Source organism: Lemur catta, chromosome 5 (assembly GCF_020740605.2).
Source record: "Lemur catta isolate mLemCat1 chromosome 5, mLemCat1.pri, whole genome shotgun sequence".
Classification (NCBI taxonomy): Eukaryota; Metazoa; Chordata; class Mammalia; order Primates; family Lemuridae; genus Lemur; species Lemur catta.
The window spans coordinates 24389739-24533917 of record NC_059132.1 but is presented as its reverse complement, the minus strand read 5'-3'; the positions used below and the strand labels follow the sequence as shown (position 1 = coordinate 24533917).

Below are 144179 nucleotides of genomic sequence, written 5' to 3'. Positions count from 1 at the left end.
GGGGTCAGATAATTCTGTGTTGTGGGCGGGCTATCCTGTGCATTATAGGATGTTTAGCAGCATCCCTGGCCTCTACTCACTTGAAGCCAGTAGCACACCTTCCCCTCCCCATTTATGACAATCAAAAATGTCTCTAGACATTGCCAAATGTCCTCTTGGGGGCAAAAAAATCACCCTCAATTTTTGGTACAGAGCCAATGTACTAAAGGCAGGCCCAAGCTGGGATGAGCTACGACAGATGGTATATTTTGCCTGCCCTTAACAGTGTGTATGAACCAATGGTATGTACTACACTGATTGTGGGCTGTGGTGCAGGTTGAGTGGGGATCTTTTGTTAGGCCACTTGAGTGTGTCTGTTTGTGTGTGAGCAGGGGGTGCTCAGCCAGGAGCCATGCCGTGTTTGGGCTCTGGGCTCATGACACATCAGTTATGAGTGGGACAGTTCCCTCAGTCTGGAACCTGGAAGAAAGAAGACTCCAAAGAGTCTGGGACATTCCTCCTGAAAATCAGATTAGCCCTGAGAGAAAATTGTATCTGTCCTGTGATGACTGTTGAAGACAGCCTAATATATGGAAAGAGCAGAGGCTTAGGAGACCTTCAGGCTCTGATGTGAATACTCACGCACAAGTTATTGAATTCCTCTGAATCTGTTCACGACTGAAAAGGCAGAGATTCCGGGAAGACTGGCTTGGGTGATGGTCAGTTCTGTGGCACCCAGGCTGGCTTCAGCTCCTACCTGGAGCTACTGATGTAGGTGGGAAAACAAAGGGGACAGGCCAAGCCAAAGGTTCCCCAGGAATAATGTCCTAATCTCCACTCTTGTCTTCATAATTTGTAACCTGCATTGAGCATTTCCATGTATCAGACAGTGTTCTAAGAGTGTCATATGCCTTAATTCACTTAATCCTTGTAATCCCTGAAAAACACAGCCGTGTGACAATGCCTAGATAGCTGATCACAGAAATGGATTCCAATGTCTTTCTCTCATTGACATTGGTTAGAATGCCCAGTGGAAGTTCTCATTATCAACATCAACAACAAAAAAAACTCACTCAATTTTTTATTCCTATCTGCAGTATATGGAATTTTGGGACCCATGATATTTTTTATTCCCTATAACATATATTGTAGGATTACTTTACAATTATTCTTCAGGCAAGTTGGGACCTCCACGCTGATGGGAGAAGCAAAATAATTTCATGTGATTCCCCCACGATGTAATACATGTTGCATAATTTTCCTATTTAGAAGAATGATGCTTTCCAGATGCGATCATATATAAACCTAATTATGAAATGTCCACCAGGGTATAATTTAAATTAATTTATTCTACATTTTTAAAAAATGCATGTCTTTGATACTGAGATTTTGTATTTATACTTTTGAAAACTATATAATTTGAATTTTTTGCAATTATGCCTAATTCCTCAAAGGAAGACAATTACTTTTTGAAAATTCTTTTATTTTCTGTAGTAAATCTCTTGTTCATTTTGTCATTCTGTTCAGGTCTTTCTATTCTCTGGGTTTGGAGGCCCTGTAGTCTAGGTCAGACAGCTGGGTTGAGTCTTCATTTGTCGGCATAAGCTAGTAGTGTTCATAGACTTATATTCAAATATATTCTCTTCCACCAGCTTGCTTAAAACAATGGTTTACAAACTTTCTGATGTCACATCGCTATCAATAAAACACTTTTTTCAGCATCTATCCCTAATGTGCATTCTTGTTGTATATTAATATCAGTAAAGGCCTGCTTGCTTCCTTTTCTAAAACAAAAATAAGGATAACTACAAAGTGTAATGTTTCTGCATCCACACAAGTCATTTTCACACATCCCATATGAGCGTCCACTGTTACAGAGAATAGTAAAATCTATTTTTTTTTCGTTTAATAAATGGGACCTATTATCCATCCTGCTTATCTCACAGAGTTGAGAAGAGCATCAAATGGAATAACAGTGATTATTAATAACTGTCTCAGTTGTCTATTGCTGTGTAACAAGCCACTCCAAACTTCAGTGGTTTAAAACAATAATTATTTATTAGCTTTTGACTTTGGGGTTCAGCATTTGGATTGGGCTTGGCTGAGTGGTTCTTTTGCCGGTCTTAACTGGGCTCATTCTTGTGGTGACACATCCGCTGGTGGCTAAGGAAGTGCTAGATGATCTAAAATGGCCTCACTCGCATATCTGGGGCTTGGTATTGGCTATCAGAGGGGCCTCTCTCTTCATGTGGTCTCTTATCCTCAAGTTGGTCGGCTTAGGCTTCTGCACAGGGTCATGGAAGTATTCCAAGAGGATGAGAATAGAAATGGCAAGTCCTCTTAAGGACCTAATAGAACTGCTGTGTCTATATGTCACTTTTGTCACATTGTACTGGTTAAAGGAAATCACAAAGCCCATTCAAATGGGGGGTGACGAGAAAGACTTCATTTTTTGATGGGGGTTGCAAAGGGCTTGAAGTTAGGTTATTTTAATCATTCCTAGAAATAAACTTCAGAGGTCAGTATTATTAATATGTTAATTTCATAGCCAAGAAAATTGAGATGCAGAGAGGTTGGATTCCTACCCCACTAGTGCATGGTGCTATTATTCTATTTAACACATATGAAAACTGAGGCTCTGACCCAAGTGACATCACAAAGGAAATAAATGGCGGAATGATAATGCTACTCCTACCTTCTTCTTTCTACAACATTCTGGGTTGATGGCAGAAATGATTAGTTAGCTGAGTATTTTTTTGTCTAAAGGCCTCAAACTGTAAAGCTTTGATTTGGAAATCATAACCCCATTTGTGTAACTTAAATATAGGCTGGTGTTTTCCAAGTATTTTTGGTCATGCTTCCTATACCTAAAAATAAAAATTCTCAGCATAAACCCCAATCTACGTGTATTTATTTATAAATTATAATGTTCTGTTATTATTCCTTATTTTATTCCTTGGCATAACTTAATTTCCTTCTTATTTCTATAGACAAAATAAATAGAAGTAGAAATAAAGGTACTTTCTTTCTTCACTAAAGCAAATTGTTTTGCACATCTCCTGGAATATACACACCCTATTTTGGAGACCACTGGAATAAAATAAGGCCCATTCATTAGCATGGCAGCAACTATATCTGAGATAGCAGAGTGCAGACCACCCCTCAGGGGCTCTGCAGTAGTTATTTGCGATCAAATTGAAAGCCCAACAATACTTGCATTAACTTCAGTTAGCACCAGCGACCAAGGAAAGGAATATACATACACATTGATTTTATTTTATACAACTTCATGACCCAGCACTTACGAACTATGTGGTTGGGATTACCAATAAATGAAAGATAATTAATTAAATGTTGAGGATTGCCTTTTAATAGCAACAATGAAGGGCAGAACAATATCTTCAAAGAGTGAAAGGAAATACCTGTCAACCTAGAATTATGTATCTAATGAAACTATCTTTAAAGAATGGATAAAATAAAGAAGTTTGCTGACAAGCAAAAACTGAAAGTGCCCACAAGCTGCCTACCATTCTTAAACAAAATGACTTCTAAAAGATGTACTTCAGAAGGAAGAAAAATAATCTCAGAAGAAAATAGAATGAAATAAAGAACATAAGAAGTTCAAAAGAAGATAGAAGACAAAAAAAAAAAAAACCCACAAATAGGACACAAACTAAGATAATAGCAATAAACCTAGATATAATTGTAGTAGTTTGAACATAAAATGGGCTAACTGTTCTACTTAGAAGACAAATGTTTTAGGATTTGATTACAGAAAAATAGCACTAAAAATGAAGCAAAATCTAGCTTATGCTGTTTAAACAAGCCCAACCTAAAATATAAAGACATAAGAAGGTTGAAAATACTAGGACAGGAAAAGATATACCAGGCATCCAAAAGAAAGTTTGTGTAGCTATGTTAATTTCAGACAAAAACAGGGCTTAAGACAAAGCATTACTGATGATAAAGAGAGTTACCATTTAGATGAAAATGTTTCAATTCATCAGGGAAAGATAATTCTTAAGTTGTGTGTACCCAGTAATATAGCTTTTATACATACAGACAGACACACAGAATTACAATCACAAAGAGAAAGCAACAAATAAGCATCACAGAAGAAACTTTAATAAAACCTTTCAGAAAAACTGATGGGTCAAATAGACAAAATGTCAGTAAGAAAAGAGAATATATGAAAAACACAATTAACAACATTAAGTATCACATATAGTCTATCGCCTAACAATTAAGGATGCTCATTTTTTTTGAGGATACATGTAACATTTATGAAAGTTGACTCTTTACTAGGCCCTAAAGCAAGTCTCAACAAATTTAAAAGAATCAATATAAAAAAATCAGGATCACATAGATACTGATTCATACAAATCTCATTCTCTTACCATAGAAAAAGGCAAAAAAACTGAACCCTCTTCTCAAAACACCTTATGTATAGAAACTAAAGAAAACTTCTGTAATCCTAAATAACTCACAGGTCAAAAAAGTAAATTATTGTGAAAAGTAGACAATTCTTGGACCTGAACAAAAACAAAAACACTACACATAAAAATTTGTGGGATATGAGAAAGGTGTTACTAGAGGAAAATTCAAAACTATATTTGCTTATAATAGAAAAAGAAGAAAGTCTAACAATGCACAAGCATAGCACCTCACTTAAATTAGGGAAACAATAACAGAGAAACATAAAGAAAATAGAAGCAAGAAACTAGTAAAGATAACAAAGACATTAATTTAGATGGAAGCTTTGAACTTTTTTCAAATGCTAGCTGTGATGGTTGTCACCAATGCTGCTCACCAAATATTTCTGTTTCTGGACAAATGGTGGGATGGCATTTTCCCAGCTCCTGGAGCCATGTGTGCCCATGCAATTTTCTGTGGCTGATAAAATGTGAGTAGAGGAAGCAAGTGTTACTTCTGGGTGGAAGCTTTAGGAGCCAGTGCAGAATTGATAACACACTCTTTCCCTCTGCCATGCTGAACAACAACACTCCCAGATGATCCTGGGACTGGAGCAGAGCCCTCAGCCTACCTGCAATGGACATGTAGTATAGCAAGAAATAAAGATCATTGACTGTGAGCTGGGGGTTGTTTGTTATAGCAGCATAATCTAGTGCAGTGATTGTCAACCAGAAGATAATTTTGCTCTCGAGGAGACATTTGACAATATCTGGAGACATTTATGATGGTCACAACTGGGTGTGTGTGTGGGAGGGATGCTACTGGCATGCAGTGGGTAGAGGCCAGGGATGTTGCTAAGCAGCCTACAATGAACTGGGCAGCCCTGCACAACAAAGAATTATCTAGCACAAAATATTGATAATACTAAGGTTGAGAACCCCTGACATAGTACGTACAACTTGGTAAAATAGCGTAGATACTCTGAAATCACAGTTCTGCTCTACAGGAATGATAGAAATGACCTTGACTTGAAGATACTGAGATAGGAATAAGCAAATGTTTACCAAAAGAAGTAGAGTCACCTTTTTCAGTTTCTATTCCAGTGGATTACTCTTTAAAGGTCCCTGACTCTGTTGAATATATTCAGACCTATTTTTTCACTTCTCTCCAATGAGGCTTGGTGAAGATGAAGCACAATGCCTGGGCCAGGAGTGCTGATGCAAAGTAGAGTCACTCTATGCATTCAAAGGTCACACAGCGGTAGGGGATCCTCTCTCTAGATTTCTGGGCAATTGTCTTCGCTGGAGTCCTAAGGCTGCTCTCCAACAGTCAGTGCCTGCATCTGCTTCTCTCTCTGCTTCTTTGTCTCTCCCTCTTGTCTTTCCTCTTTTCTGCTTCTTGCTTCTGTGTAGCCAATTAGTGGCATGGCCAGGATCTTTGCCTCAGAAGCAAGCTGAGTTATCTATCTCTCTGCTCTTTCTTCTCCCAGGTGGCAGTTAGGTCTGAGGTTGCTGCACTGACCACATCCCATGTCAGCTTGATGCCAGACATTGCAACTAAACACTCTCTCTTTTGCAGTCTGTGGCTGTCTGGATTCATCCATTCTGGAGCTAGCAGGTGTGATAGATCAATTGTCTAAGTAGGTAAAAGTGGCGTTCCATGCAGTCTCGCCCAGTCCACCAGAGTCCTCTGCCCTGAGGTTTGGAGCCAAAGTGTCTGCTAATAGTGTTACTTTGATTTCCAACTGCTCTTATTCCTTGAGCGTATAATATATGCCCATATCTCTCACTGGGAGGATGCCTATAGCTTGGGGGTGGGACTAGGGTATCTCAGAAATCTTTGACCATAATACAATATAGTTGCAGGCCAAATACACCTAATTTCTAACACTTGTTAGCAATGTAGTTCTTCAATTTAACTATCCTAAGCTCATGCTTTGTCTCAGTAGAGAACTTTTACTCTCTTTCCCAATATGTTCAGGGTTGAGTTAGTTATCAGCTAACATATTTTGTGCACTTACTATTTACTAAGCAATACTATAAGCATCTTGCGTGACTTATACCATTTAATTCTCAGGAACCCAACTTTAAGCAGATCCTATTATTATCCTTACTTAGCAAATGAGGACAGTGGAGTCTAAGGAACTTGCTGGTGAGTAGAGCAGCTGGCCCTACCACATGCCACTCTTTGACTCCAGAGACTATGCCCTTAGTCTCTATGCCATTTGCTTGTCCTATGTCTTAGATTGTAATCATCCTATTTCCTTTCAGGGCAGTGGGTGGTGGTGGTGGCTTTCCCATGGTAGGAGATGTAGACGAAATAAAGAAGCATCCTAGGAAGAACTTGACACTGCCCTTCAGGCAAGCTTGTCCTGCCTGGGCCTTGGGAACAGCAGTCTGAGATTCTGGGTCTCAGTATGTATCTTCCATCCTCAGAAGTCAAAGTGGAAAACTGACCTCATGCAGCCGCAGTGCTTGTTTCTCTTACACTAAATACAAAGCCTTTGGTAGAACCTCAGGGGACATCAGATAGAAAAGCAAGTAAGGGCTGATTTGGGAAATTGGTGCCATAAGCTCCTCAGAATCACAAACCTAAGGTTTCCTTAATTAGAGAGGTGGCCCTCCAATCAATATTCCTGCTATTCCTTGCTATGCCGTTCGCCTTGCTTTCCAGCCAGCCACTCTGGGGATTTTCAGCTGACGACGGTGCAACTCTCCTGGGGCCGTGCAAGGTACAGAGGGGGAGAGATAGCATAATTTGTTGGCCTGTTATATGGGGTTGCTAAAGCATAGGACTGCATTCATCAAAGCCAGCATAGTTCCCCCAATTTTATATTCAGAATGCATGTTACATGGTTCACTTAGGAGGGATGGCAGAATGCTACAGATATAATGAAGCATTGTCTGAAATGTTTAAGCATTTTAATTTTTTTCTTGCTTTTGCTACAAGAAGAGGATAGCCAGAACTCCAAGTAAGGAACTGCACTGTCCGAAGACCTGAACTCTGCTCTGATGTCTGTCACCTGGTGCTTAAGAGTGTGTAAGTATTTGAGGAAGAAGGATGAAACTTTCCTATTACCATGGGAACCTGTAAGTAACTTGAACTTTGCATGTCTATCTTCCTACCCTATAAATGAAACAGAAATGAGAAGAAAGAAAATAACAATAACAACTCCAAATTTCTTCCTTTTATTTATTGAATACCATGTAAGGCACTAAATGATTAATGCATTATCTCATCTAATTTTCAAACAACCCTCCAGGGTAGGGCTGTAGCACCCCCATCCTGCAAATGGGGAGCTGAGGATTGGAGCGGCAAATTGCCCACACTCCCACCGGATTTGAACTCTGTTCTCACTCACTCTGGAACCCCCTCTCTGAACCATTGGTTTGAATTCTCTGCCCATGGAAGTGGGATTTCCCATTCCAGATTTGATTAATCAGGATTCTCTCATAATCCCTGCTGCCGGTATGAAATAAAACTAGTTTGTCTTAAGGCGTGGTCAAAACGGGTCGTCTAGGCTGTATTTACAGGGATAATGTAATTATAGCAATTTGCAGGAGTGTTCAGGCTCCCCCAAAGTAAATATTAGTGAGGAAAGATAAGTTAGGGGCCCAAATTAGCCATATTGGATCGGTTTCACTGGCTAGATGCGTAACTCTTCAGTTTCCTCTTCTTAAGTAAACACAGCTGTGCTGTACCCATGCATGGCGTGGCATGTCAGAATCCAGAGGTAAGATGGAAGTTCTTAAAGAGAGGTCTGGAAACTGTGTTTATCATCTTGTCCCTTGCTACCTTGCCTTAGGACCATGTATTTATTTGGCATAAAATTGAAAAAGAAAACACAAGCTCAGCTAAATAGTTCCTTTATAACCTGGAGAAAAAGACCTTGAGTTGTGACCTCAAAAGAGTTATATCAATAAAAAGAAAAAAAAAATCCCTTAAAATACTTCTTCTATAATCCGAGCTATTTGCTGCTGCTGTTGTTGTTAAAGAATGAATCGGCATATGATTTCACTCGCTCCCCATGCTGGGATAGTGACTATTCTAATAAAATATCAGTTAGCTTTCCAAAAGAGTGTTGTCCAACATTGAAAACACATGTGATGCCTGAAACTTACCGTTCATTTGGGAAGTTAGTGAATGATGATCAAAGAGAAATGGGGAAGAGAAAGGAAAACAGAGAGAACTAAGTTGGGATAGGGATGAATTTGTATTATACACGCCAGCTTCGGAGTTTGAAACAATGTGAAATTCAACAGCTATTCAGTGAGGACTTTCTCAGTGTAAGGGATTAGTGTTCTGCATTGGGCATAAAGACACAGGTTTGTTGGCTCTCAGTGACTTTAGAACCTGAGCTGAATGGAGGCTTGAAGCTGAGTAGTTTAGCCTAATGCCTGTTTTTAAAAATATTTACACAACTAATTAAACAATGTTATCCCATGTGTTACTGTTAGGGTAGGCAAAGGAGGAAAACCAGCGAAGTATGAAATGGCAAATAGATTTCCTTTCTTGTGACAATATTGATCAATGGATAGAGTCAGTTTTGAGAAGATTGAGGCCAATCTGGGCTTGATTAGTGATGTCTGTCATAGGCATAGAAGGGGAGGATAATGGTATGAAACAATAGATTTGATTTCCCTGATGTAAATTGTATGGTTTCAGCTATAGCAAAGGCTGTGTCTGTTTTCCAAATGGTTTCTTCACTATTTTACTCCAATACCTGAAATGCTTGCTCTTTATTTACTGCTTGGCCTGTGTTATTATTCTTTAAAAAAAAAAAAATAAAAGCTAACATGTATATGTACTACATGAGTTTCTAGTAAGTGCCAGGCAGTAAGCTAAACACTTTGTACATAGTATCATATTTAATCCTATCTACAGATGAGGAGAATGAGACTTATTGATTAGAAATTAAACCAAGGTGCTCTGGGCTCCAAAGTCTATGCCTCTAACCACCGCATTTTTATAGAACACTATTTTTGGGCTTCTAGTGAGGCCTTTCATGCCTCTCTTCATGATTTTGGGAGAACATTTCTCATGAGAAACCAGAAAAATATCTCAGGATCCATATATAACAATAGCATAGAGAACAGAAAATGCAAAACGCAGACCAGGAACACACTTGGCTATAGCATGCCACTAGCCACAATTTCCTAGGTCAAGAAAACCACTAATTCTTCAAAATGCATTGACCTGTTTAGTGAAGGGCCTTCTTGAAGAGCCACTCTATTTCCTAAGATGGGGAGGTTTTGCATCTTGCTTTATTAGGAAGTAACTTAAAACTGCAGAAGACACAGAATGGGAGTTGTCTTAGTTTAGGCTGCCATAACAAAGCACCGTAGACTGGATGGCTTATGAACAATAGAAACCCATTTTTTACAGTACTGGAGGCTGGATGTCAGAGATCAGAGTGCCAGCATGGTCTAGTCCTGGTGGGGGCCTTCTAGGTTGTAGACTGTTGACTTTTTGCTGTATCCTCACATAGCAGAAAGAGGGCTCTCTGGGGTCCCTCTTATAAAGGCACTAATTCCATTCATGAGGGCTTCACCCTCATGATCCAATTACCTCCCAAAGGCCCCACCTCCTCATACCATCACATTGGAGGTCAACATTTCACCATATGAATTTTGGGGGGAGGACATACACCTTTAGTCCATTGCCGGGATATGGTGATGGTGGAGAGGTGCTTAGGAAGGCACAGGGGATGAGAGGCTGCAGTGAAGGTGGTCAGAGGAACATGGTTGTCACAGAAGGAACAGTGTTCATTTACTTCTTTATTCAATTGCTCGTTTATCCAACAAACACTCATGGAGTACCCACTTTGCTAGAGGCACCATGCCAAATGCTGGGGACATAGATTCCTGTTCACAGGGAGGTCTCAGGAGGGAGGAGGCAAACTCTGAAAATAAATCACATGCTTACAGACTTTGTCCAAGGTTGCTCTGATTTGCACCCTTTCCACGTGAAGAGTCTGCTTTCTTCTGATTTGATACCACCATTATCACTACACTCACATCACCATTGTAATTCTAAACGGCATAGATGAGACATGAAAATACATATGCGTCATATTAAGTAAAGAAAGGTTAAATACAATATTTTATGACCTAATTTAAAAATGTGTCTGAAGATGTTGAAACATTCATGGGTAAAAGCTGAGAAAACAAACAAACAAGAAAAACCTGTCATTTAAAAGCTGCAAAGATTTTCTGCCTCATAAGAAAGTCAGCTTTCTGAACTTCTCTGGGCCAGGCAGCTCCTTTGTTCTAGGAAAATCACTGAATCCTCTGTATATTACCCAAACGTAAAGCAAGATCCCAGCTGTTATCTGGGAGGCTTGCAAAATCATAGATGCAGCAACCTTTGATTGAGAAACCAAAAGCGCCATGTGGTCATGTACATTTTTGCCCAGATATGAAGTAAAATTCCCCGTGTTTCTTTTGTCTGTGTGGGTTGAGACTGCATTGTGCCCATACCGTGGTTTCCTGTGTCTGGGGTGGCCTCAGGATTATTATTTGAAGCATCGTCTCCCAGGCAAGTGACTGGCAGGGGGATAGGCAGACAGGGTCTTCGTTTCGTGATGGGAGGATCAGACTGGGCTAGGGGCAGCCTGGACTGCACTGCTGACGTCCTCTCTGAGACCTGGTGACCCAGACATTGAGAAGTGCGCTGACTCTGGGTTGCGGGTGAGGGAGGGGTTTGCCCTGGAGGGAGTGGGTACTGATGCTGTTGATCACCTCTGCAAAGGATGGGTTCACTGGGAACAGAGATTATGGTCTGGGCTGAGGAGAGACTTCCTTTCTCCCTTGGAGACATGGCGGTGGGATCTTGGCTACAAGGAAAGGAGATGGGTTTGGCTACACTTTTGGTTGAGGCCAGGCTGGGGTATATGTCAGTGAGAGGCCCCTAGAGAAATCATCTGGGCCTCCTTCTCGGTCTAGAGGAAGGTTTCCCCTATGTTGTAGTTTCTTTCTGTTCTTCCTGGACTATAAATAAAATCTCGTTAATAGTTGGAGGCCGGGCCCAATACTACTGTGGGGAATTAAGGGAAAGGCCTCTTCCACGTAGGAGATTCAAGCCTAAAGAGGAGGCTCGCATCTGCTCTCCCCCTGAGGCCGGTGTATTGGAGCCAACTGCAGGCGAGAGACACCTGGGGCCCTACAACTGCAGGAGAGGCAGGCTGCAGTGACAGCTCATGTAATTGCCACCTCCTCTCCTCCCCCCCAATTCCTTTAGGTACAGGAAGGTGAGGGAACCTTGAGAAGGGGGGAGGGTGCTAAGATTTAGCAGTCAAACTGGTAAGGTCTTGGAGACCTGGGCAGGTTAAAAAAAACATTTGTAAACAAAAAATAAAAGGATCGTAAGTGAAAAAAAAATAGAGGGAATTATAGAGAATTATTTTTATTATTTAATTTATGTAGTTATATTGTTTTTGCAATAAATCAAGAAAGCACGGTGACACTATTATTGTTACCCTACCATCTACAAATGTTGTAGTCCCCTTAACATTTGACATTAACTCGGTCAACCAAAGTCCAATGTAAAAACTGAAGGTGTGTCATCTGTTATAATCTCTTCCACATAAACTTGCTAATTGAATTTTTTCATGTCCCAGGTGGGAGTTTCTTGTGTTTTAATATATGCCAGGTCCCTTGTGTAGTTCTGTGAGGTCTCAGCAAGGGGGCATGATGGTCAGAGAATGCAGCCTGTCTTATGAGCTAAAATCACTGAATTCTTACTATGGTTTGTACAGTAATTTTAACGTTATTTCATTTTTAGAATACAGTATATATTCATGGTTCTAAATTAAAAGGTAGCAAAAGTGAACAGTGAAAATTCTCCTTCCCATACACTTCCAGCCTTCCAGTTCTCCTCTTCAGAGACGTTTATGTTACCAATTTTTTGGCAAACCAAATCCAAAGGTAGTTTATTTGTACACAAGCAAATATCTATATCTACGATGTTCTGCACATTTAAATGCTCATGGTGAGCCTGGCACTCTGCTAAGCATTGTACTTGTTTGGGGTCATTCAGATTTCACAATATACCTATGAATAGGTACTTAGGTCTTATTAACTAAGGCTCAGAGATCATGGTGTACTGTCCTGGCTTGTACCAGCTTGGGTAAGCCAATAGTTGAATTGTTAGGAATTTTGGGATCTGGTCGACCACAGGTTGGTAAAATTGGCCACAGCAGGAGCATTTGCACCTGTGGAAACTGGTGAATGCTACAAATCACATTCCTTCCCTCCAGAGCTGGTTGTTCAATGTTAACTAGCACACTACTTCTCAGAGAGTTTAAGTGACTTGTTGGAAATCACCAACTAAAGGTGGCAGATTCAGAATTTGAACTCAGCCCTCTCTGACTCCAGACCCTGTGCTCTGTGCTGGGATCACACTGAAAAGTAGGAGAAAAATGAACTCGAGCTACCCAAAGCCAGTTCTGGTGATTTCCCAGCCCCGGCACTCTCCAGACTCAGTCTGGGTTAGCTGCTCTCTCTCTTTCTCTCTCTTTAAACCATTTTCATTTTCATGGTTATGTCTTAGTAGTTTGTTTTCTTTTCATCATAAACTAACCCATGCTTATTGTAGACAAGTTACATGAAGAAAAGCACCACTCTGAAATAATCAGTGCTAACTGGTTTGTCCCGTTCTACCGACTTTGGCCTTTGTGTTTCTGATCCCTTGAACTTGATTCCTATTTGGTGTCTCTGTTTTGCTTTTGGACTTTTTCCTCTCTGATTTGTACCTTGACGTTTCATAGTACCTTTCACTCTGTCTATACACATAGGAGTCCTAGCTGTGACATGGGCTGCAATTAACCCCATGTTAGAGCCCTCACGTCTAGCATCAACATTTAAGGTGAAAATAGGATGTAGTTAGATTTGTCTTTGAACCATGTCCAGTGTGGCAAGAGGCTCAAAATGTGACAGGCACAAGAAAACCAAAACCAGGGGAGGAAACCACTGTTGTGCTTTGCCTGATTCACAAGCATCAGGATATGTGTGTCTTTTGAGTGGGATGGAGGACCGAATCACACACACTGTTTCAATTGTTATTTCTCTCCCTCTCGTTATCCCCCACCATACATAGTAGTTGGATTGATGCGATTTGAATGTGCAAACGATGTGCTTTCTCTCGCAGAAAAGCAGAAATGCCGGAAGAGCGAAAATGCTTAGCCTTCTAAAACATCGAAAATGGTTTGCTCAACACTGGTGTATTGTTAACTGTAAGAGCTACCAGAATATTATATTTTGTCTCTAGAATATATCTGTAATGCAATATCTGGTTATGTGTGTGTGAGTGTGTGCGTGTATGTCTCACTAAATACATGAAATCAGAGTAACTGATTCTGCATCAGGTAAATGAATTGGGGGGGATTGAAGAGGAGCCATTTTCTTCACGACATTTCAACAATGAGTAAATGGCACAGAGAAATACAGGCTGTCCCGAGAGGCAGAGCTTGTCCTTGGCTCTGGGCTATGCGAGCCCTGTAGGTTCTGAGCACCAGTGATACAAATTGTGCCAATCTGTTACAGCAGACCCAGCTTCCCAGTGGTTTTGTGACTGTCGCCTGCCTCTGCTTCTCTTATAATGAAATGGTTCTTGGACAGCTGGGTTATCAGCAAAGAGCTGTGTAGGAAGTGCCCTGCCCAATTAATCAGATGTCATTCTGACCAGATTTCTTTAGCACATTGCTTCATAGTAAACGGCAGTGGATTAATAAGCTAAATTCAAAAAGAGACAAAAGAGAAAGGCATCATTTTTATGTATACTTGTCTTAAGGCATATTTTCCCATTTCTGAAACTTGAAAAATAACCATCTGGAAAGAATCATATTATAGACAAGGCATGTCATGACATTTATAGCAAATATTTTTGCTGTGAGGATCAGTATTCTCTCATTGCTCCATCAACTGCCATATAATCAGATACCCATAAAGTATTCAATAAATACAGGGCTCGTGCAATAAATCAATAGTGCAGGAATAATACGTTTTAAGTGTTCACATTTTCCTTTGTTTATCCTTCTTTTTAAACACACATTTTTGCATTGCAAACCTCCTTTAACGTTTGTCTTTGTTTCTGCCTTTCAGCCACCCAGTCTCAGGCAAATGACATTAAACCGCACCACTGCAAAGAGATCTCTGGCATAAATAAATGTATCAGGAGGTCAAGAGGTCAAGAGCATAAATGAGGCAAAGATTTCAAAGAAATCACCGACCAAATGATTTATAAATCATGGAAAACACTGCTCCAGCCATAAAAGAGAAATTAAATTTATACATCATGAGCTTCAGGATGCTTTGGGTTCTGGTGGGTAACTGGGTTAGAAATGGAAGAGCTTATGTCATCCTGTTGTTGGTTTGGTGCCTTGTTATAGCGGCATTTACCCCAGGACTCTAAATCAGGAGGACGGCGATGAAACTCCCCCTCCCTTCTTCTATGTCTCCAGAAACATTTGCTTTTACCTCTGACCTGGAATTCCCACTACACCAGGCTCAACTCTGGAGTGGGGAAGAGATCAATTCAATGTGGGGCAGAAATGACAATGCCGGTGAGTGAAGATGGGCATTACCATGCCTCCCATCTGTTGGCAAAACGCTGAAAGAGTCCTACCTTTGTCTATAGGAAAGCAACACAGAATTATAGCATCTGCCCTGGCTGGCCAAGGAAGCTGTGAAACCGGGGACTGCTGGAACCTAACAGCCAAACCATCTATAGGAGAGAATAAAAACGAGCCAGGCTCTGTAAAAAGAACAATAATACTTTATGCCATAATGATCTGTAAAGGGAATCTGTCCAGAACTTTTACAACTTAAAAATTACCCTTTCTTTTTGCCGTATTTTCTTGAAAGACACGATGTCCACCCTTTCCTCTCTTCTACCCTCTCTCTCTCATTTATTTTCCTTCTATATTTGATGAAAATATCAGATAGGAAACTCTGAAGCTAGAAAGTGTCTATTTATTTTAGCTTTTACATGAATTCGTGAAATATACAGAGTGATCTCTACATAAAACTGCAGTAATTTCATGAGGAACTTCCTGAAAATGCACTCAATTGAGAACGTCACTTTCTAGTCAAACAGATGTGAAGAAGCAAATGACACCATGAGCAGCCATCAAACTTTGAAATTGATTGCTGCTGCTCTTTATGACCTAACCGATGGAGACTTAAATTTGGGCTACATTTAAAGTTTTCCTGGAAACAAATTTTGCTAATCCCACTCAATGGAAACAATATGTTAGTTCCTAGCTTGAAACACAGATCTGTGGTGATGACAGAGAAAAACAATATACTATGTCAAGATTTCTTTGCTCTTACAATCCAAGGTAGGATTCCAGTGTCGCTCTAAATTTCTTTTCTCCTCCCTCCCTCCCTTCCTTGTTTCTTTCTCTCTCTTTTCCTTTCTTGTTTTCCTTCCCAAGCTTCTCTCTTTAGCTTTTAGATACTTGCAAGAAAAAGCTCTTTGGGGTCAGTGAATTTTTAGTTATGTGTTTTGCTTTTTAAATGTAAGATAATTTTTACTAAGACATTTGGGAGAAGGAAATGTAAAGTAACTTTTTATCTTAATCTTCTTTTTCTAGTATTCTAAACCTAGGCATATGTTAAAAGAAATTTAATCTACAGCTTGCTGATGCATTTATACTTAAATCATCAAAATTGGATTTTGAGTCACCTTGTTTAATGATAAATCTCTCTAATCCCCTTTTTCTGTATAATTCAGAAATTGGGTCTCATGGGTGAGGCCACAAGCCCACGTTGCATTTGGGGTTTATGTTCCTAAGAATTGTTTGCAAAATTTTTCAAGGATATTTTATCTTTCCAATCTAAACATCCCAATGATTCATCTGTCTTTGGAAATGTTTTTCCCCCAAAGAGATTATGTATACAAAGATTATAAAAATAATAATTATTAATATCTCACATAAGCTATTCCTGCTTTTCTCTGGCATTTTCTTTTTTCACTTTAAAGAAAAGCAATTCTGAAAAAATATTTTGAGATTTTGCAAAGATATGAATATGATACTGCAAATTTTTCTGGTGGTTTTCCCAAACATTCTCATAGCAATTGGTTTGAATTATGTCTTCATTACTCAATAAAGGACAAAAAAGGAGGATATTTGTATCTTAGGAAAAATGTATAAATTTGGAGGGAGACTGTATTAAATATAGGACCAGGCTAATGATTAGTTTATTTGCATTTTGGGGGGAATTGTTAGGAATTCTGAATGGTTTCTGTTGAGTGTGGGTTGGTTGCCCTTTTAATCTCTTCCCATACCAGAGTTCCAGTGTTCTCAGACTCAGCTGTGTGTCTCAGAGTTGGGCTTAAATGTAGCCAGGTCTGTTGTGCCAAGGAAGAGCAGAGACACAATTACTGCTGCCGCTAAAAGAAATTGCTGACATTGTTACAACTTAACATTTTATTTGTTTTCACAGAAGTGAGCAACTTGTATTGCCATATTTGCCTTTTCTGGTCCATTGGTTTTTGATCACGTCTCATGGCATTTTTAGCCCATGGTATTTGGCTTACACTGATAAACAAAGTTGTAATCTTGAACATGCACATGGAAAGAGGGCTGAGATATCCCGTAAACAGAATGTGTGATGGGGTCCATCTATTATTAAATGACTGCTATAGAACATACGACACACACACGACAGACAGGGTGATCATGTGGTGGGAGTCTGAGTATTGAGTAGGTAACGCAGGAGTTCAGTAACACTACTCTGATTAGGAAAAAAAAAATCTAATCTGTCTTACTGGTCGTAGGATGGAATTGCTTTAATGAGATTCTCTGACTTAAGAGAGCCCAGATATAATTCCTCAGGGCCAGTTCTAAAGAATAGAGAAAACCCTTTTATATTTAGTGCATCATGTACTAAGGGCTGCTATTTAAGAGTTCCTGATATTTTATTTTTCCTTTTGTTGTCTAAATATGATAAATTCTTCAATTTGCCTTTGTACTGCTGACAATCTTATTTCATTTGTAGTGAAGTCACCTGGAAGCATGCAGTTAAGAGTTCAAATCCTGCCTCAGCCATGTACAACTGCACGACCTGGTGCAAGTTACTTGAGCTCTCTTTGCCTCGATTCTTTTCTCTGTAAAATGGTAAAAACAATATTACCCACCATACAAAGTCATCGAGATGTAAGTACGTGGAAAGCAGAAGAGATCTTGGCACAGGGCTAACACTTATTAAATGTTAGCTGCATCAGCTATTATTATTGTTGTTTAGCAAATTGTTCAGCCCACACTTTTTTCATAGATAGTTAGCTCAGGGTAAACTGGGTCAGCCCATGCTAACGTGATTCTAAACTGGTTAAGTGCAAATTGCTATAATTACCAAAATACTCCTGAGTTAAGGCTCTGAGACCTCCAAAAGCAAATCACAAAATCAAACATTTAGTTATATATCGGGTGGTACTCGTGTAAGCATAATTATTTTATGGTTGAGAAAAATGAAAAAGTGGAGTGAAGGTCTGATACCAAGGAGAGAACACTGGATTATGGGTTGCATCATGTGCCACCCAAAAAAGTATGACCTTGGGCAAATCGTGTGTCCTCCCCGAATCTTGTCAGCCAAATGAGAAAGGGAGTGATGAGACCCACTCTGCGCGTTTCCCAGGGTTTTATGAGATCCAATTAGAAGAAGCATGGGCACAGGAAAGCACTCTGAGAAGATGAATGTGCTGCTCAGGCAGGAGGTGATGCAGGTTGAATGACAGAGCAGATTCTTGCCCATCAATCCTGCACTTCCGCTGGCTCCTGCTCCAGCCTGGGATGCTGGAGGACAGCCCGACTGCAAAGTCCAGGGCATGCACGTGGCCTGTCGATTGCAGGGGTACCTGCCGTGCAAAAGGAGCAGGGGTGCATTTTTATGTGTCAATGCCAGGGAGGCAGATACCTTTGCTTTGGAAATAAAAAGGCTTTCCTAGGCACAATGGGACAAATGCACAGACCCCCATACTCCAAAACAGCATCTAAGTATTTGAAGCATTGTGCCCTTTGTTGTCTGAATGATACTCTTAGCAATTTTGTGACAGTGTATTCCTTAGTCAGAGTTGCAGAGTTCAGCAGCCACCCCCTAGAGCCCTGGCAAAGGCGGCTTCTGAAAATGCCAGAAGAGAGAGGAGTTAATGTACAACGTGGAAGAGCAAACGCACAGGAAGCCTAGATCCAAGCCAGGAGACTGTTTTCAACAACCTGAGCGGGAGCATGCAGGACGCAGACAAACAAGGAGGACCAGCAATGGAGCCAGCGCCCGCCAATCCAGACGCAGAAAGAAGAGGAGGTGGCCCGGTCGGGGTCCTAATCCATCACTCTTTGGAGCCTGCTTAGCCTGGCTCGGGTAGGGAAGTCACGAGCCTGGCACCAGCCGCTCAGGGCCGCCTCCCTGCCTTGGGCAGCAGAAGGGCCTCAGGCTGAACTGTGACGCCTGGGCCTGTGCTCCTCAACAGATGGCACTGCAAAGCTGAGATATTCCGCAGGAGAAAGACAAATGGGAATCAGCAGAGAAGGCTCGGAGCCCGGCATACGAGGTGGAGCAAAGAGAGGCCGGCCTCCTTACCCAGCCGTTCCTTCCTCCTGCTCTTAAATATCACACTTCTGAAGTCATCTCCCGCTGGAACTCTCTGCCCCTGAACAGGTTCATAAACACAGTGCTCTCTGGGCAGAGGGAAGGCAAGAACCAAGGCGGCTACCTGTAAGTCCAGCCCACAGTCAGGGTTGGGGATGTTTACCTTGAACTTCCAAATGATTTTATACCCACCCCCCTTTCTGCGCTGACCCCCCACCCTCCCTCATCATTCAGGCATAAACAAGCCCTTCTCTTCTCCTCTCCGCTTACTCAAACATTTACTGACTAGCATTCATTCATGCACTGCTCGTTCCCCCCGCTTTGGTGAGCATCTCCTCCTTACCACGTGCTGTGCTGGGGACTAAGGCTACAGGGATGAATATGGCAGTGTCTTGCTCTCAAGAAGTTCATGGTTGGAGTCATGGACAGATATAAAACGGCTAACCAGACCAAATAAAACGGTTAAAGGGCTCTCCCCGCAGAATGGGAGCAGCTCTGTATGCACTGATAAGATTTGGGGTCCAGTATTATCCTTGCAATGATTTAATGAGGCCATTTATGGTAACTTTCAATTGGGGTGTTTCAGAATCTCTGGCTTGGGACTGATATATCTAGTTTTTAAAAAACATATTTAAAATGTTTTTATAATGTGCATACAGAAGATAAAGCTCATCTCTCACCTTTCATGTTCCAGCTTTGCCTGCCTCTTTGAACACCAAAAGATTTCTAACCTCTGGATCTTCATGCACATTGTTTCAGCTGCACTGCCCCCGCTTCTTGCATCGTGCCTCACTGCAAGCTTTCAGGTGCCCAGGCAAATAGCATCTCTCCAGGGAGGCAGTGTGGTGCAGTGGTTGAGTCTGGAGCAGGCCTGCCGGGCTCCACATTCGAATTTGCTGATTGCTAGTTATGTGTCCTTGGGCAAACTCCTCAACCTTTATTTATTTTTTTTTATTTCAGTATATTGTGGGGGTACAAAAGTTTAGGTTACGTATATTGCCCTTGCTCCCCCACCCCCGAGTCAGAGCTTCAAGGGTGTCCATCCCCTAGACAGTGCGCATCGCACTCATTATGTATGTATACACCCATCAACCTTTATGTTAATCAGTCTCCTCCTCTTAAAAATGTAGGTTGTTATGCTACCTACCCCAAAGGAGTCTTAAGAGGTTTAAATAAGAAAATATGTGTATTTAGAGTGGCACCCAATAAATACTAGTTTTGATTATTCCTGATCACATATCAGCTGGTTCACTCCTGTTCTCTGCATGTTCTCTTTCAAGTTTCAACATAGCATTCGCCACACTAGGTAATTATATATGTACTTATTTACTTGTTAATTATTTCTCCTCCCCACTAGAAGGTAAGCTCCATAAGGACAGGCCCATGGCTCCTTTATATACCAAAGTATCCTCAGCACCTGGTAGAATACCTGGATATAGCATAATAGATGCTCAATAAATATTTGTTGAACAAGTGAATGAATGAAAAAAATAAATCAAATTTCAACCCAAATATCCCTGGGTAGAGGGTATATACAGAAGGTGTGATGAAAAAGCATTGTAGTGAGTATGAGTTAAAAAAAATTGGGGATTAATCTTTGAAGTGTGGGGGTTAGAAATCATTCTGTCTTGGTTTCCTAACAACAGGAAGTTCTGGGTGCCACAGATTCCCATAAATTTTAAAGTGTTGAAATGGGCTTCTGGAGATACTCCACTGGGACAATTGTGAAACATAGCATGTCCCAATGGGAAAAGGATGTCTGTAAGAAGGTGGGAAGGTTGCATTGAATCTTCCTAATGAAAATCAATAGCCTAAAAATTAAATTAAGTTGATGCAACTAACTATTCAATCCAACTTGCTCATTAGCAAAAGCGACCAATCTACTGTAGGGATCCTTGTTGCTAAGTTGTTTCAAGAAACAAATTGATTAATGGATTTTCTTTTTCCTACAGGCCTTTCAAGTAAGCAGGTCAAGTAGCTACGATTTCATTAGGACCACCTTAGTCAGTGATAGCTGTGCAATTTGGTTCCAAACACCCAATTTATAGATTGGTCCAAACCCCAAGGAATCAATTGTGTTTGGGGGATTTTGGAAGCCATTGCATTGTCATTAACTATCCTTAAGGAATTTTGGGTCATGAAGGGGAGCTAGAAGCTCTGCTTAGAAGCAAACACCCATTTTATTCAGTGACGTAGAGCACTGGGGCCAACACACTCCCCTTGTCACCATGTACTCTCAAAATCCCCACGTGTATTAAAATTGTTTGTGAACATCAGTAGTTTTCTGACAAGAACTGCTTACATGGAGACTTGGGAACTGGCAAAATATAGTCATACACTGACCGGAAGTTTGGAAATAACAAAGGAGATGATGGTGAAAACCAAAGGCCGAAATTTGATATGGAAAATTTATTTTTGATAACTGAGACTTCTCTTTTTAAACTTATCCAAGTCTTGAACTGTCTACTTCATCTACTTAAAGTACCAGCATGACTTTAAGGGATTATAATTATGAAATAGTAAAATAAAGGCATCTATATATCTAACTTTAGTTTAACTGTATACACATATATAAGTATATATGTACATATGTGTGTGTGTGTTTACTGCATACATACCATTGTGGTACCTGTTGTAGACCAATATAGTAAGTATACCTAGGACCAAGGAGTAAGGATGGCTGAAGGAACCTAGGGCTCTACAACAAATAATGTCCAAAGCTAAATGCCTCCAGAATCCACATGAACTTAATTTTATAAGATAAACCAATATCAAAAACAGTTTCAGAAATTAGAGTTTTTCTCTGAATGTCCAGGTATAGTGAAAAGCCAATGAATGGCAAACTGGAATTTTGGCCAAATTCAAAAAAGATTTACCAAGTACTATAGTTTGATCTTTTGTTCCCTCCAAATCTCATGTTCAAATGTGATCCCCAATGTTGGAGGTGGGGTCTGGTGGGAGGTGTTTTGGCCATGGGGGTGGATCCCTAATGATTAACCTCCTCTCTTGGGAGTGAGTGAGTTCTTACTCTGTTAGGTCCCAAGAGAGCTGGTTGTGGGAAAGAGCCTGGCACCTCCCCTGTCTCTTGCTTCCTGTCTTGCCATGTGATCCCTGCACAGGCTGCTGTCCCCTTGCCTTCTGCCATGGGGAGAGGCAGCCTGTGGCCCTCACCAGAAGTAGATGCTGGCGCCATGCTTCTGGCACAGCCTGCAGAACCTTGAGCTAAATAAACCTCTTTTTTGTTTATCGATTACCCAGCCTCAGGTATTCTTTTACAGCAACGCTAACCAGACTAAGACACCAAGGTAGCTTTCTTTAAAAGATAGATAGTATCAAGTGCATTTTTTAAAGCTGGACTAGATCTTGTAAGTCCCATTTTTTAACTTTAACAAACTTTAAAAATGTTTGTTTTCAACTGGCAGAAAAGCTGCAAGAATATTCCAGAGGGTTCCCATCTACGCCACCCTGTTTGCCCTACTGGAAACATTACCACGGTACATTTGTCACAACTCATTCACCGAAGCTGATAAAAAAGCCCCTCATTTTGCAGATGAGAAAACCGAGTCCCAGAGGGATGAAGTGATTTGCCCAAGGCGACAGCAAGGGAGGAACCAGGACCCGGTTTCTCAACTGTCAGCCAAGGTCTCTTCCTCATAAACCGGGTTTCTCTTCTTGTGATGTCCTACTTTCTCTTTTGCAGCTGACGGGCCCTTACACAGAAATCCGGTTCAGAAATCCACGGTGCGAAGCAGAGAAAAGCAGAGCCATTCTGGACGAGGTGTGTCCCTCCCGCTCGCACCCCATCCCGTGGAGACACCTGAGGCATCTTCGAGCAACTCTTAGGGCCCTAAGGAAGACGGGTTGGCAACCTCTCCGCAATTCGATCGCACTCGCTGTAAGTTCACCATCTGGCACCATCTGCCCCGGGCGGCTGGAGGCGGGGCTGGAACAGGATGAATCACAGCCCGGTGAGGAGGCGGCGGATCCCGCACACGCGGTTCACGGGGGACTGGCTACTCCATGAGAAGCCTTTTCTGAACGCTTTGAGATTAAACTCATTAAAGGAAGAGTGTCCAGTGAGCATCTCTGAGTTCGTAAAGCTCCCCTATTTGCATCTTTAGCATTGTGTGTTCTGGGGGTGAAGGGGAGGTTGGTCGAAAGGACATTTGAGTCCTTTAAGACTAAAACTACTTCTTCCGTTCTTTAATTTTTTTCCTTTTGCCAGTGTGGGCCAGAGGAAAAGTGACAGATAAAGAGGTGAGGAGAGAAAGGCAGAGAGGCAGCATGACACAGAGCCTGAAGTGGCAGCTCAGAATCAGAAGAATCTGGGTTTAATGCCCAGTGTTGCCTTATAGTTACTGTGTGACCATGGGGGAATTACTCAACCTCTCTGGGACTCAGTTTCCTCATCTGTAGAACAGGAATGATAATCATGACAGCTGCGGCAATATGTTGTTGAGAGAATTAAAAGAGACAATGCATCTAAATTGCTTTGCCCGGGACCGGGACACTGTCAGAACTTGATACTCATTACATTGGTTGTTATTATCTCATTATATTCATAATGCTGTCTGTATTATTACAGAAGGGAGTTATGCCTGTGTATGGATAAGCAACTTTTAAAAAGGCAAACCTATCAGTCTTCTGCTTTTAGTGGCCCTCCCTAGAATGCGCACCTTTGCAAAAGTACTTGCTGTTTTCTTTGTATCTTTTTGATGATTCTTTAATTATAGTAATAATATAATGCAGTCTCTCATTCACACCGTGGCTAAGTTGCCAGAGAAATTGAATTGACTAATTTTCGTTTATAGTTTTTTTTTTTTTTAAAGAGACATATTTGACCTCTAGCAATTTTCTTTAATCAGTCATTTATCCAACAAATATTTATGGAGTGCCTGCAATGTGCCTGCACTGTTCTAGGCACTTGGAAGGCACAAAACAAAGATCCATGCCCTAAGGCTCAGCTACACCTAAGATAACATAATAGGAAATTGTTTTGTATATCAGAGCCCTGCGGGGCAGGCTCGGTGTCTGGCGAAAGATCACTGGATGCTGAAAGAGCTGGTTCTTCAACTTCTGTTTCCTGTCTCTCTGTTCTGCCCTCTCCAGCTCTGGTGTGCCAGCTTGCCCTGCTCCGCCTCCTCGCCTCCTTCCTGCCTGCTCAAGGGGCTGCTACCAACCCCGGCAGATCCATTCTTTTTGAGAAGTCAGAACCAGGCCCACCTCGTTACTGCCACCCGCAACCCAGCCAGAGGCAGATGAAAAGCGACATTCCAGAACAGGAGCAATCCCTCTCTTCCCTGTGGTTTCCTGGGATTACGGACAAACGGGGGAACTTCATCCGGACATTAGATGGAGGCCCTTGGGTTTTCTATCCCCCTCTTGTAGGAATTCCAGCTTACATTCCCAGGTGAGCTGCCAGAACACTCAGGCGCAAGGTAGCATTATCATTAATCTCCCAACCAGGGCTCCTATTAACGTGTCACTGAAACAACCTATTTCCTTATACCAGTCCCCACCCCTTCAATACACTGGACATGTGTCAAAAAAATCAGAGGCCATCCATATCTTATCTTACATTAGGAAGAGTCATGTAGAAATGTCCCTTCATTACCAGGACAGTCATGTCAAAAAGAATCGACTTATTGTCAACGTTTCTAACCTAACAATGTTAATGGAGCCTTTAGACATCCTTTCTCCTCATTTGTTTCTCAGATGCCTATCAAGGAGACAGTTGCAGGAGTTTCCAAGCTCTGGGGAGCCCTGTGTATGTGGATTAAATGACAGCACTCAAGGCTGCTTATTATGAAGGGAAGGGGTAGGTTGGAGGATTGAGATAGTGGGGAAAAGCGTGCTTTTGGCGCGGTGCCAGGGTGGTGAGTGACTCCAGGCAAGACTTCAGGCTCTACAGATAGCTATTGTTTCTCCCCTCTCCTGCTCTCTCCTCCAGAATTTTCTGGCACTGCATAACAAATATATTTATCGAGTGAAGGCAGCCTTTAAGGCAGTGCCCAGCAGTGTTTAAAATACCTCTCGCTCTCAATTCATACATGTAGTCACTCTTTTTTCCCGTCACCAGAGGCAGAGGATGATATAGGCGAAGAAACCATTGGCTGGAGAATTTTCTGGGGCCTTCAGAAAGTACCTGGTGCCGGGTAGGAGAAGTTTCAGGTCAGGGCTGATCCTGGAGGAAGCAGCTCCCTGCCAATGCACCGCTGGCTATCTGGTGTTGATCAACAGTAACGAGATGACAGGTGGATATTAGTGACTAAAGCCATAAGCCGTTTCCCCTGCAGAAGTTACACAAATACCTTGTCCTAACAGCATGAAACTGTTGGTATTTTTCTAGGAAATGCCCATGGGCTCTTACAGTAAATCTCTTTCGAGTATGGATAATTCATTTTTCTTTCTTTTAAAGCGCAATGAATGTGCTCCTTAGGTCTGTAGTCCTAATCAACCCCACTCACAGGCAGTTGAACTCTGCAGTCAGTGTGATTCAGAAAGATGTAACCGTTAGCTGTGTGCAGAGGACTTTCATATCCTTCAATGAGTATCTGGCACTGGGAGAACGTTCAGCACCCACACACCCCTCTAGTACAGGGGACAGAGGAAGAGAGTGATCTCCCTCCCACTTTGGAAACTGACAGGGTCTGGGTTTCCCTGTCTTCACCCTCTGGCAGCTAGGGAGTGGCTCGTGATGTAGTACCAGCCAACTGGGCATTCCCACCTGGGCCTTCGGGTTGTGAGCCAGGGCATAAATTTGGAGGGTATTATTCTTGGTGGTGGCATCTTGTGGCAGTGGCTGCAGCTTTCTGTGGTGATGGCACTGATATCTAACAGTAGCTGTGTTCTCTGCAGGGGATTCCTTTTGTGAGTGGCTGTGGGTCCCTCGGATACTGCTTGTTTTTCTGGTTTTCCAGCCTTTGGGCTGATACTCTGAGTCATTCGACAACCCTCTGCAAGTACCTTTCTGCTTAAGTGAGCCAGAGTTGGCTTCTGACCACTAGCGATGCTTTGTCTTATTTAAGTCCCATTCAGCACTGAGGGCGTGGGATGTCAGACATCCCTTTCCACGTCTACTAAAGGAGAAAGCAGAGGCTCAGTAAGCCCAATGACTTGCTCATGTTTTCACCAAGAAGGGGCAGAGCTGAGACTTGGAGTGAGTCTGTGAGATCCATAGGGACAAGCCCATGCCTTATTTAGTGCTATACGGCCAGGACCTGGCTATGGCACTTGTAGGAACCAGACTCTCAAGAAAAATTGGACTCCATATTCAGCCTGCAGGGTATACTATCATCTCTATTTGGTGGGCGAGAGACTGTGTCCTACAGTACATTAGGACATTTCCAGTACAGAAATAGTAGCTGTTTTTCAGTAGACCAGGTTCAAGGCTGGAGCCCAGTCACCACCAGGCCTGTCTTTGTGTCCAAATTGATCCCGTCATTCACTGTTCTTGAAGGGGAGTGTAGCATGGAAGGACATGGCTGAAAATGGAATCTAAAAAGGAGGGAAAGCAGAATGTCATTTATTTAATTAGTTTTCAGCCAACATGCACAGAATGGATACTCTGTGCCAGTAATATACCAGGCACCTGGCATCTATCTCATTGCGTCCTAATGGTTAACAATACGATCCAGGTGCTATTATTGCCCCTAATTTACAGATAAGGAACCTGAGACTTAGGAAGGCTATGTTCCTTGCCCCAGATCCACAGCCAGGAAGCTGCAGCACCCAGTACACCTGACGTCATGGCCCAAGCTCCTAACTAATACACTATATACCAATGGGGCTTGTTGACATCTGGGTCTGGGGTTTATGGATGATGGTTGGCTGCTTTTGAGCACATTTCATTACAAGAAAAAAAAAAGATAGAATTGCTTATGTACTTCCAAGATCATGGTCTTGAAAGAGATATCCTTTTCTCCACTATTTTTATTTTTTTGTGGGAAAAAGCTGGAATTTGGAAGACTTGGCAAAGAGAGTGTTAATGTGCTAACATCAAATGAATTCCATGGATTTTCTATTCATTAAGGCCCATTTCCCTGCACATAACTCACCTCAGCTTGGTTATACTACTCCAGGGTATGCTAGTAAAAGGAGGAAAAACAGGGAAGCCAGCCAGAAAGAGGTGTTTTTGGCTGCAAAAATCAACTTACACCTACCAACAAAGTAAAACAGAAAGACTTTGCCAAACAGTAAATATCAAGTTCATTGCTTAAGCCCCAGAAGAACACATATTAAGCAATTTATGATACCTTTTTGAGTCTACGGTCACTTGATACTACTTGGCTGGAATTTTGGGAATTGCAATTCAGCAGTTGGAAAGTGAATCAAAGTAGAAATTCTGGTTGTATCACAGCTTGCCTAAAATATTGGAAGATGGCAAAATGTGAAAGTCCTTTGCCTTGGACAATGAAACGGACATTTATTTCTTCATTCCATTGATTAATTTACTACACACCTACTCCATACCAGGCAATCTTTTAGTACTAGGGAATAAATCAGTCACTTACACGTGAAATATCCCTCTCTTGTGGAGCTTACATTCTAGCCAGGGACGATGGACAAAAATAAGAAAATAAATAAATGAATAATCTCAGAGAGGGATAGGTAACTTAAAGAAAATAAATCAGGTGCTGCAGTGGATGGGAAGTGACAGGTAAAGAGGGAGTATTTGAGGTTGGATGGCCTAGAAGGTCTCCTGGTGGCCTGAATCTTAAGGAAAAACCTGCCATTCAGAGGTCTAGAGCAGGACATGCTGGACACGAGCGTCAGCAAGTGCAAAGGACCCCAGGGAAAGGGAACCTGGTGTGCTGGAGAAGTGGAAAGGACTGTGGACCAGAGCAGAGGGAGAGAAGGGAGAGTGAGAGGGGTTGAGGTCAGAGGTCAGCATAGCCAGATCCTCTAGGACCGTAGGTCAATCTGTCCCTTACCCTGAGAGCAACGAGAGGCACTGGAGGGTATTCAAGCGGAGCGTTGACATGTCCGATTTACCATTACTAAAGGCTCCTTGGGCTGTCTTGGAGATGCGTGGGAATAAAAGCAGGAAGAAGGGAGAAAACAGCCCACAGTGGGGTCAGTGTCGCTGGACCGCAGTGCGTGTGCCGTAAAGGTCACAACCAGAGTGGTTTGCAACCCTGGATGCACATTTGAATCACTTCTGAAACTTCTTAGAAATACAGCTACCTGGGGTCTACCCCTGGACATTCTGGCTCGGTGGGTCTGGGAAAGACATCCTTCTTTTATCAAACAACAGGAGAGTCTGAAGCATAGCTGGGGGTGAGAACCACTGGCAAAAAAGTGTTCTCACACTCACTGTTTCTTTTGATTTTCCTGTAATCTGTGAAGTAACTGTCACTGTTATGCCCATTTCATGGATGAGGACCGTGAAGCTCATAGAGGGCAAGTGACTTATTTAAGGTCACGTAACTAGTGAGCAGAAGCAAGAATCCAGTTCTTTACATGCAACCCAATGCTCTTTCTCTTACCCACTGCATATTCCTGAAAGTAGCCGGCAATTAGGTTACTGTCTTTTAAAAATTCAGCAGACCGAAGGGTGCTTACCACCAGGAAGCAGCACACAGAATGGAAATTTGGAAACAAAGTGGGAGCCCGTGCCTGGAGGGTGGAATACGGAGCCCATGGCTGGAGGGTGGAATAAGGAGGCCATTTGGAGAAGGAAGACTGGGCGTGTGCTCCTCTAAGCGGGGAGTAGGCTAAGTTTGCACCCTCCCTGACCCTCCCCACCCAACCTCTCTGCACCTCCCTCTGTGAAGACAATCACTGACTTCTTTCCAGGGACGCATGCCCTCCATCTATTTACAACAAGGAGAGACACTGGATATATGAGAAAGAACATTCCTCCAGTATATTCTTCATTTAGCAGCCGGAGAGATCTTTCCAAAATGATAATCTGATCATGGCATTCCCCTGCTTAAAACTCTTCAATGGCTTCCTATTGCTCCTAGGATAGTGATGAGCCCATTAAAGTGGTCTACAAGGCCCTAGAAGATATGACCCTTAGCAGGACTCAGCCTCATCTTGCCTTACGTTTGATATCTCTGCTCCAGCCACATATAATGTTTGCAGTTCCATGTGGATACTGTGCTCCAGCTGCCACAGGGCCTTTGCACATTCTTTTTTTCTTCACTCAAAAATCTCTTCCGTTCCCATTTCCCCTCGTTAACTCCTGTACATTTCAGAACTGCATTATTTTCCAAGATTAACCTTGTCTGACTATCCTGATTAGGTTAAGTCCCAGCTCTTTCCCATTAATCTATAAACTTTATGAAAGTAGGCCCTTGCCTATTTGTGTTCATTATTGTGTTCCAAGTCTACTCCATAAAGCTTAGTGCATAATGATAAAAAATAATAACAATAGTAGCTATCATTATATTACATACTGCCTTAAGCCTCTTCCATATATTAACTCTTTAGTCTTCTCAACAACCTTATGAGGTAAGTTCTGCCATTTTTCCCACTTAAATATGGGAAACAGAGATACAGAGAGGTTATATGACTTGATAAAAATTACATAGCTGGTAAGCAATGGAGCTAGGATGAAAACCTAAGTAATCTGTTTCCAAAATCAGCACTTTTAACTACAATGCTATCCTTCTCTTGCACATAATAGGCACTCAGTAAGTATTTGTTGTGTGAAGAAATGAATGAAGGTATGAATGAATGAACACAGGGCTCCAGAAATCGGGAGTGGAATTCCAGAGTCCAGAGTTCAAGTGCCAGCTCTGTGACTGACACCTCCATGTAATTTCGTCCTTGAAGACCTTCGTTTCCTCATGTAAATGAGGGGAGTAGAGACAGACAAGCACTAGGCACCAACAGCCTGTGACTCCAGGCTGGCAGGACATAAAAGGCCCCATCTGGATTCAGCTCTTGGATTTTGAAACTTTAAAAAATGACCGAGATTGAGAGCTTATTTGCTAGGTCACAAGGGAACTCAGGGCCCCTGGGAGATGAAGAAATAAAAGGAAAGACCATGCGAGGGGAACTGACGTCAGGCTTCCAGACCAAGCCAGCAGGAAGATGCAGGCCCCTCTCTACCTATCATTGTAGGTACTGCGTGAGGTGAGATTAGGGGATAGTTATCGACCATCAGCTCCTTCTTGAGATATATTCCTTGTTAGCGGTCGTGAATGCCTGCTGGAGAAACCACAGCGTAAATTTTTTCCCCTTTTCTAATGTAGTTATACAAAAGTCTCATTGCATTAATACTTTTGAAATTGTGCTGTAACTGAAGCCACAGAAAACTGCTCACCAGGGATCCTGGGCCTTGCAAACAAGTCTCTCTAAGCCTGCATGAAAAATGCAGACGTGCCCCTCTGTTGCTAGTTAAGCTTGCTGGAACTTTAATGCATGCCTCCTACAGCATTTCAGACCCAGGCCCCAGGCCCAGGCCCCCACCCCTACCCCCAAGGCTGCCACCAGGGTCCTATGTGCCTCCTAAACACTTGGCTGCAGCACTTGGGACATTTTATTGAGGCAGCTTTACTGGAAGGATCCAATTACAGGGTATGGCCAGTTAGATGCAGTGCCCCGGTTAACAATGCTACAGAGAACACTGAGGTTCCTGTAGCCTTTCCTGGTCTGAAAGAAATGAACACAGGTAATGGCAAACAGCCCCCGAGATGGCTGCTGCTTCTGCACACCAGCACTCCATTGGGTTTTTAAAAATCTTTGTATGTTTATTCACACATAAAAAGCAATACATCATAGTTGCAAGGAGAAAAAATAAAAGTGAAATAATAGGAAGTAGAGATAGTGAAAAGTAAGCCTCTCCCCTTAAAATCCCACATACTTCCCCTGAGGGAGGCACTGTTTTCAGTTTGTTGTGTATCCTTCCAGATCTTTATTACATTTGCAAACAAAATCATATTATAGTTAAAAGTTTTCTGTCCACAGTTTTCTGCAACTTTATTTCTTTCTGTAACAATGGATCATGGACATTTTTGACAAAGACACATACAAATCTACTTTATTCTTTTTAACTGATGTGTTGAGGTTCCTAGTGTGTCCGTATTGCCATTCTCTTAACCACTTTCTCTGTTGATACATATTTAAGATGTTTCCAAAATTATGCCTATTACAAATAATACTGTGGCGAATATCTTTGTACTTTCTTTGAACACAGTTTGCACACATGAAAGAATTTCTATAGGGTAAATTCCCAAGAGTTATTCAGAGTGTTAAATAAAAATATTAGTTCTAAGACATTCAAATTTGACTTTCCCTAGAGGTCAAACAAACCTTCTGAGGGGCTTGTTTTTAAAAAAATTTTTTTTTAAATAAATATTGTTACTATCACATGACATAGATCCACATATTTTCTCTCTCCTAACTCTCCCTGTCTTCCAGCCAGTTTACACAGAATTAAAAAAATTCCTTTATCATATGTATAGCTTGTCAATATTTTCTCAAATTCTGTAGGTTGTCTAATTGCTCTGTTGATTATTTCCTTAACTGTGCAGAAGCCTTTTAATTTAATCAAGTCCCATTTATTGTTTTTTGTTGTTGCTGTAATTGCCATTGGGGTCTTAGTCATAAATTCTCGCCTAGGCCAATATCTAGAAGAGTTTTTCTAGCATTTTCTTCTAGCATTCTTATGATTTCATGCCTTACATTTAAGTCTTTTACCCGTCTTAAATTACTTTTTGTGAGTTGTGAAAAATATGGATCTTGTTTCATTCTTCTGCATGTGGCTATCCAATTTTCCCAACACCATTTATTGAATAGGGCTTCTTTTCCCCAGTGAATATTGTTGTTTTGTCAAAGATCAATTGGCTATATATGGATGGTTTTAGATCTGGGTTTTATATTTGGTGTATGTCTCTATTTTTGTGCCAATACCATGCTGTGTTGGTTACCATAGTCTTGTAGTATAGTTTAAAGTCTGGTAATGTGATGCCTTCAGATTTTTTTCTTTTTGCTTAAGATTGCTTTGGCTATTCTGGCTCTTTTCTGGTCCCAAACAAAGCACAGAATTATTTTTTCTAGATCTGTGAAATATGACATTGGTATTTTGATGGGGAGTGCATTGAATCTGTAAATCACTTTGGGTAGTTCATACTATGAACATTTTTAAAATGTTGATTATACCGATCCATGAGCATGATATGTTTTTCCATTTGTTTGTGTTATCTGTGATTTCTTTGCTCAGTGTTTCGAAGTTCTCTTTGCAGAGATCTTTAACTTCCTTGGTTAAGTATATTCTAGGAATTTTATTTTCTTTGTAGCAATTGTGGGTGGTATTGAGTCTTTGATTTGACTCTCGACTTGACTGTTATTGGTATATAGACATGCTACTGATTTGTGCACATTGACTTTTTATCCTCATAGGGATATGATAAGAAATTATAAATATACTTTATGTATATACTAGAATTGAACAAATTAATAAATGTATTATAGATAATGAAGGCATATTTCTTACTTTCAGAGAAACAAGTTACAAGTAAGGAAAAGAGAGAGGCTAGAATGAGCTCTGTGATATGTCAGATTAGAATTTAAAATATCAGTATGAACTCATAGTTTTTAATATATACAGATACATACAGAAATAAATATAGATGTGTGTATGCATAAGTTAGTATACGTACATGTATTTCCTAGCTGTGTCCACTGAGAAGAGCTAGACACTTCAGTAACAATAAGCACACCTAGCACTCAGGGTATGGCTTCTATGCGTCATTCTCCAACAGCAGGAACCAGAACTCCTTTAAAAAATACTATAGTGGATCCCAGGGATGCAGTGGAGAAAATACAAGATTAGCCTGAAAATATTGTGGTTCCAGAAATAAGGAAGTATGAGGACTTCATTATTTGTTTGAAAGAACACTGGAGACAACGTGAAGATCTTCCTGATACCCAAAACTGAGATAATCTGGATAAGAAAGTTAATAAAAACATATTGCATTATAACCTGTAGAATAAAATACTCATGAATCCATACTGATATAAATAAATGATTGAATAAATAAACCAATAAGGGAAAAGGACAGCTCTTCCTTACAATAGCAGTCTATTGATGAATGTATAAGGAATGACAGAAATAGAAACCATCATTAGCCAGAGACTACATATTTTCCAATTATATTTTCCAATACATGCTCTACTCCATCATTTTTATTTTTCATGGACTCCAATTCCTTGGTCATTAATTCTTTTTAACTCCTTATTTCCATTTTTGTTTGCCTGTATCATTACTATCTACTATTAATATTTGTCTTACCGAAAATCCTATAATGTCTTTTCTCCCATTTGTTTGTTCAATATTGAACGTTTATGATTTTTCTTATTTCGCTTTATATTTCTTACTGAGCTCTGCCAGCTCACTTTTAATCTTCTACAATCTCACCATTCATAACCTGACATTATGCATCTTTGCTTTGTAGTATTCCTTTGTAGACATGATTATCTCGCTCATATTTTTAAATTCATAGTATGATGCCTGGTCATATTTTCTCTCTGTTTCATAGTAACACTTTTCTAGTGAGAGTTCTTTATTGGCAAGTTTTGCTGCTCTTCTCTGTGTTTTCTCCTGTAGTATTTTTGTATTAATGCTGTGCTTGTTTCTTTTTTTAGTTATTCATTATTACATTATTTGGATTTTGTTTTCTTTTGCAGGAGGCTCAGTGTCAGGGTGCGGCAGATGATCAGAGTAGCCTTCTCTTGCCATAAAGACAGACTGTTCCCTGCAGGGATGGCTTATTTGTATGACTGTCTGCATAGCCCTACCTCCTCCCAAACTGATCCTGCCCTGCCCACTGAAATTCTCACATGCATTGGTGCAAACAAGGGATATAGTTTACATACGTGTATTTTATGTTAGTGGCTGTGTTCTAAGGGGGGGCCAGACAGACCAATAGCAGCGAGCAAATGTAGCACTTTTATGACTTCTATATATTACACAATTAGAGACCATATTTTTGTTGGCAGTTTCTTCGATTTTTCCACTGATAAGCTTTCTTACCATTCTCCATGCATCTCCTCTTCGCTTCCTTCCATGTGACATCTGATCCAATTGCCTTTTGTGGCTGCTTTTTTGGAGTCTACAGAGATACCTTTCTCTCAGTTCCACTAAAAATAGAGTCTGTGGTGAGTTTTTTCAATCTCTTTGTTGCCTTTTTAAAAAAAATTATTTTTAGGAGGAAAAGGAAAAAATGATGGCTTATGCTGATTTGTTTACAGTAGAATTATTTGGTTTGTTGTTTTTTGATTATAGAACTGATGCTTAAAGTTTAACACGGAGGTCTTCAACAATTTATTAGCTATGTATTACCATAGGCAAATGACTGAACCTCTGTGAACTTCAGTTTCTTCATCTTTAAAATGGAAATAATAATAGTGCTTTCTCCATAAGGTGATGGTGAGGACTGAATGAGATAACATATGTGAAGCGTTTAACAGGGTGCGTGACACATGGTAAGTAATCAATACATTATAGTTTATGAGGCAAGCTGATCAAAATACACTTCTATTTGAGATTTGGTATCACTATTTTGGAAGTCTGGGTCTTGGCAGGTTTGATTTAATTTTTCAAGATTTGCAGTATTGAATCCCTAACATTTATTTATGTCTATAATGGAAGAAAAAATAACATATCACTCATTTGCACATCCCCTGAGTACGGTAGATTTGTCAGAGGGTCACACGGCTAATAAGAGACAGCCTCGATTTGAGGAAAATCCCTGCTTGGTAGAGAAGGTACCCTAATTTAGGCCAGTGGTTCTTACCCAAGGAGGGACTCACTCAGGGAGCTTTCTACAAAAGACGCACGCCCTTGCTACACTCATGATCTACAGAGTTGGAATCAGTGCGTAATGTGGGCGTGTGCATGTTGCAAAAGCTCCCCAGGTGACTCAGATGTGAGGTTTATGGCCCCCTCAGCTCCTGCTGGACTAACTGCAGCAATGTCTTTATTGCATTCCCCTGACTCTCATTCCTCTACAGTTTATTCCAGACCCAGTTACTCAATAACCTTACTCAGATTCTATTTTCTTAATCACATAGCATATACTTTCTTGTACTACACCTTCAGTTAAAGCTTAGAAAGAAGGCTTTAACAGCAACTTTTTGCATATTTGACCGTGTACATATAACTTAAACTTGAAACTTTAGTTTTTCTCATGGTTTTGTGCATCTACCCATTTTTGCCAAGGAGACTGTACAATTCTCAAAGGCTGGGCACATTTCTTATACTTCTCCGAATCCCTTAGGATCCCTAATCAGGAGCAAATGCTGAAGTGGTAGTGGTAAAGATGATTAGGCATAAAGGAGAAAAGGTAAAGACACACAAGCTTCGACTGAACATATTTACACATAAATTTAATACTTTGCTTTTTTTGCTGTTGCTAACAAACATATCTTCAGTTAGCACAGGAATAAGGGGAAAGTTTTATTACTTTAAGCTGCCTAGGGTCCTTTTGTGCCCATCTGACGCTGTCAGTTGTTCCAGTAGGTGCTCAATAATTGCTTGTAGCATTGAATTCTTGGGTATGAATGGATTATAACAGAAGAAAAAGAGAAAAAGTAAAACCAAAGCTCCTTCCTTTTGCCACGAGATTGTCCCCATCACTGTGTATGTGGGGAGCGTTTCCACATTAAGATCCCATATCAGCCACTTTGTATAATTTAACCAAAAAGATACAGATTCTGTCCTCCAGCTAGATATAAAGGACACGATATGACACTGAATCTTTTCTGAGCTTCAGACCTTACGTTTTTTTGGTTCTCGATTTTAGATCTACTTTTATGACCCAGAATATGCTTGTTAGAATGAGCATAGGGTTTGCTCACAGTTCCATAAACTTTTATTACTGTTTATTATACTTTTATTATTAATTGTATGTTTCTGCTAAAGGACACATTCTGTAAACGAATTCAACTTTTGATTTAAAAAATTCAATTGAGGTGAGTAAATTCACAAGAAAGTGCTGGCTTTTTCCCTCACTCAGTTATCGATAACCCCTGTAAACACTGTGATGTGTTTCAATGTCTGATTTGGGCTCTTAATATATGAATCTTTCAGGGCAAGAATAGGTTCTTCTTTTTATTTTCATCCTTAAAATAAAGAAGGATTAAGTTTACAGCGTATTTTTATTTCCTTTATTCAGGGTTAGAGAACACAAGTAAATAACCAGATACCAGCTGTGTTTAGCTTTCCCAAGGTTCCAAATCTTACCTGGGGTGTGAAGAAACAGAGTTTCTTGGTCTCTGGATGAGATGATTACTGAAGCTATTGCACGCCGGCACTGTGAACATCCCCAGCTACAGCAGTTATTGATGCAAAGAATAAAAAGCAATCCTGGTAAGAACTAGGGTGATCAAAAATCTCTCTGTTCATGGACAAGGGGAGGTCAGACATCTCTTCTTTAAGAGAACTGCTGTCTATGGACTGAAGGAGTGTGCCTTTTTTACTTATATGATGGATTTGGGGCGGTTCTTGGATATGTGTGTATTGAATTTTATAAGAAGTGATCTGATCAGAAAAAGCCTTCTCATTATGTTAAAGGCACCACCTGTTTTGCCAGGGCAGGGTGGGAAGGTACAGATGGACCATGCTGTTAATTCGGTTAAGTACCCAAATCAGCGCTCAGTGGTATATTTTGAAGGCAACCAGCTTTAAAGTAGAAAGTGACTTGTCCATTTAAAAAGAGGGGAGAGGCGATGAGAAAAGACTTCTTTGGAAATTAAATCTGCTTAATATGGCTTAAAAGCATTAAAGATAATAAAATAACAACGCTGTTTCCACAGACCGACTCTCTTGCTAAACAAGCACCAAAGCATCACTCAATTTTCCAGATGCAGGGACTGGTTTTCAAAAGATGGATTCGTGTTACCCTGGAAAGCTCCCAAGCAAATAATGTCTCTTTATTGGAAGCAAATGAAGAAAAAAAGGGAATCCGTAGTGGGGAGGGGGAGCTATGTAATTGTGTTAAAACATAAATTCAGCAGTTCAGATAGGGCTTTGTGGGAGGAATAGTTGCCCTGGCTTTGGAAGGAGAGAAGCTGTAATTGATAGAGTAGCCTTACTTGTGAGTTTAAAGATGATGGGGAAAAACACAGATCCCCAACTCAAGAATTCATCCAGGATTGGATTTTAATGAGATTTGCTGCATTCAGGGGACCCTGAAGACTGGTGGTGGGTTGTCTGGCAGGGAAGCAGGAGAGATCCTAGACTCCAGCAACCTTGGATTTACACTGTGATTCCACTAATAGTTCTGTGATTTTGGAAAACTCACTCCACCTCTTTGGTTTTGTCTTCTTGTCTTTAAATGGGGATAAAAACCAGTGTCTATTTCATAAGGTTTTGGGGAAGATTCAAAACTCTAATATGTACAAAGCATCTAGCAAATTGCTGAGCATATAGGTAGAATATATAAGTGTAAGTTCTATGATATATTGCTAAAATAGTAATTTAACACATTGACTGCCACACTTGGGGCCAATTTTCCTTGGCACCACCGTGTTTTATTATGAAAATAGAATAAAAACTTTGAAAACAAAACGATCCCTTTTAATTTAATGAAAAATTTGTTATTTTGTATTGTCTTCTGTGTGTGAGTTATATGCAACTTCAAAAATAGTCCTCACAGCTCCCACGGTGAAAAGATGTGTGAGTTACATATGCTTCATGAAGCCCGGGGCTCAAAACTAGCATGAGTTAAATACAACTCACATGGCAGTTAATGTGTTAAGTAATGACAATAATATTTAGCTTAGGATTTAAGCTTTTTAAAGCTTCCCTGTTTAAAATGACTAACTCCACTAAACAGTTTTCTCTTGTATGTTCACTAATTATTTCATCTGGTCTTTGGAATATTTTTCCTACATCTAAATCCTCCAAATAGGACCTATATCAAGGAACTTGTATTGAAAGCATGCCTTTATTCATCTGTCAATGACTCATTCATTCATTCATTCATTCAACAAGGATTTATTGAGTAGCTACTGTGTACTAGACCCTGTTAGGAGCCAGGGATACATGTAATAGTGAAAAAAGGGGCAGATTCTCCCATTTGAGTAATTTGTGATCTGGTAGGGGACATATGTAGTTAAAGAGACTAATTGAACTTAGTTCTGGGTATTTGGGAGGACTGTGGGGTTCAGGAAAGGCTCAGTGGAAGAAGCAGTTGAGAAGAAGTTGAGACCTGGAGGATGAGTATGAGTTACTCAGCCCAGGGGGAGTCAGGGACAGGTGAGAGCAGGGAGAACAGCTCCAGGAAGGAGGAAGGAGGTTGTGCAAAGGTGCAATAAAGTGGACAGTGCATGGGGGACTGTCCAGTGTGAAGGGATGAAGGATGTGAAGAGAGGAGTGACCAAAGAGGTGGGTTGGGCTTTGTTAACCACTATGAAAGAGGACTCACTTTACCCCGAGGGCAATGAAGAGGCTAAGAAAGAGAAAATCCTCACATTTCAATGGAAAGGCCATTTTTATTTTCATTATTCCGTTCATCCTCAGCACATGTCTTAGACGTAGAGAGGACAGACATTGCTCCCTGTTAATAGTCAAGGCAATGGTGTCAGAGACGCATCCTCCCCACTCACTTGCCAAGTTCCATTTTATAAGGCAGCCCAGTGGTAAAAGGCATCTCTTCCTTTCTCCTCCAGATACAACCTCTTTCCTCAGATGTAAGTGCTGGGATGTTGACTCTGAGATATCGTTCAAGGAGAACAGTTTATAGTCCAGGGCAAGCTCTTTAGGAAGCAAGGTGATGGGATGTGGGCCCCGCAGCTTCCAAATCACCTGATTTCATGAAGCTCAACATGCCTTGACCTCCCTTCTCCATTTGGGAGCTGGCGCTGGAGCGGTTCTCCTTGAAGCCCATTGAGGAAACCATGTGAGGTTATCCCCACGGTGCTCTCAAATCTTCCTCTTGCCACAAGGAAACTGCTACAATGAATGGGAATTTGAAAAAGGTCAAAGTGCAGCAGTGCATTGAAAGCAGTTATCAAAGAGGGCCCAAACGCCCAGAAAGCAAATAGCATTAAATCGGAGAACAATTCATGAGTCTCAACAGGCCCAGGTGACCATACACATGTGCACATGTACACACGTACACACACACATATGTACATATCCACACACATGCACAAGCAAGAAAAAGCCAACAAACATTAAAAATAGGACCCTGCCCAGCTTGGGATTTTTCCAGCCAGCAGAAGAGTCTGTATTTTCTATACCATCTGAATGATTTCTATCTCCCTTGGTTTTTTAATCCCTGGAAAAAGGCAATGGATTCATGAATGAGGCTAAAATCCTGACAGGGTGATGGAGAACGAATAGAAAATAATTGGCAAAAGAGTCAACATTTGTTTTTTAACGACAAGCTTTTGGTATAGGATGCTGCATTAGTTACAGGGAGGAAAGATATCCTTTCCAGATGACTAGGGTGATGACATAAGTCATTGTTCACTTTTGAAAAAATTCTTTTATTTTGAAATAATTTTAGACTCTGAGAAGAGTTGCAAAAAATAGTACATATAACCTTCATGTAGTATCCACTTATACTAACAGCTTATGTAACCAGGAAATTATGTTTGGTACAATACTATTAACCAAAGTATAGAACTGACTTGGATTTCACTAGTTCTTCCAATAATATCCTTTTTCTGTTCCAGGATCTAATCCAGGACCCCACATTGTTTTTAGTTTTATATTTCCTTATTCACTTCCCTTTCGAAACAGTTCCTCCATCTTTCCTTGTTTCTCACCACCTTGACACTTTTTTGAAGAGTACTTGCCAGGTATTTTGTAGCGGTGCCTGGCAATTCAAGTTTGACATTTTCTCTTGATTATACTGAGGTTAAGCATTGTCGGGAAGGCTACAACAGAGGCGATGTGCCCTCGGGGGCACATGGCATCAATATGTGTTACCGGTGATGGTAACCTCGATCACCTGTCTGCCTGGACCCTTCACTGTAAATTTGCTATTTTCTTTCCTCCTGTGAAACTACTAAATATTTTTGGGAAGATACTTTAAGATTATGCAAATATTCTGTTTCTGCCTAAACTTTCACTCACCGATTTAATTATTCATTGGTGGATCTTGCCTGCAGCAATTATTACAGTGGAGTTCTAATAGGGATCGTCTATTTCTCTCATTCCTTTTACATGTATTAATTGGAATTCTTCTGTAAGGAAGAGTTGTCATTTCTCCTTTATTTATTGATTGATTCAGTATGGACTCATTTTATTTGTTGTTCTTTGGGTTATAATCCAGTATTATGGTTATTTATTTTGTTTCTGGATTCTTCCAATTTTGGCCACTGGCAGTGTTTTCAGGTTAGTTCCTGTGTCCTTCCAATATACCCTCATTAAAAAAAAAAATTGTTTTTGAGCACATCCTTACTTTCTGGCACCACGAGATAACCCAGACTCAATTGAGTATTTTCCCCTGCCCCAGCCCAGTTCTCCAAGGAGCCTGGTTCTTTTTATTGCAGTATGTAATTAAGAAACCAAGGTCTGGGTGCAAAGTGTGATTATTGCTACTGGAGTGTTGCTGTTTCTAGGTTCTCTCAGTGGATAGTGCTAGGAAATACATGTATGGGTGCCAACTCATAAAACATACATACCTATATTTATTTCTCTATCATCTACCTGTAGCTGTCTCTCTGTTCATTTCATATTGGCATCTCTGACTTCAATTCACCACCATGGGGTTTGTTCTAGTCAATCCCCTTTTCTTATTTTTAACTACTTTCTCTTAGCGTAAGAAATTTGACTCTCATGTACACAAGATATTTAATTATTTGTTCAACCCTATACACCACTATAGTAGTTCCAGAGTTTCTAACCCATATTTCTATGTTAAACAAATGTACCAGCTAGTAGTGTATAGTATCATATAGTTTTTCCTGTCTTAAGCCTAGAAGTATCCACTCAAAATGTTGTTTTCTGAAGTTAATTAGGCCAACTACATTCTTCCCCATCCCCTTCAGTGTGGTTATTTGATTCATCTGTAATTCAGTTAAGTTTACTTGCCATAGTTGCATTCTATCTTTCCTGCCTTGTTCTGATTTATTTGTTGACATTTATATAAAGTATGGTATATTTATGTTTAACTTTAATAAGTAACCACCAAACTGTTTCCAAAATGATTTTACCATTTTGCATTTTCATCAGCAATATATGAGAGTTGCAGTTGCTCCACATCCTCACCTGAACTTGTTATTGCCATTTCTTGTAAAAGCCCTTCTAATAGGGATAGTGATATCTATTAATATTAGTAATATCTCATTGTGGTTTGCATTTGCATTTCCTTAATGACTAATGATTTACATTATATTTTAATATGCGTATTTACCATCTATATATCTTCTTTGGTGAAATATCTACTCAGATCTATTGCACATATTTTAAAATGAGTTGTTTGTTTTTTATTCTTGAGTTTTCAGAGTTCTTTATATATTCTGGGCACAGGTACTTTGTCAGAAATATGACTTGCAAATGTGTTCACTTAGTTTTTGGTGTCTTTTTATTCTGTTAATAGTTTCTTCCATGCAGCAAAAAGTTTTTAATTTTTAAAAAGTCTGCCACACTTTTTCTTTTATAGACCCTCCTTTTGTTGTTGTGTCTAAAAACTTCCAACCCAAGGTCACAATATTTTCTTCTATATTGTTTTTCTGTTTTTCTGTTTTCAATTTCATTGATTTCTGTCTTATGTTTATTATGTCCTTTCTTTGGTTTACTTTGGGTTTAATTTTTTTCTAATTTTTAAGGTAGAGACTTAGATTGATGATTTGAGTCTTTCTTGTTTTCTCATATAAGTATTAAAGGCTATGAATTGCAGTTCATAGTTTTCATCTTTCTACTGAAATTACTCATCTGATCTTGCATGTGGTTCACCTTTTCATTTAGAGTCTTTAGCATATTAAGCATTATTATTTTAAATTCTCTGTCATGTATTTCTAGTATCTGCATCTTTTCTGAGTCTAGTTTTAATGATTGCTTCATTACTTCTGAATGTGGTTTTCTTGCCTTTTTGAGTGCCTCATAATATTTTGTTGTTGTTGAATGCTGGACATTTGGTGTAGTACAGTAGAGCCTGGAATAAGTAGATTTTTTTTTTGCTTGCAGTGAGCATATATTTTCTTCTTCTGGGCTTTAAGTATGGGGGTTTGAGTTAAATTACTTAGAGATTGGGCTGAGTGTGGGTTTTTTGGTTACTATGGTTACCCTCATAGCATCACAGGCTTTAAATTCTTATAGATACACCTGTGGTTACAGTGCAGAAACAGATAAATTTATGTTTAATTCTGAATTTTAGGTCTTCTCTTTGTATTGTGCCTCATAAAGCATTTCTTTACACTTTTATTTCTCTCCTGTCCTTCTCCCAGCAGTATCCTGCTCTTACATGTTATCTGAAGCGTACTAGCTTAGTAGTGGTTGAATGTGGGGAATATAGTCTCTATTGTTCTGATTAATCCTGAGTCAAAAGCCTGAACTGTGTTCCAGGATCTTAGGGATATGGACTCCTGGCTCTCGTCCCCAGGAATGCATGTGCTCCCCTCTCCTTGAAGGCTTGTTTCCTTAGATTCCATGGTGAGCAAAGACAGGGATATTTTCTTCAAAATACTTGATATTTTGAACTAGATTTTCCCCTCCTTCTTCACACACACATATACACACACCTCATGCTTGCTTAAGATAATTTCCTCAGATAGGTTCTTATTCCATCCTCTTTTGTATATAAGCTCTTCTGTCAATGTGAAGGAAAAAATTTTTCTTTCTCTCTCTTTCTCTGAATTTCATTGCTTGAGTCTCACACAGGTAGCTTGGTTTCTGCTGCAAGTAAAGTAACTCTGTCGCTTTACCTCTTGCAACTCTCTCAGAGGGAGCAAGGGGGCCGGCCTGCCATTCTGGTGCCATAAAATCGTTGCAGACTTTGCCTTAGCAACATGGCCAGTTAATTGTGCTCTTATGACACTCACAGGATCTGAGGCTGGAATGGCTTTGCTCTGTGTTATTATTCCCTTACCCTGTAGAATCACAGAATCCTAGTGTCTGAGGCTTGGAAGAAATCTTAAAGACCACACATACAATGGTTCTCAGCTTTCACTCTGTCACAACACAGGAGGAATAATGTAGGCAAGAGTAAAAATTTCCCCTTGATGTAGGTCAGGCCAGTTTACTCACTATAGAGATAATATGACTTATGGATATGTGCAATTTTTTCCTTTCAATTCTCTGAGCTGTTCCATATCCATTTAATAGTTTCTGTTGCTTGTAATCAAGAACTGATACAGATCCACTTTAATTTATATAATTTACAAAATCAATCACAAATATCATTCTGTATTAGTAGTAAAAAATTACCCATGATGTACCACATGAGTGATTATGGCCATAGCAATGTATCAAGAAGCAAAGTTGGAAACTTCTGAGCTAACTAACTTTTCACCTGAGATTTGACACCCCTTTGCATTTCTGCCAATTAATGATTCATCCTCTGCTTACATCACTCCAGCAAACAGGGGATCTCACCTCTTCCTGAGAGAACTCCAATTACTAATAAGCTCAGTCCAGATGGAGCTGAAATCTATCTCCCCATAATCTTTCCCATTGGTTTTATTGTATATTCTTAGATCATGTAGAAAGTATCTGTGAAGAGGTTGTGGCATATGGCAGACTTCAGCTCTTTCCCTGTGCTCTTAGCCAAGACTCTGATGGTACCACTGGACTTGGTCTATTCTTTATCTTTACAGGGAATGTTGCTTGATGATGCAGGATGATTAGCATTCTAGAAGCCAAGATAAAAGAGAGCATTTGGATAATGTCCAACCAGGAGAAGCATTTGGAGCGAGTCTATTGGGAAAACTTAGAGGTGAGGAAAACACAGAGAAGGTACCCTTTGTGCTCTCTAAACATCACTGAATACTGGTCTCACCCCAAGGGGCAGTAGATTCTGAGATGGAAAATTCACCTTTATGGAAATGCAGCATGAGGGCAAACAAAATTATTTTCTGGACACAGAAAGAGTTTATGTGATACACTCTTTTGGTAGAGTGGTAGAGTGGTTAAGAAACTAGATTTCAAAAAGGGACTGCCTGGGGTTGATACAAAGCTCTGCCACTCACTAGTCATGTGAGTTTGGGAAAATTCTTTAATCTCTCTAAACATTAGCTTGTTCATCTGTAAGTTGGGAATAATAATAGCACTTATGTTACAGGGTTATTGTAAGAATTAAATGTGATAAAGCATGTAAATGAGCATTAATAAGCATTATTATTTATATTTAAAATTTTATATTCAAGTTAAAAACATTTCATGGATACAATAATAAATATTTTTCAAAAATTAAAAATTTATCCAAATTGAGAATCAAACTCATTTAAATGGCTTTTCCCTTCTTTCTTTGTTCCCTGATTGGCTGGTGTTTAGAAGCAAGTGATAGCTTTGCCAATTTCATCTGAGCAGCTCTTTTCAAAGAATGTTGATATCTGTGGAAATATAGCATTTAGACCCAAGGGCTTAATGATAAGTTTCCTCATAATTCAGATGCATGGGAGGGACTTTTCTCTGATGTTGCATACATGGACTACAAAATATTTTGATTCAACTATTTGGATTAGGAATTCTGTACAGACATAGCCAATATTGTTGTTGGAAGAAAAATATTAAGAGGCCAAAGTGAGAAAAACCATAGCCTGGGGATAAGAGAAGAATAAAAAGGAAAAACCATTGTATTCTTTATGAAAAGCACTGAGGTCAACATTGAGCTACCTGCAACGTTTATTATGAGCTGGGGGCCAATGAAGTATATGTTTCATGACAATGTCTTTCAGATTTTAAGGTTAAAATGTTGTCTTACCCCTTGATTTAACTGAGGTTGAATGTTTTATCATACATTTGTAAGCCAAAGGTGTTTCTTTTCATTGTGAACTTTTTTTCATGTCTTCTGCCCATTTCAATTGGGTTGTATGTTGGTCTCATATTATTAGGTTTTCTTACTGTTATTCTTGTTGTGTTGTTTATTAATGCTATACATACTGGTATGTAATATCTCTGTACGTATCAAGAAAATGTTCATATTTTATACAGTCAAAATAATGACATGACAGTGTCTAAAAATAAGACTCAAGGCAGCATCAATATGTCTTTAAGGTCTGGAAAATGATTGTGTGTGTGTATTTATTCTATATACTTTCTTTGTAATATCAGCATACACTATCCCCAAATTAGTACTTATACCTAATTAAAAGAAAGTAAAGAAAAAACAAAAGTTCAATTTTCATTACTGCTGCTTTTAGAAAAGCACCTCCCACTGTGGGCTGTGGTGTGTGCCTGTAGTCCCAGCTACTTGGGAGGCTGAGGCCAAGAGTTCAAGACCTGCAGTGTACTAGGATCACACCTGTGAAAAGCCACTGCACTCTAGCCTGGGCAACACAATGATTATGTCTCTAAAAAAGGAAAGAAAAACCTCTTTCTTATGAACCTCTGTTATCATAAATGCTTGAGATGTGTATGCCACTTTTATTCTGAGGCTTTCTAAGAATTTTATTTGTACATTTCAGTCTTAAACACATTAAAATTGGATAAGAATTTAGTTTAGAATGCCACTGTTTTTATTTCCTGGTTTTCCTTCTAGGTATAGTATTGAGCAACAGTAGTATTTTGCTTGAGGAAGTTCACTGCATACACTTGTCCCCAAGGTCCTGTCTTACGCCTTAACTCTGTTTGAATATGTATATGACTGTCATTTCTTGTTTCTCTTATTTTTATCAATAATGTCTGGCACTGTTTTAAACTTTGGGCATTTCATAATGCTTAGTAACTGGTTAAATTAACTAATTTTAACTGCATGATTAATATTAATCATAGTAGCAATAGTAGCGGAAGTCATATTAGTTGTTTTTAGCATTGTTTTTTGTGCAATATAAGAAAAGGAGAAGATGTGATTAGTTTCTTAATCCGTAAAACAGGAACATTAACAGCATTTTCCCTGTGGGATTTTTTTGGTTTAAATGAATATAAGATACTTGGAATCCTGTCTAATGTATAACAACCTCTCAATAGAAGGTAGCTTTTATTATCACTAACCACTATTAAACCCTAATTCAAGAAACATTTCCACTCCAGTTTCTCTCAGCCACTGAGCCACACGAATAATTCTTTTTCTAGAGGGAAGTCTGCTGCCAGAGGTTCGTGCTAAAACTTGAGAGAAGACTATGGAAGTCGGTGTTCGTTGTAGGATCAAATTTGTCCACGAAAGGGTATCCTTTCTCCATTCCTAAATAGTGCCCAGCAATGCTCAAATCATTTCCCAAATCTGCTAAATTAAGTTCTTTTCTAGCAAAACTAACCCTAGTGGAGGACACAACTAGAAGCTACTCCAGTATTGTGCGCATACAGAGGACTTTAATTATGACTAGTTTGATCTTGTGCTTGACTAGGGAGAAATGCCGTTTCTTTCCAATGAGTTGCACAGACAGGGCACTGGGAGATGTTCAGCATCAACAGGGCTTCGGGGAGAGTTTCCTCTCCATTGTCCTGGTTCATTGCTGGATTCTATGATTTTCATTTTTCCATCCCCAGTCTTTAAATGCTCCATCCTTTACAATCAAATGCAATTCTTGAGCTTCCTTTAGAAACAACAATAGTGGTGCTCTATGGAATGGAAAAAGAAAGGGAAGGGAAAACATAGGAAGAAATCTAATTTGCCAGAACACATCTTAAGAAATGAGAAGACGACAAACCTGTCCCAGGGAACTCACACGCTCTGTGCAGGGCCCAGTGTGGGTTCACAAGGAGTTTGTGTTTTACAGGCAGATTTCTGGGAAACAGGGTTTTGTTGGAATGGGCAGGCCTACTCTGAAACTGTAGCCACATAGAGCCAGGGGTCTGTTCCAAAAATGTTTTGGCACCCTGTCTACATGACAGCCACTAAAATACTTCCAAAGGTAAGAAATGCTAAAAGTGATATAAGCAAATATAATCAACCTCTCTGAGCTGGGAGGAGGCTTTGGAAGTATGAAGGCGATATAAGCGCTTGAATATAGAAAAGAAATTAATTTCTCCTCTGAAGCCTGGTTTTCTACATGCCCCTCTTGGTTCCTGTCACTGGCCATGCACAGCAGGGAGCACTTGGCCAGGAGCTCATAACCAACTCTAGCCTCAGTTATCTTCTCTATGAAACCACAGCCTTCAGGGTACTCGTGCCAGGGCCCACGGGCTGTGATTCCACCTTGCCGGTGCAGGGGCAGAGATCATAGGGTTAAAAGTAAGTAGATTTTTTTACAAGTTAGGCTGTTATGATGAATAAATTTTGTGTAGAGTCCTGGGTTTTTGACCACAAAATCATTAACCTCATCACTCTTTCAGCTCCCTTCACTTTCTACCACCCACCCATTTTCAGATTGCTTTAAAATCATCTTGAGACAAGCCAACATAGAAGTATTAATCTTAATATAAAACAAGATTGTTAGACTAAATCTTGCATTTTAGGATTTTAGAGTTGGTTAGGCCCTTGGGGATTTGCCTGTCCAATTTCCTTTTTTAGGAAAGACTAGCAAAATGATTTCTCCCCTAAGATCAGATACTGCAGTGCCCAACCTAACCCCCAGGCCCTACCATTTCAGTGCAGTTGTCTGACTGCCAGCCACTAGCATCTGCTACTCTTTGCCTGAGGGCTTTCCCTGGCCTTGAAAGCCCATTCTGTCCACACTCAGGCTAGAAATGTCTGGGGAATTACAACCTTATCCTTCAGCAGCCCTTAGCCAACGATTGCCACAAATTCATATATAAATACCCCAGTTTCCTCGCCATCAGCCCCCACCTTAGCCTGTTAAATAATTTGGAGGCATATGCTCTACACTGACTCCCAGAGTTCCCAGCAGGTTAAGATCCACCTGCACACAGTGGTAACTCACTGATGGTTCCCTGTGTTGGCATCCTTCCCCTCCCTGTCCCACTTCCCCAGTACTCTACCCAGGTTTCCTAGATTACAACCCAAATATCAGTCACCTACACTCAAATCCTAATCTCAGGCTCTGCATCTGGGGGAATCTAAAAATACCCTTGCACCTTGCATGTACTTCTACTGTTTTTCCTCGCAGGAGGTTTCCTAAAGATTCATTAGCTCTGGCCTCTACAAGTGAATAGATTTGTTGAGATCATTGTCAATGGCTTTGCAACTTTACCTTCTCAGGTTTTAGCACATAGACACAGTACACATTTGTGGCACTGAATTAAATTTAATTTGCACGACATCCTAGCTGGTTACACTAGAGCTGGAAGGAATTGTCCAGGGCTTCTGACTGCTGTTGTTTTCTTTATGCAACAACATCGTTCACCTCTTCTGTGGTGGGCCTCTACTGCTTGTGCCAACCCCATACGCATTCCACTGCCTCCAATCTCGGCCCATGGGTAGGGTAGGCTGACCCTTGGCTTTCCAGTGTATGTATTCCTTATCCCCGACCAGAGTCGTTTGTTCAGGGATTCAAACTGGGCCACTGAGATGATTTATATGAGGACTTTTGGCGAAATGGGGGAAGAAAAGAAACTTGCTCTTTCCCTTTCCTTCTTCCTTTCTTCCTTCCTATTATTATTGGAATTACTGAGTTTGTAGGAATGTAAGCCTAGAGCTTCTTGGTGAACATTGTGACTACCCAAAGCAAAAGCAGTAGAGAGAAAGGAAGGGGGAATGTTTAGGAAAGAGAGAGAGAAACAAAGACAGAGAATATAAAGACATCACCTTAGTCCGTTTGTGCAGCTATAGCAAAATACCTGAGGCTGGGTAATTTCTAAACAACAGGAACTTATTTTTCACACTTCTGGAGATGGGGTAGTCCAAGGCCAAGGTGCCAGCAGATTCAGCGTCTAGTGAGGGCCCACTCCATCAGTGTCTCATGGTGGCATCCTCATGTGATGGAAGGCAAAAGGGCAAAAAGGGGACAAACTATATATCCTCACAGGGTCAAAGAGCAGAAGAACAAACAGGGCATAAGCTGGTTCCTTCCGGCCCTTTGATAAGGCACCAATGCCTTCCTGTGGGTGGGGCCCTCATGACTTAATCACTCCCCAGTGGGCCCCACTCAATACCACCACAATGAAACAATGAGGATTAAGTTTCTGCATATGAATTTGGGGGAACATATTCAGACTATAACAGACACTATTTTAGTTCTTGCATACAACTTTCCAACTGTGTGAGCCAATGTATTACCATTTTTGTTTATGCCAGTTGAGTTTCTAAGAGTACAAAATCTTGTTAAATTACCCACTGACCAGAGACTGAGGGTTCAGGGATATGCATCATACTGTCATCGTCCATGGGGAATTGACTTATTAGCGGGTGATTGGAGGAGCAATACTACAGCATTGTGCTCGTCATCTTCTGGCTTCCTCTTTTGGAGCCACCATGTTTCTTCTTCTCTTCACTTTCAGCAGACACAAAAAAGCTGGGTTATTTTCCTTTCAATTTCCTCAGTCACACAAAACTCCTTTCTAGTACTTTTTTTAAGAGGCCAGCATATCCTGGTTGTTTGTTCCATATGATGAATGTCCCCATTGCTTATTAACCTCCCAAATAGGCAGCCCCCACCATTAGGGCTTATGGTCTCTAGGAGACAACATAAAAACAAGACACATTCTCCCCCATGCACATTTCAAATGAAATGTAACAGAAGAGAAATAAATAAAAATGGGGGGAAAATGCCTTAAATGGTTTATGTTGGAAAATGTTATATGGGCAATAATGGTGCTTATATGGGCTTTGGGCAGAGACTTTGATAATGAAGGTTAAATGAGGGAATGTTACAAAAAATGTTCACTGTTCATAAAAATAAATCTCTGGTACGAACCAGAATGAAATAAACAGAGTTGCAGGCACCAGGAGCGGCTGGGGTGACCTCAGCCTCAGGTTGGTAATAGCCAGTCTCGCCGGAACCACACACTCTCCCCTCAGCGGGACTCACTTAGCTCTCCATCACAAGGACAGTGCGTTCCACGGGGCTCGGGTGGCTCTTCAGCCTCCTCGCTGAAAAACAAAGTCTTGCTGTTTTCCTGCATTTTCTCTCCCGGGGTCCTGGCTGAGTTTCCAGGGACCCTGCTTTTCTAGGTTAAGTGTCAGGCCAGGGGTTTCAAACACAGATGTCCCTGGTGGCAGGCAGGTTGCCAATGAGGGAAGCAGACTCAGAAGGGACAGTGGCACATTAGAAAAGACATGACCCACCTGAAAGGGTCACCACTACTGGACTCCAGCTGGCAGTGGGAACGCCAGCCCCGTGGGGCCAAATCTTTCCATTTGTCAAGAGTAAGCTGAAAATCTGGATTTTTATAGGAAATTTTCTGAACTTTAAATGTTGGCAACAAATCAATTTCTGTTAAAATATACATTATATATTTATATATGTATATATAGTATAGGAAGCAAAAACCACATGTCTGTGGGACAGAATTGGCCTAGCAGCAGCCAGTTTGCCATGTCTTTCTAAGCAAACACTGAGATTATAATTACCATTGTTTGGTTTCATTAATTATTCCCGCTGAGCTCTCAGATAAAGTCCTCCAGGGTGTGCAGTGCTTAAAATATTAGAGACTGCCATTCATTAGCATATACTATGTGCTGGGCATTTTGTTATAAGCTTTACATGGATTATTTCATTGCATCCTTCCATCCCTAAAAAGGAAACACTCATGGTGTTATCCCATTTCACAGATGGAGAAGCTGAGGTTTGGAGAATTGAAATAATTTGATCAAGGTCATTGTATGGGATGGCTTTTGTACACCATCTTACATCTTCTTGGCCTTGCTAGTCTCTCTGGCTTCCTGTGCTTGTGCGGGGATGTTAATATGCCATGGGGCAACGCTCTGCCAATGTGGGCAGGAGCCAGCGGATAAAGGCTCTTGTCCCTGGCGGACAAGTCTGACGCACGTCCATAAGGGTCCTCAGTTCCGGTATGAAGTATCCACTTGCCTGTAGCAGTTAGTGCATCCTCGTATTGCTTTTTCCTCCTTCCCTCTTCACTTCCCTGCCCCTCATTCTGGGGATCACATTCCCTAATAAACCACACACATCTTTATCTCAGGGGCTGCTATTGGGAAACCCAGGCTGAGACAGTGAGTGGCAAAGCTGGAATTTAAATCTGAGTGTGGTTGGTCCCCAAGTGAATATGTTATCAAGCCAATCACTGAAGTCTCTATGTGAACTCCATTGCCAGGTTCTTTCCGATGTGATTGGTCCTGAAATAAAGTTTTATTTAGAGCACAAAAAGGCTCTGGAAGGATTCTTAAACCAGCAAGAAAGAAGGATGGTAGCATAGGGTAGGTGGGACCCAGAAATCTTTTTTTTTTTTTTTTTTTTTCTTTTTTCTTTTTTTTTTTTTATAATATATATTTTTTTATTTCAGCTCATCATGGGGGTACATAAGTTCAGATCATATACATTGTCCCTGTCCCGCCCATCCCCCCGAGTCAGAGTCCCAAGCGCGTCCGCTCCCACTCTCCAGACAGTGCGCCTGGCACTCGCCATGTATTCATACCTCGATCCCCTCCCCCCCCCACCTCCCCGGGTCTGCACCCTCAAGCATGACCATTCCCCAGAGGGTGCGCAATGCACTCGTCATGTAGGCATACACCCATCCCCTCCCCCCACCCCCCCATCCCAGTCTGATATCCAATTGGTATCCTTCCCTGATGTACATTTAGGTGATGATCAGGGAAACCAGTTTTCTGGTGAGTACATGTGATGCTTGTTTTTCCATTCTTTGGATACTTCACTTAGTATAATGGGACCCAGAAATCTGTTCCAATCAGGGCAGTGTAATTTTAGTAATTTAGTTCATTATGCATTTTATTTTTCTATATGATCAGCCCTGTGCCAAGCACTAAGGAAGGGACCTGGAGCTACAGGAGTAAAACCAGAGCCTAAAGACCAATTTCTAGACATCTTTAGTGACTTTAGACCAGGTTTTCTATCTCAAATGCCCACAGAGGCCAGGCAAGAAACTTAAATTACACCAGCCTGGATGTTGTTTGCACATGAAAGACAAATGCATAGTCTTCATTCCCACTCAGAATTAGGCTTTAGGTTTTCTCCTATTTTTCTGCAAATATGTGGCTATCCCAGTCTGCCATTCCTTTTCCCACTTTAGATAGAAATGTGGGTATGAAAACTATCTTGCTTTCCTTTCAATTCTAAGCAAAACAGCTTTGCAAGGGTAATGGCAAGTGGTGAGGGAGCCTGTCTTCCTGTCAGGGACATGCTCTGGAGGCCAGGAATGGGGGAGCTCGGTGCTTCTGCCAGTGACAACAGGGCCCTCGTGGGCGGTGGCTGTGCTGGAATGCGGGCCCTGTGTGCTCAGCTCTCCATATTGTTCAAGAGAAGTCAGAAACTCAGAAAAGTTTGTGAAATCTCCAGATTTTTAAATGTTAACAACAAATTCAAGTTTCTTTCAAACAGGAGGCAAGTCAAGACGAGCAGACCAAACAGAACACAGGGTGCCTTTCCACCCAGGCCACCAGTTTGCCGTCTGTGTTGTAGGCTCAGCGTCTTTCTCATCCAAAGTCCTTGAGCCACACCAAGTTCTCCCGGGAAGGGGGCAAGGCTTGGAGAAGTGGTGTAGAAGGGCGCATGGGACACCACTGGATTTGTCTCTTAGGAGTGTCTCCTCTTCCCCACTTTCTGTTAACTTCTAGGGAAGTAGGTTAAGATGTGTGTATATGTTTAAGTGTGTGTGCATGTTCTTTAAAAGCTCAAAGACAGAACCTACGTAAACAAATAAATATGTACATGAACTTTCTTCCGAACCCACGAAGGAGCCGAGGAACAACAAATTAATTATTGTAACAGGTGCCTTTTCCTATGGCTGGCAGTATTTGAACATGGTAGGTAGAGTTAAAAAAAGAATTTTTTTTTTTTTTTTACCAGCAGGAAGTGAGTATGTGGTTTTCTTTTTTATTTTCTTTGTGTAAAACTATTGTGTCCCCTGACCAGATTTCTATTGGCTTTGATGATTAGTTGGCTATTTCAGTAGTTCATTGTCTCAGCCTTTAGTAAGAGCCCCTCCTAAATGGGACTCACTATGTCATAACCGTATAAAATATTCATTAAGATGGTGCTTTTAATGGATTTGTTTGGAATGAACTCGAGCACGGGGAGCCACGTGCTGATTTGTGGAGCATTCAGGCTGCTCGGGGCCGTGCGTGCCCCAAGCCCTGCCTCCCCCGACAAGCTTCGCCACCTGCCTTCTGTGCCCGCAGGCACTCCTCTCAGAGTTGGGACCAAGGCCCGCTGATGCGGGTAAAAGGACTTGTTTCGGGCCAGAAATATTTTTCCTTTTGCACACCACGGCTAATCCGAATGACCCCGGAGTGCTTTTGCCATGGAGAATGGCCTAGAATGTGAGTGCTCCGGTGCCAGAATTAGGCAAAATTTGTTTTGAATCCTGGCTGTGCCACCTACTCATTGTGTGATTCTTGGGGAAGATCTTAACATCTCTGAGCCTCAGTTTTCTCATCTTTTGCATTAGAGCAATGCTAGTACTTACAGGGTATTTGTGAAGATTGAATGGGACAGTTTGCCAAGTATGTAGCCTAGTGCCTGGGACATATTGAAAACTTCTTAACCTTAGCCATTGTTCTCTAAGTGGTAGACACCCAGCTCCCAACGCATAGCGGGGCCTATTTAAAGGTTGTTGGAGCTTTCTGCTCACAAATGCCGTTGGTTCTTATCCCATACCAACCCTGACAGCAGAGCAGGTTTAACTGAGCACCCTGAAACAAATGAAAGATAGCGGCCCGGAGAAGTTAAGTGAAATGATCAAAATTGTTCTGCTAGTTGGTGAGGGGACCGAGGAATAGAATCGAATATTTTGATTCCTTCCTCGGCATTAATTCCCATCCTTTGTATCAGATTAGGGCCTTTTCTTTTCTCTCTCTTTTTCTTTTTTTTTTTAATTTCTAAACAGAGTGCATCTGTCTCTGAAATGATGCCATCATAACCTCGACCATTTAATTTTTATCTGGGCAGCTCTGAACTTTTCAGGCCTGAGCAGTCCCCTTCTTCCCAGCCTTTTTAAAGACAGCAACAGAAATAAATAGTAATAACAAATCCACCCTATCTTAACCCCACCAAGCTCAGCCCCTGCAGTGGGGAGGCCCAGCCCGAGCATCCGGAAGGCACGTTCTCATTGCAGCCCACCCCGTGCCGTTGCTCCCTTGTTCAGATCACTCTGTATCTGTTAGGGACCTGTCATCCATCTGGGGAGTGCCCTTGGGCAAACTGCTTCACTTTTTGGGTCTTTGTTACTCCACCCTTAAATTGGAAAAGATTATTAACTTATTAATAAGGGAACGACACTTCCCCGTAAAGGTATGGAAGAAATTTAACAATTATCAACTTTGTCCGTTACCCTCTAAGGCTGGGTGGGGCTAGGGCTTTATTTTCATAATCTTGAAATTGAAGTCCAAACAATTACCATAAAATTGCTGGAATAATGAAACAGCTGTTTCCCAGGGCTGAGCCTATGAGCCTATGGAGTGACAGGGACAGAGCAACCACGTGGGAATGGGCCAGAGGCTGCCTCAAATAGACTCTTCCTTGGTGTCTTAGTCCTGGGAGGGGAAATAGGCTCATCAAGATCCTGATTAAGCGGGGATTGCCAACGGGGCTCTTTGTAACCTGGCAAACAAGACTTTCTTTTTTTTTTTCTTTTCACTCTTAAGACAAAGATCTATCAAGATTTAATCACACTGTTTTATCTCGACGACCTAACCTTCCATTGTGCATGAGAACATTTTTACTTTGTCTCCAGGCCCTAAGACATGTGCCTGATGGGAGACATGGTCCCTTTAGGGTTTTTCACTTGAGTGGGAGAAGCAAAGATTGCTTTTTGTTCCCCTTTGACTCTCTTCTGAATTAACGTGAAATTGAAGATGACTATAGCTAGGAACAAAAGCAAGCAAGAAAGAACAATGGGAGGGGAGCCGGCTGAAGAGTACGTCTTAGAACCCGAGGGAAGTGCTGTTTTCATCAAGCTCACAGTTCCCTTCCAGGCCATCAGCAAAATGAAAACGCCTCACCCAACCAAATTTAAATCCTTTCATCGAGGTCTCTTAAACCCTCCTCTGGGGAGTGGGCTTTGGAGTGTGAATTCCTCCAAGCTGATTATCTCAGCCAAAGCCAGATGCCACCTGCACCCCACCCCCCCTTGGTCCTCCTTCCATTTTAACAGCCCTGACTGGGCCCCACGACCAAACTGATGCCAGCATAAGTGTGGCTGCATCTGAGTGTGTAATTGAGAAACAACACGGACACTGATGTCTCAGTATTAATTAATGGAATTTGATGTTTATTGCTGTCATGTCAGCCAATCACTTTTTGCAGAAAATTAATTAAACCTTGGGTAGCGGTTTGAAAGCTCCCTACACAAGGCCTACGGCTGACTGGGAGCCGTTGGGACTGGAGAAAGGAACCGCATCTACGGCTTAAGTTGTGTCTGAGCTTTGTGTAAAACCTCAGATCTATATTCCAACGCGGAGAGAATGAAAAGGGATATGGAGAAGGGCATTGCTACCCTTCACTCTTAATCACTCCTTGTTTTTGCCTTGCTCCTCCTCACCTCCTTGCTCTGACCGTCCCTGCTATGTGCAGGGAAAAATCCACTCATTTTCCTGCAAAGATGAAGTATGGAATAAACAGTAGCAAAAAATAACTCTATGAGGAAAGACTTAGTAGGGCTTGTTCAGACGCAGTCACCAGATGGCTTGTATTAGGCAGGAAGGCCCAAATTGCAACTCTCTGCTCTTCTAAAGTATCCTGCATTCATATCTTTGAACCCTTCCTCCATCTCTCTTCTTTACTTATTATCTATTTTTTTTTTTTTTGAGACAGGATCTTGCTCTGTCCCCCCTGGCTAGAATGCAGTATGGACATTTTAATAATATTGGTTCTCCCAATCCATGAGCATGGGATGTTTTTTCCATTTGTTTGTGTCTTCAATGATTTATTTCACCAGTGTTTTGTTTCATGCTTTTATTTAATATTATACTTATCTCTGTGACTTCCCATGGCCATATGTTCACACTTACCAAGTTTGTACTCTGTGTTGTCTCTTGGTATGTGTGAAGTCTGATCTCTTCACCAGAAGAATAATTTAGAAAGTAAACTTCTATTTGAAGAGTGTCTGTTTCTAATAATATCAAAGCTAATGGTCAGTTGAGTTTAAAAAACGAACACCTTTGAGATGGCTGTTTTGTGAGTACAGAGAGGTTGGCTGAAATTTTTTACTCAATGGTAAGATTTAATATAGACCTTATCTGAGGATAGTAAAAGTGAGGTCACTTTTTAAGATTCTCACAGAGAATATGGACACAATGAGAATGGCATCTTTATTTAAAACACTGAAGACAGGATAATGCCTGCAGTGGCCTTTTAACACACTGCAACCTGCAAGCTCATCTCCCGCCAAGCCTTCCTACTTCTGTAACAAATCCTAAGTGCTGCTCTGACCATGTGGCTTTTCTGTTTTCTCTACCTGGTCACTCAAAAATTCCTCCCTTTCTGTGAGCTATCTTTCCCCATTACTGATGGCATACTTTGAAGCAAAAAAGATTTTAATTTTGATAAAGTCCTTTTCATCTATTTTTTTCCTTTTTTTTTTTTTTTTTTGCTAGTGCTTTCTGTTGTCACATCTAAAAAATACTGCATAATCCAAGGTCATAAAGATTTATATCTATGCTTTCTTCTAAGAGTTCTGTAATTGTACCTTTAGGTCTTATAGTCCATTTTGAATTAATTTCTATATATCATGTGAGGTAGAGATTCAACTCAATTCTTTTGGGTGAATATCTAGTTGTTTTTTGTGTGTATCAGTAGCCTACTCCTTTTTATTGATGAGTAATATTCCATTGCACGGATGTTTCACAAATTGTTAATCCATTTACCAGTTGAGGGACATTTAGATTGGCTCCAATTTTTGGTGATGATGAATCACGCTGCTAGAAACCTTTGTGCACAGAGTTTTTGTGAACATACGTTTTTATTTCACTTATGTAAATACCTAGGAATAGGATGGCTGGGTCATATGGTAAATTTATGTTTAATTTTATAAGAAACTGCCCAACTATTTTCCAAAGTAATTGACTGTAAGTGGTTACAATTCATAGAACTGTACATCACGAAGAATGAATTTTACTCTATGCAAACTAAAAAAATAATTATTTAAGAAACAACATCACTAAAGACCTTTTTGGACAGAGGTGGGGTGTGAAACCTGAAGCTTCACGGATTATAGGACAGGTGACCTGGGGTAAGTGTGGCTCTCGGACCTCCTGCTAAGGAGTTGCAGTGAATGGTGTGCTGTCAGCAGCAAGTGCTGGTGACTTGACTTTTTAGGACATGAAGGAGAGCTTTGACATGCCAGACAGAGAAGTGGCCAATAAAATAAAATAACTTTCTGAATGGAAGTAAGATCATGGGGTAGCTACTTCAATTATGAGTTGTTTGAGGGAGAAGGTGGCCGACAATAGCTTGCTTTTTGTTAAGAGGATGTGGAAGGGAAAAAAGTAACATAACGGATAGGATCAAAAGTCTCCTTCCTGAATGATTATCATCAGCAGCATTAGAGATTCCAAAGGGAATCTCAGTGGAACGCATCGAGAATCCAACGCAAACCTCTTTGTAGACTGCTTGCTCTGCAAAAGCATCTTTCCAGGGGGCTAGCTAAGGGTACGAGGGATGCCGAAAGACCTCGATGAATCCCAGATCTGACATTTACAAGCCCAGAGCCCTTGCAGAAATCACTCTGATCTTCAGTTCTCCATCTATAAAGCAGGGTTAACGAACACATATCTTTCGGTGTTGAGAGAATTAATTGAGATAATGCATGTATAGCACTGAGCATGATACCTGGCCAAGGAAGCACTTAATAACTTGTGGTGAACATTACGTTGCTGCCTGTTTGCAGAAGCATGCATATGTTTATTTTTTCAAGTTCACGCTTGTATTTAATTTTTTCTCTTGTCAATATCTCATTGGTAGGAGGTCTTTATGCCTACGAAGCATCATCTTGCTTCCTAGAGTATATAAAGAGAGCGAATTTGAAGAGAAAAATTTCTTTTTCCCAGAAACACAGAATCTTTTTTACTCAATACAAAGAACCTTCAAAAGCAAGAGCTGTGACTTACTCACTCCAGAACCTGTTAACCTGTTGGGATATTTGGTAGATGAATTCTGTGCCACGCTCTCTTCTTTACTCTGCACTAGACTAGGACACAGCAGCTGCTCTCCATGCGCTCCTTCCCACACAGAAAACCAATCTCCCAGCACCAGGGGAGACCATGCAAAAGGGAAAAAGATGCAAATGTCCAACGTTGATTAGTTTTGCCAGCTGCTCTTTTCTCCAGAATCAATGGATTGGCCACTTTAGCTGCAAACTCCATTGGACACACTTAGGATTTTTTTTAAAAGAAATATTATTAAAAAAAAAATCCTTCCCAGGTCAAATGTCAAAAAATTTGACAAATGGAAAGGGGCTTTAAAGAGAGAGAGGAGGGAGATAATAGGCAGCTTTGGGGCTGGCCTTGAAATTATGCTTGACTTTAGGGAGGGTCTGGTTCTTTTAAGCATGTGATTGCAAACTCAAATGCTTTCAGAGGAGAGGCTGGTCACGCAACTGAGTGAAGAAGTCTCTGAGTATAAGGCGATAGGGAGTGGTAGTGAGTATGAGTGTTGTTTGGTTTTTTTCCCCACTATGAAAAGGCATTTGAGTGGGAAAATGTTTCACTTTTTTCTCAACTCTGCTGTAGAGAAGAAAACAGAGAATGTGTGTTGATAAATGTCAACTGACACAGCGTGCAAAGACATGGAGCAATCTGGGTTCCTATCTTGCTAGCAGTGACTGAGGAAGCTCATTTACATCTGAATCAAGCAGGTTTTGTGTACCTCCAGTGGACTGCTACTATAGCGTGAGAATGAGAGTCCGGCATTGCTTATTCAAGAGACACCCTACATCTTGATTTTGATGTGATTTCTCTAAATTGCAACAAAATGCTGATGATTTTAATGCTGACAATTCATTTCATTTTGAAAAATAATTGTGTGAAGCAAATACAACTCGTGTACATGTTAGTTTCTGCCGATGACTATCAGTTTGGACCTCTTCTTTGGACCTCAGTTTGATAACTGTTGTAGAGTATAATGATGTTTTTTGATAGATGGAGATCCATGATAGAAACAACATAAATTATGTTAGAAATAATCTCTTATTAATCTTTAAAAGGATTATGAATTAAAATGGTATTGTGAAGTATGAAGTCATTTATTAAGGAATTATTTTCAAAGCAAAAGATGGGAAATAGACTAAATGGCCTTTAATAGGAGATGGTTACATAAATTATATTACATCGAATCAATACTATGTTAACTGTTAAAATATGAGGCAAAAATATGAGGCAGCTGTACAGTGTTAATAAGAAATCCATGCTACAACATATCATTATGTGAAAATATCAAAGTGCAGAAAATTGTGCATAGCCTGCTACCATTGCATTATATAGATATAGATGTAATTATACGCATCATATATATGGATGCAATACAAAAAAAATTACAAAAAAACCTCACCAATGCATAGGACAGAAACAGCGTCTTTCAAAAAGATTGTAGCATAGTGGGGCTGGGTTGTCATAATAGTAGAGATGGTGGACATTTTTCCAGGCATGTGCCTTATCCTCTTTCCATCACCTCCTTCTGAGAGACAATGACAATGGTTTTGATGGATGGTAACAGACTCCACTGTGAAACATAAAGTAGTCACAGAAAGTATGAATTAATTTTGCTTACCAAACTCAACGGGATTCTACACACAAAGGCACAAGTGGATATTGTCGCAGTTCAAGTGCATGGTGTTTGCTAGCAGCTGGGCTTTCCTTCCAAACTCTCCATCCGTTCTTATCTGTCCTCTTCATTGAGATGTGTTCAGATCCCCAGAAGTATTCCTGTTGTTTGTCCACTTCCCCGTCTTGGTCTTGAGTTTGGCTCGTGTGTGAGCATGACTCATGTTAGCCCCTGACTAAGCTGACTGATTTAGTGATTTCTAACAGATGCTTGGATTTGCCAGAGGTTGTCTGGACTCTGCTGAGAATTTGCACCTCTTGTGAGGAAAGGAATAAGATAATGAATGACCTTTCTTCATTTTTTTTCCCTCAACCTTTACTTACAGCTTGATATATATGAGGAATGCATATATATGTATATATATGAGAGAATATGACAGAAACTGACAACAATGACTGCCTCTGGGGAGTAGGTGCAAGCAAGGGGTGGCCTGGCCCTCCTTTTTGTGCTTCCTTGATAATGTCCTGCCCCAAGGGTCTTTCCTCAGCCATCTCCTGGTCTCCCTGCCCCTTTAATTCTGCTCATAGTGCAGACCGTGCTCCAAGGTACATGATTAATGCCCCTTCTAGCAGCCCCTCCCCGCTGCCTTTAAATGCAGCCACGCTACTGTTCACCTAACCCCCGACAGAAAAAAATACGGTCCTGTCACAGTCTTGTGGCAAGCTAGATCTTCCAGCACTAAATCACCATTAAGGGCCTCTGTGAGTTTGATAGCTGCTTCAGCTGTTGGTGGTGGTTGTTGTTTTTCCTTTTTATCCCACTTAGAACTCAGCTGAAGCTCCCCTGCCATTGGCAGGGGGACTGCTGCAAAGACAAGCCACCCACCCCGCCTCCTGCACAGGTGCACTCACACACCGTAGCGGGAGAGCTCCAAGGACTCCCAGGCAGAGCCTCTTTTAGGCAGAGCAGCCCTGAAGGCTTGAGCTGTTGGTAGAAATGCACAGAACGATGTCCTTGATCATTAACCAAGTCGCCAAGTTGGCAACTGCATAGCCATTTGTGAGATGCTTTCGTATCAGGTAACTCATTTCATCCTAACAGGAATCTTATTAAAATAAGTTTTTATTATGCCCTTTTTAAAGATAAAAACCCTAAGGCCAGAGGCCTGGACTAGTTGATGGAGACTTCAGGGTAGAATTCAGGGCCTCTGATGAGGAGACTACAGATCCTGAGTAACTTCAGATACTGCCGAGGGATTTGCTCTTTCTCAAGTTTTCCTCGTGATAGCAGGCTCTGAAGTTAGATACGTCTGGTTTAATTCCTAGCTCTTCCATTTACTAGTAGGTGGGCTTGAGGAAGTTACTTATATATCCCTCTACCAGTTATCTAGTGCCATAATCATGTTGCTTAACAAACAAGTTCCAAACCTCAGTGGCATACAGCAATGAACATTTATTTTTACTCAAGAGTCTAGGGATTGGCTGGGTGGTTCTACACATCCTGGCTGGGCTCCATTATACTTCTGTGGTCAGCTGGGGGGTCAGCTGGGGGTCAGCTGGGGGCTCAGATGGGGGGTCAGCTGGAGACTGGCTAGTTGAGAATGTTCCCAGCTAGCATGGCTCTTCTCTGCTCCATGTGCTTGCCACAGTATACCAGACTTGCCTGGGCTTTTTACAGGCAGTAGCAATGTTTTAACAGAGACACAATGGAAGCATGCAAGCCCTCTTAAGGTATAGGCTCAGAACTAGCACATTGCTGCTTCTGCAAAAATTATTTTGGCCAAAGCAAATCACGAGACCAGCCTTGATCCCAGGAATGGGGAAACAGACTCCATCCCTTGCTGAGAAGAGCCACAAAGTCACCTGACAAAGTATGTGCCTACAGGGGGCTATTAGTGGGGCCATTACTATAACTGGTCTCACAAAATCTCTTTTGTTCTTGAAATTTAAAAGTAGGAGTTACATAATAGGGATAAAATGAGCAGTGCATGTAAAGTGCTTAGTGTATTGCCTGGTGCATAGCACGTATCACAAACACTCAGTGGTAACTCTTAGATTTGTTGTTTTGCCTTGCCATTCTAGAATAGAATCCCTTTGCCTGCTTCAGTTATGTGGGACTATTTTCATCCTCCTCTTACTTCTTCTTTAAAACACTTTGACCAGTATATCAACTTCTTCCCACAATACTATCTGTGGTAGATTGAAATTTTGTATGAGATTTACTTGGATACAATTTCAGGGCCTTTAGTTACTAGAAGATATCACGTACTTCATCCCCCAAATTTTTGCATACAAGCTGACCAGGAGGCAGGGGCAGTGTGGAGGGGAGTCTGGCATATTCTAGGGGACATTTGTGTGTGCTAGCCTTTGTAACATTCAGCTGCCAGCACATCCTGTCCGTTTGTCTCTTAAGTTCAAATCTACCTAGATTTGGCCTGTTTCCATGTGAGTCACATCATCTGGAACATCTGTGGAGTGGATTATTGTCTGAACTCTTCTCTTGGACAAGGACTTGAACTTGGTGCTTTGCACTTAGGTACTTCCTCAATGTTCTTACTTTAGAGGAAGTATTAGCTAATTTTGTTTTCAATGTGGGATTTAAAAGAAAATAAATAGTATTTGAGCAATAACCTTCCTTATTTCTTTCCCTTTTTCCAGTATAGAACACCTACCATACATGAAACGCACCTTAGAAGACTGAGGAAAATAAGAGCTGGACCTCGCCCTCAGGGGACCTATGATCGGGTAGGAGACCTGCTGCGTAACTGTGACACAATGGCAAGTGTGTTCAGAAGGGAAGCAGTGGCACAACAAGATTTAGGGAGAACTCAGAGAAGGACGACTGGGCCTCTGCGGGATTGGTTGAAGGAGATTTTGAGCTGTCCTGATGAATAAATGAGAGGGCTCCAATAGCTTTTTTTTCCCCTTATTTGAAATTACAAGTTTTTTAATTTCAAAAATTAAGAAAATGTAAATAAAAGAAGTGAGAGTGGTATTTTGTGGCAGAAAGATTTGGTTGGTTACCCAGTATCCTTGCTCTTCTTTCTCAGTGACAGGGCAGCAATGTGGCCCATTTAAAAGCTACATTACCCACTGTCCTTGGCAGCCAGCTACATTGGCCATGGAATTAAATGCTGACCAACAAGATGTTAGTGAAAAGGTTGTGTGGGACTTCCAGGAAGGCTTCTTAAGAAAGATGGCTTCACTGGAAGGTTTGGCCCTTTTGTCCTTCCCCATTTTTCCTTTGTGATGCCTGGGGCGTGAAGATGGTGGCCAAATCTCCAGCAGCCAATGTGAACTACGAAGGGACTTTGGTGATGCCTATATATATTTAGTCATGATAGACCAGGCTATGCTACAATAACAAATAATCCCCCAACCTCAGTGATTTTATGTCTTCCTCACCTGAATACCCAATAGAGTTCAGCAAAGGATCTGTGATAACTAGAGTCACTCTGTCACCCAGACTGATGGCAGCTTCCTCTCACATGTCCTTTCAGAATCACAGTAGCAGGTGGAAGGACATATAATGAATGGTGCACTGGCTCTTATAGCTTCTACTTAGAAGTGACTCATGTCACTTCCCCTTACAGTTCATTTGTCAAAGCAAGTCACATACCATACCAAAATTTAGAGGGGAACAGAGTACAGCCCTATCATGTTCCTGACGAATATAAGTGACAAGGAGAAGAAAGTTAGGATGCACTTGAATTCCTAATGACTGCGAGTGGCCACACCAAACTTCCTCCACTTGAGAGAGTAAACCCTCCTGTGTTTAACCCATTGAAATTTGGGGTTTTCTGTCACATGGAGCCAAATCCAACCCTAACAAATTTATTTCCCCCTCACCATTTAGACATAACCACAGTTATTATTCTGATGGGCATACAGCAGAATGATGCACATGACTATCTGAGGGCCTGCCACACTTGCAGCCCCTTCTGAGAGGAACAGCCTCAGTAGTTCCTGACCTGTGCATGTCCATGTTGTGTCATGTGATCATGCCACCCTGCAGTGACTGATTGGATCAAGGCCAAAGGCACCCATCTATGAGCTGAGCAGACCACTGGCCATGAAGTGGCCTGGCTTGAGAGCTCTGCCCAGTGCGGGGGCTCCAGATCAGGTGATGACTAAGGGAATCCGACTCTTCTGCTCATGTTTGGAATTTGAGATGCACAGAGGGAAGTTAGAAAGAAGGTGAGCGGGAAGCAGAGGCTGAGAGAAGTTGCATTACTTGAATGTCAATCACTGGAGTATCTCCCTTCCTCACCCAGAACAATAGTGCAATTTAAAAAAATTATTTATTAATTTTTATTTCAGAATATTACGGGGGTACAAATGTTTTGGTTACATGGATTGCTTTCGTACTGCTTGAGTCAAAGTTATAAGTGTGCCCATTTGGATGAGTGAGCAGAGTGTTCAGTTCTCTGTGAGATCTCTGAGTTGGGCCTGAGACCTTTCCTGCTTTTCCTTTCTTCTTTGAGTGGTCTTATGATAAATGCCCTATGATGTGATAAAAAAAAATTAGAGCCTAACCAACAGTGGGTGTTCTTCTCTCATCTGCATTCTATACTGTATCTATAGATGACTTTTAAGATGGTAAAAAAATCTTTTTTACTTAACAGGGTATCATGACTACCTTTCCATGCCATTAAATATTCTTTTACAACAACACATGAATAGGCATATAGTATTCTATCGTATGACTGTGTTTATTTAATCAATCCTCTAATGTTGGACATTTAGGTCATGTCCTGGTTTTTTGTTTTTGTTGTTTGTATATTTGTTTTGCTTTTATATATAGCATTAAACTCAACATCCTTGAATTGAAATATTTCCATGTATCCATGAGATTTTTATAGGTAGGAGTCTGACAGAGGGATATTGGGTAAGATCTTGGGTAAGAAGGAAGACATTTCAGAACAAGGATATGGCACAAAAAAGCAGAAAGTCATGAAGTTAGGAGAAGATAACATATGTCATCAAATAATCACATTTTGCTAGTATTGGGTAGATGTAAGGAGACAGTGGCCAAATTTTTGATAGACTTGAATGCCAAGTTAAGGTATAGCCATTAATGAAGGCTACTTTTTAATACTTGTGCAGAAACTTGGAGTGTTAACAAGGTGACTCTCCTGTTCCTCCAAGGCTGGTGGTAGTTAGAGGGTCACAGAGGTTAATATGGCCCATTTCACACTGTGTGATCTATAGTAAACAAACAAGACATACATAGCCTTTTGTACTTGGTATTGTGCTTTGTAAAAAAATAAAATATTATGTCTTTAAGGAGACTTTATCTGTGTAAAAATAGCCTTATGACAAATAACGTCCTGAGTAGAGGTAACTCTATCATGGATTAATACTACAACTTCCTATTTCTGTCAGTGTTTCAAAATACTTTTTTCAAAACATATGTATTGCATTGCTTTACTGGATCCCCCAAATAGCATAGTCAAAACAGAATATAACCTACCCATTTTTCAGACAAAGAAACTGAGGTTAGGTATCTTAAAGAAATCGACATTTGGAGCTAGCACACTTTAAGGTCACCTGAGCTCACCTCTGCATTTTACTGGTGGTGACAATGAGGCTATGAGGCTCAGCTTAGCTATAAACCATCCTCACACAGCTCTGCTTGAGGGAGGGAGGCCTGCCCCCGCTTCCTGTTTCACGTACCATTTTCTCTCCCCTCACTAGGAGGCCATCCAGCCAGGTAACAGCAGAGTTGGTAGGAAGGGTAGAGTAGACTGCCTCCAAGGTCAGTGTTTTCTCCAACACACAAGAGGAAAAAGTCTTGTCCCACCTTCCTTCTTTCAGGACTTATTAGACTTTAAATATGGAGGTTCTCCAGCCCCCAGCCCCGGGCACTCTAAATTCAACTGGCCTGGGGTTAGACCCAGATACGTGTATTTTTAACAAGCTCCTCAAGGGATTATGATAAAGGTGGTATAGGGAGCACACTTCAGGGAACACTGTCCAATTTTAAGCTTGAGATCTGCTTTGTCCCCTTGTCAAGCAGGCCTGCTCTTGGAAAAGCAGCTCCCGCCCGCCTTGTTGTAACCCCTTATCAGTTCTATGTGTTTTGCAAATTGCATTTGCTCTTCGTTTATGGACAAACCAGGTCAGCACTGCCAGGCCAATAAGAGCTGGATTTTCCCTGGCCTCATGCATCAGTGACATATTTGCCAACCCCGGCCCAGTTCCGACATCCGTGCAATCAGCAATGGTTGATGAGGATGCAGGATACACATGACTCGATTTGCAGAGAGCCGGCTAAGCTTTCAGGAAAGTCAATAAGAAAAATCTCATTTTGATCTGCAGATTGGACTCATTTGATTTGGAAGTCACTGGTGGCAAAAGAAATATGGGGCCCAGGAATGTCTCTTCAAGTCCATCTCTAGCTGTAATCACCCCTCAGAAACAGTTTTCTCCACCTCCTCCTCCCTCCTCTCTCCGCAGACTCAATGTGTCAGCTGACGGAGAGAGAGAGAAAAAGCAACAATCACTCTCAGGCCTTCTGGATGATCCCTCTGTCTCACTCTGCACAGCTGATGAAGGGTCAAAATAGTACCACGAGGCATGCACCAAAGCCATTCACTATGTGGCTCCCAGGAAACGGATCTTGCCTCTGTGACTTCTCACATGGGTCTGTGACTTTCAACTTGAAGAGGTCAGAGGGGGAAAAATAAATACATCATTATGCCTTGTGCAGCAGCTCTCGGGTCTCAGTGGTCCATGGGCTCATGTGCATGTCAAGATGTCGAAGTCTCCTCCTAAATATCTCTTGACTCCATCGAGATCTATTTATTCTTCCTGCCCAAATGTTTTACCCAAATGTTTCCCTTAGATTTCTACAGTATCTTCCTTCCTACTTTCCCTGCTTCTCATCTTTTTCCATCAAATCCATTATTTCCGGGGCAGCCTAGGTGATCATCATGTCCCACCCCTCATTATAGCCCTTTGGTGGCTTTGCCTTATTCTAAGGATAAAGTCTAAACCTGTGCTGTCTGACGCAGTGGCCGGCCACCACCCATGTGTAGCTACTGAGCACTTGAGCTGTGGCCAAGACCAAACTGAGGTGAGCTCTAAAGGCAGACATCAGATTTGAAGGGTTTAGTAGAAAAAGAGGTTGTAAAACATCTTATTGATAATTTTATATTGATTATAGGTTAAAATACTATTTTAGATAAATTGGTTTAACTAAAATATATCATTAAAATGAACTTTAGCTGTTTCCTTTTACTTTTAAAATGTGGTTGCTAGAAGAGTTGAAACAGCACGGCACATGTGGCTCGCATTATACACCCATGGATGGTGCCCTTCTAGGTTCTTCCACACGGCTTGTCTTCGTCTTCATCAATTCCCTTTGGCACCTTCCACTTTGGCCACATGCGTTTCCTTTAATTTGTTGAATTTATCACTCATTCTTCTGTTTCTGGGCCTTTGATAGACAATTGTTTCCTTCCACCACCCCTCTCTCACTAACTCTTACTCCTGTTTCACTGTGTCCTCTAGAAGTCACTTTTTAGATGTTACTGGCTCTAAGCAATCTGGCTTAGCTGTCTCCTTCTTTGGTTCCAGTAGAAGCTCTATAATTCCTCCTCTGTGAATTACATCCACACTGCTTTGGATGTGCTTTTTTAAAAATATCATCTGTCTATTCCACTAAACTTTAAGCTCCATTAAAGCCAGGGCTATGTCTGTCTTGTGCACCTTTGTGGCCCAGACTAGGAACTCAAGAAACATTTGGTAAGTGAATAAAGGCATCTCATTAAATAGGCAAGAGAATTGAGGTCCAGAGCAGGGAGACTTTTTATCCAAGGTCACACAGTTCATGGCAAGTCACCTCAGGTCAATGCCATCCAGCAGGGACATAAATCTTCCTCCTTAAATAACATATGCCATTGGGAGATTTTCTAAAAATGCAGTGGACAGAGATTGGTGCTGGCTGGTTTAGTTCTATCCAACAAGGTGAGGACAGAGCCAACCACCTGATGCAGAAGCAACTGTGATACCAAGCCTGGAGCTGACTGGATCACTCTCCAGCCTGCGGTCATCCCCTCCCGCAACTTTGACTCAAATACTTCATTTCTGGCACTGGCAGGTGGGGGAGGAATAGGGACAGAAGATGGAAGTGACAGGACCATGGAGATCTGAGCTATATATAGGAGGAGCAGATATATAGGACAAGCTGACTCAGGTCTTTGATGTGCTACAGGGAAATTGTCTACCTGGATTAAAAACCAGATGTCATTTCTTGAGATTCTGGCATGGCTATTCTTCATGCTGACATGTTTCTGAACAGAAGAGCAATTTTTAGCCATGGAGCCTCTGGGGCTCTGGTATCATCCTTTGCCATGCTTGCATTTGGGAGAAAAGCCTTTCTGGTCCTAGCAGTACATAGCCTAGTGCACTTGCAAAATGTTCCATGTCATAGGTCCTTTTGGAAAAAGTGATATAAGGAGAACTCTGTTTTCAGTAGGATTTTCTACTATAATTCAGTCTAACATTTTTTTTTCTAATTATGTGATACGAGCTCAATGTAGGATAGTTTGCAAACAGAAAAACACAGAGAAGAAATGTTTCCCCCCTAATTCTGCCACCCAAAATAATCCCATTGTTTATACTTTCTGTAAGTCTTTTTAGTATTCTTCCTGTTTATTCACTTACATAGTTTTGTAAAAGTAGGATACAGTGAATACCATTTAATGGTATTTTTTCTCATATGTGTATGTATATGTATATATATATACCATGAACATTTCCCTGTGTCAGTAAGTACTCTTTAGTAATATGATTTTTATTGCCTACTTAATATTCCAATACATTTAAAAGCTCCCAGTAATCCTCTATTATTGAACATTAAAATTGTTTATAATTTTGGTGGTATTATGAACCATTCTACAGGGAATTCCTTTGTGTACATATCTCTGATGATTATTTCCAAAGGATAAATTTGTAAAAGTGGAATTGTTTACTAAAGATAATGTATATTTTTAAGGATTTTGGTATCTACTTTTAATTAGCCTCCTAAAAGTTTTAGCACAGACTGGTTTTCAAAGTTCCCAAGTGATCTTTGTACATAAGTTCTCTCATGTTTGGAAGCCATACCATCTGCTGTCATGAAATTTGTTTCTCGTTATATCGATGATATATTCAAAAGCAAAGGAATTCCAAAAAAGTCAAATGGAAATTAATTCTAGAGCCCTGTATCATATCGATGCCCATCTATGTCCACTTTTCTCTAGATCCTTAAAAGTGGCATTTCCAAAAATGCTCCCAGAGAAAGTGGTTCTGTGGTCAGATACCTTTGAGCAAAATTGTATCCTCAATTTCTATGCTGATCCTGAAAAGTCCCGGAGTAAATTTGAGCAGGTTTGACTCTGTTTCAGTCGGTATTTCTTACCTGAGATTATTTGGCCACTGAACTCTTAAAAAAAATCTGAACCTACAAATATCCCATGGTACATACTTAGAGAAACACTGGTCTTGCATGAGCTGAAGGCGGTATATTACAGGGGCTGTATTTGGTTTTCTTTCAAGCCTGTGTACTTGCCCACAGGTGTTAGAGCCAGATCAGTTTGAATTTTTTTGTTCATGGTTTACATGACAAAGCAGGACTCTCTGATACCAAGCCTTAAAGAGTTCTCCAATTAGCCAAGATCATTTTATGACCAGCTAAGACTATATTTAATGCTTTACTCCCAAAGATCTTTTCTGTTCCCCCTCCCCCACCAAAACAGGTTTGCTTACAGCCATGTGACTGCAAATGAGATGTTACCCTAGGTCTCCTCTTCATGTGTGTGAGTGCGAAGCCATTACTGTTACTTGATTAATTTCGGCCCCAAACTAGTTTAAGACTCAGAAATAATTTAAAAGTATACTTGTTAAAAATCTCTCTTAGGCCAAGTTTTCTTGGAACCAAAGACATCAATTTGATATAAAGATCAAACAAATTGTCACCCAGTGTGTCTGTATTTCTCAAATATCAGAGTTTTACATACCACCATGACTTTTTTTTGTATCATTTATTTAGCATTTTTCCTTAAATTGACTCAAGGTTTTCCTTATATATCTTCTTTGGCTTGTCCTCAATAATAACAACAAAAATCCACAAAACTACAGATCGGCAGTTTTATCTTTTTCTAATAGATATTAAAATAAACACATAATTTTTCGAATAAAACAATGTTTGCCAATGGACCACCTAAAAGTATCTCAAGTCTTACATTGACAAACTTTTTCTGGAAAGGGTCAGATAGTAAATATTTTAGGGTTTGTGGGCCATGCAGTCTCTGTCACAACTGCTCAACATTGTTGAGTGCGAAAGCAGGCGTAGACAACAGGTATATGAATGGGCCTGGCTCTGTTCCAATAAAATTTTTATTTACAAAGACAGGAGGAGGCTGGATTTGGCTTATGAGCTGTAGTAGGCCAACCTCTGCTCTAGACAAAACAAAGAGCTTATTGATATTTTCACTTTCTAAGTGACTATATTGGTTCATTTTAGGCATAATATAAATGTACCAACCTGGGCAATAATTGAACAGCAAACCTCTCATTTATATTCTATTTTCTGAGATAGTCTCAATTTCAAGCCATGTGTCTCAAATTTTAGGATCAGATTCATCACCTTGAATCTCCTAGGATTAGTATTAAAATGAAAATCAGAAACCAGCCTTTGTAGCAAAAGAATGGATGTCTAGAGACAATCTACTAGCCTCCCCTCACCTTCCTAATAAACTTTACAGGAATGCCCTGCTCAGCGATTTTACCCTTACAATATTGTTCTTCAAAAGAGGGGGGAAAGAACCAAACCACAACCCAAGCAAACCAGGCTCCTAAATTATTGACACATTAAAATTTAAAATGTTAATTAACAGAGGCTCTTATCTGAGAGAAGCAAGTTTGCCATTAATTCCCAACCCACTGAATCTAAACTCCTGTACATCTGTCGTTTGACTGAGTTGTTCCAAGGTTTACCCGAGTGGCCTCAAGATTTACAAGAGCTCCTAAGCTCAAAGCTTCCTAGGCATTACAGAGAGCAAGGTTCACCTCTGCCAGGCTTGTGCTGGGGCCACATCATTGACCTTTGCAGACAGGAAGAATATATGTGCTCGTATAAATACAATAAGCCCATTTCCACTCATGGCTCACTATTTTCCAGCCTAGACTTTCACAAATAATAATACATCTGAATAGCATTTTTCATGTTTACAAAGCTTTTCCAAATATATGGTCCCATTAAACCCTCTTGGTAATTTGGGGGCTGGGAAATATTATACTCATTTTACAGGTGAGGAACCTGAGGTTAAACCTGCAGCTGAACTAACTGCCAGCCACATTTCAGAGAAAACCCTGGAGCCATGCTAGCCAGTTCCCACCTGCTAGATGGGGATTGCCAAACGCTCCCTGTGGTGACTCTTTCCCACTCTGCTCTGCCACTTTCTGCTCATTGTCCCAGGTCACACCCCCTAACCCAGCCTCTTTCTACCATGGTGGTTCCAATGGAACCCATTCAAGGGAGCCTGGCTGAGTCAAAGTCAACCCATCTCTAATTCTGAAACATACTCCACACTAACTTAACTAGGAACATCAACTCTCATCTCCTAGTTGAACTCACATCTCCTAATTCCATGTCTACTGTTTTTCCAAACATTGTAGCTGCTTCTGATATATTAGACAAACTCAACTAAACTAGTATTGGCTGAATTGCTAAGTTAGCTTTCAGTTACAAAGGGTAATTAGAGAATTAGAATTGGGAATTCTACAACAGCATACATTGTTGAGTCCTTTTTTTTTTTATTTGCAAAACCTCTAAATAGGTTCCCTGAATCCAAGAATATTATAATTTGAAGGCACCTTAAATATCACCTAGTTCAACTCTCATAGTCAATGAATAGGAAATATGGGAGAAATTTACCCAAGATAATGATGAATGATGACAAATAGTAAGAATATTTATCATTTCTTTAATACTTACCGTGTGCCAGGTGCTATGCTAGATGCTACAAGTACATGTGGCAGACGGATCGTTACTCCAACTTACAAATAAAGCAAGTGAGACTTGGAGAGAAAAATGGACTTGCCTGAGATCACACGAGAGTAGGTAGTAGCACCAGGGTGTGAGGATGGGCCACCTGAATGCAGAGCTACCATTAGAGCATGGTTCTGCTCAAAAGCAAAGCCCAAAGATCTGATGAGAATGTCACTCACTGTCGTATGCAGAGAAGGGTTCCTTACCTCTGCAGTCTTCCTCTCAGAACCCGTAACCCCAGTCAAGCTGTGAGGAAAATGTCAGACAAACCCAAATCGAGGGATATTCTACAAAGTACCTGACCAGCACTTCTCAAAACAGTCAAGGTCATCGAATACAAGGATGATCTGACATTCTGAAAAACGCCCATGGAGCAGAGGAGGCAGGCTGAGGAGACGAGACAACTAAATGTAACACGAAGTCTTGGATGAGATTCTAGAATGGAAAAAGTTCAGCAGAGGAAAATGAATGAAATCTGAATAAAGCGTGGAGTATGGTGATTAGTAAAGTACCCATGTTGGTTTCTTACTTGTAACAAATGCACCATAGCCGTGTAAGATATAAGCCACAGGGGAATCTGGGAGAGGAGTGCATGGGAACTCTTTGCATTCTCTTTGTAACATTTCTGGAAATCTAAAATTATGCTAAAATTTAAAACTTCATTTATTAAAAAAAAAAAAAAAAAAAAACAAAGCCTGGGCTAGGTTTCAGGTGTTTGATCTCTGTAGGAATCACTGGCATGCATTCATATGATGGAAACTAGTGTTAGGGATACAGTCTGTGGCAAACGAAGTCAAGTTCAGCGAGATGCTGTGGGAAAGTGGCCTTGAGAAGAGCATGTGAATCTGAGCACAGTGGGCAGGGAAGGAGCATGGCCTTGGCTGGACCAGTTACGGTTGCAGAAGCCTCTGCCTGTGTTGCAGGGAGTAAGTTGCAGATTCTCTTCCATTAAAAGACGTTTACTGAACATCTACTCAGCGCCAGACCCTATGCCAGACATTGCCTGAAGCATTCAGAGATGAGAGAGCTGCCACCTCCTCTCCGAGAATTCAGTCTAATTGGGAGAGAGAGTAGAGTGGAGAAAGGGAAACTACCACAGTGAGATCTTAATGCACGTTGCAGCTTGGTTTTCCTTTGTTTCAAAATTAAAATGGGTACTTTCTATTTTTTGGAGAATCTTTCAGACTGACTCAAGATTGAATGGGAGTTTTTAAAAAATTTTATTTGAATAGTGTGTCTTGCTCTTGGAAAAGAATGACAACGAGACCCATAGACATTTTCTCAAACATTTCCTCTTCGGAATCACCCTGTCCAGAGCTCTGACCCCCTAAAATGGTAGGTCTGGACGAGGTTGCACATTAAAGCAACATGGGAGCTCAGGGCCACCTCCATAAACACACATTTAACTAGTCTTGAGTGAGGCCAAGGTACTGACATTTTTAAAAACTTCCCCAGTGATTTGAATGGGCAGCCAGGATTAAAATACCACTGAGCAGGCATTTTGCCCAGAAAGAGAGAGCTCCTGAGAGCACCTCTGAGCGAGTTCCACCAGGAGGGAGAAGGAGCAGTTGCCCTGGGGCTGCAGGAAGGGTCCTGTCTGGAAGAGGGGCTCTCGCTGCCCCAGGTGGGCGGATTCCGCTCATCTGGGAAAATCCCTGCAACAAGACACAGGGGCTGGAGGTGGATGCTTGGAGGCTGCCACTGTCACCTGTCCTAATCACGAGGCTTTTCAGAACAACCTTTGGGGATTCCTTTGGCTCTAATTATCAGCACATCCACTGCTCAGCAAATTCCTGGTTGTGCCTGCTTTTCCTGCCTTGAACGTTTCAGAGGACTTGTTTAGAGTCAGCCCCACGCCTAAGTGGACACTTGTCAGTTATGCACCCGAAAGGTGTGTGAACAGCCAGCCTTGTCAGCTAAAAAGGAGGCTGACTTCTTGCATTTAAAATGAATATTGACTGGAAAAGAAAGCAGGGGGGGGGGGGCGGGGAGGGAATCAAAAGTGGAAAAAATGGCTGACTCAGGCCAATCTCAATGCATATGGTGTGAAATAACATCATTAAGAGAGTTTGGCCAGGGGTTGGAATTATGCAAGAGCCTCTTTCAGCAAAACCTAAGATGTTTGGGGAAACTGCTCTGGAAATTTCTGTGTTATCATGTTAAGATGTACTAGAAGGTCACCTGAGGGGGTATGCATAAATTTAGAATACTTAAAATAGAGACTGTCCCTACTACAAAGAAATGAATGTTACATTTTCTGAGACTTCAATAAACTGATAACCCTTCTAATCATTTGAGTAGGACAAGTCTGAGTTCAAACCCCAGCTCTGCACTGGGTAATTTACTTAATTTCTCTGAGCCTCAGTTTACTGTACCTGTAAAATGGGATTAATAGTGCCTCATGGAGTGGTTAAGGGGATTAAATGAGATAATCTGCTGCACAGAAATCAGTAACTTGGCCCAAAATGACATAAACTGGAAGCAGCAAGGATACTTGGAGGCTGCCAATCTCACCTTTCCTAATCACAAGGCTTTTCAGAGTAACATTTGGGGACCACTTTGGCCATTTCAAACTCTGTCCCTGAGCCCCGTGCCTTTCTGTTTTACCTCTATCTCTCTTCTTGGCAGGGGGGCAGCAACGATGGGCAACCTACTCACCACCATGGGTGCTGTACTTAGGGCTGAGGAAGCCACATGGACACATGATTTCCAGAAAGGACACAGCCTTCCCTCCTTCCTGAGTTTCATGACAGGGAGCTTCTGGAGAAATATTCAAATTCTTTAGTGAGAGAAAAGAATAGTGAACCCCTACACTCGTGCTACTTGAGAAGAGCCTGAGTGAAAAGCAAAATCTTGCATTGGGTTGGCACTTAATGATCTCAACATGCCTCTCCCCACATTGTCTCCTGAGGAAAATTCGGGAATCCTGCTCAGCTTTCACCTCATCTTCCTCTCCCTGAATCCAACCAGCCACCCGGTCTGGTTGATGCAGCCTCAGGGGTCTCCCTTTCCACATCTGTCTTCCTCAAGCACATCCCTGGTTGTGTGACTTGCTCTGCTTGTCTTGGTCCTAAAGGCCATCTCTCCCCGTGGGGGACATCAGCTGATGTTCTCATCCTTCCCTCCTCTCTCACCCTTCCTTCATGCACTCCTGCAGCCAAACCCAAATACCTGGTGCTCCCTGAACGCCTTGCAGCCCTCTCTTTTGTGTGTGTGTAAAATCATCCTGCTAATTATTCTGCCACCCCCTTCCCGTGTATCTGAAAGTATAATAGTACATCCACAGTTGTCAGGAACACAGGCTCTGGATTCAAATCCTGACTCAACCTTACAAGATACGTGTTCTTTGGCAAGTTAGTGAACCTCTCTCAGCCTTGTAAATAAAATAGAGGATGGTAATTACACTTAATTCATGGAGTGGTGGGAAGGATTAAATGAAATAACGTAAGTCACCTGCTTAGCACAAGGCCTGGCATGCAGGAGGAACTCTGCAAGTGTTAGCTGCTACTATTATTGCTGATTCTTTCTTATTAATATTTTTACTATTGCCTATTGAATCAAAACCATCGTTAAATATCACCTTCTTCAAGAAGGCCTCCTGGTAACACCCCTCTCCCAGAGAAATAACTGCTTCTTCTTTTATGCCCCCATGACACTTCGTAGATATCTCATGACCTCACCACTCAGCACACTCATTGCGTCTTTGTCTTATGCTTTCATTGAGAATATGAATTAACTGATTGTGGGATATTATCTTGGTAATCTTTGTATCCACAAGGTCATTCATGCCAGAGAAAGCAGCAACCAAGTATTTGTGGAATTTAAATGACTTGTAAGAATAACAATACTAGATACTATTGACTGTGATAATTTAAGAGGCTTTTGCACAGAGCTTGATGCATAGAAAATACTCTATACATGTTAGCCATTATTACCATTTATTGTTTACTGTGCTATGTTATGTGCTATCTAATTTGTACCCCACAACAGCTGTGTCAAGCAAGGTCGATCAATGCTCCCATTTCACAGCTGAGGGTTGAAACACAAAGAAAGTGAAGTAATGTCCCCAAGGTCATATAGCTAGTGCAGGGCAAAACCAGGATAAGGATCTCCCAAGGTCCCATCATATTCAGAGGTCTTGATCTTGAGCAACAAGTGGGGAACATCAGATTTTATGCCCAAGTAGCAGGTAGGAAAACTGCCAAACTGCAAATTGATACTGGGTTGACTAGTCCCACGGGTTATTCATAGAAAGGGGAGCAGGCCCATAGATGAAAGCAATTTAAACCTTAACTTGGGTTAAACTCGAGTAAAAATCAGTTAGATTTCAGCAAAACACTGATCAAAGTGCCAAAAATGGTTTAATTTTTTAAAAGCACATGTAACTTCTTTTAATTTGCTTGACTGGTCAAGCCAATAAAAACAGTAAAAGCAGTTTATTCAATGAAAACATCCACACCCTTGCTGTGGTTGTTGGGCCAAGTTGGCCAGCCAAATAGACAGTTAAAATGGTCAACCAGGTGTGGATGGAGTCTCAGAAGGAAATGTTAAAAGAAGTCATTAACAAGATATTTTAATGTCTGTGAACATTTAAAGTGCACTGAGGTGTCTGGCCAGAGAAACCATGGCTAAGCAAGTGCAATGGAGTTGGGAGAATATTTGCATAGGAGCCTGAAGACCTCCCAAAAGAATCATGACCAAGCCCCTCTTATTTTTCTCTGAAATTCTAAAGTCTACATCTATTGGAGTAGCCTAGGTGGCTCTGACCAACTCACTTGGTAAAGAGGAAGCCTCGAGACTCCTGAAATAAATAACTCTGAGGGTTATTCAGATAATTCTGAAAGATGTGGGTCTAGGACTTTAACCCCTCATTGTAATGGTAAAGGGGATGGTTCTTCTAGAAGCAAGAAACAGATGACCCTGGAACATGCTCTGATTCAGATCTTCCAGGTGCATTGAACTTTGGGAGCTACTTTTCCAGTGAATTAAAACACACACACACACATGTGTGCACACACACATACACATATATAAACTATAATTTTGGCATTCAGGATAGCTTTGCATGAGACAACCTGCATGTAGCATTGAAGACGTATTGAGACTTCAATAGCAGTTTGCATTGGCAAGAAACTCAGCACCCAGAGCCCCGTGAGATGTAGTGCATTCTGGGAACAACCCACTCTTTGTAGCAATAGGGAAGTTTTCTAGGCTCAGGAAGGCACATGAGAGCTCTGGCTCCATTAGGCAAGAAAGACCAAGGATGACTTGATCTTAGAAGCCTGTATCAGGGGAAAGGGATGATCAGGAAATAGAGTCGTATAGTTCCATGCATATTGTACTTGGGGGAGGGGAAGATTCTACTGGGGGAAACTATTCTCACCCAAGGTTATGAAGCTAGACATTCACTTACTGGTGACTTTTCAAAATCTCAGTTAGACCCAAATAAATAGATGATGGATGGATAGATAGGTAGATAGATAGATAGAGGATAGATGGATGGATAGATAGGTAAGTAGGTAGATAGATAGACAGAGACAGATAGATAGACAGATAGAAGCTGAGGGTAGCTGTTTAGAAGGCAGCCAGTTAGCTCAGTTGGTTAGAGCAGTGGTGCTGATAACAGCCTGTTTAGAAATGAGGGCAAACCTAAAAGAAGAAACCATTAGAAAAGCTACACAATTGATGTTACTTCTAAACCTGTCTTTAACGAAAGAAATGAAGAAAATAAATTTAGTCAATTAGAAAGTAATGAAGACCTTGCAAAAATAACTATTGATGTAAGTCTGGCAAGGGAATTCTTGAGTAATTTGAGCATAACACAACAGATCAGGATAGTGTGCCTCTTAGGAGATTAAATGGGTTGGTACAGGCCTACTCGAGTTTTGGCAGTGGTTTCTTCATTTAGCAAGCGGAATTGTGATCTGAGATGAACTCAGAAGCCAGAAAAACGGGGATTTCAAGCTTCAAAACCAGGGAGAGGTGGCATAATGCTGATTATTCAGTCCGGGCATGGCTTGGCAAGGATATCCCTGGGCTTAAAGGAAGGATATCCTAAACCAAAAACACAAAAGAAGATGGCAAGGGGCAGGGCATAGTCTATTAAAGTAAGTTTGTGGTATATTCACCAGTTTTTAAGATCATATTATTAGAAAATAGGATAAGTTATTCTGGATAACTAGTTCCTTCTTTAGGTTATCAGAGGGGAAGGCAGTATGTCATCTTCTTATCAGAGTAAAGGATGAGGACATTATTTCTTTTTTCTTGTGTATCCATCAGGAAAAAAAAAAAAGATACAGAGCTGAACTTCTATTAGAGTTAGGTTCCATAAATGTTCACTTGCAAAGCAAAGTGTGTGTGCGTGTGCATGCATATTTGTACATGAACACATATCGCATTTTGTGCAGCATGGGACTTTGAAATAGCCTGGATGATTACCTCCCGACAGGTGCAGAATATGGGTAATGAATGTAGGCTTGGCGGGATAGTACAAGTTTTGGTCTAGGACTTAGTTTGATTTTGAGCCTATGAGAACTAAGAAAAATATTAACCAGGCTATTAAGAGATGATCCTGTAGAATGTTAGAGCTGCAGGAGTCTTAGGAATCATCTAAGTCCTACTCATCTTCCTAACTACTTGCTAGGACCAGAGACATTAACTAACCTTTTTAAAAGCCCAACAGTATATCAATATCACAACCTGAGTTAAAACTCTATTCACAGTACCTGTGGCTAACTACCAGGCTAAATAAATAACTCCAGAGTTAGAAAATAATAAGAGGAAGTTTCATTGGGGAAAAAAAGTGAAAGATTAGCTATTTGTGTAAAAATAATCCAAAATGAGTAGTCTTTGTTGGTGGGCAAATGACCCTACAAATACCTATACCAGATGAATCTAGAGGTAGTTTAGTTCTTTGTTGGATGATCTGACTATGGTAAAGGACTCACTTGGAATTGTGCATGAAGGAAAATTGTAAAGGAGGAAGGGCAGGTTGATCAGACCATATTGGTATCCCACACTTAGATTTTGGAAACACTTACGGATTAAAAAAAAATCCTAGGCGTTGGAGTGATTCCAGAGAAAAACAGGGCATAATTAAGGGAATGGAGTAGAGAAACTGATTTATAGAGAGAATTAAAGCAACACATTTTTTATGGCTCTGTCACAAACAAGGGCACGTTTTTGACATACATCAAGGAATTTAATTGGAATAATGAGTTAATCCAGGGAGAGATGATTTAGGCATGATATCAGAGGACAGGGTAACATGATGGGATTGGGGAATTACCTGCTGAAATGATGACATTCTCATATTCCCAATGAAAGTGAGACAAAAACAGAACAATTAGGAAGATAGTGCTTAATAGTAATTTTATATAAAAAGATTTAATTTTTAGTTTTTGACAAAACTGTGAGCCAGTAGGATCATACTTTCCATCTTTCCTAAATTCTTAGAAGAACTTTAACTTAAGATGCATCATCCTTTTAATAGCAGCTATTATGTGGAGGGGGAGAAAAAACACTGCATTGAATGTACAGGTTGATGGCAATCTATGTCTCAATTTGAGAAATGTTAAAATGTGAAAAATGTGTTCATTTTAAAATTGAAGAACTATAGCAATTATATAAGTAATATACATCTGCAACCCTGTGATAGCAAACATTTTCTGTGGGTTCAACTCATGGCTATTCTAGGGCTGATCATATAGTTTGCCGCATTGTGGATGTTCCTGTCAATTTGCTTGCCATGTCCCCATCCCTTTCTTAGAGAATCTGTTCCCATCCTGGTCCCTGGTGAATAGGAAGTTAATTAATTCTTCTAGCCAGTACTAATTGGGCCAGAATAAATCTGTGACCCCAATTAGGCCAATGAGCTCCCTTTATTTTTAAAAAAATTTTAAAGTTTTATTTCAAAATATTAAAGGGGTACAAATGTTTTTGCTCACATAGATCACTTTTATAATGCTTGAGTCATGGCTATAAGTGTGTCCATAACCCAAATAATGTTCACCATATCCATTAGATACGTTTTCACCCATCCCCTCCTCCTCACTGCTTGATTTCCACTGAGTTTTACTTCCCTCTGTGCACATGTGTGCTCATCGGTTAGTTCCAATTTAATAGCAAATACATGTGGTGTTTGTTTTTCCATTCTTTAGATACTTCACTTAGGATAATGGTCTCCAGTCCCATCCAAATTGTCGCAAAAGGCATTAATTCATCCTTTTTTATGGCGGAGCAATACTCCATGGTATACATATACCGCATTTTGTTAATCCACTCATGAATTGATGGACACTTGGGTTAATTACACACCTTTGCAATTATTAATTGTGCTGCAGGTATCTTCTTGATAAAATGACTTCTTTTTCTTTGGGTAGATACCCAGTAATGGGATTGCTGGATGGAACGAGGAGTCGACTTTTAATTCTTTGAGGCATCTCCATACTACTTCTCATAGAGGTTGTACTGATTTGCAGTCCCACCAACAGTGTATAAGCTTTCCTTTTTCTCCGCATCCATGCCAACATCTGTTGTTTTTGGACTTTTCAATAAAAGCCATTCTAACTGGGGTAAGGTGATATCTCATTGTGGTTTTAATTTGCATTTCTCTGACGATTAGTGACATTGAGCATTTTTGCATATGTTTATTGTCCATTTTTCTATCTTTTTGAAAAGTTTTCAAGTCTTTTGCCCACTTTTTTTAAATGGAGTTGTTTGTTTTCTTTCTTGCTGATTTGCTTGAGTTCTTTGTGTAGATTCTGGTTATTAGTCCTGTATTAGATGTATAGCTTGCAAATGTTTTCTCCCATTCTGTAGGTTGTCTGTTTGCTCTGTTGATTATTTCCTTAGCTGTGCAGAAGCTTTTTAACTTAATCAAGTCCCATTTATTTATTTTTGTTGTTGCTGTAATTGCCATTGGGGTCTTAGTCCTAAGTTCTTTGCCTAGGCCAACATCTAGAAGAGCTTTCCTACATTTTCTTCTAGCATTCTTACAGTTTCATGCCTTCCATTTAAGTCTTATGTCCATCTTGAACTAACTTTTGTGAGTGGTGAGAGATATGGATCCTGTTTCATTCTTTTGCATGTGGTTATCCAATTTTCCCAGCACCATTTATTGATTGGGCCTCTTTTCCCCAGTATATATTGTTGTCTGCTTTCTCAAAGGTCAGTTGGCTATATGTGGATGGTTTTATATCTGGGTTCTCTGTTCTGTACCATTGGTCTATGTCTCTATTTTTGTGCCAATACCATGCTGTTTTGGTTACTATAATCTGTAGTATAGTTTGAAGTCTGATAAAGTGATGCCTCCGGATTTTTTCTTTTCGCTTAAGATTGCTTTGGCTATTCAGTATCTTTTATGGTTCTAAACAAAGCATAAAAGTATTTTTTCTAGATCTGTGAAATATCAAATTCATATTTTGATGGGGACTGCATTGAATCTGTAAATTTTTAGGTAGTATGGACATTTTAACGATGTTGATTCTACTAATCCATGAGCATGATATGTTTTTCCATTTGTTTGTGTCATCTGTAATTTCTTTCCTGAGTGTTTTGTAGTTCTCCTTGTAGAGATCTTTCACCTTTTTGGTTAAGTATATTCCTAGGTATTTTATTTTCTTTGTAGCTATTGTGAATGACATTAAGTGTCTGATTTGACTGTCAGCTTGACTGATTTTTGTGTGTAGAAATGTTACTGGTTTGTGTGCATTGATCTTGTAACCTAAGTCTTTGCTGAATTTATTTAATAATTCCAGGAGTCTCTTAGTGGAGTCTTGGGGTTTTTCAGATATAAGATCATGTCAGCAGTGAAAAGTGATAGTTTTACATCCTCTTTCCCAATTTGGATACCCTTTGTTTCTCTCTCTTGCCTGATTGCTCTAGTTGGGACTTCCAGCACCATGTTAAATAGAAGTGGTGACAGTGGGCACTCTTGTCTTGTTTCAATACTTAGGAATGATAGCAACTTTTCCCCATTCAGTATGATGTTGGCTGTGGATTTGTCATATATAGCTTTTATAATTTTGACTTATGTTTCTTCTATGCCTAGTTTGTTTAGGGTTTTTATCATGAAAGGGTGTTGGATTTTGTCTAATGCTTTTTATGCATCTATTGAGATGATCATATGGTCTTTGTTTTTGCTTTTGTTTATGTGCTGAATCACATTTATTGATTTACGTATGTTGAACCATCCTTGCATCCCTGGGATGCAGCCCACTTGATCATGGTGCATTATTTTTTTGATGTGTTGTTGAATTCTGTTTGATAGTATTTTATTAAGGATTTTTGCATATATAGTCATAAGGGATATTGATCTGTCATTTTCTTTTTTTTGTTGTGTCCTTTCCTGGCTTTGGTAACAAGGTGATACTGGCTTTGTAGAATGAGTTGGGGAGGATTCCCCCCTTGATGTTGTGGAATAATTTCTATAGTATGGGTACCAGCTCTTCTTTGTATGTCTGGTAAAATTTGGTTGTGAAACCATCTATTCTGGGGCTTTTTTTTGTTGGAAGATTTTTTATTATTGCTTTAATCTTGCTGCTTGTCATTGGTCTGTTCAGGAGTTCTACTTCTTCCTGATTGAGTCTTGGGAGGTTGTGTGTGTCCAGGCATTTGCCCATTTCCTCTATACTTTCCAGTTTATGTGCATAAAGATTTTCATAGTATTCACAGATGATATTTTGTATTTCTGTGGTATCAGTTGTAATATCTCCTTTTTCATTTCTGATTGAGCTTATTTGGGTCCTTTCTGTTCATTTTTAGTTAATCTAGCAAGAGATCTATCAATTTTGTTTATCTTTTCAAAGAATCAACTTTTTTTTTTGTTGATACTTTGTAGAGCTTGCTCTCTCTCACTCTCCAAAAAAAAAAAAAAGAACTAAAGGAGAAAGGCAGAGTCAATTAAATGAGGTCATGTACAATTAGGGCCAGTGTTGGGTCATGCCAAACCAATGAATGCTACAAACAATCTAAATTAGAAAGGAGTAGCAAAGCCATTAGTAAAATGTAAAGAACTGGCATGGATTAAGAAAAACAGAGTACTTGTCCAGTGAGCACCAGTGCAAATAGATGAGTAAATAGAAATGTACTCTATTCACTTATAGCTCTTTCTCCCAAAAGACTTAATGTGACTCCACATGAGGCAGAGGGAGAGGGAGGTTCCCAAGTGGCCTAACTAAACTTGGTGTCCAGTCCTTGGACAACAAAGACTTTCCCTTCGGTAAGACATGTTTTTGCCTAAGCCAGTTTGAATGAATATTTTCCTGGCAACTGAAAGAACATTGATTGACACATGTGCCACCTGGAGCTCCTTTGTTCCCCTTCTCTCCACTTCTGCCTATTTCATCAATGCCTTACAGTTATAACACATTAAGCAAAAGCTTTTCAGAGCAAATGCACAATGCTGACACAGTCTGGATTGTGACATGAGTTTGGTGATCCTCCAGAATGAATAGGCTGACGTAATTTCTGAGGTCTCTATGACTGTCTACAAAACTGTTGTTTCTGCTACTGGTGTGAAGATGGTACATACTGGCTTGACCTTTGTCTGGAAGCCGGGTTCTCACTCAGTGTGTGTTTTCTGGATTTTCTTGTGTTTCACAGACCCCTTGAATCCTTATGAATTGTGCAACCGGGAGGCTTCTCTAGACCAAAGCCACCCTCTAAGCATTCTTTATTCCAGGACACTGAGACCAACATTTACATTCTTAGAATGTATAAGTCTTCTCTCCCCAACAGCCCACACAGTAGCCATTTTGATAACAGGCCATTCTGATTTCAAGAAAACCTCATTTTCTGTTCTGAATTGCAGCTCCTTCTTCAGCAGTGGTTCCCTAAGCAAATGTATGGGCTGTTTGCTTTGCTTTCAACCTCATGCATTTTTAATGATTTACAAGGAAAAGATTTTTTTTCCTCCTCCTTTTTTTATAATAAATTTAATGACTTAATACACATCAAGTGGAATTGTTGGTTTGTGGTGACGGTTTTATAATTCTAAGTTCAAGGGGTTTTTTTCTATTTAATTATGCACAATAACTCTCATGGAATATAATGCAATAACAAAAGCATGCACCAATGTTGGCATAAGAGCCTGTTGTTTATTAGTGTTGGTTCTATGCTTTATGTTTGAAATAAAATATTTGGAACTAATGTTGGCCATGTTTCCTACAAACTAGATAAAAAGAAGAAAAAAAAAACTTTCTCCCTGAAAATACCATGCTCCAATCTTTGGCGATGAAAGCCAGAAGCTCTTGAGATAGCAAATTAAATTTTATTTGTAGAAAGCATTGTGCTGTGTTTTGTTGCTTGCTCAGTTATTTTTTAATACTAATAATTTAATAAAGTGGAAGACCGATACATTGACCTGTGTTCTCCAAGGCACCAGAGTATTTTCCAGGGTCAAAAGGCATAGCTTGCTGAAAGGTTGTTTGTTTTATATTCTAACCTATTACTTATTTCTCTTGCTTTCTCGCCAGATCTTGCCTTAGCTTTTAGAATCATTTTTGAATTTTGTAAAACAAAAAGTGGTTGAATTGTCAGAATCTGCAAGTCAGCTTTTTTTTTTTTTTTTAAGAGACACAGTTTTACTCTGTCACCCCAGCTGGAGTGAATGGTGTGATCATAGCTCACTACAGCCTCAAACTCCTGGGGTCAAATGATCCTCCTGCCCCAGCATCCTGAGTAGCTGGGACCACAGGCATATGCCACCATGCCTGGCTAATTTTTAATTTTTTTTATAGAGATGGAAGTCTTGCTATGTTGCCCAGGCTGGTTGCAAACTCCTGGCCTCAAGTGATCCTCCTGCCAGAACCTCCCAAAGTGTTAGGATTACAGGTGTGAGCCACCATGTCCACACCTGCAAGTCAGGCTTTTAGAACTCTGATAGATGAGGATTCGTTTTCCTAAGATCCAACATATTCAAGTTTTGTATTGGTGAATAGTAAAATTCTCTCTATCCTATAGCTTAAAAAATAATGTAGTTTCTTGGTAGAAAGGAAGTAGATACCCAGTCTTACCAAACAAATTCAGCAAGGAGACTTATTCAACATTTTCACATTGGTTGGGAATACATTTCAGTCACAAGGTAAGAGGCATTATCCAAAGTCCCTTTGTGGAATAGCTGGGCTTAGGGTTCTAGACTTAGATGAGGTTTCTGAGAGCTTTGGTATTTTGCAGTGGTGAAGCAGGACTGGACTGAGAGCTTCAGCATGTGCAGCCAAGTTGGAGCTAAAAGACAGAGCCTAGGCATGAAATCAAGCAGATTTTTAAATGAAGCATCAATCTGAAGGAGCTAGGTAGGAAAGCTGGAACCAGGTACAGGGTGGTAAGATAGTATGTACCTAGAGGCCCCAGAAAAGAGCAAGAATGGAGAACACAGACAGTGCCTGGAGAGATTGTCAAGAGGTCCTGAAGAGACCCAAGGGACTCCTTAGAAGGTGCTGTGTCCTTGCCATGGGCGGGAAGTATAATGCAGTGGTTAAGGACACAAACTCTGGAGTAATATGGACACGAGGTCAAGTTCTAACTCTACTGCTCAACAGTGACATTATAATGGGCAAGTCATTTTATTCTCTAATACTCAGTTGCTTTATGTGTGAAATGGGATAAGGAAAATAAGCTACTGCACAAAGGCTACTGTAAAATTTAAATAAGAAAATGCTACTGTTAGTTATAATTAGTGCTGACTCAGACAGGAAAAGCTACTGAGTCAGATTGTTTTAATGTAAAAACACTGCTTTTAATTCTCCATGTATACAGATTTATATCGATAGTAATATATAGATTTTTTGTGCTTTTTAATATTAATACATAAGGGGAAAGTATCATTGAGTCTCTATATTTTTACCTTAAAAACATTATTATTGATTTCTAACTTTTTCCTTTTATATAAACATTTTTACTGAGGTGTAAGAATCATACAGTGAAATGAACTATACACCTAAGTAACCATGCCCCTATTGAGGTACAGAACACTTCCATCACCCCAGAAAGCGGCCTGTGCTTCATCCTAGTCAAACCCTCCCACCGTCCCACCACTCCAGAAGCACATGCACTCTGAGTTGTCACCATGTATTACCTTTGCCTATTCTAGAACCTCAAAAAATGGAACCAAACAATACATATTCCCTTGTATTTGAATTCTTTTGCTCATAAAAAATCATTTGAGATTCATCCATGTTGCTATGTATAATAGCGGTTCATTCCTCTAAATTGCTAGGTAGTACTCCATTTTATAATTATATTATATTTTTCCCCTTCTCTTGTCTGGAAATTTGGGTTGTCTCCTGTCTGGGGCTATTATGAGCAAAGCTGCTATAAACATTCTTATATACATCTTTTGGGAGTATATGTTTTCATTTCTTTTGGTTATATACTTATGAATAAATGGCTGGACCATAAGCAGATATAAGTTTAACTTTATGAGAAACTACTAGAGTGGTTTCCAAAGTGGTTGTATCATGTTATACTCCTATCAGCAAATGTATGAGAGTTCTGGTTGTTTTACATCCTTAAAAATATTTGATATTGTCAGTCTTTTAAATTTTAGCCATTCTAGTGGGAATATATGGTTTTTGAATTACGGTTATAATATTAACTTAACAAGTTAACCTTTTTATCATTATGAAATATCCTTCTTTTTTTCTAGCAGTACTCTTTATCCTGGAGTCTACTTTATCTGATATCAATATAGTCACTCAAGCTTTGTTATACATAGTGTTTTTGTGGTATATCTTTTTATCCTTTTTCTCTTAACCTAGACATTTCTTTAAAATTTGTTTTCTTGTAGACAACATATATATGGACCTTGCTATTTTTATCCAGTCTAGCAACCTCTGCCTTTTACATTGAGTATTTAGTCATTTATATTTAGGATAAATACTAATATGGTTGGATTTTAGTATACCATCATATACTTTTATCTAATTGTCCCATGTCTTCTTTCGTCCCTTTTTCTCTTCTTTCCTGCCTTATTTTGTAGTAAATATGGGGTATTTTTTGTTTTTTGTGTTTTAAAAGATTCCATTTAATCTCTTCTATTGGCTTTTTTTAGCTATACTTCTTTGTTTTGCTTTAATTATCTTTCGCTTTATTTCTCAGTCATTATTTTATTTGTCCAAAGAATAGCTTTTGACATAGTTGATTAATCTCACCTCCCTGAGACAATTTCTTCCCTTGAATTCCAGGACACCACAATTGCCTGGTTTTTTTCTTCTCTTTCTGGCCACCACTTCTCAATCTCTTTTGTGGATTTCATCTGATTCTCTGATTTCTAAATTTTGGGACCACTCTAGGGTTCAGTCTTTGAACCTCTTCTTTTTCTTATGTACACTCCCTTCCTAAGATATCTCATCCTCTCTTAGGGTTTTAAATACTCCTAAATTTGTATCTCCATTTTTATACCTCTCTTTTGAATTCCATACCTGTTTATTTAATTAGATGCTTAACATTTCCATTTGGAAATCTAACAGATATCTCAAACTTAGTGTGCCAACACTGACTGAGCTCCCAACAGGCTCCATCCCTCCCTTTCTCTCCACTCCACCCAATCCAGCTCCTCCACCATCTTGCTTATTTCAACTAGGAATTCTTCCCATTGCTCAGGGCAGAAGCCTTGGTGTTTCCCTTGACTCCTATTTCTTTCTCACCTCACTTCTGACCTATCAACAATTCCTGTCAATGTTATCTTCAAAATATTTCTATTATTCAGCCACTTCTTGTCACTTACACTGCCCAGCCCAGGTGAAGCCATCATCACCTCTCACTTGGATTATTGCATTAGCCTCGTAACTGGTCTCCTGCTTCTGCCCTTTTCCTTTGCAGTCTGTTCTCAACACAGAAGAAAGTGATCCTGTTAAAAACGCATGTTGGGTCATGCCAGTCCTCAGCTCAAAACCCTCCAAATGTCTCTTCTATCTCACTTAGAATAACAGAATAAAAGTCAAAGTCTTCCCTGTCATCTGCAGGGTCCTATGTGATCTGGATTCAGGCTACTTCCTGCACACATTTTCACATGGCTTAATATCACATTTCACCGTTTCAGAAAGGGCTCTCCTAGCCACGCTCTATATAAATATCATACTTCTCCTGTAATTTTATCTTTTATACCCTACTTTGTTTTTCCTCTACAGAACTCTCTATTACCTGGAATTATATATTTATTTGTTTATTACTTGTCTATCTCGCTATAATAAAAGCTCTTTATTGGCACTAGAACATACCTAATAAATAAATACTTTGAAAATATCTGTTCAAGGAATACCTTTTGTCATCCTTGGTATTTTTTCCAACCTGTTTATTTATGTACATATGTGCATATTTTAATTAACAAATCTCATCTCTTCATCTATAGGCTTTTGGAATACATTGACCTGACTTAAATATCTTTTACTTTTAGTATATAACATAGACTTCTCTCAAACAATAGGTGCTCAGGCAGTGTTTCCTGATCAATTATTTAATAATAGAAGAAAAGGGGCAGAAATTTTTCCAACCTGTTCATTTGTTTGTTTATATATGTATGTATGTGTGTATTTTAACTAACAAATATCTCCTTCTCATCTGTAGGCTTTTGGAAGATAGTAACTTGACTTAAATATCTTTTATTTTCAACACATAGCACAGACTTCCCCCAGATTGTTTTTGTAAATGTGATTTTTGAAAAACACAGAAGACTAAGAGTCTAATTCTGAAAAACTCCACAGTCATGTGAGTGACAGATTTGGGGTATGATTGGGGAACGGGAATGAACACAGAGCTCTTTCAATTCTGTCTAACAAAGCCACAGACTAATGTTAAGGAATGTTTGTGTGATCTCTCCAGTGTGGAATCAGTTACCCAAACACAGGAGTCTTTACAAAGATCCAAAATAATCATAAAACCATTATAACCACAAGACCTCTTTGGAGCTATCCCCTCAATAGTGAATGCTGCCTTTTCAAGCCAACTCTTACATTGAGAGAAGGGTTGTAATATCTCCAGCCTGGAAGAAATCCCTATTCCTGTGGCTCATTTACTTCATCTCTGTGGTTCTTGGAAGGAAGGATGGAGTGAAAGCCACCCCAAGCGCTTGACTATGAATTCTAATCTCCAGCAATGTATGGAGAGCTTCAATAAACTTTGGCCATTTAGCCAGCCTTCATTCCCTAGGAAATACTGCCCAGCTCTTCCCAAGTCCCAGTTACTTGTTCACCGTGGACCACCCTTTGATTTACGGTCCTAGGCAGTCTTAGAACTCTGCTCACGGAAGGAAAACGCATAATTACCTTGCAGAGTCTGTGAAGGGAAAGCCTGCCTGCAAACCATCAGGTACCACGAACAAGAGCAACAGTGGATGCAGCGTGTATGGACATTGACATTTCCTGTTGTAACTCAGTGCTGAGCACACGGGAGGCACTCCATAAACAAATATTACATGGGAGGGAGAATGAAATAAGGTAGGAGAAAGAATGAAATGAAGGGGGGGAGGATGAAAAGCAAGACGTATATTCCTACGGGATGTTGGCTGTCTAATGGGGAGGGAGGGTCAGAAACTCAGCTGGGTTTTTTTTTTTTTTTTTTTTTTTTTAATTTCAGCATCTTACAGGGGTACAAATGTTGAGGTTACAAAGACTGCCTTTGCCCCACCCGTAAGTTATAAAGCAGTGCTAGAACTTTCGCTTCACTGTGAATGCACACACTTGTCATTTTTTACTTAAAATTTATATTCTCTGCATTCGCTCCATAAGGGTAGAAACTATATTTCTCTTAAAACGTCAATACCGTCACTTTGAACTGCATGAGGAGCCTAACATTGGAACCCATCCTGGGAAAGAAACTACCTGGGACCCTACTCTAAGCTGGTCTAAGAATATTTCATGTGTGTATTCCCGCAGGGTCTAGTTGATGCTTGGCACATGGGAATAGTTAGTATTTCCTGAATAAACACCTGATTGGAAAAAAAATGAAAAAGCCTGATACCAATGGCATCTCTGTTACATTCCTAGAATTCCTTAGAAAAGCAACCTTACTGAATATGAAACGGAAACACCAAGCCTTTTCCCATATTCAGTTGGCTATCTCCCACCAATACGGTGCGTGATACCAGCATGAAGTGCATCAGAGGTGATAGTGGGATTTCAACCCACCACAAGATAAGGGGAATTTTTTATAACTCTCAAACCTTTCTTGACAACATCTCTATGCAGGTCATATCATGATCTATTTGCCATTTGTAAAGTAAAACACCATCATGAAAAAGAATATTTAATGTCGTAAAGAAAAACCCTAGCTTTCCCAGCTCATAAATGTCAGATTAACCATTCCAGCTGCATGGGGAAAAAAGGAATCGTAAAGTAAGATCATAGCCTCCTGCGATTTTTGAATCAAAATGGAAATTAAGAAATGAAAGGTTTAATAATCCTTAACATTTGTTCTTTGGGAAATCTGGTATTTGTTGAGAGAGGGGCTGGCATACATTAGGGGATGGACAGTGGAGATGAGGCTGCTTTTCGTCATCCTGCCTGGCAGTGCTCATTTTTGTGAACTTTCTTATTCCTGGATTGTACGACTGTTAATCCAATGTCTCCCTGATGGCCTCACAGCACTAGATAGGCAAAGCTTGAGGAGATGCCACCCCATGGTCCTGAGTCCTGCTTTAAAGTGTAAGCGAGGGTACCAGGGATAACCAAGTGCCTTGTATTGTCCAACTGCCTCTACCTTTTTTGGTCCCATGGCTTTTGATGGTCACTTAACATTCACTACAGATGGATGAAAATGTCTCTTATTCAAATCATCCAGAGAAAGAAAATTCAACGTTCCTTTATTTACTTATACCAGGGCATTGCACTCAGCTCTCAGACATTTTGGAAAGCATTCTGGCAGTGCCAATGGGGCAGCCATCCTGTCTGAAGACATTTTGTTACACTCAATACAATGGACAAATGGTGGACATTTATTCTGTATAGTAACTCATACGCAATAGTTTATTGATATGATGATATCATTTATGAAAAAATTATTTGGTTTCAGACTTTCCACCACAAGTTTTACAATCAGTGTTCATACTCTATAATCACATCTCTACTCCTCCTTATTGACTTGCATATGAGCTCAAAGAGAAACAAATAAGGACATTCATTTCAGAAATTATTGCACTGGCAAAAAAATTATTAAGATCCTAAATGTTCTTTGATAAAGATCTGGTGAAATAAATACTATGCATAACAGAATAAGAATGACCCTCTCACATGTAACAGCTATGAACTGTGAAGGAAATACAAAAACAGCTACCTGAGAATTCTAGAGAGGGAACAACAATTAGCAGATTTGAAGAAGTCAAAACTTAAAGAAAGAGACCAGCATGGGTAAGTTTCCAGTTTTTGTGGCTTTGCCTCATGGTGGGCAACGCTATAAAAAAGCTCACCATCTTTCTGGTCTAAGGGACCGGAGACAGAGCTTGGGGTAAACACTGATGTTAATCTGAATGACTTTTTAACACTAGGCCATAGGTTGCTGCCTTTGTTTAATAATGTGTGCAAAGATGCAAATTATTGACTATCGATTTTAACCTTTGAAAATTTAACGAAGGGTCATTTCCCTTGGGGGGGGAGGGACAAAAAGAACATAATAGATGCACACCAAAATCTACAGAACTTTCACCATATTTTGGAAGCCATTCATAATCTCCAGATTAAATTTTTAAAAAGCCCTGCTGTAGGATAAGTCCCCTTCTTGATAGAGACCAGCGTAAGGTTGGCAGAGCAAATAATATCATGAATTAAAAAATCCAGATATGAAATATCTTCAAAGATAGGGATGCCCTGGTAACTCAATCTGTAAAAACTTGCACTTAAATCTAAATACTTAATTGCAGATGTACAGTAGAGAATGACAAAGATATGACACAGTAGCCTCATAAATTAAAAAAAGTGTTATGGAATTTTAGTAATAAGCTCCACCATATGCCACAAATAATATTATGTATTTACCAGAAAAACAAACGTAATCTTCAGTTACTTTAATGAAAGTATAAGTTTCTAGACCTGCGCTGCATAATATGGCAGCCTCTAGCCACATGTGGATACTTAAGTTAAATTTACTTTCTTAAATAACATAAAAAATCAAGTGCTGAATAGTCAGTTGCATGTGGGTTGGTAGCTGTTGTATTAGCATAGATATAGAACATTTCTTTCATTGCAGAAAGTTCTGTGGGACAGTGCTGCCTGGAACAAGTGAGGTTAAGAGTCATGCTATGCTCTGCATTGGACAGAACACTCCTGGCATGGTAGACACATGCTGTTTGCCACTCAGAAGCAATTCTTCCGTTTTCCTGGTGAAAGAATGCTGTGTGTCCTATGGGAAAATGCCCCCTTCCCATTCTCACTCAGGTGATGTGTGTGGGATTGGTGCCTCCGAATTAGGGAGGAGACATTATTAGCTTTACAAGAGGAGATCCTCATGGTTCCCTCTGGGCTGTGTGGTGTAAAGACGGGAGATGCAGAACTAAAGTAGGCCCTTTGATAGCACAAGTGGAGAGTCCAGACTTGCTGGGCAGCCACCGAAGGGTAAAGATAACACTATAGATTATAGAACAGAGAGACAGAGGGAAACCGAATACTTGGTGACATTGAACCTCTGGATCAAACTTCACCTGAAGCTTACCTACTTCCTTTTCATTACATGAACTTATAACCTCTCTTCAGTGTTTAAGTCACTGAAGTTGGGTTTACTATTACTTAGAACATGAATAGTCCTAAATGATACCCCTGATAACTTGAGTTCAGTTGTGAGTATTCCTGTTTAGATAATGATACAACATAATGGAATGTTTTCAGAGGAGAAAAACCAGGAGGGTGAAAGAACTTCAAGGAAATATCTCTCTTCTATTCCCATGACCAAATTAAGTCTTTTTTCCCAGGCCAGCCCAAGTGGCTGATGTGACCATTTTGACATTTCATAAATTCCCCTGGGAAGAAGGATTCTAAAAGCTTCCAGTCCTCATTGAAAGTAGCATGGTAGAAGGAAGAAGACCATTTGATGAAGTCACTGAATCCACAAATCTCCTGGTATTGCCAGGACAAAAAATAAGTTAGGAAATCATGTAAAATTACTTTCCTTTTAAATATAAGTGACATTCATACCAGCACAAGGCTGCATTTTAATAACTGCACTACTGCAAAATGTGTCACTTTGGCTGCATATTATAAAAGAAAACCAGTGGATATTATTTTTGTGTCATTTCCCAATCCAGCACATTTTTATAAAATTCTATATATTGAGTTAATATTTTAAAGCAGTGTATATAATGAAATTTTAAATACCCTTTGAAAGTAGCTCTTCTAGAAGGTTGATAGAAATATCTAATAAAGGGCTACAGAAAATTGTTTTCAGTGGCTTGAGAAGATAGAAAGACTTTCTGTGTACTCTTTAAACTGTTTTTAAACTCCAATTTTTGTAGTTAAATCACCTAAGATGCTCATTTGTTCCCTGCCCCACACTCATTGGAATGAAAAAGTATAGATTCTTCAAGGGTTACAAGTTCTAATGCAAAAGTACACAATCTTGTCTCCACAATGGAATCACTTGTGGGTTTTTTAAAAAAAAAGAATGGTATTGAATATAGAATTACAATATATAATCCAGTAATTCCAGCCCTAGGTATAGACCCAAAAGAAATAAAAGCAGGGACTCGAGCAGATACATGTACAGCAATGTTCATACCAGCACTATTTGGAACAGTCCCAAAGAAGAAACAACCCAAACGTCCGTAGAAGGATGAATGGATAAACAAAATGTAGTGTATACTTAGAATGGAATATTATTCAGCATGAAAAGGGAGAAAATTCTGAAACAGACTACAGCATGGATGAACCTTGAAAACACTATGCTAAGTGAAATAAACTAGATGCAAAAGGACAAATATTGTATTATTCCACCTGTGAGAGCTACCTAGAATAGGGAAATTTATAGAGAAGGAAAATAGAACAGTGGTTACCAGAGGCTAGGAGACAGAAGATGTGGAGTTATTTTTTAATGGGTACAGGGTTTATGTTTGGATTAATGAAAAAGTTCTGGAGATGGATGGTGGTACACTCAAAATGGTTAAAATGCTGAATTTTATGTTCTGTACATTTTACCACATTAAAAACAATATGGATGCCAGGGTTCCACCCCCAGGATTCTTATATAGTTGTTTTGGGGTGTGGCCTAAATATTGGAACTACAAAGGCCATGCAGGTGTTTCCAATGTGTTGCTTCATGCCTCAGGATCTGGACCAAGGCTGCCCATGTCATGACCAAAGGTCTTTCATCTCCAAGAACCAGAAACCATCTAAAGCCAATGGAAAAAAAAAAAAAATCGTAGGATATCTTGTGAATCCAATCATAGCTGGACCTGCTAGATTTTATTCCAAAATAACATAAAACAATTGGGGGATTTTAAGTAAAGTTGTGGCATGTAAAAGTGGGACTGGGGGCCTTGTATGTTTTCAAGCCGTTCCTCCTCCTTTTCTGGAGTTCAGGGTCCTGCCCAACCAGGCTTAGCCCCTCGCCTTTCTTCCCAGCACAACCAGTGATGTAGCCCCAATGGACTCCTCAAACACGAGGGCATCCACACCTCCCTGCATTTGCACATTCTCTTTCCTGTGCCTGGAATGCCCTTCCCTTCCTCTGGAAGTTGTTGTTTTTTTGTGTTTTGTTTTTTTTTTGTAGCCATCACCACTACTTATTTTTAGAATTTTTTCATCATTCCAAATATAAACTCTGTACCCATTGAACAATAACTTCCATTTCTCCTTCCCCAGCCTCTGGTAACTTTGATTATATTTTGTGTGTCTATGAATTTGCCTATTCTAAGGACCTCATATAAATGAGATTATACAATATTTGTCTTTTTGTATCTGGCTTATTTTACTTCCCATAATGTTTTCAAGTTCTATCCATTTTGTAGCATGTATCAGAATTTCATTCCTTTTTATGACTGAATCATAGTCCATTATATGTATATATCACATTTTGTTTGCCCACTTTTTGATTGGATTGTTCATTTTGTTGTTATTGAGTTGTATGAATTCTTTATATATTCTGAATATTAATCTCCTATCAAATACATGATTTGCAAATATTTCCTCCCTTTCTGTGGATTGCCTTTTCATTGTCTTGATAGTGTACTTGGATGTAAAAATATTTTTAATTTTTATGAAGTCCAATTTATCTATTTTTCTTTTGTTGTCTGTGCTTTTCTTTTCTTGGCTGAGAAATCCTTGCCAAATCCAATGTCATGAAGATTTTCCTCTATGGTTTCTTCTAACTATTTTAGAATCTTAACTCTTACATTTAGGTCTTTAATCCATTTTGATTGAGGTATATGGCATGAGGTAGGTAGGGTTCAACTTTATTCTTTTGCATTTGCATGTCCAGTTTTCCCAGCACCATTTGTGGAAAAGGCTATCCTTTCCCCCATTTAATGGTCTTGGCATCCTTGTCAAAAATCAATTGATCATATACGTAAGAGTCTATTTTAAAAAATAATGTAAAACTTTATTATTTTTTTGTCTGATATCTTAAAAGCTATAACAGAGAGTAAAAAGGCAAGTGCACAAAAATTACTCATAATCCACCACTCAGATTAATATTTTGATGTTTTTCCCCCTAAATACATAGCAAAATGTAGATAGTAATTACATGTATTCATCAGGCAGGTGTAAACGGAAGACAAAATGGAAAAGGTTAAACAGTGTCTGCCTTATATTTATATTTTTGTTTGTGCTTTTTGTAATCAAATTCACATTGTGCTATAAAAATTTTATGTATGTATTTTTTCACTCAGCCTTATACTCTGGACATTTTTCATGTGATTACATATTCTTGGAAACTTACACCATTGTTTAAGGCATACTTCAGGCATCACCTTTTCTGAGAAACTTTCCCAGATCTCCCTGATCCAGGTGGAATCTGGCTATTGTCTGCACTCTCAGTGCTCTTGTGTACATTCTGTCCTCGCTTGCGATGGCACTTCCTGCACAGATAGAGCACATAGTAGGTGCTTAGTAAATATTTGCTGAGTTAACAATTGTGTCTCACATAAAGCTTGTCTTCAGTAAGTGGTCAACTTGGACATCTGACATTCTTCCATCCTCTCGTCTATTTTTTTTATATCGCTGGACAGCAACAGGATCTTGGGATAGATCTGAAAAGTTCTGGCAACCCAGCAAGTATTATGGAGACCAATGTGGTACATGTGGCCCAGGCTTGGTTCCCAAGCCCTCAGTGACCCCAGAACATAAAAGAGGCTCTGCCTCAAGATGCCCATTCAATGCTATTCTTCTTTGCTGCCCAGAAGATCCACAAGCACATTATTCACAGGAAGCAAAATGCAATGATAGCCCTTTAAACAGACCACATCCTTGGTACCCTTTGTTTTGAAGGCTTCTGCAGTCTGAGGAGTAATTCTATACCCATGTATTAGGCAGCCTGATGCCCTGATGCTCTCCTTGGCTCATTAGGGAAGGGTGATAGCAAATGTATCCCCCAAGTAGTTCCAATAATGTCAGTTCCTTTTCCCTCTCTCCTTACACCATACGCCAAACCCAGGAGGCAGCAGTTTTGCAGAGCACCTCAACTCTGGCTACACCACCTACTTGCAGAGATTATGAAAGTTATAAAAATGTCAACTTCTGTATTTCAATTCTGTAAACTACACATGCATAAGCCTCTTCACTCACTCCCCATATTTACAGCTTGATCGAGAAGGCTTCAGCTTCATGCTTGAATAACAAATAGAATGGCACCTGCCCCTTTGACAGGTGGTCTGGGAAGCACAGATATTTCTCCAGCTTGCTTGCCAGAAATAAGTCCCAGGCTGTGGATAAAGAACACTCTGACACTGTCGTTCCCTTACCTATTGGCATGGACAAGGCCCCCGAGGAACAGTTATCTGTTTAAACTGAGAAATATCAGTTGCAGAATGATAGGCCTAGAAAATATGTGATTTCATTGTATTTCTACAAGCAAGTAATGCTAAAATAAAATAATGGCAGCTAAAACATATTGAACTTCAACTCTATGCCAGGCTCTTAGCTGAATGCTCTATGCACTTTATCTTATTTAATCTTCATGACACATGATCATTTTACAATTGAGGAAATAGAGATTCAACTGTTTGTTGAAGGATGTAGAGCTAGTGAATAGTTATTTGAAAATTGGCAGTGTGTCACCAGAATCCATGCTTTCTCTTACACCTCCTTTTCTTTGGTTAACCTCTATTCAAGCACTTTAATTTATATAATATAAATAAGTATATATTATATATTAACATGTTATATTTATATATATTACATTATATATGTATATCACTCCAAAGTTAGAGATGTGTGCTGCTTTAATAGTTAGAACTAGTGTCTATGGGTGAGCATGGCTGCAAGAATTTTTGTTATAACCTAAGAAAGAAATTTTGACGATATTGACTACCTCATGAGGTGAACTCTCCATCCCTGAGGGGTATTCAAGCAGGGCTGAAAGATTATTAATTATCAGTCAAGAATGTTGCAGAACAGATTTCTGCCATGAATGGGTAGTTGGGATAAATGACCCTAAAGCTCTATTTTGTTTGTAGCATCGTAGGTGAAAGATTCTAGAGGTTGCCTTTTAGATTTCTGTCTGGTTTGCTCTCTCTGAGATGTTTCTCCCACAATCCAGAAGTTCACAGGGATGACCTTCTTGAACTCATGTTGGTTCAGCTTGACTCTGTCCTTAGCCATAGATGATTGGATCAGAAGAGATTACCAGGTCCAAGATGAGCCAATCGGCCTCCCTTCCTCAGGAATTTGGAATTGGGATGCAGAAAAGCAAGTCTAGGTTGATCTCTTGAACAGAGAAAATTTAACCCAAAGAATGCTGTGTTCACCAAGTAGAATAAGGATAGCTGGTGCATGAAGTGGGAGAAGCAAAGATGAAAAGTGGTGAGAAAATATGTCCTGTGTACTGATGCCCTCTAAGACCAGCAATGGTTCTTTCTGAGGACTTCAAGGTCTATGAGACACTCCTGTATCTTTACAATAAATTCCCCTAAGTGATGGGTATGTGTTACTTGTAACCAACCAGAAGAGGCTCAACTAAGAAAGGGACGCATAGGGATCAGCCCTCTTTTTCAAGGTTGGTAAAACAACAGATATTCCTTGCCTTGCTCGGCCACAGCAGAGCTGCAGCTGGCAGGCTGGAGTGGGCCCACCCCCTTCTCCATTTACCTTGCCTTTGCTGCTTGTGAGTCCGTGAACACTCAGGGGATTCCATTTCTGTGTTAGGGGAGTTGTATGAGTGCGAGGGAGATTTATGGGGCTTTGTTTGATTTAGCTGTAGCTTAGAGGGTTTAGTAAAAAAGAAGGGTGCAAGTGAAAAAAAGGTTAGCCAACAAAGGAAGCTCAGAAACCTACGTTTTAGACCAAATCCAACCATTACGTCTCAGAATTTGGCCCAAGTCTCATTCTCTTTAGGTGTACAAGACGCTATGTTGTCATTTCTACAGAATTTCATAAAGATCCTTGGTTCACAGGATAAATCACCTCTGAGAATAGTTTTGGGGGTGAAACTAGTGAAGCCTGTCTACCACTGACCAGGGAAAAACTTGGGGTCACCTCTTGAGCAAGCTCTTGCATTGGGCATGCTTAATAGGGAGAAACATTACCCCAGAGAGACAAATAATCTTCCCATTCTTGAGGAAGTCTGGACTGTTTATCCAGCACACAGGGACAACTCATAATTATTCTTAAGTAACCCTGAGAATTTTAACATGAATTGAGTTATGTGTTTCTTGTTAAATGGATCAAATTTCAACAAAGCCCTGGAAACATCTTGAAAATCACATGAATGCAATTTCCAAAGAAAACAATCCAAGAATTACTGCCAAAAAGTTTTATTTCCACTAGGAAGGAAAAGAAGAGTTTCATTTTGCCCCCCACACAGACTGGATGTTCAATTTGTGGTCTGCAATGGAAAATTCTGCTGATTCTGCTAAATTCAGGGGAGGAGAGAAATAAAGGGGACTATTGTTATGTGAGTGATAAAACTGTCTTTCTTTTTCTAGTATTAATATGTTATTAGAATTTTCAATTCGATTATACAAATACTGAGTTTTACTGGTGTGTGAGGTACCATGAGTGGGAGGGGGACAAAATACTTAACACATGATGCCTGTCCCATGGGTCTTATAAATCAGACCTACAAGTAGGGCACTGCCAGCCCACACAGTACCCTCGTATAAATTAGAAAAAGATGCCCCTTCCGGGCAGATGTAGCCTTGTGGGTAACCAGTGAGCAACCAGAGGACATTTGTGCAAATTAGAAAAAAACCCACCTCTTCTTCTGGTGGGCAGATTCTTGTGCCAGGATGAACATCTTGATTTCATCTTCTCTCCCTTTTGACCAGGTGCTTCTGTGTGGGGCACCAGTTGTACATCTAACTGCAACATTCCTGTTACAAGACACATAAAGGAATAATCTGAGAGTCACTCCTTGTCTAAACAGGTGCAATACAGCCACCATTCTCAAACTCCAGTAAGGAGAAGAATCATGGCAGCTTGTTAAAATCCCTGAGCCTCACCTTGGATATTCTGATTAAGGATGACTGAGGAAGGATCTGCATGTGTAACATGTTCACCTAGGTGTTTCTGATGCAGGTGATCCAAGAACACTTCGAGAAGTCTAGGTATAACGAGCCAGGGCTGTGGGTCACCTGGAAAAAGCAGAGATCAAGGCTGGCTGAACTTATTGAAGAAGACCTACAGAAAATGGAGAATTTTAGTTATGTCATAACTAAACTATAATTTCTGGAACTCTGGCCTTAGTAGAAAAATATTTTTATTTCCCAGAATGAATGAGAGAAGCTCAGATAGGCTTATTTGAAATTGTCCAGAAGAGAAAAATGACAGCTGAAGAAAATTGTTCCTAAGACGAATCCCCAAAATTAGTTTTGTTTGGGGAACTGAAACCTTTTAGCCATTAGTACTAACTTCTGCCTTTGGATAAGAAAAATATTTTTTTATATTTTTATTTGATTTTGTTTTTCCTTTAAATATTATTCTTTTTTTTTTGGATAAGAAAAATAAAATGATAAAGAATCCATATGCTAGCTGAGACTATGAAGAGACTGTCAATGACACCAGACACCCAGAGACACACCTCTGCAACCATCTGTCCTGCCTGCTTCCCAGAATGTTCTTCTAGCAACACCCCTAACTCTCTCAGGTGCCTCTGACAATGCCCTTGCATACTTAATAACAGAAAACTACCCTGGCTTCTGGCATGACAAGGTTTTCTCTGGAAATGGTACTGTTGTGCATATGGGATGGTGGTTTCCATTAAAAATTTTCATTAGTGTGTCTGAGGCCTTTAGCCGAGAGCTTTATACTTTTCTAAAAAACAATATTCCATAATAATAAGCAAACTCTAATCCAAAGCATTCTCTGGTACTGAAAACTTTCTTGTTTCATTCTTCTCATAGCAATATCTACTTTTTGTTGGTTATATGATTCAGGAAAAGGAGTCTTTACCACTATTATTGGGCCAACCTTCCATCTTTGTGTTTTTTCTGTAGTGGAGGCAATAGTTTTATCTATAAGACCACATTTGAGAAAGCTCAGCAGAATAGATAAAAGTGGGAAGAGAGGTTCAATAGCAACCCGTAGTATAGCAGGCCCATGACCTAGCAGTCCCAGTGCTGGAATGACAGGATGAAAGCATTGGGTCTGTTAACCATTAGATGTATAACTGGGCCCTTCACCTGTGTAAAACCTTGATCAGTACAGCATTTTCAGCTGGTTTGAGTCACTCAGCCCAAAAGGCAGCATGAAAATTGGAAGTTATCCCATTTGAAGTGATGGTGGGCTTTCCTACCTTCTTTTTCATAAATCAAGTGCACCATCCCATCAACAAAAATTCTGTTTTTCTTTCTTCTGGTCAACTTCATTGGTTTGTCAATGCTTCCTACTGCAGACCAAAACTGAATAGATAGTCTGTATAGAAAGGGCAAATAAAACTCTTCCTTAATATTGGAAAGAATTGTTTCCCACTTGGCAATTTTCTCCGGGCCATTCATGTCAATTCAATTAGGAAATTATTCCCTGGTAAGTAAATGATCTGTTAAGGCTCCAATTAAGTAAACAAATATTTTTAAAATAGTAGTTCTAATTTCATTTCAATTCCACATCAAGTATTGAGTTCTTTTTATGAACCTGGAACTGTGCAGAGAGATGAAGAGGCGGTATCGGATGCACAGTGATTAAGAGCGTGGACTTTCGGTCAGATGGGCAGATTTGGGGTTGACTCCCAGGTCTGGGACTTAGTGGCTGTGTATCCTAAAGAAAAGTGTTTTACCTCTCTGAGCTCTCTAGAACCAAGATAAGATCATCTAACCCAAAGAGTTAGGACTTAAAATGGTAAGTGAGGTAGCACAGTCATTGATGCGTAACAAGCCTCCAGTATGCATTAGGGATTATTATACAAAGATGAAAATCATATAGTTCTACCTTAAAGACATTCACCATATAAAAGCAAGGGTGCACAAGCTTTTTCTGTGAAGAGACAGGTAATAAATATTTTAGGCTTTGCGGGCCAGTCAGTCTCTTTCATAATTACTCAACTCTGCTGTTGTAGGATGGCAGCAGCCATAGACATATGTAAATGAATGGGCACAGCTATGTTCTAATAAAACTTTATTTCCAAAGATAGTCCATAGGCCAGATTTGGTGACCCCTGGTCTTGTAGAACAACTTATTGCAGCTTATTAAACATTGAAAATCAGAGCTGGTGCTTGTGCCCCCCTTTCTTTCTGGAAAGGAATGTTTGGTGGCCCACTAAATAGTTTTTTGTCCTAATTAGTGTACTCCCTGAATATATCTTCTAATCTTCAAAGGAAATAGGTTATGTGTAATGGTGCCAGCTTTGACGTTAAATTTTGCTACCTTAGTGAGCAGTGGATTTCAGTTAACTAATAGACTAATATAGCCAAATATATATGTTCATATAAATATATATGTGATTTATGTATAATTACATAAATGTCGGTGACTCAATATCAGCTTTACCTGGACTACAACTCCAATAAGAAAGCATAGCTCATGCTAGCCATCAGTGATGGCTGCAGAGTCCCCACCAAAGCACTATTTGTAAGAACTTACTGCTCTTTCTTATAAGACTGTTTTGAAAGCATCTTCCAGGCTGATTGATGTATTTGATACTCAATTATGGTCATACAAATAGTTTGCTAAGCATTCTACTGGGGCCATGAGATTTTTGCAAGGAAAGTGCCTGGCCTATAGTCACCTAAGCAACCCAAGACAAGGGGTATAATCAACCCCTCCCGGGATCCTGCATGTCTCGAGCCTCCAGCCCAGAACCTCTCTCCCACAGCCTGTGGAATCAGTTCAGCACACAGCTGACACCAGCAAAAATTGGAATATCTCTGCATTACATTTCCATTAATTTTTGGTTGAAACTAGTAAAATTTTGACTCAATCAGACATAAATGATGAAGGAACTTTATCAATGTACATGAAAAGTCCAAAGTAAGGCCATGCTTCCTGTGAGGATTTATCCAGCAGCTCAAACAATGTCACCAGAGTCCCTGTTTCTCTCTTTCTGATCTACCTTTTACTATGACCTCTTAATCCCAAAACTGGATGATTTCACATTCAAAAGATTGCTCCTAGCAGATTCTGGCTTACCTGTTTCCTTAGTCGCATGCTACAAGCATGAGAATGTATTTTTCTCCCAATGCTCTCAGCAAAATCCAGAGAACTGTTGTTATTTGCCCAGCTCAGGTGATTTGCTTACGCCTAAACTAATCACTGTGGCTAGGGAGATATGGTGCTCTGAATGGCTTAGCCATAATCACATCTAATGCTTGAGGTCAGGGTGGAGTTGGTTCCCCTGGGAAACTGGAGCTATTGGAATGGGGAAGAAAGAAACCGATAAACAAATGACCAAGAAGGTCCTCTGCATTCACTGACGAGCAATTTATGCGGGCTGCGATGACACACAGAAATAATGTTTCCTGCACTGTCATACCCCCTCCCCCCGCAGCTCCCCACCGGCCCCCAGAACATGCTGTGTCTCCTAACCACGGAAAACTTGCAGAGAGCTAGACCCCACACGTTCCACATCCCTGGTACTCTTTGGCCACCTCCAGAAATGTTAACCTTTCTGTCATTTGTCCTTTCATGTACTCTTGTTTACATCTGGCCAAACATTCCTCTTCTCTTTCTTTCCCCAGCCCTTCCCCCATGCCCTTAGAAAACTCCACTAGACGAATAACACACTGCCCTGCCTCCTCAACCTCTTCACATGTCCTTCTCACGTCGTTGAGCTGAAACTGGGATCTCCTAAATTCTAGATCAGTATGTCTACATCCAAATATTTATTCAAACTTTCCACTTGAATCTCTCAGAGACACCTAAAACCCAGCATGTTACAAATGGAAATCATTACCTTCCTCAAACCCCTTCCACCACCTGTGCTGGCTTCAGAGTTCTGTATCTTTTTATCTCTCTCTTAATTCATAGATGGATGATAATAGGGAGAGAGAGCCATATGTACACGTGTATGTATATGTGTGTGCTTATGTACATCATAATTTTAGACATAAATTATTAATATTTGAATTGAATTGAACTCCAAGAAAAAACAAGTTGATAAGATTTTAAAGTTATGATACTCTTGATGTCCTCAATACTCTTCTATTAGTTTAAGTGTCTTTAATTAATACTCTTTTATTTATTTAAGAATATTAAATTTTTCTGGCATAACTCAAGAGAAGATATTATTAGTGTATCTCAAAATGTGATAGCATATGTGCTCTGCATGATTTTAATAGATATACTTAGAAGTGTTCCAAGCTAAAAAGAGTTTGGGCACACTGAGTTAAACAGTAGATTGATTTGCTGCAGGCCTTCTCAGGGCTTTTATAATAATATGCTGATTTACTCTGTGATTCTACAAGACAGGGAAAGAGTGTGAAGCATTTTCAGACATTTTTTTAAAACAATGGAACCCCTTGTCTCACTTCTATCTATTAATACCTCCTCCCCTACACACACACACACACACACACACACACACACACACACTCTCTCTCTCTCTCTCTCTCTCTCTCTTTCACATTTAATATTCTTTGGAATGTACTTTGAGAAATGTTTGCATTGGCTTATCTGGTTCTCCTCAACAAATAATACTCATTTTCTCCAAAACCTTTCATCTCAGTGATTAACAACTTACTTCATGATCTGAGATGAGTTTTACCATCTTATAAACCTACATCTTTCAGAGTTTATTAGGAAAATAAAAATGAAGAAATCACCACTACATGAAGCAAACAGAAAAGAAAAAGAACTGTACCACTTGGTGTGGGTTGGAATCATTGTAGCAGACCAGAGAAGGGTATAGAGGACACTGTTTTTGTCCATTCACCATCCATTCCCCCTTCCTTTTTCCTAGAGGAACCCTAACTTTGGGTATCAACCTCTCCCCCATAAAGCCTTGTGCCTTGAAAAATTTGACCTCATCCCCAGCTCCAGGGATAGGCCTGATTGGTTTACTAATAATCCCATCCTCCTTGCCTGTGATTAGTTCAACAGAAGCACATGACCCAATCCTGGTCAACATGTCAGAAGTCTCACTACCTTGAAGCCACCATGCTATGAGGAAGACACTTAAAGACACTTAAAGAGGCCATATGTAAGGTCTCTGGACATTAGTCCTAGCTGAGGTCAGCCTTCAAGCTATGCCGGCTGGGCCCTGAACTATGAGTGAGGAAGCCTCCAGGTGATTCCAGCCCCCAGTTGTTCCAGTGACCCTCAGCTGTTTCAGTATCCTAGCCAGCTGAGGGCCCAGACATCACGAAGCAGAGATAAGCCATCACCACTGTGTCTTGTCTGACTTCCTGACCCACAGTATTTGTGCACATAATAAGCCGGTGGTTGCTCAGTTTGAGGCTAGTTTATTATGCAGCTATAAATAACTGGGACACCTGTCATTCTTAGTTTAGTTTCATAACGTAGTGGCTCATGGTCTAGGCTTCCTTTTTAAAAGAAAAACAAATATTAATAATTTTGAGAAGAGCTTGAATATTTCGTGACTCCTCCTTTCAAACTTTGATGTAATTGGAGACACCATAGTTAGGGATGATGCTTGATATTCTATTGAGTTCAGTTTCCTTTTTCTAGAATTCTGAGGAATAAGATGCAGCTCTTGATACACTATATCTCAAAACTGTTAGAATTTTCAGAAATTCTCTGAAATGCAATATTATGTTTCTATATATCTGGCCTGAGAGGTTTTTACTACCAGACAAATTTTAAATAGCTAGTTAATAGCTATTTAAATTAGCTATTTAAAATAGCTAATGAATAGCTAATTAAAATCAAAATACTTTTACCCTTAAGTTTTTTTTTTCTTCTCTTTTTTTTTTTTTTGTATTGTCTTAACCCTCCTACGCTGTAGTCAATGTTGGCTTTTAGCATCTGGAAATTCAATAAATTCAGTTTGTGAATAAAAATATTCTACCATTCTCTAGCCAATTTGTTTTTTTAAATACCAAAATTGTGCTTATTCCTTTGTAAATGATTAAGACAGGCAGAAACCAATGCAAATTTCTAAGAACATTTTCATGTTTTTAAAATGACCATACTGTTTCATAAAATAGCTCCACAAATTAAGTAATTTAGAAAAAGTGTTTCGGACTAAAACCCAGTTCTAAAAATGAAACCATTCATTGATTAATTCATGTATTCATTCAATAAATATTTATTGAGCAGCCATTATGTGTTAAGCATTATGTTGGGTAATGGGAATTCAGAGGTGAACAAACTCAAAGATTTCTCTTAGAGGGAGTCTAAAAAGACAGAAAATGTTTTCCTGGTGATTGCATTCCTTGAACTTTGTTTCAGTTCCACTTCTGCAACAGCTGCAGAAGGTCTGAGCAGCACATTTGCAATATCTCCAACTACTTTGTCACTGTTGGCAATAGGCAGGAGGAATCTTAGGTGGAGCTGTTCTTCTACTAAATTAAACAATGATCAAAACTTTGCTCATTTTTTCCACCACTATGTGTCATCTAATTTCCCATAACCATTAAGATACGATGTGTGTGACAAGTGTGTATAGGATCATGCACACAGCAAAAAGAACACATGCACACACACAGAAAAGAAAACAAACAAGAAAATATACTGGGTGGGGTATAATTTGCCAAACAGTTAATAAACAATGTGTATTCAGCCCATAAAAGATATTTGCTACTTTAAGATGTTGCAAGAGACATCTGTTGTTTTGCCTGACCAGCGTCTGTTCCTTTTTCTAGTAACATCACCCTAATTTTGCTTGGGGAAACCAATCCTGTTCCTTTCTCAGTCTATATGTTTCAAGTGTTGCAAACCCTACTCCCCAGATCCCAGGGAAGGCCTGTGATTTAAGCTGCCAATCAGCAGATGGCAATCCTCAGGCCACAGCGACTGGCTCTGTGGCAACTATGTGACTCAAGCTAGTCCAATGAGAACTTTACCCGAGATCCTGGAACAGCTTAGAGCTTGGATAGAGGAGCTTGGTCTTCCCAAGTTGCTCTGGGGTTGCTGATAGCATATGATGTATCCTTGGGGCTTCCACTTCCAGCTACCATCTTGCTGCGACATGGGGAAATTTATACAGAGAATGGAGCCAACCCAGGAGAAGGCAGAAATGAGACGACGAGAGAAAATCACAGCCCACAATATTTAAGCCATTTTTCCCAGACTAAAATTTCCTTAAAATTTCTTTGCTCTTTTTATTAGCAAACCTGCCACTTCTAGTAACTTCTTCTGTTTCTCTAGATGTTTATAAACTAGCCAGCCTACATGTGTGCTTAAACACTCACTTTGCTTTGATACGCTGCCTTTCAAGCCATTAGAGAAAGATTTAGAGGTTAAAGAATGATGTGGTAGATAATTTATGTTTGAATCAACCTCCTATTTTACAGACTATGTTAAAAAGTGCCTATAAATATTTCTTCTTGGCATCTTCAGTAATCTTAATGGGTTAAGTGCCCAGCATGTTCTACATGTTGTGCAATTCGCAGTGATCTACCTGAGCAGGAATGGACTTCCCTCTCATTCACCATTTCCCTTCTCTTGTTTCCATCACTGCCTCCAAGTCTGCCTCCTCTGCAGTTCAGGGCAGTAGATCTCTGAGAAGGTCACTAAAATATATGTTTTTGGCCTTAAACCCCTGTTCCCGCCAACAGGATTCTGAATCCTGCAAGCTAGATAGGAATCCAGGAATACCCATTTTTCACAAGAAACCCAGTAATTCTAACCCACATGAGCTATTCTTTATGGAGTACTGGTTTAAGGGATTACAATCCTAGGGGAGATCTTTATATATAATCTAGTCTAGTCTTTATCTCAAAAATCCATTTCAGGGCCGGGCGCAGTGTGGCTCACGCCTGTAATCCTAGCACTCTGGGAGGCCGAGGCAGGCGGATCGTTGGAGCTCAGGAGTTCGAGACCAGCCTGAGCAAGAGCGAGACCCCGTCTCTACTAAAAATACAAATAAATTATCTGGACAGCTAAAAATATATATAGAAAAAATTAGCCGGGCATGGTGGCGCATGCCTGTAGTCCCAGCTACTCGGGAGGCTGAGGCAGAAGGATCGCTTGAGCCTAGGAGTTTGAGGTTGCTGTGAGCTAGGCTGACGCCACAGCACTCACTCTAGCCTGGGCAACAGAGTGAGACTCTGTCTCAAAAAAAAAAAAAAAAATCCATTTCACAGATGTGAAAACTGAGGCCCAGAAGCAAAAGCAAATGGTGTCAGCACTAGCATCAAGTCTCTTAATTCTGTCCAAAGCCCTTTCCACTGAACTTGCGTGGTCTTCACATTCAAACCTGAAACAGAACATAGTTGTCCTCTCCCTTGCAGTCCAAAGTCAAGATTAAATTTTTAGAAAAAGAAGATAAATGAATAATGTGAGCCTTCTTAGCTGGGGTCATGCTATTCTGCTATGTCTCTGGTCAATTATTTTGCATATAGGACAGAGAACATCTATAAGGATAATACAACTGCAATTTACTGAGGATATAATACGTGCTAGGCACTGTGCTTATACACTTATTCTTTCTTTTAACGTTCACATCATCCCTAGAAAAGAGGCACTAGAACTGCCTCTGGATGTGAAAAGTGAGGTTAAGTAATTTGCCCCAAGTCACTCAGCCAGGATGCATCAGTGATTTCAATCCTAACGGTAGCTTACCCTCCCTCTCCCTCTTTCTTCCCACTCTTCCTTCTTTCCCTCTTCCCTCTCCTCTTTTTCCTCCCCTTCTTCCTCCTCTTCCTCCTCCTTCTCATCTTCCTCCTCCTATTTAAGGACTAGACCCCTGACCTCAGCCAGCAAACCTGAAAATATAGGCCATTTTTCATAAGAGAGAAGGGGCTGGCAGCATACACCATTTCCACCCATTATTTTAGAATAAATAAGCTTTATCTCTGCCAACAGAGCATACATTCTAAAATAAAGCCTTAGAAAGTTCAGCTTCCGGGGACATGCCAGAGATCATTGAGCTTGAGTGTCCTGGAGTAGAAGGCAAAATTTGAGATACTGCTAATGATGATGGTGGCAGTGGTGACGATGATGATGATAAACAATAACCCCCATTGAGAGCCAGCAATGTGCCAAACACTTTACACGGCTCTGTATACATTATCTCTTTTACTCCTCATGACAGTCCTGAGACGTAGGAACCATTATGGATCCCACAGCTTTGATAAATTAACTGATTCAGAGACAGGTTAAGGAAATTGCCACAATCCAAGTACGTGGTGGAGGTGGAAATCAAATTTAGGTAGTTGAGCCTCCTAAACCTGTGTATAATAGGATGGTGGTTAACAATGGAATTAAATGACTTGCTCAATCAGGATAGGTAAATCCCCAAGTAAGAGTCTTTGGGAGTGTCCAGAAAGACCATGTCTCATGCTTCTTTTGTATTTCTCCAAGTCCCTAGGATGGTATTGATATGGAGAATAATAACAATAATATTGATTATTAACATGTTCTGAGAATGTACTCTCATGTGTTGGACACATTTAGGCTTTGAAAGCATTATGTCACTTAACCCTACAATCATCCCATGAGTTGGGATGAGTACTGTTAGATCTACTTGCAGATAAAGAGGTGACATAACTTGCCCAGTGTCATTCCCAAGTTGATATCAAAGCCCTTGCTCAGACACACTTACCGAATTACCTAAGAGAAGTGCTAGATCTGTATCTCTTCCAGTCTAAAAGTGCTAGAAGTCTCCATGAGTCTTTGTTAAGACACTATAAGAGCTTGATCATCCCCTTCCAGAAATAACCCCAGTCTTAGTGTGGCTCTTAGTGGCTGAGAATCCTTCCAAGATATTCTGTCTGAAGTTGTCATTAAAGTTTTTGTACAACACCAGAGTGCAATGACACAAACTCAAGGGTGACTCATAGTGGAGAAGCCAGATGGGATCAGGCTGGGGCTCAGCTTCTCCTGAAGAGAAGTGTACTTTGTTTTGTTGTTTTCCAGAGATTTTTCTGACATGGGGTCCATTGGACATAAGCAAAAGTTTCCCTTTCAGAGACTGGGTTATACTTTCCCAACAGTGAATTACCAAAAAGCAAAATTTAAAAGCCAGTTAGCTATATATCCTACAAATATAACTTTAATAGCTTTCTTTCCATTAAGGTTTTATTCTTTTTTTTCTCTCTCTCTCTTTTCCTAACAATGCAGCTGCCCTGGCTGATTTCCTGCCTGTGGTTTTGAGTTGGGTTGGAGAATGTGGGCTGAGCATGCAGCCCACGGTGAGCTCTCTCCCAGCGCCATCTGCACACCTAATTTGACACTGAATCATGCATCCTTCTGTCTTAATGTGTCTCGCATATTGCAGCTTGTATTGTTATTTAAATTTTTGCATGTTTAAGTCTTGTCTGTCCAATTAGCTTGTAAGTTCCTTGAGGTCAGGGACTATGATTTATACCTTTCTGCCGCCTCCACAATGCTGTTCAGTAAATTGCCAATGAAACATGTTGAAGGATGTCTCTCACATGCTGTCCGAGTTCTGCCCCCATGGCTTTCACTTTGTGGAGGCTTCCTAACCTTCATAAACTCGCAGATATTATGTTCAAAGTGATAGAACACAGGAAGGCACAGTAAGAAGTGATGGTGGATGAGGGGTGGCTGCTTTGGCTTATATTTCAGCTCCGCTACTCATTAGCTGTCTGCCTTCAGCAAAGTTTTTAACCTCTTCCTGGCTCAGTGTCAATATTACAGTGTTAATAATTGTGCCTACGTTCTAAAGTCAGTTGAAGAATTAATAAATTAACACACATAAACTTCTTAGAAGAGGCCCTGGTAAATACACTGTAAATTACTATTATTAATGCCCTCCAGCCAAAGACCACCAGGAAAACAGATGTTGTTGAACGAGTTTATTACTCATTGTAGTGAGGGAGAACATACAACATGAAGAACCACAGGGCCGTGGTCCCAACCCCCAGGCCACAGCCTGGTACCAGTCCATAGCCTGTTAGGAAACAGGCCACACATCACTGTCTAAGTTCTGCACCTCACTCCCCCCACCCCCAGTCCGTGGAAAAATTGTCTTCCATGAAACCAGTCCCTGGTTCCACAAAGATTGGGGACCACTGCCATAGGACATCTCAGTAAGAGAGTGTTAGAAAGGACTTGTTGTAAGATATGGGATTGTGTTAGGTGATTTGGGAGAGGGTTTAAGGAAGCAGAGTTTTGCTCTGAATTGGATGCTGTCAGGAAGTAGGGATAATTCTATGATTGGGTATCTAAAGACATCTTATTTAGAAGGAGAGACTAGGTGGAGGTTGAGTATCTAAACAAACCTCATGAGAAGCAGGGAACACCAGAACAATGCCAAGGCTGTAACTGGTGAAGAAGCAGCATTCACTCACATTCTCTAGGGGATAGGGAAGACTGATCCTTTTTGCAGTTTGGACAATGCTGAAATTTTTCTGTGTCCCAACATTGTTATGGAGTAGTCCTGTTTTAGTCTTGATCCATCGTGGTCACAGAGTGGCCTTGTCTGAGGCTGATGCTCTGTGACATTGCTTATGTTCAGTAGGAGTAAACCAAGGCCTAGCTGACAGCGCTAGACCAGCTCCTAGATATCTGGAGCAACTTTTCTCTTTCTCAGGATGAATAAAATGATAATAATACTCACCATATGGAACACTTTTTACTTTTTAGACATCGTGCTGAGCAGTTTACTCACATTACCTAATATCATTGTCATAACCACCCTGTAAAGTAGGTATCATTATTAGCAATCTACAAAGGAGGCCCAGAGAAGTTGAGCAAACTTGGCCAAGATGACCGAGCTTGGACTTGGTGGAGTCCATGGAAACCCAAGACTGTCCAATTCTGAAGTCTGTGATGGTCAGCCCTATGACAGCAGCAGCCTGTTGAGGACCTACACTGTACCTGGTGCTTTGCAAGCCCTATCTCGTTTATTCATGATCCTTTCCTCGAAAAATATGTGATGTATGCAAGATGCAAGACTAACATCACTGTCTATCATATAAGGCTGATTATGATCTAACTGTGTTATAAACATATAGAGGAAGAAGAGAAACATTCATTCATTCGATAAATATTTGTTGAGCTTCTCCTCCACTGGCAGGCATCATGCTAAATGCCAGATCTAGAGTTGCAAGAGTGAAATACATGAAGTCCGTGACCTCTTGGAAATTACATTTTTGTGGGAAAGAGAAGTATTAGACAATTAAATAAATAAATAAATATATGAATAATTACACATTCAGAAAAAGCCTATGAAGATAGGAAACACGTCTTTATAGTGGACAGTAACAACACTAGAGTAGATAGCCCTACGAGGTGGCAGGCAAGAATCTCTGGAGAAGTGACATTTCAGCTGAGACCTAACAGCTGCAAAGGGGACAGCTTCTAGAAGAGCCAAGGTAAGAACATTCCAAGCAGAAGGAATAGAATGTGCAAAGGATCTATGAGTGGAATCAGCTAGGGAAACCCTGGAAAATTAAGAAGATCCAGGGTTCCTAGAGCATCGTGGCTTGAGAGGAGATAGGGAAGATAGCTGGGCAGATCATTTATGGCCTTAGAGGGCCAAAGAATCCAAAATTTTCTCCTCAATTCAATGGGAAACTATTGAAGGTTTTTAAGTAGGGGGATGAATTTATTCCAAACTAGAGCCTAAGGAGTGCTTGATGGCAGAGGGACATTTGAGTTGGGCTGTGGAGGATGTATATTATTAACAAAGGTAGAGATTGACATACTAAAAAAAAAAAAAAAGACAGAGAATGTGAACAAAGGCACAGAGTCCAGGAACCCCAGAACAGGTGTCAAGGTTGGTGAATAATTCTGTGCTCCTGAAGAGGAGAGGGCATGCTGAGAGTGAAGGGTGTATGGGAAAAGCAGTTCTAGAAATTGTCCTTGGAGTCAGATTGTTGAACTTGAAGTTCAAGTTTCTGTAGACAACAGGGAGTCATAATATTGAGGGGTGTAAGGTTGACAAATGGAATAAGAGACCTAATTTCTGCTTCTCTTTGGTGCTGACTTACTTCTATGAATTGGTTTATGAGTACTCATTGGCTCTCCTTGGACCAAACCCCATGATGGTAGAGCCAGAAAGATAGATTAAAGGTTGCTTATAAAGGCAAACAAAACAAACACAACCTTTGAGTCTTGGGATATTGAAGAGATTTACCTTCCCATGTTGCTAACGCTTTATATTATGATACTGTCATAAATTAAGTAGTTCTCAAAAAGCCTAAGACTTCCAGGTTTTGGCTGGCACTAGAGAAGGCTAATCAATATTCTGGACAAACATGCAGCTTTTCTGTTTAGACAACAAGGACTTTTGAAAAAACTGTCTTTTGTTGTCATTTTGGCCATGTTTAGATGTTCCAATAAACACCCAAACTCATTGCAATTGAATGGGGCTTTGTCCTCTGTTTGGACAAAACACCGGTATGGATGTGGGCCTGGTGTCTGCCTTCCTGACAGGAGCAGTGAAACTGCAGGAGAGGCCAAGTTTTCTAGAAGGTCGTGTTGTGACTGTGGACCATACAATTGTAATCGTTAGGATTCTTTTTAATTGTCAGTAACAAATCCACTTAATCTAAGGTTAGGGCAAAAAATGGTGGGCATTTAGATAATTAAGAGTAGAGGACACCTCTTAATTTTGATCCCTAGCATCTACGCACCTTGCATATGGTGACCACATATCAATGTCCTGTGGGAAATCAGCCCTTCTCATCTCTCAGTCCATGGGCTTCAGTAGAGTTGGCCTTCCTGATGGCATCAGCCCGGCCATGTGATTCAGGTCTGCCGGCCAGGATCACATTCTCACAGGCCCCAGGTATTGGCTCAGAGTGGTCAGTTTGAGCCATGAGAACCACTAAGATTTTTACTGGCCATCCTGACAAACGGCCTTGCTTTACTACTGAGAATACACCTAGCAGGGTACAGTGCCGGGAGTTCCTGGCAGCCGTCTCCTGCACACGAGGGGTGAGCCTGCCAGAGAGCTGAGAGGAAGCTGTGCTAGAGAACCAGAATAGAGCATTGCAGAGAGAGAAACCGTTCAGTTGCTTGAGCCCTGATCAAGCTGTGCCTGAGGCTACTACATACACCTGGAATTGTTTACAAGTAGGAAACAATAAGCTTTCTCTTGCTTAAGTCAGTTGGGATTGGGTTGTTCTGTCCTTGCAACTGAAAGACACAAGGGAATGGAGGGGATCTCATGAAACCTAAGAACAGGATTGCCGATGGGTTCTAAACAGAGCCTGGAAGCAGAAAATAGAGACCAGGTGGAACCCCAAGCAGTGTACTTTTCCTTTCCATCTCTGCTTCTGCCTGGCTGCCTTTTCTTCCTTCTCTCTTTGCAGATTGACTTCCTTTCTTCTACAGTCGTCTTTGTGGGACCCAGCAGATCCCAAACTCTTGTTACACCCCCATCTTGGGAAGAGATTAGCCAGAGTCTCTCTAGATCCCAATTCCAAATTTCCTGCAGAAAAGACCTGAATGGATGGAGTTGGGTTGGGGGGTTGGGCGGTTTTAAGAATAAATTCTTTTATCTGAGCTCTGTGGGGGGCTTTGGATGTGAATGGTTCCACTTCAAAATAGGTCTATTATCCTCATCCTAATGCCACCCCTCAACTTTCAGAGGCTTAGGGATGAAGGCATGATGGGCACGGTCAGCCTGAGTTGTTGACACACGGGCAGTCATGTGCGTGGGTGAAGTGCTTCTGACTCTGAGAAGAGCTATCTGTGGCCAGCCCTGCCCTTCACCAGCCTGCACGGGAGAGCTGATAGGACCAACTCCCAGTTTCCCCAGGACTGAGGGGTTTCCTGGGTCAAGGGGCTTCTGCATTAAAAGCAGGACAGTTCCGGGCAAACCTAGACAACTGGTCACCCTAGATTTGTTGGCGACAGGCCAAGTCTCTATCCCTAGACTGGGGCAGGGTCTCAGCTTCATGAGACTCCAACCAGCCAGGCAGAGACATCCAACTACCTTCTCCTTGTTCGTGCCTCTGATCAGTGCACCGGTGTCCTGTATTTTTGGACATAAAGTAGCAATTGCTTATTAGCATTTTTGTGTGAGTGATGAATGTTGATAGGTTTATTGATTGGTAGAGAAAGATGACTTCCTGATTTGGGCCGGAGATGTAGAACTCAATGGGAGGAGGTTGTGTGTAGAGCAGGGGCAGAGATAACATATCATGGCGTGACTTCTCCCTGGGCCTTTTGATCCATTACAGGGCACACGGCTGTCACTGGCACTCTCTGGAAATCTAGGACCTGTTTGAAAAGAGGACACCCAGTTCTGCCTCCCTCCCCACCCACTTCTGCCCTTTAACAATGAGGCATTTATCACCATCGCAGAAGACTTCAAACTAACAGTCTTGCGTTTCAATTTAGGGGTTGTCCCCCGACCCTGGCTGCATATTACAATCACTTGAGGAGCCTTAAAAAATTACAACAGTGCCTCCTTCCTCTCTCAGACTAACTAGATCAGAACATCTGAAGCAGGAACTCAAACTTTGATGTATTAGGAATGCTCCCCAAGTGATTCTCACATGCATCCAGGCTGGGAATCTCTGGTATAGAGACTGTTTACAGAGGATGGGCTCGCCTGGGTAGTAAACAGACCTCATCAGCGAGGCTGCATCCTTATCTTCCGGGCTGGGTGGAGAAAGCACAGCCAGGGTCCAGGTGTCCTGGGACAGCATTTCATCTCTGTCCCAAGGTTCCTGAAAGCCTGTCTCCCTGACCTGACACTCATACTTCACGTATCATCCCTCCCCGTGCCACACGATGCTAAGGTACCCTCATGCACCCCTCATTATCTTGTCCACATAAGACTAAGTAGGGGGAAAAGTTAGGGCTGTGATTCATGAAAAGCATTGCATTGTAGGTGGGCAGGAGTTCAGCTTCTCAACCATAAAGATTTTCCAACTTACCAGCATGGCACGGTTGTCAGCTGTATTCTGATTGGCCATGGCCAGTGGGTGGGAGTCATTTAGGGTGGGCTTGGCTGCTGGGGCCCCAGCCTCACCCTGTGGGTCAGTGGGCATTGCCTAGCCAAAGGGACCATTATGAACTCCCTAAGCACTCCAGAAGGTACTAAATATAGTCATATTTTCCCAGAAAGAAATGCCAGAGGTGGAGACAGAGGGGGCATTAGTAGGGTCTCCTTCCCTGTACTTCCCATCAATCAAACTAAACAGTCCTTCCAAACCCTCCGTCCACAACTTGATGTCCTGTGTGGCGAGAACAGTGTGTGGGGGAGAAGAGGAATATGGCAAATATGGAGAAATATAGCAAGGGAATAGGGGATGAGGGGCTGGGAGGGCCTTGGGGAAGTGTTGGAACCAGCTTAGAAGCAAAATGTTTGGAGTTCAAGTTGCCAAAAGAACAAGGAGGGGAAAAACTTATCCCCTTATCCCAACCAGTACCATAAACTTTGCGCGGGAGGGGGAGGGATCTGACTTTGTTTGAACAGCTGGAATAAGGAGTTAGTGTAGTATAGTCTACTTGATCTGTCCGGGTGTGCCCCTCTCGAGAGCGATTACACTCCTAGCATCACAGAATGACCGGCCTGCAAAGGGCCTCAGTGCTGTGTCTCCCAATAGCTCACCTTACCAGTGGGGAAACAGAGGCCCAGGGGAAAGCAGGGATTTGCTGAAAATGTCTCAGCTAGTTGGGGGTGGGGCAAGGACTAGGTCCAGCGTCTTGCTGACTTCATAGCCCAGCAAATGTTCTACTTAGAAATAGGATTTAGCAGGGAATTCCCATATCCTCATCCACTGCCAAGTGCACCCTGCACCCCCTCTCTCAAGACAGAGAGACGTTTCCTCCCCAACTGCCACCCACTCCCAACAGTCTACTCTAAATAAGATGATAAGATAATCATTGAACCCTGGACAGATTTCATTTTTGAAGACAGTATCATACTCACAGTGAGAAACACTAAGGGCTTTCTCCAGCTCTGCCATTCTGCAGTGTGACTATTGATTGTACTCATATGTCATTGCACCTTTTTCTTTGTATTTTTTTAATTCTTTTTTTCCCATTTTTTCTTTCAATAGTGAACCACATTATTTCAGACTAGTGAGACATGTCCACATGGACTGATGAATATGACAAATTTGACCATGTTTTCACATTCAAAAGTAGGCTCCTTTAACCCAGGTAGAAGACTAAATTTCTTAGGAGAAGTCCTTGAGGTATCTGCTTTGAGCAATATACACTCAATAAATATTTTTGAGTGCACGCTATACGCTACTGAGATACTTGTTGGAATTACAAAGATGAAAACAGTTAATCCCTGACCTTAAGAAGTTTAGAGTAGAGTAGGGTAGAATAATTAGTTAATCAAGATGACAGTGTTTGTAGAATACCAGAGTCTCAGATAGTTGATAAAATGGACCATTTTCCATGCAGCTTAAATATCTTTTAATCTTCTGCCTCAGAATTTTCTTTGTGCTCCTAATATGCTCAGCAAACCTTTTCATTATGGCAAGTACAAAGGGCAAGATGGGCCCAGCTCTAGTTCAAGGGATTGCAAATTCTGACTCAGTGGAGCAAGATTTGATGAGCTATTCCTCGAACAAACCAACCCCCTGCTGTGCACATAACCTTTCTTGTACCATAATAATGAATCCACATTATTTGCTGGTCTGATAAAGGCATCGTATCTTATGGTCTTAACCTCTGGGAAAGACACGAGGGTGCGCCTCCCTTTGGCCCCATCACTGAATCACCTCTAACCCTGAAGTCCCAGCCTGTCCCCAGGCGGTGGGGAGAAGGGGCTCCTGTTATCTGGCTTTGCTGATAGGCCGAGCTAATGGCACGAAGCTCTCTTGGCCGTCCCGAATGGAAGAAACAGAACACCCATTTAAATCATGAAAAATGTCAGTGAATCTATCATCATTAATCTTGCTGTCAGTTTTAATTTTGGGGACATTACCTCACTCAACACCAGTTGAAAAGAGCTGCCAAAACCGATGATGTCATCATCACTAGCCGGGTCTGACCCGGCCTGCTCATTCTCAGAGCTCAGAGCAACTTAATAAATCCCCTGGCGCTTGGACACACAGTGGAGTTTTATTACAATGAAGGTATAACCCATGATGTTGTTTCAATTAAATGGCCTGAGAAAATACTTTCTTGTGTTTTGCGAAACTGTAAAACATAATTATCCTCACGCAGTCGGGCCTGTGCGTTGTGCTGACGTGATGATTGTATATCCTCTTCCCCACCTCTCCCTCTCTCTCCCACCAACACACACACACATCTCAGAAAGGGGTGGAAGGAATTTCAAACACAGCCCTAAGGACAGCCGAGTATTCCACACAAATGTCTTTTCTCGGTCCCCACCTAAAGATGTCGTTGATCGCTGCATAACTGTGCAGAAGCATCGGGCACTTTCCGTGGGACAAGCAGCCGAGGGGAGTTGGGGTTTGGCACCTGAGCAGAGCCCCCACTCTCATAAAAAGGGGCCGAGACGCTGCAGAGAACCTGGAGACTCACAGCTGTCCGCTCAAAACCCGGACCTGGTTGCTCTTCAAATATTTATGCATAATTTCCTCCGGCGTGTTTGCTAACTGTTAAGGATATTAGTTTTTGCCGGCCGTCTTACTCATGGTCCATCTGAAGTCCCCTGGCCTGACCCTCCTGTGAAGTCATGCTGCTGAACGGGCGCCATCGGGTCGCGGCGTCGCCGTGGCGTCAGCACCCGGGGCCGTAAACACAGGCTTTGCCGTGTCCCTGCTATTTCAGCTGGAGGAGAGCTGGGGGTAAGGTGACAAGGCGCCTTCCTTGCAGCCCAGTTTTCTCTCAAGCAGCACCGCAAGTTTCTAGGGCACCACACTTGGTACGTGGCATAGAAAAGGCATGTTCTGAAACACTGCTTTGGGGTGATTACCTTTTGTCTTAAGCACCATCTAGATGGTATTACGCATGTGCAATTGCATGAATATACACACGGACACACATTTTAGAGTTTCCAAGCAAAATGAGTATTGGGAAGCATCAGAAACCTGGCCCAAGTCCTCACGAGTCCCCCTCCCTCTGACTTATTCCAAGTGACACCTCCTAAACCCTCTCCCCCATCCCAGGGAGCTCCCCTAAATGGCCCTCATCAATCATGCCAAATGGTACAGTTGGCTTTGCTCGGAGCACAAATGAGGATGAGGGGAAGACCCCCGAGCTCATTTTTCATGCCCATCTCAAACAGGAACTGATCCTAGGTCTCCAGGGGTGAGTGAGCAGCACACAAATTCACTGTCCCTTTTACCCTCCCAGATGGAGGCCCTTTTGAGAGTCTTCATTATTTTTTTAATGGTCTTTCTCTAATATAAAGTATATCCAAGCACAAGATACATCGCCTGATGTAAGATCCCATAACCGCATCCTGTTAACAGTTCCTGCTGTTTATGGAGTATTGTCTTGACATACTTGTTAAACCTCAATAAATATGTTTTTAATAACCATATGGTATTTAACATGTAATAACTGTCTTATTAGCTCGAAATTAAATCCTTGCTCATGACACTTAATTTAAAGTGTGACCAGTGTTTTTCTGGCTAAGAAAGGATTTGAAACAACCATGGTAAGGACACTTTATTTGGAAAGAAAAGACTGTTTAAAAATCATGGGATTTGACAATAGGATTAAATTGCATTGTTTTCAAGTCACACATGGGGGATCTGCGTGAAAATTGCTTACAGTGGAGTTGCAACAGTCTAGAAAATTGACCAGTTAAAGGGCCATATTCAGAATTAAGCATCGCAAGTGTGGTGCACGGACATCTCTAAGGTATGCCCAGGGAAGGACTAGGGTTTATCTTTTTCTTGTTTGTTCTTCATGTCCTTTGTCACCGCCCAGCATGAATGTGGCAGACAGTATGATTCTGGGCAGAATAGTAAAGAACAAAAATCATGCTGCAATGCACTCACTTCCTTTATAAGTAACCCCTGCCCTTTTTATTGTTGTTTTTGTCACTTCACTCATTTTGCCCCTTAGTTACTCAGTTTCCCACCTAGGTTCCTGAAAAAGGTTTATAGAATATTCTTTCATGTTCCAATACTTTTCTTGATGCTTTGATAATCGCCGGCGTGGAGGGGGAATGGGACAGAAAGAAACTTGCAGAGAACTGGCTGGGGAGACGGGTAGCTGCAGCCGGGTTCCGGACCGTGGAAGTTGCTCGGGCAGGGAGATGTCCCCAAGTGCTTTGGGCAGCAAAAGGCAGAGGGTGGGTGTAAGTCTTAGCCTGGGAAGCACCTACTCAATGGGGCTGGATGAAGTGTGAGGGACAGAAAGCCCAAGTGAGAATGAGAGAGAGATGGACAGACTGGGGCCGGCTGCAGGAGGAGTCAAGGAAGGCCGAGCTGACGTCAGGAAGGGCTCTGAGAAGCAGAGGGCACTTCACCTTCACCTGAGCCTCCTAAGCCTTAGGATATGCAATGTTAAGGCCTGATAAATATTAAGCAGAGCTCACTGTAGTCTACATAATGGCTCGGTAGTCACTGACTTAGCAGCCTCAACCTCAAGTAGGAACTTGTTAGAAATGCAAAGTCTTAGGCTCCACTCCAGATCTATAGAATCAAAATCCCTCAGGGTGCAACACAGCACTCCGTGTTTTATTTTATAATCCCTTGGGGTGATTTAAATGCATGCCAAAATTTTAGATCCACTGCTCTAGAGCAGGGTTAGTCAAACTCAGCTCTTACCGATGTTGGGGCGGATAATTCTCTGTTGTTTGGGGCTGTTTTCTGCATTGTAGGATGTTTAGCAGCATCCTTGGCCTCAACCCAGTAGATGCTGGGAGCACTTCCCACCCCAGCCCCTAGTTGTGAAACCAAAAATATCTCCAGACATTGTCAAATATATCCCCAAGGAGCAAAATCACAGCCCCGATTGACAATCACTGCTCTGGAAGAAAGAACAGCATATGAAAAGTTATGGTGGTAGAAATCTCAGGGTATGCTTGAGAATAAAGAGTACTCCAGCATGATGAACATTCTAGGTACAAGTACAGGAGTGTTAGAAAAAGCTAGAAAGGTGGGCTACAGCCTGATTTTGGAAACTGCTCGTTGAATGGTGTCTTAATTTGTTTGGACTTAATTCAGAAGGCAATGGGGAGTCACTGAAAGTTTTAGGTAGAGGGTGACATAACTAAATCTCTACTTTGGAGTATGTTAGATGACAGCAGTGACTTTCAAACTATTATGAGAAATGTACAGTTGATCCTTGAGCAACATGGGAGTTGGGTGCCAACCCCCGAGGCTGTTAAAATTCTGTATATAAGTTTTGACTTCACTAATGGCCTATTATTGAAAGGAAGCGTTACCAATAACATAAGCAGTTGATTAACACATATTTTACATATTATATTTATTATTTACTATATTCTTATAATAAAGTAAGCTAGAGAAAATAAAACATTATTAAAAAAATCCTAAGAAAGAGAAAATATATTTACTATTTATTAAGTTGAAGTGGATCATCACAAAGGTCTTCAGTCTTCATCCTTGTCATGTTCGTGTTGAGTAGGCTGAGGAGGAGGAGGCAGAGGTTGGCTTGGTCTTACTCTCAGGGGTGGCAGAAATGGAAGAAAATCCACATGTAAGTGGACAAGCGCAGTTCAAACTTGTGTTGTTCAAGGGTCAGTTGTATTAACATAATGGCTCAGGGCATGCACATATACCATTAACAAAATGTTTACAAATAATTTTTATGTGATTTGCAATGCAGTCTAATTTTTACTTATTCTATTTTTTTTTTAATGCTGGCCATAACATACTGAATGATTTCATAACACACTAATAGGTATGGTCCACAGTTTTAAAAACACTGGATTAGAAAACTGAGGCATTGGAAATGAGGGAGCAGAGAGATCAGGAGAGGAATATTCCAATGGCCCAGGAAAAAGACAATGAAAACCTACTACTGGGGTAGAAACGGGACAGAGAGAAGAGCTGGCAGGGACATTTCAGATATAGAGACTATTAGGAAGAAGAAATCGGAAAAAAAAAGTCATGGATTTATTATGTGCCACCAACATAAATAGATGCCTAAGTAATACATAGATTTGGAGAAGATTGTTTTTGTTTTTATTTCTTTACTAGTTTTTGGCAGAGAGGAGAAAATTTTTCTGCCCATGGGCCTGCTGAGTTTGAGTTGCTTAGCGTGGTAGAAATGTCCAGCAAACAGCAGGCAAGGTGGGCTGTGGCGTGGATGAGGGTCGGGGTTGGAGTTGCGGATTTATGAGTCATGCCCATGCAAGGCCTGGTGGATGAGGTCACCAGAGGAGGGAGAATGTGGTTTCTGAGACTAATAGCTTCCCTCTGTATATTGATATCTATCTGAGTAATAATATTCATTTCTACAGTAATAAAGACCCACTCAGCAGATGGTATCACATCATAAATAAGTCAAAGCAAACCCAAGACATGATCCTTGCCCTCTGAGAGGCTGTAATTCATTTAGGCCCCCTGGTTTGCTCTGAATTGTAGTTTCATCTTTATTGAGCACCAACTATTAGCCACACACTATTCTGAGTGCTGAGAATAAAGCAGTAAGCAAAATAAATACCCTGCCAGCATGGAGCTTATTCTCTAGTAGAAGGATGTGGGCAATAAACAAAACACAGCAGAAACGAAATATTGGTGTCGGATGGTGTTATATGCTATGGAAAAAAATAAAGCAGGGAAGGGAAGAGGGATGCAAAATGGGGGAATTACCGCTTTAAATTAAGGGAGTCTTCTTGAAAAACTGGCCATTGCACTCCCTGGGAGTCCCTGGTTTCTTGGGATAGCTACACTACCAGGGATGGAAGCAGAGTGACGGTCTCAAAGCAGAGTGTGATGCAAAGCTGTGCAGGGTGAGGGTGGGAGACAAGGAGTGGGGGTCTTACCAGGACCACTGGCCTCTGGGGTCTTTTTTTTATTCCTGCTTTTAGAGGCATGGAGGCTGCCTTTTGATTCCTGCATTCCTTCTTCATCTTCCTACACTCACATTTATTAATCTCTTACTTTCCAAGCTCTTTCTCATCTTATTTTTCATTTGGAAGTCACAAAACTTCTGGACCTGGGGATCTTAGGACTTTTCTCATGACAGATGAGAGGCATTGCTTCTGGGTTCTAGGTGTCTGCTCTTAACTGACTACGAAATGCTGGGTTCTATGGGATGTTAAGAGTTGTTACATGAAAACGGAACTTTGTAATCAAATACATTTGGAAAATACTGGGCTAAACAAGTTTAATGCGTTCTTGCCTGTAGGACTTCACAGAATCTTTAGTGTGCTGTTGGGCATTGCAAATCTCCAAAGAAGGAAACACAGTATGCATATTTTCCAAACTTATTTGGCCCTAGAAAACCTTTGTTATGGAATATCTGTCAGGAGACTTGTTCTAAGGTACACACTTTGGGAAACAGTCAACCTGCTATATTATACAATGTTGGACAAATCATTTAGTCCTTCTGAATTCTTCTCTCCTCATCCACAAAATGAGAGTGTTCACCTGCTGCCCCCAAAATGTTAATAGTACCACAGTGCTCTGTCCTTGGCTTTGAACTTGCTCAAGATTTAATCAGTGACCTCAGTGAAGGGAAAAGAGATTATCACATCTGGAGATGGCACAGAGTTGGGAGGGGTGGCTAACAGGTCAGATGACAGAATCAAGACTTAAACTTACCTTGACATGTTAGTATGATAGGCTAAACTATCTGCAGAAAATCTAATAAGCATTAATATATGGTTCTTCTTTTACTTTCAGAAAATTGATTTTTGAAGTATAAGATGTGGAAAAGCAGTCTTGACAGCAGTTTATGTTAAAAAAAAGAAAAAGACCTCAAGATTTTGATTGACCACAAGCCCGAGATGAGCCATCCGGGGAAGTGGCTGCTCTAAAACTGAACCCAGTGAGGTCTGATTAACAGAAATGATTCTATTCTGAGAGGGCTGTGCGCTCCCCAAGGGCTGGCTCTGCTGATCAGTTGCCACCTGGAGTGTTAATATCTATCACTTTTTAGTCCCTATTAAACGCTGGTCACTGGTCATGCATGTTATGTATATAATCTGATTTAATCCCCACGTTGCATGTATGAGGAGCTATTATTATAATCACATCCATTGTACAGATGAGGACACTGAGGCTCAGAGATCACACTAAAAATAATCTGTGGAGCCCAGATTTGAAAGCAGGCAGATTATATCCAGGGCCTGTATTATTCTGACTTTCACCAAAATGACAAGAGATATGGGAGTCATAAGATTTCAAGATTTGAAGGAATGAGCAATGCTGTTTAAAAGGATGAAAGAGTTAAAGATGAGCATCATGTTCTAACACACAAAAGCTTTTCTGTTGATGAGGAATCAACTCTTGCTATGCCACTTTCTTGGGTGGAAGTAGAAATGGCTATTGGAAATCATGGGGAGAAAGATGTTAATTTAATATAAAGGCAGAATTTCTAAGGGTTAGACTAATCTGAAATGTATTGGGAAACCTCGTTAAGGTGCATGCTCTTTCTTTCTGTTTCTCTCTCTGAATATTTGGGTAGAGGTTATATCATAGGTTCTAGTTCTTGGTAAAATGTTGAACTGTGTTAATTGAGTTCATAATCAGTTCATTTAATAACTCAGCCAATCTGTTTATCTATAACAATCAAAACCATTTGGGATACACAAAATAATGTAATACAGTCTCTGCTTTCAAAGAAGTTCTTAACAAGTCAGGGAGACATACATGTAAACAAGTTACAGGTGATTCAGGATTTAACAATGACTTAATTTGTGAGTCCTGCCTTCATGATTCTTTTTATCCTAAATATCACATACCCCTTAGGAACAACCAAAGCTTGTGCTCTGGGTTGTCTGATGGCACAAAAGACATAGTCTTTTGATAGTTAATGGTGGTCAGGGTCTAAGGCAATTCAACAGACTCTGGCTGAAATGGGAGAGCAAGAGAACATTGAAGGGGAGGAAGAAATAGAAGCAGAAGCATGAGCCAAAGAAGACAAGAGTGGGGCCATGTCACCAAGAAGCTGCTTGTCCCCAACACTTTCAAATGCTTTCAGAGGCGTTAACGAATGTTGACACTTAGGGAGTTTTCAAGATCATGGTGGCAAAGAAGAGCACCTATGCTTACTCCAGGGACATTCACCAGGAAAAGAGAGCATGTCTATTCCAAGCTTATTGGATTCTTGTTTGAAGAAGCCTCATTCAGTCTAACCTATAATGGAACAGTTCCTAGAAAGAATGTTTAGAATGTAGCATTTGTGTTCAGTGTTTTATTTTTCAGTAATAAATGCTCGTGAAATTGTGTTTGTTTTTTCAAGTCACTTATTTCATATTAGGTTTGGAATTTTTGTAGATTTATGGGCTTACTTAGAACAGCCTTTACTTTCTATGTCAAAGAGCCAACTGAGCCCAAGGTAGTGATCATCATATGTAATGAGACTCCTGTAACTGAAACGTGTGTGGGATACAATGGGGACACCCAGGAGTGGGTGACCTATGGTCTCTGGGGTGGGGAGGAGGTCAGGGATGGTTCATGATGAGGCAATGCTTGAAATACTAGTAGGAATGATTCGCACAGACAAGAGAAAAAAGGACACCCCTGGTGAAGGAAGTAGCGGGCTTGACACCACAAAGCCCACGGCAGTGCGCCTTCCTCCTCTCAGATTACTCTGTGACCAGATCATGCTCCACCACAACTCTGGGATGTCCACTGCCTACGCACACACGGTGCTTTTGGGTGCATGATACAAACTCATGACATCAAATAAGACTGCATCCTATAATGAAAAGTTATTATTTTTAAAATTCTCTTTTAATCCTTATGATTATGTCACAGAAAAAGTCTTACATTCATGCTAATATGCACACAAATAGCCTTCTTAACAAAGAGACAGAAGATCTCACATTTATCTCCTTGTTCCTCAGTTGTCTTATCTGCAAAATGGGGACAACAATAGAGACAAGTTCACAGAGTTGTGACGAGTAAGTGAAATATTATATATAAAGCATTCAGAACAGTATCTGGCACGTACTAAGGTCTCAGTAAATATTTCCTATTTTATTTTTGTTTTTGTTGCTAGTGTCTACCTAGGCAAGCAACATTGAACTGTTTAGAGTTTAACAATAGGGTTTTAGGTTTATTAAATTCATTTTATGGTTAACAGTTACCTTCTATGTGTTGTAACTGATACTGGCTTCTTTCAAAATTAGACTTATGAAAAAGTAAAGGATAATAAACGTGGTGCAAGGAAAAGGCACAACTCATGCAAGTAGAAAGTGACTGAACACATTTTGGGAAATATAAACTCAGATGATTTCTAAGGGTCTCTGCAGTTCCAAATGTCAAAGATCGCACTAATGGGGGAGGGAGGCCCAGAGAGGATAGAAACTTTACCCAAGGTCACCGGGCTCATTAGTAGCAGAGCTAGAAGAAGATCCAAGACCTCCAGATGCTCAAACTCACGTTCTTCCCTCTGGAGCTTGTTCATGGTCCAAAGCCTTGGAATTCTCAGCTGAGAGAGCTCTGCCTTGGCCTTGACATGGCAAAAGGTGCATGGCCAGGGCTACAGCCCTACAGAAAGCTCTACTCACTCTGTCTGGCTGCAGCAAACCCTGAATCATGCCCTGAAACTAATAGCCCCTTGCTGTAATATCGTTGTGTTCTTACTGAGCCCTAACACCACGTTGAACACTGGGAATTTGGGTGGGCCCAGAGTGCCTTTAGTATTACTGCTATAATTCAAAACATCCAAATTATTATTTTCTCCACGAGATGAAGCCAGGAGAGTGCTGTTAAGTGGAGAGAAAAGTGTTTGTTACGCTAGGCGTTCCAACAAAATGTCCTCCTTTGCCATTAAATCATAGCATTTCTAAATGAAATGATATTTTGCAAACTTTGGCAGTGACTAAGGTTTGGACATTGTGCAGGGTTTTTTTTTTTTTTTTCTCTTTCTCACTTTGTGCTTTTTCTCCATGTGGTCCAGAGAACTACTATTTGCTGGCTTTACTTTTCTTGTTTGTCTTTCCTTATGACCCAACTTGTCCACTTTCCCCGAAGACCTCAGATAACTTGATTTTCTGCCCACAACTTATCATTTTCATAAATAATAAGGGTGATGAATGGAGGCTAGAGAGTCCAACCCATACCCACATGAGTTGTTTCTCAGCATCCCCCTTTCTTTTGGATTAATCGTGAATGTCTTCAGGGAAAGATATGTTCCCATAATGCCCTCAAACATGACATTAGTGAGGACGTATTGGAATGTCAATTAACCCTGCAAAGGCTAGCATTGATCAATAAAATTTATGGAAAATGGCTTCAGCCATATTCAACCCTCTGCTAGACTCTTGTGTTCAGTCTGGTGTTCTCTGTGTGGCCAGTACTAACAGGTACCCACCCATTTCCCTGTCACCTCCGTGGTCACAGAGCCGCCCTTGGTGGACTTGACATTCTCAGGTCCAGCTTCTCTTTCATTTCTTGATCTTCACTGACAGGGCCTGAACAATTCAGGAGGATGACTTCCACATCCTCAGCTCCACTGCTGGAGCTCAAAGGCTAGGATGAGCAGCTGAGGAAATCCGCTGACAAGCCTGGGGTGTGTCTGGGCCTACAGCTGGGCTGCTCTCCTTCTACAAGACCCGGGGGACATACATGGAGTAGTACTGAGATTGCAAGTTGGAGAACTCTTCCTGCAGCCTGGCTTACAGGAAGGAAAATTCCCCTGGTGGATCAAGAGGCAGGACTGGAGCTGCTCCCCTGCTCTCTGGCCAGGGAGCACACCGTGCTCTTCTCTCGGCGTCCTTGGGCAGTGTCTCTCAGTAGGCTTGGCTGTATCTCTCTCTGGGCCCCTTTTCTCCCTGTCTTGCCAGCTCTCCTTCCTTAAACAATTATCTGGGCCTATAACCCAACTTTGAAATGTTTGGACTCAGAGCTCAAGGCACAAAAATGATAAATGAGAGCAACTCTCTGTTCCCTGGCTTGGCCTGGGAATGAGAGACTCTCATTAATCAAGTATCTCTGTATTCATTCATTCGTTCGTTCGTTCATGCAACAAATATTTATTAAGAACGGTGCCAAATACCATTCTAGGAACTATCTGTGAACAAAACAGCCCCCGTGGGGTTGTTTGGTGTGATAAGAATCACAGCCCTCATGGAGCTTACATTCTTGGGATCAGGACCGGCTTCATAATTTGCAGGGCCCAGCACAAATGAAAATGCAGAGCTCTTTGTCAAAAAATTATTAAGAATTTCATCACAGTGACAGCAGGGCATTAAATGCAGCCTGAGATCTCATAGGTGTGGGGACCAGTGCTACTTGCTCAGGTTACACACGCATGGGGCTGGCCCTGGTAGGAACAGATGAAAAGTGAACATGTGCACCTCTGATGGATGAACAATCCAAAGGCTGGGACCCAACAACTCTACGTCCTACAGGATTGGCAATAGCTGGGTTCTTCTTTGATGATTCAGGGATCAGGACAGAATTTTTCTGGGCCTCAGGTCATCATTGACCATCACTTGTTGGTGCACAATTAAAACACTGGTTTTGTGAGCTCCAAGTAGCACGGTGAGGGCTTACGGAGAATCAGTATCCTTGGGGATTCTAAAAGGAATCATGAGCTCAGAAAAATGATACTTTTTAAGATTAAAATGAGTAGACTTACTTCTCATGATTGCTTCCCACAACCTCCTGAAAATCCTTTAAATCCCGAAACAAATAAAACTGAGCATGCTATGTGAATATAAAAATTGTTACAGCTGCAGGTATCAATTATTCTGGTAGTGTAGGATAACCTGTTTTAAAGGGACCCAGTGGACTACCAGTGCAGTAATAGGTTGAGAGGTTAATTTCTCAGATAATCCATCTAGATCCTAAATGTGATTTTGCATGCATTGGCTACAGATAGCTGTGAATCCTTGTCCTACAGGTTCCTGAATTTCAGCCTCCATCCTTAGCCAGCCCCTTTCTTTAACCCTGTTGAAATGTTTCTCTTCCATCCAAAAGTAACGAAAGGAGAGCCAAGGCTCTGACAGCGGATTCTGTTAACTTCATTGCTAAAAAAAAAAAAAAAAAAAAAATACCAAGAACATGATTCCCACTTCCAAGCCCAACCAACAAGGAAAGAAACTCGAGTCAATGTGCTGGCATATGCATCTTGGAATTTGATGAAAATAAAAGAAATCATATGGTCTTTGGAAATGAAAACCAATTGAGTAATAGCACTGTGTAGGAGAGGGTTTGCTCCCAAGGTGACTATTTCACAACTGGGACTGTTTGGGGGTAAATGTGTTTCACAAGTGGTATGGGCTCTTCATCATTAACCAGTCTGGTGCACAGAAAGATCACTGCATGGAAATCACTGGTTTCCAGTCCTGTCTCTGCCACTAGGTCAACTTCCTAGCTCTCTGAGTCTCAATTTCTCATCTGTAAAATGGGAGAGGTAATAATTCATCACTGAGAATTATTGTGAGGTTCAAATTAGCAACACATGTGAAAGTCCCTGTAAACTGCCCGGTGTTTTACAAATGCAGGGTTTATTATTATCATTATTGCTCTTTTTATTAGTTCCTATCTTCCAAGGTGAGCTCTGTAGATAGCAAATGCAAAGATAGGAAGAAAGAGACATTGCAGGCAGAGCCCTTTGATTATTCACGTTTTGGGGGACGTGGATAAAGTACAAGTTTTGCCTGGCAGTGATGGTTGAGGGCAGCTGAATCCTGTCTCAGAAAATTTAAAGGCCCTCCCCTTTTTCATTTCCCTCCACGAACTTCTGCCTGTAGTAATAAAAAATCCTGTGTTCATGCTTCTGTCGCTTCATTTTAGGAGCTTGACTTTTATATGATTCTTTGTCCACGTGTGGGGCTGCTGAGTATCATTCTGCCTCATCTTACCGACGGAAGGGAAGTGCACGACATTAAAAGATTTGCCCAGGTCACCCGGAAAGTCAGTGATGGAGTGTGTTATTCTCCACTCTTCACCCAGCCGCTGGAGGAAATCCCAGCCACGTGGCCAGCATAGTCCCATATTCAGCCCTCCTTTTTTGCCTTGAGCAGAAGCCACGAATATCCTTACATGGACACTGGGATTTGACCTTTTTTCTGCCCCATTTGGCTGGATTCTTTGTATAGCAGAGCTTGCTTTCCTATAAAGCCAACACATTATCATCTACAGAACCTGTAGATAATAAGCACTATTCACTGTGTGCAGAACCCTTCACGGGAGACACTGGGAGACACAAAGTGACCTTGCACGCTGACAGCGCACACACAAGTCTACGGAACAGGATCGGGCGAACCTAGGCGAACCTGCTCTGGGAGCCATTTCCTCCTGGCTCTGAATCTCGGGGAGGCCACTTACAGATGTACAACTCTGAACAAATGACACAACCTCTCTGAGCTTGGTTTCCTTTCCTTCACTTTTAAAATGGGACTTTTAGCATCTACCTCAAGAAGATTGTTGTGAAAATACAGTGAGCCTGTGCACGTTTACATACATGCGGGCATGCTTGGAGAATGAGATTGAGAGAAAGAAGGAAAGAGAGAAGGGGAGACTAGCATATATTTATCACAGGCTAATAGTGCAATAAACACCATTTCCATCTTTCTTCCCTCTAATCGGCCTGCTATTAATCCTGAAATTCTCAACTGTAAGACACTTCTCAAGGGCTATCATAAAACATGATGGGTTTTTTTCTGAATTAAGCACTAAGCTGTGTTCACAGAGAATTGTTTGTTTGTTCTTATAGCAGAGAGTTATTTTATTACTTCTTAAAAAAGGATTAATGCCTGAGGGCTAATTTGCTCTAGAAGCATTGTGCTTCCACAGCACCCTGTACTCCCCCGTCATAGCCCTCAAGAGGGCTAGAGGCTACTGCTTGTTTCAACTCTGTCTTCCCTGCCTGGCTGTCAGCCCCTGAGGTCAGGGAGAGTGTCTGTCCCCCTCTTTACCCGCGCCTAGCACATGCCAGCACATGCTAGCAAACCAATAAATGTTGCTGATGTAGGAAAGGCTACAAGGAGGAAAGTGGTAAGTTTAAAGCGGGTTATTAGAAAGCTAAAGTGCGTTTCAGATCAGTTTCAATCTTTTTGATATCACTGTGCCTAGGCCAACTGGGCTGTCACACAAGTTCCCGTCAAAGGAATCAGATCCGGCAGAACCATGTTTTCATTCATTCATTCGTTCATTCAGCAAAATACATGTGGCATCCACGACATGCCAAGGACTGTTCTAGGTGCTGGAAACACACAGAAGTTGCCTGAAGAGATCTAAGTCCCTGCACTCTAAGAGATCACATTCTAAGGGGAGAAAACACAGCAAACGCCCAAGTGTACAGTGTGCTGGATGTTTCTAAGTGCTGTGAAGGAGGAGGACGGTGGATAAGAAGACCAGAAAATGAGTGGGGTGCTACTTTAGATGGGGTAATCGAGAGGCCTCGGACAACGCAAAATGTGAGCAGAGGCCTGCAGACAAGAGGGCTGAGCCCATGGGTACTTGAGGTAGAGCGATCAGCCAGCGTTGACCGTCCAGACAGAATTCACCCTGACAGCTGTGCGAAGCCACGGGGGAGAGGGGCAGCTGTGGGAGGAGCCCCCACCATGATTGCGGAGAAAGCATTATGCTCCTCAGTGCTCACTCAGGGCACTCCTGGCTCCTCTTTCAGGCAAATACAGGCGAACATTCTAGTCTTCGGGCGAGACAAACAGCTGTGGCTTTGTTTTATGTCTTGGCCAATGCTCATACGAGGTTTTCAGCGATGGAAAATGCAAACCTGCAGGAATGATTCCCACACTACCTGAAGGCCAAACACCTCTCTACGGTACCTGGTTGCTAAAGGGCCTGGCCACGACTGCCTGGCTCTGGGTGGGTGCTGGCCGGGAAGGCAGCTCTCGGGAGCCAACGAAGGCAGATGCCGGCCCCTCGGCACCCCCGGCCTCCACCGATGAATAGCAGCAGCCTCGTGGCAGGGACAGGAGCGCGCCACCCGGCCACGGCACACGCACGGCAGCAGCGAGAGGGTTAATCTTCCATCTAAAGAAATTTTCAGGCAGCTTAGAGAGGACATATTTCCGATTTCTCCTGAGAGGAGGAACTGATGGGAAAGTCGCACCTTCCAGCCGGTCCCCAGCTCACAGGGAAGAGCCTGAAAACTCGCAGGCGAGGAGATGTGAAACAGATCAGCCGAGCTGAGAGCTCCTCTGAGCAGCTCCGAGGCACAGTGGCAGCTGGAAAGCCTTGTTTTCCTCAGGTTTCCAAACTTCCCTCAACGAACTTCACCGTTGGTCTCCGTCTGGTGTGAAATGATTAATTCTTCTAAATGACACAGGGAGCCGTAGAGAGGCAGGTCTTCTTTTCCCCATTCTAGAACGAGCAAAAACCAGATTTTGTCACTATCTTCTGGGTAATTGTTTTTATCTGATCCTCTCCCCCATAAATATTTATGATGGCAATTGAAAACACACAAGTGATGCTGTATTTACCTGGAGCAAGCTTGCCCTCGTTATTGTTTTTATTTCGCACCTGATCTGCGTTGACCACAGGACACACCCATCTACTGATTTCAAGAGATGTCGCCCTGTGTTCACTTATTCCCTAGTCCCAGGGGTGGCACAGTGCTGGGGAAGATGGGGGTGTCCTGGACCAGGGGGCTACGAGAAGCCCGGGCGGGTGGAGCAGCTGCTCACGTTGGGTGTTATCTCACAGTGTGTTGGGAATTGTTTATTGATTCAAAATTATTTTTGCTAAGTGCGAATATGTGATGGGTGCTGGGTTACATAAAAGAATGAACTTGACCCTTGATCTTAAGGAGGTCAGAGATTGGCAGGAGAGCGGGGGAAATAGAGGCCAGCCAGGCAGGAGCATCGTTGGAGGCGGTCTGCCTACAATTTTGTCCCTCCTTCCTTTCTTCCTCCCTTCTTCCTTCTTTCCTTTCCTTTCTGCTTCCTTCCCTTCCCTCCTTCCTTTCATCCTTCCTACTTTGCTCCCTTCTTTCCCTTTTTCCCTCCTTCCTTCTTCCCTCCCCCTTTCTCACATATTATCCACCACTTAACCTACAGCAATTATCAATTAACAAACAGCACATAAGACCAGGTTACTACCCTCAATGCACTGACTTTTTGGTATTCGTTGATGTTACAGTGAGAAATGGTCAAGTTTAGAGGACCATGGGCTCCCAAAGAGCTAGTCCTTCATTTATTACGCCTTCAGCCACAGTCTCTAGAAACATCTCAGCTGATCGTGAATGGCAGTTCCTGAGGGCAGGAACTCAGTTTTTTTCCAATTCACCTCCTCCACTTCCGGTTCACCTGGCACAGCATAACAGCTTAGGAAGTTTTGAATGAATGAGTGAATAAATGAATAAAATATTCAAATTACCATAAAGTGGCTGGGAGATTCCACAATCCACCAGAAAATTGAATCTTCATAGGTGGCCAAACCAGACAACTCAAGCCACAGTTGGAAAATTTACTTTGGGGTTTAAATTGTATGCCATACACGTAATTCATTAAAAATATGTGGCTTTCCTGCCCAGGAGGTTTCTAGACCCATCTAGGAAAGATATTTACTCTAGCACTTTGGCAGCTATTTTGGCAACTTCTTTCTCTTCCTGAAAGCTGGGTTTCTGAAGCAAGAACATTCCACCAAGTCTTACCAAGCGGGTCCTGATTAGCCCCAGAGGAAGCCTAAGAAGAATTGGGTGGAATCTGCTGTGCCCCTTGCCCACGCTGGTCCTGTGCCCTGTCGCGATGAGTCTGGGCCTTTGGACTCTGGCTCGCTCTGAGTCACGTGCCTGGTGCGGTGAACACGGCAGAAGAAAACTGAATTTGAAGCTAGGGGATCTCAGGGCAGGTTGTGACGCCCGCTGGGTGATCGTGAACCCTGTGTTAGTTTCCTGTTGCTGCTGTAACAAAACACCACAAACACAGTGGCTTTAAAAAACACACACTGTTCTTAACAACTCTAGGTAGAAGTCCAAGATGAGTCTCAAGAGGCTAAAATCAAGATGTCAACAGGGCTAGTTCCTTCTGGAGGCTCCAGAAGAGAGTTTGTTTCTTGCCTCTTCCACTTCTAGAAGCTGCTGGCATTCCTGGGCTTGGGGCCACATCGTTCCAGTCTCTGCTTCTGTGGTCACTTCACTTTCTCCTCTATTGTGATTTTATCTTCCTCTGTCTCCATCCCATGAGAATCCTTGTCCTTAAGGATGGGGATAATCTCCCCATCATAAGATCTTTAATTTAATCATATCCGCAATGTCCTTTTTGCTATATAAAGTTACATTCATAGGTTCCAGAGATTAGCATGTAGATATTTGGGGGGGCGGGCGAGATCATTATTTAGCCTATAACAAGTCCTTTAGTCTTGACGAAACTGTCCTCACATACACTTAAAATGGAATAAAAATGAATAATCATTTACACTGTGTTCCACATCACTCTTGTACTAGAAAGACGATTAAAACACTCAGTTTGTTATTGTTGTCATCACTACTACTACTGTACTCACGGTAGTTGGACTCCAGTACATTTGCCAGTCAAAGCGAGTTCAGGGTCCTTAAACCGGACTGTTTGTTTCAGTGAATTCCCCCATCTCCACCCAGGCCCCAGGAAACTGAAACAGCAAAATTTGTTTGATTGCTATGTTTCTTAAGGGGCAACTTACATCCAGTAAAGTGCGCAAATCTTAGATACAACTCAGTGAATTCTCACACAGGTTTTCTCTTGGAGAACCAGGTCTAGATCTGGATCGAGAAAATCCCTAGCACCTTAGCAGGGTTTCCTTCTGTCTCCTCTCAGGCAGTTTTCCCCGGGTAATCACTCTCCTGTCTGGATGCAGGTACCAAAGCTCATTGTTTCTCCATTGCTGTGTAGCGCCTTGTGTGAAGATGCCACAATTTATTTATACATTCTACTGTGGATGGACATCTGGGTGGTTTACAGTTTGGGGCCATCACAAATGACGTGGTCATGATTATTCTTGCGCATGTCTTTCAGTGGATGTGAGCAGTCCTTTCTGACAATCGGGGAAGTCCATCATAAACAAAAAAAATACGGAAATGCAAAGGCAATTTTACCTTTATTTATTTATTTATCATTATATATATATATATATATACACATATAAATATATATATATATTTTTTCAGAATATTACAGGGTATACATGTTTTGGTTATATAATTTGCTTTTGTACAGTTTAAGTCAAAGTTATAAGTGTGCCCTTCACCTAGATAGTGTGCATTGTACCTGCCAAATTTACCTTTAAATATGATGTAGAAAATAACAAATTCCATCCTGAAATACGGAGTTTTAGAAACACAAAACACGAGAAGATGTTTCCATCAAAGTTAAGGAGGTCAGCTCAAAGCTGGTGGAAGAATGTCTGAGAAATTCACAGTCAGGTTCATGGCCATGCTTTCGTGTGTGGGGGAAGAACTTTGGCTGCTCTGCGGGAGCTTAGAGCCCTGACCCAGGGCTCTGGCTGACCCGTATCAGTTAGGACAGAGAGCTCTGGCCTCTCTCTCTAAAAGGTGCGTAGGTAGTTGATAGAAGGCACAGTTCAAAGGCAACTAAGGAGCACCCTGGTTGAAGAGAAAGGAGGAGGAGTCACTGGCAGCTTAAGGCTATGGAAATGTTGAAACAATCCATGTCAGTTTATTTTATGATCATTCCTCAGAGTTTCCATCTCACGTTGGATTTTTCTGGGGCAGATTAAGAAGGGGAATCAATTAATGTGGATCTCCCGTTACTGCAAACAGTTGGAGGTCTTAATTGGGCCAGGAGTGAGCAGGTGGTCCTTCCCTAGTCAGCTATCCTTTCACCTGTCAGTCAAGTGAGGAGAGGGCCTCCATCCCTCATTAGCAACCATTTGTCACCTCACACCAGCTTTGAAAGGATTTCTTTGAACTTTGTTTGGGATTGATTTTCTGCATATGCTGAGCTGTTACTGAGAAACTCTAGGCAACTGCTCCTCTGTAACAAATGCATTAAAAGAAAGGGTGAGTGGATTTTAATAGCCTCCAAATTCCATAGCCTGGAAGGGTGGGGTTCCTTCCCCTCCCCCCCAGTCCACCTCAGATACCCTTCCCTTTCTGCCATTGCATTTTGGTGAATAACAAGAACTTTATCCTTCTTAAGGGAACCGTCTTGAACTTTTGATTTTTTTTTTTTTAACCGCCACTGGCTCCAGACTAAAATTGATTCATAATGATGTTCAATGAAGAATGGACATCATACCTTGACCTAGTCTCTTACCTTACAAGGAACATTCAAAGGATGGCTAGGCCTTTGCATTATCAAGGGTGATGGTCCTGGAAACCTTCCTTTAGCTTCTTTCTTCCATTCTGACCTGTCTTAAGGGTAGGGGGGCTATGGCTGGTTCATTCAACAGGAAATGTATCACCAGTATGTTCCACTGTGCCTGGCACAGGCAGGCTGCTCAATAAATATTTGCTGAATTAATCAGTTGAAAAGATAACTATTACTTTTGCCTTATGGCTCCAAGATAAAGACATGTTGTAACTTGGCATAGCCAAGGAGAGTAGCTATTGTTCATTAGCCAAATAATAATAATAATTGCTGAAAGGAGCTGGTTTTTATTTATGCACTTATCTATGTATTTGTTTGTTGTACTAAATATAAGAGTCAAATTTATTCAATGTGGAAAGTTTAGAAAACACACATAATTCTTACGAAGTTGTGATATCCCCTCCCACAGAGCAGGGTCATATTTTCAAAAGCATTCGTGGTCCAGCCAGAAGGAACCATCTTCACCCACATTTCTGCAAAAGACAGAAAGACATTGAAGAACTTATAACATGAGAACTCTCATTTAAATCTCTTGTTCTCTTCATTTCTTCTCTAGGACCAGAGAACTTTCAGGGATGTTCTCTTTCCTTCTCTCTTTTTCTTTCCTCTCCTCTCCTTTCCTCTCCCCTCCTCTCCTCTCTCTCCTCCTTTCCCCCTTTCCCTTCTCTCCCTCCCCAAGAGAACACCCCCACTCCCCCGTCCCCCTGCTTCTTCCACTGTGGCTCTGAGTACCTTTTCTAGAGAGAATCTGCCTAAGCAGCCTAACTTCTTTGCCAGAGAGCAGGGAAGGATGAACGGAAGGAGTTCCCCTGCCTCACATACACATCAATAATTATCATCCCATCTCACGTCAAAAGTAAAAAACAAAAGTTCAGATCACCTGTAATCTCACCATACAGATATATCCATCTTACACTTCTTGGTGACCATATCATAAATTACAATTTTTCATCCCACTTTCTAATGTACCATTTTCCTATGTAGTTAAATAGTATCCAAAAACATGATTCACAGGTGCTGCCAATATTCAATCTTATGGAAGCCACATTGTGAGAATTAATTCTATTGTTGGGTTTTGGGTTGATGTGGGTTTTTTATATTTTTTCAATCCGATGCCATAGGGAGGGCATTGGCTCTAAACAGTAGACTTTGCCAGAAGACAGGAACCAGTGTGATGAAAGAGGGGCAATTTCATTATGAACGTAGGTCTCCACATTTACTGTACACACTTCCCTGTTGCTGGTTTGGCCTCCTGGGGGTCAGAAACTGAAGCTCTAATCAGTGGAAGCCAAGTGCGCAGGCTGCCAACTTGACTCACATTAGGAAGTTCCCAAATCTCCTGGGCTGTCTCTTTCTTTAGGGCCTGACAGATCCAGGCATAGTGCAAATTAAATAGGATGAGCTCAGCCAAATCTCCCCATCTTTCACATTTCAGAGCATAGGTCTGCAGCAGCAAGGGGACTTTTAACACTGACCTCTAGTAAAAAAAAAAAAAAAAGAAAAAGAAAAATGATAACGCACTTGTATTAATGAACCTGGAAATTTCCCAATTGCTAGAATCAGCGTACGAGGGACTGGGGAAAGGGGTGGTATTTTGCAGTCTCAATTTTATTAGTTTGGTTCACTCTACCAGATTTTTATACTCTGTTCCTTCGGAACTATGGAATGCCTATAAACTCTAAAAATTGCACTGGACTTTGGGAATTGATCCAACCTTGGTTTGTTACAGGGATAAAAAATAAAAAGAGGAACTAGTCAGAAGACAAGCTTCATCTCAGCGCTTGATGTCCTTTATATACACAACTCCAGGACCATCTGTGCCTGAGCTTATTTGTAGGGGAGAAAAACAAACAATTGTTTTGGGGGCAACTGCGGATCCCACCTCCGAGTGATCTGTTGTTGGCTGACACAGCCTTTCAGCAGGCAGAGTTTTGAGGAGGCCACACAGGTCAATGTGGAAAGCCAAGCTCCTGAGTCCTCGAGAGGCCTTCGGTGTTGGTCCTTGGCTAGGATCAGGTTTTTAGATCACCGGTGAGCACACCACTTGCTGGTATGTTTTCTCTGATGCTGGTTAACGTTTGGTATTTGGTTAGGGAAAGGAGGTAGACATTTCCCTGGTTTGCTTCCAAAGGTGGCCGTGGTAGCATTATGAGAAAATAAAAAATAAAGGTAGGGATTTGTGACCAAAACTGGGTTGGTGACATTAGTAAGTGATTGGATTGGGTTGTATACGAGACAGGTGTGAATGGGACACTGGTGTCTAATGACTGTCTCTTGGAGGATGTGTCATAATTTCTTGACACTAAACACAGACAAATCCTGTTGTGTTAATTGGGAGTGACAGGCTGTACCCGGCCTGTGCTCGTGTTTTGTTGAGGTTGACAAAAGTCGAGTAAGCCAGGTCCCTTGCACTGGGAATCAGGCATTGTTTCTGACACTAACCTATCCTTTTCCACTAATATTAGCTCTTTAATTGAGGTCATGTTGGTATCAATTTTTAATATATAAAAAATTCATAAATACCTGACCTTTTAGCAGCTGAGAGGGCTTCATGATCTTGTCATCATCTGCGTAGATCCCGTTTTGCGTGTTTTCCCATCTTCTTTTACTTCTGTGCTTTTTTCTTTTACTTCCTTTCTCTTTTTGTCTTAAACAATCAAAAATACCAGGCTTAATCCTCTTGTTGGAAATACATATCATTCCACTGTTTCAAAAGCTGCTTAAGGAGGGGACTTACAGCCTTCCCACCTCTGTGTTAATAAACTCATCTTCTCTCTTTAGCGTTTTGGCAGCTTGGGAGCCCTGTAGAAACAGTCGGGCCTTCCCTTTCACTCACCCAAAGACCAACACAAAAAAGCTGCTTAAAGCCTGTCCTCAACGCTCTTCTAAAGGTTCAGTGTAATATGGTGCTTTGGCAAATCTCATTGCCTTTGCATTGAAGCAAATGTTGGAAACAACCATTTGAGTTACCATATATTATGTATAAAGTATCAGTACCATATGCTGAAGGGCAAATGTTGACCTTTAGGATAACAGAGCAGGAGACAGGGAGATCTGATGGGACAGCTGGCCAGTGGGGGGTGGGGTGGCTGTCTGCTCTCAGGGACAAATAAAAGCAGTGCTTAAAATCACCTCTTTGACCAGCATGAACCCAAGGTGCTCTTCCACTTACATCCCAACAAACCCATTAAAAAATATAAAATATCTGTACCTAGCTTACTGGATATGATTCCAGCACATCAATGGTATGAGAGAAACAGTAGCTCTGTTTCAAAATCTTTGCTATTATATGGAAATTCCTTTATTTCCTTCCTTGTGTTCTTCTCTTTGGTTTTGAAATGTGATGTCAATATTGGAATGAAACTCTGAAAACCATGATTAAGTTAAATATAACCAAAGAGCAAACGATAGAATTTATAGCTTGGGTTTTCCCATCTGTACTTTGGTAATAATATCTGAGCATGCAGCACCAGGCATTGCCAAACTATAACTTAAAAATGACTAGACAAACAGGAGACCAGACGAGAGAAGGAATTAAAGAGACGGAGTAGGTAACTTCACAAGACAACTTAGAGGGGAGTGAACTGAGTAAAATTAATGCCTTGAAGTGCTGAAGTCTTCTGAGACTATTTTATTTAATAAACAGGAAAGCCTTCAAGAGCCAATGAACTTACTCTGTAACAATAGAATAACAGACCAGATGACAGGTGGTGAGGATAATTTGGGGACAGGGGTCCTAGAACAGAGGCCTTAAGTCCCTGAATAAGCTGTCCCTGTTAAGAAGCCTCTTTAAGCTGAGAAGTTTGATAGTCAATGCCCCTGGGCTGAAAATCTTGCAATAACTCAGAAAGAGTAATTAGAGCCTTGCTATAGCACTACCCCCGGGGGCCTATGCTTTGGGACGACTTTATAACTGAGGCTTCTTTGTTATAAAGTGCTTCAGGTGATTGTCAGAAACAAATCCTTCTTAGGCATGCCTTTTCCTTCCGGCTGATGGTTTTAATATGGTGAAATCTGGAAACCCCCATAAGAAGGAGGAACAAGGGGTGCCTTGAGCAATGAGATATGCATCAGAGTTTAGCTGCAAGTGGGGCAGGTCAGAGCATGTCTGGTGCAGGCTCCAAACCAGACCCACCAGGAAGTGGAGGGAGACATTGAGAAGTCACAGTACTGAGCTGTTGTCACTGGACAGGTCTGATTACAGGGGCCATTGGTAGAAACTGGGAGAGAAGAAAGATGGGAACTGAGAGGTAGGTGAAAAGATAGAAAACTTTGGAGCATAGGGCCTTGACCTACTCTAAAAGAATTAAGTGAGAAAACAGCTAATAAGGCCAAGTAAAATGTCCAGCTGAGCTTAGAAGTGAACGCTGACTTGAAGAAAAGCTACTGACCCACATGTCCTTAGGTTTCCTCCAATTAGTGGTTAGTTTAGACTTATAGCCTGGAGTATGGCTGAGCCTGTAGTGAGGTTAAAGTCATTTCTAGAAACTAAGGCCTTGACTTAGAAAGCTAGGTGGCTCTTATAAACAAAATCTAAATTGAGAATTTGCAAATCTCTGGCAAGCATTGCTGCTGCCACAGCAGACATCACTAATAGATAACAGAGTCTTCACCACCAGTCCCAGTTTCAGTAACCACCACCCACTAGAACATAAACTCCATTAGGGCAGGACTTTTGTCTCATTCACTGTTTTATCCCCTGCATCTAGAATGGTGCCTTTTATTTGTAGGTATGCAATAAATATTGGTTGAATTAAATATTTGATGACTGGCTCAATCAGATTTTACATATGAGAAATATCTTATTGGCCATTCCTGACCTAAAGCAAAAAGATAAAGAATTAAAATTGGGTTGCAGGGAATTGTTATCACAAAAGAGAACAACTAATAGGATGGTCCTAAGAAGTGCTTCCATGCTGAGAACTGGCAGCTGCTTCGCCATCACCCTAAAGTACAAAGCCTGAGGCTGTTCCTTCAATTTGCTGTACATTTGGAGCAACTCGGCTAGAGTCCAAGATGCATTACCCTTACGCCAAATTATACCACTTAGCAAAAAATGCTATAGCATTATATCGGGTAATTGTCATGTGCTACAAGTACCTCAACTCAACATTTATTTACTGCCTGCTACATGCCTATACTATCCTCCAAGATGAGGTTTAAGCCTGAATTTTTGCTTCCAAAGAGAAAGCTTTTTCCAGTAGTCATTTCTCAAAAAGTGACTGTTCAAAGAATGGTTTCTCTAGCAGTCGTGTTATTGATTAACATACTGTTTATCCATCAAAGGGGCTACATCTGGGCTTACACATGAGTTTCCTTTAAAGAGCAGGATTTCTCTTTACTCATTCACTTATGTAACCACTGTTTTTTGAGAACCTATTAGGTGTTATCCTTGTGCTGGGGATACATCAACAAACAGTAATGTTCAGTAATGAACAAAACTAAGTCCTTTTCATGGAGACTATATTTTAACAAGGGAGATGGACAATTAACAAATCAAAATGGGTTGGGTGCAGTGGCTCATGCCTGTAATCCCAGCACTTTGGGAGGCTGAGGTGGGAGGATCACCTGATCCAGGAGTTTGAGACCAGCCTGGGCAACATAGCGAGACCCCATCTCTACAAAAATATTTAAAACGTTAGCCAGGCATGGTAGCCCCAGGTACTTGGGAGGGTGAGGTAGGAGGATCCCTTGAGCCCAGGAGTTCGAGGTTGTAGTGAGCTATGATGACACAACTGCACTCTAGCCAGGGTGACAGAGCGAGACCTTATCTCCAAAATAATAATAACAATAAAATCAAAACACAAACACAATCTCAGATAATGACAAATTATTGGTTTCAGAGTAGTGGAGACTGGAACTTGATTAGAATGGGTTCAAGAAAGAAGGAGATGTTAGGAACTACAGATGGAAATAGAAGATAGTTTTTTAAAATAGGTTTAGTTTTAAAAGGAGCTGAGGAATTGGTTGTACATATAAGAGTATTGGGGCCAAGGATCTTATTAAGATGAGAGATATGCTCAGGGCTGCTGAAAATGATCCACTGGGTGGGATAGTTGGAAGAGCACGGCTGTTGGGGAGGTGGGGGCATGGGGTGGAGTAAACACGTGCGCCTCCCTCCATAGGCACCTGGCTCTTCTACTGAGAGAAGTGAAGGTGACTCCATGCACAGACACCAACCTGTTCAGAAAGAGGTAGGATGTGCTTCCTCTTGTTCCCATCCAGTCTGTTTTCATCCCCACTGGGAAAACTGAGGCAGTTCGGTAGCTGGCTCACAACTGAGCCCTGAGATGCCAAAAGCAATAAGGCAGAATTCTTGCCCTCAAAGACATCTCAGTCCGGGAGAACCCTGAACTGACGCATTCCTATCCTGATATTCACAAAAGGCTTCTTTCAGAGAGTGACTTGATCATTCAGTCAACTCAGTGGAATCATTTTAAATCCAGACTTTTATTAACCTTCTTTCTTTCATACCCATTCTTGAATACATTGTCTTGAATTCACAAACTCCAATTAAGTCTACTTGGCTAATAACTTCACCGTGAAAATATCTCAAACTATTAAAGTATTGAATAAAGTATTCTGCTTTTGACACTCTCCACAAACCTCATAGGATTTGAAAAACTTGAAGTATGCAGAGGGAAATCAGACTAAATGCTCACATATATTTTATTGGAAACATTTCTTTAAAAACATGAAGACAAGGGAAAAAAAAAAAAAAGACCAAATTCAATTTTTGAGCCTGGCACTCCAACTTCTCCACGCATTACTCTATTCTAAACAGGAAAAAATAAAATCAGCTTTGTTCCTCAGCATATGCTTTTGACATTTTTTTTCCTTGAAGTCTGTGAATTATTAATAAACTAATTTCTCTTTATAGTTCAATCTTTGGAGATTTAAAGTGTTCACTCAAACGCACAGGGAAGAGATAGAGCTTCAGTTCCAATCAGCTCCAATTCTCTCTGGAGATGCTGGCCTTGAGGTATCTCTGAGTCTTTGATATCAATCTTTGATTCAGCTGGGAATTTCTGATCACTTCTAGAACTAGTCTGTTAATACCACTTAATGCCCTGTTTAAGTTAGGCCATTTCTGCCAGCTGATTTTATGCTTTCCCTTTGCTCCTGAGATATTTTATGTGTGTTTAGATAGCATATATATGTACATACCTCTCTCTCTCTAGTCATACTTGATGGACTATTTCTTGGTGAGTTGCACTAGAAGGCGGGGCTTTTGACAACAGAGGATGTCCAGTAAATTGGCAGCTCTTGTAATAAACCATGTTGGTTCTAAGTGCCACCCAAAGTGCTTCCTCCTTGGGCAGTAGCATTTAGAGGAGCGAGCTTTTGGTTCTATAGAGAATTTTGCAAAAATCAGGGCTGTACAACAGTAGAGCGGATGAGCTCTGGGTTAAATTCATTCCCTCCACCCTGCACCAATGAATGTGTTAAAAGGTGGATCTGGGTGAACAATGGGCAGAGGTGAGGGAGAGAGGATTCCTCCGTCAGCTTGGATTTTGGATAATTAAGCTGAAGTCACTTTCAACATTATAATTCTATTGCCTCCTGTGGCCTCAATGTATGAGAATTTCTTTTCTTTTTTTTGTCAGAGAGAAAAACTGAGAGACTGAGTTTAATTGACTTGCCTGATATCCTGCAAGGGACTGGGCATGCTTTCCCACTTATTTGGTAGATCTTAAGGGGATTCAGATTCTGGGTGAGGCCTTCTGCCTCTGATGTCTGGTCTATTTATTGATCCAAAAGGGAAAAAAAAAAATCCAGCAAACACAGGCCAGGCTCTCTGTTCCCCTCTTCCTTGACATTCTCTGAGGGAAGTGGCTTCCACATTGAACTGACCCCTGCCTTTCTTTTCTGTCTACCTCCTCCCTTAGTGACCTGCTGTATTACCAGAATATAATGATTGAGCGAGGCAATCACCAGGCGACCGTGTTGAAAGGGATGCGTAGTGGGAGCACTGAAGAAGGAGCTTCTGCACCGTAGCAGCGTCTTCTCCCACATGGGCACCTCCTGCAGACGGTAAACTTGCCTCTCTCCCGAGGAGGTCTGGATCAGAACCACGAAATGGAGCGGGTAGTGGGGAGAGGAAAGCAGAAGAAGAAAGGAAATCTTTTCCTTTTTTATTTTTAAAGCCAGTTCTATTCTGGGACTTTATTTACTTTTTCGTTTGGCTTCAGGGGTTAAAGGGCTCACAGTAATGGAAACTGGAGGCCACCGATTTATTGCTCTTCCTCTAGACTTTCCGGGCTGATTTGTTTGGTAGTAAGTATGAGCTTCCTCAGACTTTCTCACCCAGGACCTTAACCTTGAACCAGCTGTAAGAACTCCCCCTCCCAGGGACCTGGGAAAACCCGCCAATCTCAGGCTTCAGTGGTTGTGCCTTGACTTTTACCAACAACTTCCCCTCTCTTTAATGACCCAGAAAACATTAGAATGAAAGGACTTATTTGTCAAAGGAAAACTTTTTCATATTTTGTAAGATTTTCAGCTTTTCCA

The 144179-nt window shown here is 41.0% G+C and overlaps 1 long non-coding RNA gene across 2 annotated transcripts; it reads left to right on the top strand.

Annotated features, from left to right (window-relative positions):
- Window positions 1-22688: 22688 nt before the first annotated feature.
- LOC123638883 lies at window positions 22689-141845 on the top strand. 2 transcript variants are annotated; one of them, XR_006735502.1, is made up of 3 exons: window positions 22689-22875; window positions 62435-62521; window positions 141794-141845. It is a non-coding gene; the product is annotated as an uncharacterized LOC123638883 (long non-coding RNA). The 2 variants fall into 2 exon arrangements; XR_006735503.1 differs by lacking the exon at window positions 22689-22875 and adding an exon at window positions 43762-43822.
- Window positions 141846-144179: the final 2334 nt, after the last annotated feature.